The 139,989-nt window shown below is 48.7% G+C and overlaps 5 protein-coding genes across 8 annotated transcripts; 2 read left to right on the top strand and 3 right to left on the bottom strand.

The window, feature by feature from the left end:
• The first annotated feature begins 1,598 nt into the window (after nucleotides 1-1,598).
• On the top strand, nucleotides 1,599-15,165 carry LOC106493028 (ectonucleoside triphosphate diphosphohydrolase 2-like). The gene is made up of 9 exons (XM_013952985.2): nucleotides 1,599-1,806; nucleotides 4,007-4,124; nucleotides 5,925-6,075; nucleotides 6,843-7,002; nucleotides 8,316-8,543; nucleotides 9,894-10,166; nucleotides 11,072-11,167; nucleotides 12,120-12,254; nucleotides 13,341-15,165. Exons 1-9 carry the CDS (start codon nucleotides 1,693-1,695, stop codon nucleotides 13,569-13,571), a joined length of 1,506 nt encoding a protein of 501 aa, XP_013808439.1. The 5' UTR covers nucleotides 1,599-1,692; the 3' UTR covers nucleotides 13,572-15,165.
• A 9,085-nt stretch (nucleotides 15,166-24,250) lies between these two features.
• On the top strand, nucleotides 24,251-26,457 carry TUBB4B (tubulin beta 4B class IVb). Its single transcript, XM_067308955.1, has 4 exons — nucleotides 24,251-24,369; nucleotides 24,457-24,565; nucleotides 24,639-24,749; nucleotides 25,247-26,457. Exons 1-4 carry the CDS (start codon nucleotides 24,313-24,315, stop codon nucleotides 26,305-26,307), a joined length of 1,338 nt encoding a protein of 445 aa, XP_067165056.1. The 5' UTR covers nucleotides 24,251-24,312; the 3' UTR covers nucleotides 26,308-26,457.
• CIMIP2A (ciliary microtubule inner protein 2A) lies at nucleotides 26,436-41,964 on the bottom strand. The gene is made up of 8 exons (XM_067309376.1): nucleotides 41,909-41,964; nucleotides 37,621-37,814; nucleotides 34,885-35,061; nucleotides 34,190-34,566; nucleotides 33,035-33,152; nucleotides 31,791-31,885; nucleotides 29,523-29,640; nucleotides 26,436-26,536 (listed from the first exon to the last, which is right to left on the bottom strand). The coding sequence occupies exons 1-8, from the start codon at nucleotides 41,962-41,964 to the stop codon at nucleotides 26,436-26,438; spliced, it is 1,236 nt and encodes a 411-aa protein (XP_067165477.1).
• A 3,309-nt stretch (nucleotides 41,965-45,273) lies between these two features.
• LOC106493039 (discoidin domain-containing receptor 2-like) lies at nucleotides 45,274-104,907 on the bottom strand. Its single transcript, XM_067309076.1, has 17 exons — nucleotides 104,866-104,907; nucleotides 75,630-75,767; nucleotides 73,376-73,478; nucleotides 70,581-70,809; nucleotides 66,479-66,626; nucleotides 66,164-66,269; nucleotides 63,084-63,270; nucleotides 59,446-59,692; nucleotides 58,108-58,200; nucleotides 57,407-57,564; nucleotides 56,987-57,182; nucleotides 55,519-55,763; nucleotides 52,700-52,821; nucleotides 52,173-52,370; nucleotides 49,021-49,255; nucleotides 47,523-47,672; nucleotides 45,274-46,267 (listed from the first exon to the last, which is right to left on the bottom strand). The coding sequence occupies exons 2-17, from the start codon at nucleotides 75,691-75,693 to the stop codon at nucleotides 46,127-46,129; spliced, it is 2,622 nt and encodes an 873-aa protein (XP_067165177.1). The 5' UTR covers nucleotides 75,694-75,767; nucleotides 104,866-104,907; the 3' UTR covers nucleotides 45,274-46,126.
• A 16,619-nt stretch (nucleotides 104,908-121,526) lies between these two features.
• TOR4A (torsin family 4 member A) lies at nucleotides 121,527-132,946 on the bottom strand. Of its 4 annotated transcripts, none has more exons than XM_067309149.1 (2): nucleotides 132,903-132,946; nucleotides 121,527-124,465 (listed from the first exon to the last, which is right to left on the bottom strand). In XM_067309149.1, the coding sequence occupies exon 2, from the start codon at nucleotides 124,424-124,426 to the stop codon at nucleotides 122,855-122,857; it is 1,572 nt and encodes a 523-aa protein (XP_067165250.1). In that variant the 5' UTR covers nucleotides 124,427-124,465; nucleotides 132,903-132,946; the 3' UTR covers nucleotides 121,527-122,854. The 4 variants fall into 4 exon arrangements, with proteins under 4 accessions (XP_067165250.1, XP_013808452.2, XP_013808453.2 ...); XM_013952998.2 differs by lacking the exon at nucleotides 132,903-132,946 and adding an exon at nucleotides 130,622-130,756; XM_013952999.2 differs by lacking the exon at nucleotides 132,903-132,946 and adding an exon at nucleotides 126,800-126,895.
• Between the last annotated feature and the right edge of the window lie 7,043 nt (nucleotides 132,947-139,989).

The raw sequence follows: 139,989 nt of genomic DNA on the forward strand, positions 1-139,989 counted from the left end.
GACAGTTCTCTAATGAGAGCTAAGCAGGACTGGCCTGACCACAGGAGGATCTGGCAACGTCTTGCTACTGCTGGATTTTCGTAGGTCGATGATATAGCAAGGTGCTGGTATAAACTACCACGACCAGCTCGTGGGCCTGAGCACGCGGCTCAACTACCCCTGGTGCAAGCAGCCATTCTGCAAATCCCATGTGCACGCGCAGCATTTCTTTGAGAGGGGAGGATGCCTGGGGCACCGCTTTTGTTCGCTACGCTGCAGCAAGCTGGACTGCTCTGTGAATCTTTCCCAGGGAGCTACGTGAAAGCGTGCTTGTCCGTCTGGGCAGCTGTGAGAACGGTGAGGAAGGAGGATGGTCAGCACTCAGGCAATTTAATTGGTGTCCTCATTGCAAAGCGGAGCATTAACAGCCCAAATCTAAACAAACCCTAAGCTGCTGCCTTAGCTAGGGCAGGTGTAAACAGCACTGCATGTGCACATGAGCTATGGACCAGCAAAATCTGAACAGGAGTCTGACTGACTGCACTGCAGGAAGATGAAGGCGTCCCTGGCACTTTCCTTAAAAATACTCTAAGACTGAGAGATGCACATCTCTGCACCAAGAATGTGTCATCCTTTTGATTCTGTAGATGGAGGCCTGACTAGTGAAATCCTCTGCTGGCTATGGGGACAAGATGCCACCATCAGGCCTTCCCAACAGACGGTCTAGATAGCAGAAATTAAAATGTTTCTTTACAGGAGTTGCACTTCTATTACTAGACTCAGTCACTGGGAAACAGAGACAGCATGCAACAAATACCTCTCCTTCCTAGCAAATTTTTCTTCAGAAATTCTGGTTTGGGGGACTTTTGCTTTTGGCATGGGAAAGGAGCAAGTGGGTGCCTCTTTTGTAAAGTCTGGGGATTATCCTTCAGAAAGAGATTGACAGAGAAGAGGCATATAGGTACCTAGGCTGATATTGGTCATTCTGCAGCTGAAAACACCTGGGCAACCCCCGCTCTCTTCCAGGAAAAGCCCTGCTTCACTAACAGGACCCCACAGCAAGGACCAAGCCAGCCAAGGTCTCCTGTGTGTGGAAACCCAGAAATGCAGCTCTTTTCCTGTCCCAGTTGCCGCCTGAATTTAAATGAGACGGTAAGAGCAATTGGAAGGAAATCGGCAGAGTGACAACTCTCTCTCCCAGCCCAGAGGAATGTTTGCTTGCAGGGAAGTGCCCCAGGTCCACAATGGAGCTGAGCACGGCCCTCAGATGAAAAGTGAATTCAGCTAAATGAAGTTTTCCACTTCTAATTTTGGAATTCTTCCTAACTCTGCCAAGCTCAGAATACCAAACAGATGAGTTTGTCTGCTTTCTGCTTATTAAACAGATGAGTTAACCCCACATTTCTGTTTACCTCAACCCCATTGCCTGGAGCAGTTTCGAGGATCTACTGATGTCTTTGCAAAACTAGCCCTGGAATGAGCACCAAGCCTCAGTTTTATTTATTGTGTGGACAGCATAAGGGAGAAATGCCTGACACATCACAGCTTGGCCCACGCGCTTTTTCATGGTCGTGTGGCTTGGGGCTGGGTTGGCGCCAGAGCCTGGCCCTGGCCCCGCCTTTCTCCTCCTTTTAAAGACTGTCGGCTGCAGACTTTGCGTTTGCTGCTCCACTGCTTCCTCTCTGACTTTTCAGAAAAGGGAGAAAGTGCTTCATGTCTTGGCGTGAACTCCTGCCCCCCTGGCTGGTGATCGTAGCAGGACTGACGGGCATTGTGCTACTTTGCGTCTCCACCAAAGATGTGCCCACCACCCCTCTCAGGACCAAGGTAAGGTCATCTGTCTCAGGCAGGGTCAACCCCAGCCAACCCTGGCGTCAAGTGGGGCAATAGGCAGAGGGCATTATCCTCGTCTAATAAGGTTTCTTCTTAAGTAGAAGTTGCCTGTTTCCTTGAGCTTATCCCTGGTGCCTGACATTTAAACAAAAAACTGTTGTGCTTTGTTGCTTTTTATGTTCATTGTACTACTGAGTGACTTACTAGCCCAAATCAACCAACCGAGAAGGGGACTAGCACAAGGCTGAGAGGATGGGTTAGTCTCCTTCAAAATGCTGTAGTTTTCCAAACTGAGGACAAACCAGCCCATTCCATTTCAGGTGTCCAGCTGGCCAAGGAAAGCACAGGCTGAATATTGTCCACTGATGAGCAGAGACACTCGCTGCAGGCTGAGTAGAGCAGGTAGCCTGCTTCAGGAACTGCCCCAGAGCAGCAAGGGACCAGTGGTTCAAATGGCCCTGAACTGCTCCTGTCCTTAAAAAAATCTTTTTCGCTTACTCCTTTTCCGTGCCTTCCACTTTTGATTTTTATTGAAGAGCCAACCTGCCCTTCGCAGCAGGTTCAGATCTGCCCAGTGATCCACAGGTTAATCCCTATCTGCTTATGTCTCTTGATGCAAAGCTGCTGAGGTGAGGTCAGTTGTGGGCTGTGGTTTACCTGAAGAGAAGTAGGTTAACCTATGATTTTAGCAATACTCCCCACCCCCCACGCTCCACACAGAAACAGAACTGCATTAAAAAAATCCTTATTGTTCCATGCTCTGCCCACCCAAAATAACATCATGCTCTGTGTCCTTCCCTGATGCTGATTTGTGGCATAAATGTGGTCTTCTCCTTTTTGCTCCCAACAGCAGTCTCTTATTTTGTGAGGGAGAAAAAAATCTGAGTTTGTCTGCCAAGATCATTCATTTCTTCCTCTTCTGCAGCAGCTGACATGTCCCTGCGAGAAATACGAGCTGTCACTTGTGTGGGAGGATGCCAGCAGGCTCAGGCAGGAGCTCCGTCCTCCTTCCGCATTTCTGCTCAGGCTCCAGTCACACCAGCTCCTGGCCTGGGAGCTGGACTGCCTGTCTGGTGAAGCTGAGAGCACTTCCAGAATGGAAGGAGGAAGCCAGTTGCACTTGGAGGCTGCAGCCAGGCTCTCTAGTGCTAAACCCTTCTGACCATGTTAACACCAGCCTCCGAGGATGTTTCTCCTCCACTCAGTCACAGTTACAAATTTTGCTGTGCAAGATACAGCTTAGGCCATGCAGAACCACATACCTCCCAGATCTCCCAAGTTTTCTTTCTCTCTGTGTGGGAGATGTCCCAGTTTGGTGTCACGTAATGGGGGTAGAAAGGGGAAAAGGTTTCCTGAGAGGAGGGTCATTTTGAGAGTGGGGACATTCATAACAGCCACCAAGCTATGCTGCAGGGTACTCTTGCGGCCTCTCATTTCTGAATCCACGCACTGGGCTGCAAAAAGTGAGAAAGTCCTCAGCCTCAGCGCTAAGCACTAGGAAAGGGTCGCTCTCAACAGACAAGCTGTTGAGAAAGCTCATGCTGGCTCTTGCCAGTTTTGCTGAGACATTACCTTGGTCTCTGTTGGACAGCGTATATGCTGGTCGGCCTGAGCACACTGTGGCTCCAACAGGTCTGGCACGCATCAGGGCGAACCTAATCTGTGTCACACCATCTCTGCAGCGGGGCTTCAAACAGACATGCAAGTCTCGAGTTCCTCTGAAGCAAGAGCAAGCCGCAGCCCTCTGCTTTCTCCCCAAATGTCTTGTCTCTTTAGCAAACCAATCCAGCAGCAGCTTGAGTCCCAGAGTTAGCAGAGAGCCTGTATAGTGCTGTCTCACACTTCTTTAGGACCTGTTTCTCCTGCACTTCAGATTGCTCAGCTCTCAGTGCAAACCCTTTGCAGTTTCAGGAACTGCTACAGAGCATGTCCAGCAGCTGCCACTGAAGGGTGGCACTGAAGTGTTTCTCCACTCCTGCTGCTCCTCACATGTATTCAGCAATGCAGATGGTTTACTGCAAATCCACATTATCTTCTGGCTTCAGTTTTTCTTTGAATTTAAAAAGCTAACTCGAATACTGCAGTGTGGGCACATGGGTTACTCAGCGTACTTGTGTAATGCTGAGTAACCCTGCGATAACAAGGAAGTGTGCGTTCAGTGGTGTTTAGCTATAATGCTTTTGGGGTTTTCCAGTATGGCATTATTCTGGATGCTGGCCCATCCCACACCATCCTGTTCATCTATCAGTGGACTGCCAACAAAGCAAACAACACCGGGCTGATCAGGGAATGTAGCTCCTGTACTGTGCAAGGTAAGATGCCCAATTCATGTTTGGGAGGTCTATGGGATTGGCATGGGATGACTGGAAACCAAGAGAATTGCGTATACCCCATCTCTGCAGTTTTGGAGTCCTGTATCATCTAGCTACAGACTGAGATGGTGATGACAGTGAAGTGTAGGCTGCACATTTTCAGCATGGGCCTTCTGAACATGGGTAGCGCTAGCTATATACAGCTGGACGTCAGGGCATTCTGCAGTAGCAGATGAACAGTTTTACTAACCTGCTATGGGCAGGGAAGGACACAGAGGGGATGGGGCTGTGCTGATGTCCATGTAGACCAGTGGCAGAACCGAGGGAGGTGGTGAACAGCAACGGAGACAAGTCTGGCCACAGAGGGGGGACTCCTAGTAACCTTCTCCTCCTCCTGACTGTTATCTGGGCAGTAAGTGTTGTAGCTCCACAACAACAGAGACATGAAGCCTCCAATCCCCTATGTGAGGTTTGGCTTCACAGCTGTGAGTTCAGCTCGACATGCCACAGCTAGTCCCCACAGTACAGTGCCAGGCTGTGGTTTTAGGCATCAGGTTTTAAAGAGTCCTGGGGTCTTCCTCACCGGCTTGAGTCAGTTCAGTCCTGCCAGAGCCAGCTAAACAGGGTTCATGCATTAATGCTTGGGGTTTTTCTTCCCTATCTCACAATCTTGCTTTGATGTTGAAGCATGATTATAGCAAGATGCTGGGAAACCCTGAACTCTCAGTGTCAGTGTGCTGTGGGAGGGCAGCCACACAGCGAGCAGAGAAGAGGGCTTGTGCTCTCGCAGACTGTAAATACCAGCCATATACAGATGATGCAATAACAGTTCCCTGAAACCTTGTATGCATCCTTCAGCTGCTGCCATTTGGTATCTTCACTTGTCATGTTTGAATACTTACTTGAACCTGCAGCAGTGTCATCAGCAGCGACAAGACATCCAGGCAAGTCTCTTTCCCAGATGCAGAAGCAGTCCTCAGTCTGTGTGGCAATGTGGGCCAGCAGAGAACTGTGGTAACTAGAATGAAGCTGGAGGGGAAAGCATGGTCGGGCCTTAGAGAGCAGACAAGGACTTGGGAATGGTGATTCAAATTCCACTTTTGCTACTCTTTGAGTAGCCATAGGCAAGCTGCAGCTCAGCTCTATTCAGGGCCCGGGAGAGCAAGGTGTGTGGTGAGGTAGTCATGCAGCCAGAAAGATGAGTGGGCCAGAGGATGAGGAAGCAAGGCCCTATATGGGTAGTAGTTCAAAAAACACTTAAAATCCCATTGAATCTTGCTGGAAAAATGAGTCAGGGCTTGCACACAGCTCCTCTCCATGCAGCACCAGCTTCCTCCAGAGCAGAGGTGCCCTACTTGCAGGCATGGGGCTCAGAAACCACGTCCGCCAACACATGAGGAAGTGGCTGTAAGAGGCAGCTGACGCACAAGGACACACTGACACAGAGATGAGACTTTTGCTTATCTTTTATGGTGGTGAAAGCCACACTTCCATGGGTTGAGACAGCCTCAGCTGTAAGAGCTGTCACATGCTGATATGTGATCATCTATAGGATATCTTAGCAGCACAGCTAGAGTTCTCTTAGAGTGGGATTTAGGATTTACATATATTTGCTGTTTTGCTCCCAGTGCCGTGTTTTAGCAGAATGGCTACTAGTCCACTGAAATAACTCCTTTGTTCCGCCTGTGACAGGTCCTGTCTTTGCTGTCCTTCAGGGCATGCTTAATCTCTTCGGTAATCACTCTCACCTTTCTCCTGCATCTTCCCATAGGGTATTTCATTCTTTCCCCTGATTCTTAGGTCCTGGAGTCTCCAACTACTCAGATTCTCCTCAGAAAGTAGGGAAGAGTTTGGAGCCATGCTTGCACTGGGCCCAGAGTGAGATCCCGGCAGAGCAGCACAGCCAAACCCCCCTCTACTTGGGAGCAACTGCCAGCATGAGGCAGCTGAAGTGAGTGAATGTTGCAAACCCACACGCAGAGATCAGCACACGTCGTGTGGATCATTCTGTAAATGAATCTCACCCTGTCTGCTCTGCAGTGTGTTTCATCCCCAATCCACTGGTCAGGTAAACCTTTCTCAGCTCCCTGTGCGCTCAAGGGGAGTACAGCACAGCTGTGTGTCCGTACCGTCCCCCCAAACAGCCGCAAGGATGACAGGCTTGCTACTGCTACCAATCTGTGTAAAGTGTCCTTCACAACTAGGGCTTGAAACAACATCTGTCAGTTTGGAAGCTGAAGTGTTTTCAAGTTTATGTGACAACCTGCATGGGTTTGCAGTGGTGGTTCTTGTCAGCAGGCTGGGAGCTGTGGTGGGAAGCTCCACTTTATTGTACATACTTCTTTGGACCCTGTTCTCAGTTACCTCATTACTGGGACCTCTCCATCTCCTATTAGACACTGGGGAAAAATAAGGTCTGGAGGGGCCAGGCAGGGCCCCAGGATCCTGCAGTGGCAGAGGGATCTGAACTTAAGGCTCCCAAATGGCAGCCCAGCTGCTCAATCACCCTTCCATATTTTTGCTGCCCAGGCTGTGCTTGCCCCCAGTGCTGTGTGAGGGGAGGGGGAAGAGGTAGGAGGAGCAGGATTTCCATTGCGTCTCACTGTATTCTTACCCAAAGTGGGGAACATAGCAGAAGTCCTGCTGCTGCACCCACTGCGGGCTACTCCTGGTAGGGCCCTGTAACAACAAATGTGCTTCTTTTCCTTTTCTGTCTAGCCTCACCCATCCCACCCTCTCTGACGCTCTCCTTGCGGCCCTGACTGTAGCCCTGAAGTCATCCCCCTTTGACTTTCAGGGGGCGCAAATCCTGTCCAGCCTGGACGAGGAAGCATTCAATTGGGTTGCTGTTAATTACGTCCTGGAGAACATCATCAAGGTAAGGGGGGATCCCGCCCTGGGGAGTACAGAGCTGAGCTGAGCGACTCCCATTATCGAACAGCAGCAGCAACACGTGCAGGGATTGTTATAGCTCTGCACTTTGAACAATACTTAAGCAGAGCTTCCACTGACTTTCAAAGAAGGCAGGTTATATCAAACACCAGCTGGCTGGTGGACACGAGGCGACATGGTTAAAACCAGGTTGAAGTACCAAACCTCTAATATAGGATGTGCTCATGCTGTTGCTGTAACTGATCTGAGTTTTTCTGGACAACACATCTGGGACATTCAAACACAGATAACCTTACATAGCCTGGACCTGGTGCTTAAAACAAGAACACCATTGCCCCGAGCCCCTTCAGTTCTAGCTCAGAACCGCTGTGAAACAGGCATTGCTGCTGCGTCTGCAGGGATGCCGTGAGATTGTCACCCAAGTCCAGCTGTCCCAGGAGACGTCCTGTGAATGATGGACATGAGTCCTTTGCTGCCAAAGCAAAAGCCCTCAAACGTTCCTCTCATTGAGACAGTAATGAGACAGTGTCCCCAGCAGAGGGGGCCTGGTCTGTATTCAGAAAGAGCTCACTAAAGAAAAAGAATACATTTAATTTTCTTTGCTCCAGCTACAGTTTCTCAAGCCAAAAGGTCTCAGCAAGTCTCAAAGTGCCAGATAAAGGAGGGTTAGACAGCAGCAGCTGAGTTACTCCACAGCAGGGGATTAAAAGGCAGTTTTGATAACAAGCAGCAAGTGTGCATCGGTCAGGCAATTGCTAGCACCACTGGCAACAGCACAGTCCCCCCCAGTCCAGGGGCAGTCTTTACATCTGCAGTCAGATAAACTTTCCTGCCTCTACTGCTAACTTCAGCATTGCCAAAATCAGTTCTGCAAGACTGCGGGAGATGAAACCACAGGATTCTTCTGACAGGAGGATCACTTTGGCATTAAGGCAGCACTTGAAGCCCATATCTACCCACCTGGCAACCTCCCTCCACTCCCCCCATCCTCTCCTCTTTCCCCTGTTCCTACCTGCAGAGACCACTGCCTTGAACAGCCCACTGAGGTGGTGAACTCCGTACTTTGCTCTCACTGGCTGTGGGGAGCTCTCTGCGCAGATGGCAGTGCTTATACAGTGGCTGTCCTCTGCTCCCTCCAAAGCCACCAGTTCAACATCCTTGTGCCCTGGGGGGAAATAAAAGCTGGGCTGTACTGCACTAGAAAGCTGCTCTTTCTCTCTGTGCCATAATGCTTGTATCTGACCACGACTCAGATGTGAAAGTCTTAAGAACTGACCTCTCCATTTCTCTTTGGGTCAGTACAACTGGCGAGGACAGTTGGTCCCCTCCAGGAAGGGGATGGCAGGACTCCTGTCCTTGGGAGGAACCTCAGCACAGCTCACTTCCAAGATGGAAGAAAAGAACCAGGCACCAAAAGGAGGAGTGAGGCTGAAGCTGTACGGGCAAACACACAAGGTGTACACTCACCAGTGCCCCTGCCATGGCACAGACCAGCTCCGCAGCAGGCTGCTCTCCATGCTCATACAAGTGAGTATCTGCTGCTGGCATTTGCAAGTGCCCTGGATATAATGTCTACCCCCTGCACCGAACGACAGTATCATATGGCAAGGGTTGGTGAAGCTGGTAATAGCTGAAACATCAGTGACCATCTTTAGTTGAGGGTGTTTTTATGCATCTAAAAGCCCAGTGCATCAGATGCTCTCCACGCCTGAATTGATGTCCTCTAGGTAGACACAAAGGCACCCATTCCAGTTTCTTCTTTGCAGGCTCTGTTTGGCTCACTGCTTAATGCACATGAGCACTAAATTGCTCTCCAGAGGTGCTAAGACCACCTTCCTAGTGGAGAGAGGCAAACACTTCCCTTGGCTCCTCTGAACTGCTCCTCCATTCTACATGGGGAGCCTAAACAGCGGCACCTGGGAACCAGCTGGGACCTTGTTTGGGGTATTTCTGTCCTTTGCCAACTTTAACTTTGAGACAGTCTTTAAAATAGCAATATTTAATTTTGAAAACATGCAGATGTTTCAATTCTTCCAACCTTTTCTTCTTTCATTTGGGGGGGTAATAGAGGGTTGGCTGGATCTGATGCAAAGTCATGAATCATTTTGGTCCCCACTAAAACTGAATTTTTCAAAGATGAACTCAAATGAATTCACCCCCCACTTTCTTCCCCATAAACCTGCTCCAACCACACCTTTCTCTAGGGAACAGCCCCTTATCTGAGACTCACATGGAGACCCACTTCACAATTCTGTTACAGGGAATCCCTAGGGATGAGAAATGCTAATTCTTGAGGGGTTCCCTCCAACCTGCATGGCTCTGTGGGCAAAGAGCTACTCAGGAAGAGGGGATTAAGAAGCTGTGTGCCACCTGGGTCACCATAGCTACCAGGGAGCATGAGGGCTGAAGCATCATAAAACACTGAATTCCCCAGAAATTCAGTGACCAGACTTGTGAATATAGACAAAACAAGAATTGAATGTCTTTCTGGAAGGCAGACCAGAACAGCCTCTACATGGAGATTGTATTTCTGGCCTGACAGGGATCAGACAGGGCCAGGACTCCCACAGGCTGCAACTCCTCAGCCTCTGACAGCAGGCCCAGTCCTTGCAGCCTATCCAGAACTCAGTGGGAGCTGGGACCATGCTGCCCCAGAGGTCTAGGCCTTGCAGTTGAATAGTTTAGGTAAGGTTTTTGCAAACCTTTTACAACCTGCCTGCTCAATTATGACATTGTCATGTCAGGAGAAAAAGCAAAAAAATAAACAAAACCTCTGTTTTTCATTGTGTTATATTTCATTTTCCTTTATAAAGCCTTGGGCAGATCTCTTGCGTCTCCTCTTTTGCTACCTGTCTCCATTTTATTCTGTCCCTCTAGGATCAGAGAAATGTGAAAACTATATCTAACCCCTGCTGGCCCCTCACCTACTTCCAGGAAGTGCAATGGCATTCGGTGCATGCTGGGCCCTGTGCTGTCAGCGATGACACATTGGGCATTCCCAGCCCTGAAGACATGTTCAATGTCACCGGCTCCAGCAATTCTACTGCCTGCAGGAGACTTGTGCAAAGTCTGCTCAACTCTTCTTCTTCCTGCAGCTTCTTCAAGCAGTCTCTCAGCAGTGTTTTCAAGCCCCCCTGGACCAGGTTTCTGGTGGGTTCTCATTTACACTGGGGTAAGCAATTGGCATGAAGAGCCCATGAAATTGGACCAATTTGGTCATTCATAAATGTAGTGGGACCAGCCAAGCTGTACCTTGTGCTAGCCAGGAGTGCCAGTGCTCTGGCTAGTGTTGAATACACAGTGCTAATGCTGTAGACATGCAATCCTGCCCTCTCCCCCTCCTCAGCACACAACTGTTCAAATGGGCACCCCAGGCTTCCCACCAATAACTGTGGTAGGGCACTCTGATCCCATGTATCAGCCATATCTGTTGTGAGATAAGGTTTGGGGAGCTCCATTATGGCTCTATGGCACATGTGAGCCAGCAGGGTCAGAGCAAGCAGGAGTCCTGCACTGAGCATCTCTTCCCATGCCAAGTCTGTGGTGAAGCTAAAGACCTTCTGCCCCTTTCTGAGCAAACATCTGTGGATGCTCTACCACAAGTGTCCTTGTATATGAAATGCTGGATCTAGTGTTCAAAGTCATTGGGATGTTAAGTCAGGACCAGCTCAAGATCCTAGGGCACACTGAGTGCATTTCAGAGAAAGGATGAGGAGGAAGGAATTACAGAAATCACCACAATTTCCTGTTGCCAAAAGCGTCCCATGGATATAGTGCCAAGGAGCATAAGGACTAGCCTACTTAACATTCAGACAGGGCCAGGAAGGCTGCTGTATTCAAGCTAGAAACAATCCGGTCTCCATCTTCAGACAGTAACTGATCCTGCTTGTTTTCCCAGTGCCTATCAGAGGCACTGTAACCACCAAACACAGACAGGTAGAAAGGACATTCTGGAAACATGCCCCATGGCTATTGCCACTTACATTTCTTTACACACTGTATGGAAGCATGCCAAGTGCAGTCCAACCTGATGATTATTTCTGCTGCTGTTATAGGTGATTTCTGAGGCCCTGGACTTCCTGAGAGAGACTGTATCCTCTCCTGACTTGAGTCAGGCAGTCGACAAGCTTTGTGGGATGTCTGTCAAAGAGGTAAATGTGGAATAACTTAGTGTGCAGGGATAGAGCAAAGCAAGAAACAATCTAGTTGTAAAAGCTCATGTGGCTCAGGCTGACAGAGCTGTAAGTTACTGACCCCTTCAGGGAAAAAACTTGGATTTGCCTTTTTTTTTTTTTATACTTCGAGAAAACAGGCTGTACTTATTTCCCTTCCTCTCAAATCCCAGTTGTTGCTAACACCTGTACTCAATTAAATGAAAAGCCACAAGTACTTTTTACTGCATATTAGGGCTAGAGAGGCAGCCTGTCTAGTCTCGCTTATACATCACCTTGTTCTTCCTGTTATCCTTCTCTCTCCTTATGTGCAAGGAGTGCATCTACTCAGAGTCTAGGGATTTTCCCATTTCACCTGGGCCCAGGGAGACTGAACTATGGGGGAAATGGAAGTTCTTTTCCTAACTTGGCAACTTATGAAGTCACCCTCATTTGAGCTTACACTGACTGAGTATCCCTTCCACAGTAACATCCAAATTGGCCATTCCCTACAGGGTTTGATAATGGGGTAGCAAGGCCTAAAGCTTTCTTTTCTGGATAGAAGAGAAAGATCTTAGTGTTCCTGATGAGATAAAGGTTGCAGCATTAGCTCAACCTAATTAGAGAGCAGAGAATCATGCCAAGGAGTTCACCTGCAGGACAACTGTAGGAGAGTGGGTTGTCAGTTCTGCTGCTCTTGCAACTGCCTGAGCTTTTAATGAGATGGGAACAAAGACACTGAGAGGTGACGGGGATTCTCAGACAACAGCCCAGTGGGTGCAGGGAAGCATGGCCTCAGTCTGCACAGGACACACAAACGCTTCTCCTCCAGCCCTGCAGTCAGTCCCAGAGCAGGACATGATGGGTTTTAATCAGGCCTGAAATTCAGCTGCTGATTTTTTATTTTTTTTTTTCTTCTTCCCCCTCCATCTTCTTTTGGAAATGACACCAGCTAGCCAAGGAATCCCAGACAAGCCTGGATACACTTGCTGATTACTGTGCTGTGTCCACCTTCATCTTTCATCTGAGTACAAAGGGATACACGTTTGATTTTCACAGCTCTGCTCGGACTGAGTTCCAGGAGAAGGTCGGTTACCTTCAGTGTGGTACTCCAACTGTGAGGGAGGGTGGTTTGAGTAAAGCCAGGCTGCCCCCACTCCCACAAGCCCTAACCAATTGGGTTTCTCCAGCAAGATATTTTCATAAAATAAATTCACAATTCTAATAATCAAGAAACAAATGTCAAAGAGGATGATTCCACTTGTCGCCACTGAAAAAACAGACAGGTCAAAATCTCATTTGAAAGCAATATCATCTTTAAAAGTCTGTGACCAATAGCAGGGCAAAGAAGATAGCTTAGTTACTACTTAATGCTAAAGACAGAAGGATGATATTATTTCCTGAGCCAGGAGATCCTACCCTATCTCTTTGCAATCAACCTCATTCCAGTGAGAGTTTGTAACTGGTGGAGGCAGCATTAAAATTGCTTCGAGATCTGGAGCCCTTAAGGGAAGGGGGATTTGACGCAGGTCTTCTTAACTCTCTTCCTTCACAAAAAGGAAAGAAAGCCCATTCCCAAACTTCTTCTCAGCTCACTGACAAAGGCACAGTCCCATACTATCTGAAAATGGCCACACTGGTAATAGTGGTTCTATCAACTATCTGAAAAAGGCAAGGTAAGAGTGAGGTCCAGGGTCCACCCAAGCAGTCCAGTCAGGAACAGCCAGAGATAAACTACTTACAACATCAGTCTGAGGTCCATCCAGGCGACAGGGACAGAGGCAAAGCTACCAACAACATATTCAAGAAAAACAGTAAGCTGCGACCCCAGGAGAAAGAACAGGACACAGGAGCATCTACAGCATAGCCCAGAGGAGATCTGAGTGCCCAGGCCTGAGCATAAATGGAGCTCCCTGGCCAAGGGGCAGAGGGTGGAAGGTGCATGGGTGGAAGCCCCAGGTGAAGCTAGTCGGGGCAATTAAGGCCTGTTAGTGCACTCAGGGCCCTGACAGTGGGAGAGCCTGCTCTCTTGAGATTTCAAGCCTAATCCTTGGATCAATCTCAAATAAAGTATGTTAGGCTTTAGGACTGTGCACAGAAACACAGCTGGGGTCCAGACTTAGGCTCCACTGTCTGCTGCTTTTCTGACCTCTCTTCCTTTTTATTTCAATAGATTGGTGACATATCATCTGGCTGGACTCTTGGGTACCTGCTGAATCTGACCAACACCATCCCCCAGGACAACCCAAGCTTCCTCAAGGGGATTGAACCAGGGGTCTGGTCTTTGCTCCTCATCCTCTTTGTTGTGTTGCTCACTGGCTCTTTCATGCGCATTTCGTACCGAGTGATGGTCAGGGAAAACAGCTTCAGTAACAGGAACAGCAGTGTTTTTGATGACAACTGACTGTTATTCCAGGACTGGATGCTCTTGTGAGAGGGCAGTTAACAAGGTACAAATAGAAAACACACAGGTATATCTCAGTGGAAGATGCAAGGGATTTTCCTGCAAGACTCCAGAGCCTCAGTGCCTTATTTCAACCTGCTAGCCCTTGCACTACTGTAAATAGAGACAACAGATCTTGCTCTGTAGAAAGCCTGAGATTCCCAGTGGATGGCAAGCTATATGTTCTCCAAACGATCAGCCTGCACAGATCTTGCTTGGGCTGCAACTAAGATTACTAGCGTTCACACGATGGAACCATACCCTTGAGCAGGCCATAAGCACTACTGTAAAGTTAATATTGAATAATCTTATCCAGTCAAGAGAGGTGGTTTCTGGAAAAGGTGCTCTGTCTGTTCTCTGACTACAAAAGAGAAGATTCCTGCAATGTCTCCAGTAATGAAGATGGAAACAGCCTTAAAATACAATCAGAATATAACAGCTAACTTGCTTCCCTGTTCTAGAGAAAAAAAGCAAATATTTTCTTCCTGCTACTGCTCATCTGTTTTTCCATCTTAGCGACACTATGCATGCCAGCCTCCCTTCCAGGGAATGCTCCTACATTCAAAAGCAAGGGTCCCTGTTTGGTGGTAATGGTACTGCTATCAGCGTTATCAATGTTACAGCAGCATGCAAAGGCCCTGGTGGAGATCAACACCTTCCTGTGGCAGCAGCTCTGAAAGTATTAAGAGAATCTCTGCTCCACAACGGCAGAAAATGTACAGAGCACTGAAGGAGAAGCAAAAGGCACAGATACACAGCTGAGTTCCTGTCTCTCAGCTAGGCCATGGTAACTCAGGATTACACTTGTCAACTTAAATTCTTTCATCGGGGGTTAAATCAACGCATTTTATCTCACATTTGCTAAATCTGGGGGACATGCTTGGCTGAGGTTCACCAGTTCATTCAGTTGCACTAAACTGCCTGTCATGCTGACTGTGGAAGGTGAAGTATTTCATCTCATACTGCCCTTTAGAGAAGAGCAGACCCAAGAACAGAAGGTGAATTTCCCAGTTGTCAGTCCAATGACTTCTGTGTTAGACTGTGACCAAAGTTACCTTATAATCCAATACTCAGGATTCCTCTGGGACTTAGCAGTCATTCTAGCTCCTCTGGTCTGCTCTGCTCATCTAACACATGAGGTGGAGTACAAGTTCTCAGTGTTATTGTGAAGAAAAGGGACAGATTCAGACAAATACTGTTCTTTTACTAAAGCATTTCTCAGATAGTTTCAGTGACTTAAACACATAAGTTCTGTTAAAAGCCGAAGGGATGAGTGCCTCCAACTCATTTCAGACTACTTTAACCATGTTTAATTGCTTATAAATGCAGTGATGTGCCTTGTAGGATCTTTAAAGCTACCATGGTTCCCAAATCCATTCAAATCTGGTTATTAATCCTTTGTGCTCCTAACTCACATACAGGAGCTCCCACTTGTAATATTGGTGGGTGTACTCATAAATTTTCAAGCCAATTAATGAAGATTTGGAACCTGCCATTCAAGTTTGGAGGGGTGTGGAAGGAGATTTAAATAAGCTTCATATTAATTTCTTTGAGTTGCACATTAGATATTTTTAATTATATCATGTTATTAAAGATGTTTTAATAGCCTGTCTGTGTTATTCTTGGTGAGGGATCAAAGCGGGGGTTTTATTGTGAATACAAAGTGTTTCAGTGAGGAGGATGGGGGATGCTGATTTTGCCTCTGTTTACTCAAGAGCTGTTATGCTGTGTACTTTTGGGGTACAGAGTGAGACTCCCTGAAGGCACTCTCTTCCCAGTGGCAGGCAGGCAGCAAATGACTTCAGATAACCTGGCTGTTGGTATCTAGTTAATGAGACATGTCAACATCTTTGATGTGTTCTTTGCTCAAACTGTCTGAAGAAGGCAGGAGGCATTCAGGCAGGCTTGCATAGAAAAAGCCTGAGGTTGTCAGGAAGCCAGTGGTATCCGGGAAATTCCTGAGACTTCATCCCTCCCACATCTGGAAATGCTATCATTAAACAGGGTGCTGGCTCTGGGACTTGTCAGCACACAGGAGACCTGTGGGATTCCACACTGAGAAGGATCCTGCCCGAGAAGGATCTTACCATTGTCAGAAGTGGAAATAAGCCAGTGGAGATGCCAGGAGCACCAGGACTCCAGGTGTTCTGTCTGGCTCAGTCATTGTGTCTCCTTGATTTTGGATACTAGATCCCAGGGTCCAAGAGAAGGGATGTTGAGTGCAGCTTCTCCAAACTTGTTCAGAAGTGCTGAGATTTGCTCAGGTAACAAATGAACAATGGGGCGAGAAGCTCAGCACATGTTCCTGACACTTCACTCTTGCCTCACACAGTGACAGCACACATGGATAGCCATAACTTGCCCCATTAAATCCATGACACTTGACAACCACCATTCCATATCAGGCTGCTGCTCTGAGATGTGAACACAGCTCACATCTGCTTAGTTTAGAGCAGATCCTAAACTCTTGAGCTGAAAGACAGTCTGTTGCTCTTCTTAGCAAAGACACAGTGAGACATTTTGACAGCTAAAATTCCTTTCCCCCAGTGGTCCACTCATCACAGGCAGCAGCTCCTCTCCCTCCTTTCCCATCACTTTTCCAAATACTGCCACTGCTGCTTTCTGCTTCGTCTTCTGCTGCAGGCCTACTGCAGGCGTACAGGTGGTATCAGAAGGGGGTAGGCGTATTTGGTCTCATATAATGGCTGTGCTGCCCATCCCAAGCTGCAGTCCCCCAGGGGCCAGCATTCCCAGGTGGATGGGTCTTGTGCTATTCAGTATAGGGAATGGGTAGCATTGCAGATACACTTAATTCTCTTCCTATCTGACAGAAAAAAAAGCACTTACAGATATACTTGTTAAATGTTGAGCTGGGTTGTGTTCTAAAAGCCTTGAAGTATGTTTTTAGTCATTAAAAAGGTAAAAAAGTAACAAAATGGGGAACCTAGGAGGACACATTCCTTTCTCCCAGCTCTCTACAGAAGCAGCTCCTTCATGTCAGCACTGTACAAGTCTGCAGAACTAATCCCCAGATTACCTGTACAGCAGAAATCTACTTAAAGGAGATTTTTAGATCAGCTCATTTGCTTTGAAACAAAGATGTTTGAAACTCTTTGGTAACAACGCAGTATTTTATTGTGGAAATGATTAATAACGGGATTTTCTAACTGTTCACAAATCTAGTGTTTTTATGCATAGCTCCTTCCCTTCTCACTCTGGGGTAAACTATGAGGAAGATCTTCTAGCAGATAATGTCTGCTCACAGCAGTTCTGTTGCTGTCAGCAAGTATCAGTAAGAAAGAAAGCAAAAGTTTTTGATATAAAAATTGACATCAGAGAGAAGTTTATCTATTCTAGCTCCAGAAACACAATAGGTTAGCTGACCTGCTGCTGTCTAGACTGGCCTCATTTCTTATCAGCATGTTTCTAGGAGTATATTAATGCCTTGTCTTTCTTTCAGGTTATACCATTTCCAAAGTGTCATGGTTCCCAGCCAGTACATCCCATCCAGATTGCACCACCAGGCCATTTTTACAGATTTTGTGCATAATTTTTTGAGTTGTTCTTGGTCTTTGGTTGTGAGTGACCTACTCTTATGGACTCCTATGGGCAGCCAATGAATTTCCACACAAATGGAGAGAAATAATGGTATATTGCCTGCAGTGTAGTTCTGCAGTGCCAAAGCCACCACCACAGGAGCAGAGCTGTTTTTTTCTCCCTGTTCTGAGGCATCAAACTCCCTGGGGTCATAAGAGAGCATCCTAAGCCGTAACCTTCCTCTCAGTACTTGGCTGTAGATGATGTGCTACTTTTGAGATACAGGTATTTCACAGAACACTTACAAATGAATCACTGTACTGGGATTTCGAGCTGGACTCACTCCAAAGCACTGTCACGAACTTCCTAGGTGATCCTGGCAAGTCATGAGAAGGTCAAGGAGAACCGTGTGCCTCAAGAACTTTGCAAAACTTGCCATAATGGGTAAGCTTCAGCTTCTCACTGGTAATGCAATGACTGTGACTTTCTCTCTTCCGGATATTGTCCTGTCTATGAAGACTTCCAGTTCAGTGGTCAAGGGAAGGCCTCTGAAATACAAAGTGAAGAATCAATGTACAGCACCAAGTACTGCAGTACTTGAACTCATTTAAGCTGTTTGGTGCTGTTATTATAAATAATAGTGAAATCACTTGAAACGCACAACCACTGTTGGAGCAAATCCAGCAGGACATGAGAGGAATGCCTTTTAGGATGGCTGGATTTAGAGATCTTTCAGTATATTTTTATTTTGTTCTTATACCATGCCTATGGTCATGTATCTGAATATCTTCCAGAGAAATAGGAAGCCATATGATGTTTATATCCTACCTCGTGGACTATCACTCCTACTTCATGAGCTAATTCAGAACACACAGAAGTAGATGAAAATGCTATCAATAGAATGAACATGACCAAAAACTGGGATCAGTAAAACCCCAATTTTTGCCCCAGCTCTCTCTCTAAAAAGTCTTTTCATAATGCCATCAAATCCAGAAAAATCAGTGTTTTGGTATTTTGCAAGTGTAGCACACCCAATCTTTCCAATGAGCACTAGTACACAGTAGAGACTATGCGGGTTTGACCCGGTTTCCACTATGCCCTTCTACATCAGACATTCAGAGAGAGACTCCTCGCAGTAGAGTACTTTTAGGACCCCTGTTCAAGTCAGATAAACACTGAAAACAAGCTCCTGCTCCCCGGAGCGTGTAATGACAGGGTTTAGTCACAAGAGGGAGGCTCGCTGGACAGCACCTTAGCCTTAGGAAATCACTAATACCATTTTTACCCAACTAGTAGCTGGTCCCACTTGAGATCAAATATATTAGGATGTGGGCTTCTCTTGAAACTTGACAAGGAGACCTACGATGTGGACACAGATGAAAGACACTGCGATATGGAAGTTTTCTAAGTGTGAGATGTGAAAGCAGCTCTTAGCAGTAATTTAAGAAGCACTGGCATTACTGTAAGAACGCTTCTAAGCAGGTAGATGGGCAGCAGCATGTGCACAGGTGGCTTGGAAGAAGGCTCTTCTGGAAACCAGGGGGAGAATAATCCCCAAAAGGAAGAGGACTGCCCTGAGAATGAAGTAGAGGAGGCTCTGAGAAAGACAGAGGAATGATAAAAATCAACTTTTGTGCAAAAAAAAGCTTATTTTTGTTCACAGCAGGGGGTGTCACCATATGTCCACCTCATGACTGAATTAGTCACCACTTCTCTGTGGAAATTGTCTCTGGCGAGTGGCTCTCCTGCATGAATGAAGGTGATGCCTGTAGTGGTTATCTCTGGACAATGTACAGCAGTGAAGCTGTAGAACTGGATGAGGGAATGTTATGGGAAAAGTGTTCAAAGTTCACTGGTTTCAAACATGAAGGAGATATAAATTGAATGATGCCAGTTAATGATGAACCTTCCGTCAAGGAAAAGCTGTTTTAGCATTATATTCTGTTTCACAGTAATCACTGACAATGTTTAAGCCTCTTTTGAGTGCAAGCTTTGAAGTAACAGGCCCACAGCCTCCTTTTGAACTGAGGGGCTCAGTGGAAATCATCAAACCAAATGGTAGGAGCTCTTTTTCCACATAGCTATGGTTAAACCATGGAGGTCATTATTACAGGAGATTGTTTATACCAAAAGCTTACATAGCTGCAAAGGGTGATTAGACAAATTCGTAAGAAAAAAATCCATGAAGGCTATTAAACAGAAGGATACTTGCATGTGGCTGAAGAATTTCCTGAACCACCCACCACATACATGTATGTTTGCCCTGTTCATCTTTGGCATCTGCTACTGGTCATTAGAGACAAGATGCTGGCCCAGACAGTCTTGTGGCATAATCCCATTCGGCTGTTCCTATTCCTTTCACCATGAATCCGACACTTGCACCTCTCACTCACCAGTCTGGGAACAACCCCTCATGTTCAGTAAGTGCTTCCTCAGCAGATCCATGAGAATCAGAATCTCTCGGAAGCAGTGCAGTAATTACTTGAAAACAAATATTGTTTATCCTTAGAAATAACAATCGGAGAGAAAGACTAGAATGACCAAAGGTCTGCACATACCTGTGTCCTACTTCAGTTTTACCATATATCTGGAGCAGTCCCAGCACTGAAAACTCTTCAGCTCTGGAAGCAGGCTTCCACCTGCATTGATTCTGCAATGTCCCTCTGTTGAACTCAGAGCTTCAGATTTTACCTAGATAAATGGAATTTGTTCTGTGATTTCTGCTTGGACTCCTGACAGTCCCAACACCATCCCAACCCCAAATACTAGGCTCAGTTTAAATAAGGACACTATGCCAAAGACACAGACTGCTGTCTTGCTGGTGATATATCAACACAAGAATTAAAGTCATTGTCTGCCTACATGCCAAGGGGAAGGATGATCTCTTTATACCCTATTGCACACAACGGAACAGTGATCCAGTGGAAGGGGAACAAATAATACTCATAAAGTTCAAGAAGGTATCTCCCTGCTGTGCTCAAATTGAGTGTATTCACAGCAAAATCTTTTTTCATCCCCTGCCAAAAGCTGCACAGAAAATTACAATAAAAAGTTAAAAAATAATTTGTAGTTCAAAAAATAGAAATTCAACTTCCAACCTTAGCTCTAACTTCGCTACCGTGACTTCCTCTGAATTATACCTTGGGACTTTGGCCTGGTAATAGCGACTCCTAATGTTTTCTAATATCCCTGTTACAGCCATTAATTCATAAAACAAACTTAAGGATGGAAAATCCAGAAGCAGCTAAATGAATGAGGTGCTGAAGCCTCCTTGCTTGTCACTTACAGCAAGGTTTGAGGAAAGAGCCTCTAAAAAAATCAAATACCAAATAAAACAGATGTCTTCAACAACAGACATAATGTGTGAGACGTTCCTCCCTAGTTTGGGCTAGCTGTTCCCCTCCTTGCTATCCTGTGTTCTTCCCAACTGCCCCCCACTCTCCCGCCCAGGGAATCTGCAGGAACTCCTCTGTGCAGACTGCCCACGAAACCACCACCATTTAGAAATGCACTTAAGCATTTTGTTCCATCAGGGCCAAGAAATTTGAAAATATTTTTTCTCCTAGACTTTGCCCAATTGTCAGTGTTTTGTGCAGATGGTTTGCCTTTGAAGGAATGCTTCATGTGAGATGGGGTTCTGGCAGAAATCCGCCTTGTTACTTGCCAGCTCACCTTCTAGTACACACTAATTAGGTTGCTGGGATGCCACAGCATTAGGAGTCGCAGGGCTAAGATGGTCTGCAGCTCCAGCAGCTTCCCATAGAGACTCCTTGCAGCTTGGCTGTATTCCTCCTCACAGAGAGCTTAGAAATACCGGCGTTTTACTTTAATTTAAAAAATGCAAAAATATTTAAAATAGAATTCTCATTTGCTGTGGATCTGGATGTAGCTAGGGACAGAAGGGATAGCATTAGCAAAAATAAATTTCGGGTGAATATGAAATGTCTCCTAACCCACAGATTCTCCCAGTGAAACCTCTGGAGATTCAATCATAGAAGCTAAATTTCAGCCATCACACAGGGTGTTAACACCTGCTCCACTGCATGTGATATTGCATAGCATTTTGGAGACAGATATCAGAAGTCCTAATTGAGCAGGACATTTCCACTTCTTTTTTGCTGCCACTAGGAACGCTGGGATGGCAACCATTTGTCACTCCGCACATTACAGAACAGCTTCCCAAACATTAAAGGCAGTGAGGGTTGAACCACAAGCACAAGCTGTCAGAGGCACAGGCTACAGAGGCTCATGATTTCTATTAAAGCGAGGAAACAGATCTTTGTCAGTGATGCGCGGTCCTTCCCAGGCTGGAAAAAAACACTGTATCTGCATGAAATACAGCAACACTTGAACGGGCAAATCTCCTACTCATCCTGCAATGGCTCCCCCTGCTCTTTTACAGGGAGTGCCGGCTAGGGCTTCAAGAGCGCAGAAGCTTACTAATGCCGTACTGAGTAGGCTTTTCTGAGAATTTATGCTGAATCTACTTTCCTAGATAGTAGAACATTGCAAGCAGCAAAACACAGGCAAGACTAAACTCCCTCCTATATTCTTAGTCAGAGAGAACATGGTATTCAAGCTTTACGTTACTCTGTTTGAAGATGAAAATACTGTATCACATCCTGGAGGAAAAGCCGTCTTTACTGATTGTTACACACTTGTATGAAATCTTGAGCAAGTCTGGTTCAGATTCACCCCAGCTACCTTTGATACTTGAATAAGACACTGGAGTTTTGGATCTGGTCACCTAACCCACCTTTACAGACACCACAGAGAGAAAGGTGTTGTCAGGGGGCAATTCAGAGCTGGAGTGGGCTGAATCAACGCTTTCCACCAAATCTGGTGTGCATGCAGCCCCGAGTTAGCTATTCAATTCAGTGTTTAAAATTAGGTGGGATAAATCTGGACCCAAACGTCTTTGCATGACTCAGCTCTCTCCGAGTAAATTGCATAAACCTCCTACATTCTGGCTTCTAATGTGGAGGACAAGCAATATGCCAGTGTGTCTTCCTAGGTCCTCAGGGACTGTCTGGGCACCTCTGAGACTGTTAAAGGGCTCTCCCAGGGCCTCTTCAGGCTGCCTGAGACTCCCGGGTTACTCCAGATGCTCTGGGGCTCTTCCTAGTGTCTCTGGGGGCTGTTCAGGTACCTCTGGGGCTCCTCTGGGTCCTGCTGGGCTCTTTCCAACATCCTTGGGAGCTACAATGTTTACATGCTAGAAATAGCAATCACCTACACCCTTGTATTAGGCCAATTACCAAAGGCTGTTCTATCTCCCTCAAAAGTCTTCGTGATGTTATTCTTCCTCTGCTCACCTCCCCAGCTGACCCAGTCACAAAAATGGTTGGGTTGTTATCCAAGCACAGATCATTGTATGTATACAAGTCATAATGTAGCTCCGTCTTGTACAAAAGCCTGAATGCTATAGAGACCCAGCTCAATGCACTCCATGTGAAAAGAATCGAGGTCATCTGCTGCTTTTGCCTCAATCCACTTCCACATCAAGGCACCAGTTTGAGACGAGTCAGGTTTGGAGAACCCAATTAGGAGTCTCTTTCAAGTTGTAGCTACATTATGAAACAATAAGAGATGCTAGGACTTGTAGACCTTGCTGGCATCCTAATGAATATACATAATCATAAAGGCTCTGCTAAAATAACAATCATGGTGCATCCCCTAGAAGCTGTGACCAACAGATGAACTGTCTATGCAAGAACGCGCTAACAAAGTTGGATTGTAGATGAACAGTCCTGCAGAACAAGAGACAGAGAAAAGCTAAGTAAAGGAGACATTTATTCAGCTTGGGATGCTCAACTGCCTAATAACAGGGCTGGAACACAAACATCCAGCTCAGGATGGAGGTGTTGCCTAGTTGCAGCGCTGTTCTGCTCACTCTATAAAAGGCAGACACCACTTGAGTTCTGCATTGGTCTGCATGGTGTTTTGACAACTCATGATATTCATTTGTATGTTAATACCTCGTGTTTACATGAGAAATGTAATAGGACCATGCCTCATAGTTGTCAAGCTTACCTGAGCCCTTGTGACTGAACCATGCCTGCTCTTTAAGAGACAGGACCAGGGCTGGAGCTGCACCCAGAGCTGCTCACCTTGAGGCCCGCGGGGGAACACCACCTCCCAGGAGCACCCTCCCAGCCTCCGACAACTCGCGGGGCAGGACCTTCCTGCACACAAGGGGTGTGGTAAAGCCACCCCCCCCCCCGCCAGCTCCTCCTGAGCCCACGCAGGCTTTTAGCATCCCGAAGCAGAAGGCTAAACATCCCCCTGCGTCTCGCTCTGCCGCAGGCCGTGCCCCGGCCTAACCCCTTCCCGCCCGCCCCTGTGTTGAGCGGCGTTGTCACGGCAACGGCCGCCCAACCCCGCTGCCTCAGGCGGCTGCGCGCCAGAAAGTGCTAGAAAGGCGCCGCAGCCCGCGCCTGCGCAGACGGGCTCCCTGCCCCCACAGCGCCTCTGCAGCGCCTCCGGCCAACGGAGGGCGGGGGAAGGCGGTGGCGGCGGGGACGGGAGAGGGAGGCCCTCCCTGAGAAGCGGAGGCCGGCGCTGGGGCGAGCGGCGGCGGGTGCCCCGAGACCCGCGGGCGGAAACGGCCGGGCAAGGTTTCCCAAGAGACCGCCCCCCCCCCCCGCAGCGGGACGAGCTGCCGCCTACGTAGCGCAAAGTGCGCATACGGCTTCGGGAATCGGCGGCCGGGCGAGCCACCGCCCAGGGCCTGCTGCGGAGTCATTGCGACGGTTACTAGGACACTTTGTTTTCGTCCAATCAAATGATGCTAGCTTATCGCTGAGGCCGACAGCCAATCATGCGCGACATCAATCATTCAATTAAGCCAATCGGGAGTGCGCTAAGCAAGTAGGGGCGGGCATTCATGGAAGCCCGTTGCCTAACAGTAAAATCAACAGGAAAAACGGGAGGAGCAAATAGGAGCCCATAGTTTGAGTGACAGTGCTCTAGCCAATCAGATCTCGCCGCTTTTGGAGCCTCGTTATGAGTAGCCAATAGCTGCTGCCGAAGGCCGCCTGGGCGGGGAAAAGAAGGGTGCGCGCGCATTCCGCTTCTATATAAGGATTGGCGGTTACCTCACGCAGTCAGAGTCAGTTAGGGGAAAGAGCGGTGCTGGCTGAGAGTGCGCTGTGCTGCCGCCATCATGAGGGAGATCGTGCACCTGCAGGCCGGGCAGTGCGGGAACCAGATTGGGGCCAAGGTCCGGGCGACGGGGAGGGGGCGGCGGGCCGTGGGTGGGGGGCGGCGGCCGGGGCCCGGCCGCCCCTGACGCGGTTTTCTCCGGCAGTTCTGGGAGGTGATCAGCGACGAACATGGCATCGACCCCACCGGCACCTACCATGGAGACAGCGACCTGCAGCTTGAGCGCATTAACGTGTACTACAACGAGGCCACAGGTAGGGCCCGGCGCGCCGGCCGCCCCCCGGGCCGCCCCCGGCGCCGCAGTCACGGCTTCTCCCTGTTTTGCAGGTGGCAAATACGTGCCCCGCGCCGTGCTGGTGGACCTGGAGCCCGGCACCATGGACTCCGTGCGCTCCGGGCCCTTCGGCCAGATATTCAGGCCAGACAACTTCGTGTTCGGTGAGTGCGCCGGGAGCGGGGGAGGGACCGCTCGTGTAACCGGCTCGGGGTGCGGTGGGGTGGGCAGGGCAGCGCAGCGACGCTGCACTGCGGGCTTTGCCGCCGCACATGCTCCTAGGGCGAGCGCGGCCCTGGAGGCGGGGGGGAGGGGGGGGTTAATCCTGGCGCTTCTGCGGGCATGAAATACCGGGATCTGCGGATGGTGCATGATGGCAGCTCTTGGGAGAGCAGGTCTGGGAAGGCACAAGGTGTCGTTGCTCTTCCGATTCTCGTCGTCATCTCGGTAATGTCGGGAGAACTCAAATGGCTGCTGTATCCTTGGATAGTAAACGTTTTCTCTGTAGCTTCCAGTCATTTTAGAGGTGCTTGTGTAGCACCATAGCTCTGCGCTTGATGAAATGAAAGCATCGCTGTAGCTTGATGCTCTTATGCTTTGCTTGCAAGCAATAAGCAGGAAGCAGTGACTGTAACTTAATATGAAAATGTCTCTCTTCCAGGTCAGAGCGGAGCAGGAAATAACTGGGCAAAGGGCCACTATACTGAAGGTGCTGAATTAGTTGATTCAGTGCTAGATGTTGTAAGAAAGGAGGCAGAAAGCTGTGATTGTCTCCAGGGCTTTCAGCTTACTCACTCTCTTGGTGGTGGCACTGGCTCTGGCATGGGTACCCTCCTGATCAGCAAAATTCGTGAAGAGTACCCAGACCGAATAATGAATACCTTCAGTGTTGTACCTTCCCCTAAAGTGTCAGATACTGTAGTAGAGCCCTACAATGCAACACTCTCTGTGCACCAACTGGTGGAGAACACAGATGAAACATACTGTATTGATAACGAAGCACTCTATGACATATGCTTCAGAACACTGAAGTTAACTACTCCAACATACGGTGATCTGAACCATTTAGTGTCAGCAACCATGAGCGGTGTTACCACCTGCCTGCGTTTCCCAGGCCAGCTTAATGCTGACTTGCGTAAGCTAGCAGTTAACATGGTTCCCTTTCCCCGTTTGCACTTTTTCATGCCTGGTTTTGCCCCACTCACAAGCCGTGGGAGCCAGCAGTATCGTGCTTTAACTGTACCAGAGCTAACACAGCAGATGTTCGATGCGAAAAATATGATGGCGGCGTGTGACCCACGTCACGGCCGCTATCTCACAGTAGCCGCTGTTTTCAGGGGGCGCATGTCAATGAAAGAGGTTGACGAGCAAATGCTTAACGTTCAAAACAAAAATAGCAGCTATTTTGTTGAATGGATTCCCAATAATGTTAAAACAGCGGTCTGTGACATTCCACCTCGTGGCCTGAAAATGTCTGCCACGTTTATTGGTAACAGTACAGCTATCCAGGAGCTTTTTAAACGCATTTCTGAACAATTTACTGCTATGTTCCGCCGAAAGGCTTTCTTGCATTGGTATACTGGTGAGGGCATGGATGAGATGGAATTCACAGAAGCTGAGAGCAATATGAATGACCTGGTGTCTGAGTATCAGCAGTACCAGGATGCTACAGCTGAGGAAGAGGGGGAGTTTGAAGAAGAGGCAGAGGAAGAGGCAGAATAAAACCTATGCAAATGAACACCTGTAAATTTTGTTTAAAGCTGTATGAACTCTTTCATTCAAAACTTCTCTTGTCTGTGTTGTGTTCCTCTTCCTGTTTCAAAGTCACTTCAAATGCTGTACAGGCATCATTAAAGTTTTTTTCGCAGTGCACAGGCTTGTCTCCTTTTTTCCTTTTGGTAAGCTTTTCGGGTGCTGTTTCCAAAAGTAAGTGCATAGCTGTGTCTGAGGGCTGGAAAACAAAAATACAGGATGGTGAGTGAGCAACAGCCATCTGCCACTGTGCTACTGGCAACCATGTTTTCCTCTCTGCTTCCTAACAGGGTGAACACCTGTTGCTTGTGTCACTGGATAGAGTGGCATTACTGCTTTTTCCTTGTGTTGAGGGAGTTGGAAAAAATACTCTGGTATTATTTTATAATCAAGTGTACTGGCCGATGGAGATACAGTTAACATCAAGGATGGAAGCTGTGAGCTGTAAGTGTCTAAATTTAGGTACCTGCATGGGAGCTCCTATTACGGGTGATGGGTCAGCTCTCCAAACTTAAGTCTGATCTAGAGAGCTGAGCAGCTCTTCAGACCCTAATGGAAGCATAGGCTCAGATGTAGGTGTCTGGAAGCTGCAGCTGTAGCTTACTCCTCCTGTCTGGATTATAAAATGGCGTGGGCCAGTTACTGTTGTGATAGCGTGGATATTTCTGGAAGAAGATAAGCTGGCCTCACCTAGGGCTGATCCTCTGCATCTATTTAGCAGCATAAGCCTAGCAGATAGCTGTGACTTCCCAAATTGGAGCTCTCCATAACGAGCTGTTTTACATCTGCAGCTGAGATCAAAAGTAGTGCTGAAGATCTCCAATTTAAGCAGCCAGAGCATCCCTTGGCAGAGTCATGTTTAAGCCGGTATCTAGACATCTCAAATAATAACATAAATTATTCAAGAGGGAGCAGAGCTTCTCTTTCTGTTTGGTTAGTATGAATACCTGATCCCAAGTTACACTGTTTTGTAGCTTGAAAGTGTTACTAGCAAAACATTTTCTGTGGAAACAGCTAGTGTTCAGTGTTAGCTAGAATGACAAAGGAAAATATTTACTCAGTAATTGAGACAGGATAGAATGGATTGCTTTCCTGCTGAAGAGATACTGTTCAGCGTTCTTAATTGTGATTGATAAGGGGTTAAGTTTTTGTAACTCCTTAAAAAAAAAAGTAGTTTTTCTTTCCAGAGGTACACTGTTTATAATAGTTTAAAAAAAACCTATTGATTTGATGGAAAGTAGGGGCTATGGAAATGACTTTCAAAGAGAAACAGGTAACCAGTTTCAAGGCTACAGAGGAGAATGCTTCTGTAGATTCAAAGATGACAAAAGTTAGATTTTTGAAGCATGATATAACACTTTGTCAAGCGGTGGATTTTTGTCTTAAAGTTGATTTTTGGGTGCCCCCCCCTTTCATTACACAGAAGTTCATGTAACCATTATGGTGTATTTTTGTTTTTCTGTAGCTTGGAACAAGACCCTGCCTTGCTGGTTCCTGAAAGGACAGTGTCAGCCCCCCAAGATCCTTTTCAGCAAAGTTACATGGGTGACTCTTAAGCCCCCAACCCGCATCCTTGCCCCCCACCCAAGGGCCTGCATCCCTGGGAGCACTGCAGTGCACGGAGAACTGCCTGAAGCACTGCAGCTTCTTCCCCCACCTTGTTGTGGGCGTGTGGTGGAGGTGACAAAACTCAGTGTTGACACTGGAGTCCAGTTCACCATGTTTCCACCAGGGCTACAGTAGCCTTTCTCCAAGAGATTTTTTGACTTGCGGGCTACAGCCTTGTACAAGTATAACCCTAACCACACTGCATAATGCAGTGCAGAGAAAAAATGGTGTGGAAGAAGTCAGGATTTTGCCTTGGGAGACCTAGGAGCTACCATAGGAAGGGAAGGAGTAGGCAAGTGTGATGCACTGGGGACAGAGCAACTGCAGCTTCTAGGCCCAGAGTCTCTCCTTCCACAGAAGTAGGAATGTGGTGACAGAGTTCAAAAGGGGTGATTTGGGGGGGATTGTTCCCCCCTCCTTTTTCCTATATACAGTGCGTGATGTTAAATCACGCCATTCCTCCAGGCTGTGTGTATTCATCCCAAAGGGACTGTTAGAGGGGACAAGCGGAAACTGTAGAATTCAGTTCTAGGCACTCTCAAATTCTTTGAAAGGCCTAAAACTAATAGATTGTATTAGCAATGCTTAAGCATTTAGGCCTACCAGAACCTCCTAGCTGAAACTAATTTTTTTTTACACCATCCTTCAAGAACTTACTAGCTATGTATAAACCCTACTGCTTTTTCTGCATAGCCTTTCTTAGATAAGCCTTTCCGGTGCCTTCTGAGAAAAGTTGCTAGAGTCATAATTCACTGCCTCAACATTCTCCACTCAGCTCAAATATAGTTTTGATACCAGCTATAGTCCAACCTGCCATGATACTCATTTCCCCCCTCTTTGCTTTCACTTCTTCCATAATTTATGTTCTCTACCATTTTCTTTGTTTATTGCATCAGGTACAAACTATTAGTTTGGTTTTTATCATCTCCATGCTTTCCTGTCGCTTACACATTACCGAGATGTTGATGCTTTGCGCTGTCAATGATTCCAATATCAATTGCTCATTTGTTGAAATTGCGGTCTAACATCTTAATGCTTTCTCTCAGGTGCATGGGCAGAATTTCCCCTTAACAGTGACCAAACTACTTTATTCAGACCTCTTCTTTTTAGTAAAGCCTATAATGACAATAATTAGACAGTATGGGGTAGCCACCACCTCTCTTGCGCTTTTCTGCTCTCCCAACCTGTTTGCATTACCTACCTTTTGCCTTTTACCACACTTTAAGTGTAAGCTTTTTGGAACAGAAATCACTTTCTTAATGAAGAAGTTGTGATGTGTGGGCTATTACTGAGCACCCTCCACTTTTATGGGGATTTGTGGCTGGAAACTACAGTAACATTCTGCAGAAGTCCAGATTGGCAATAAGGATCATGAGATCTTCTACGGGAAGGCAGGGGATAACACAAGTCCAAGACCTTGGCAAAGAAAGACTGAAAAAAATTTACTTCCCATATGGAACATTTCAGTAGCTGCTCTCTACTATGACACTACTGCTATTAACAATAACAAACAGTACTACTTAATAGTAATTAGTATCAGTGACTTTTGTTTTCTTTCAGCTGGTAAACTTACTTACTTGGTACAAAGCCTGTGTAGAAAGGGATCAGTCCAGCACTGGTGTAAATTCTGCTGTTAGGCCAGTGTGTTTGCGATAGTCTCTTGCCAAACTCACAAACTGGGTTTCTCAGCAAAAACTGGAAGGAAAAAAAAAAAAAAAAAAAAGAAGAGTACCATTCATTTTACAACATATTTTTGTTACACAAGTAATGTGATTTGACTTCATGTGAAAGGAAATATTTAAGCTCATACAAAGCAGTTCTCTTACCAGTCCTGTTCTCCTCTGATTAGCAGCTGGATACATTGCATCTTCCCTTTTTCCACTTAGAGTTTGCTCCTGAGTGGTGGTGGAAGAAAGCCTCTACAGCAGTGGGTTTGATTGATAGCTAATGCTGCACCGGGTGCACAGATCACCTTCCTGCCCTCTAGTTATGCTTCCAGGATCTCTGCAGACTGCCCTGCATTGGTCACATTTGGGCCTTGCGCTCATAAACTTGAGTTACTGTCAGCCGACTGTAGCTGCTGCAGTCGGATATATGCCTTGGCTGCTGTGACTCTGCACATCAGCGTTTTGTTCCGACACCTTCAACTGGTTGTGTTGTTCTGTGAATCCCACTCATGGTGATAAGCCAGTAATTCCCGGGGCAGTAGGAACAGGAAGGCTTAGGGAACGTTAGCTAAAGGGAGACTAAACTGTCTCTCCTGGACCTGCCACCTGACTTCAGAGGTTGAACTGAGATAGATAACAGGATGCCTTGAAGGCTAGTGCAGTTCTGCAGATTGCTGTAGTGGAGAAGCCCTAAAAGCGCCAATAAAGCTTCCCTGACCTCTTTAACACATGCCCTGCTCAGCAGTGAAGGGACAGGGTTCGCAAACCCGAACGAACTGCTGGGTCCATTGAACCATTTTGTGGATGACGATGGCCTGATTACTAGAGCTCCCTCAAAAGCAGCACTGAAGCAAGAAGATTTCGTTATTTTGCCTGAGGTAGATAGCAAGAAATGATCCATGGCACATCCTAGCACATAACCCAGGGCAACACAGATTTAGGGCAGCAGATTAGTGGCTTGAAGTCAGAAGCCATCTTAGAGCTGTTCAGTGAATTTTTAGCGTGTTTATATCCCTCATGCGCTGCAGATAACCGCTACAAGCCTGCGATTCCTGTGATGCAGAGAAACACCACCCACCTCCCTCCCAGGTTCGCTGCACGGCATCACTGGCAGACATCTCGCAGGGATTCAGGACACAGGGGCAGAAAGGATTTGCAAACAGCACGTTGAGTTTTGATAACATCTGGGGTTTGTTCTGTTTGCTTTATTTCAATTTCTTTTAACAGCACAAGGAAAGCATAAGCAAACCAGCAGAGGGGGGGAAAAAAAAAATTCAGCAAAACCATCAGGACGCCACCAGGAAACATCAGCCCTGCTACTGCCTGCTGCTGAGTCATTTACGCCCGGCTGAGTCAAAGGGCTGCCTCTCTCGTGGACTCGCTTCTACAGCAGACCGATTTGCTCTGGGATGAAGGCACCACAGTGAATCCTAGTGACAAGAAGGGGTAGGAAATTTCGTAACCCGCTTTTCATTAGCTGGGTGACTGAGCCGATGAATCCACGCTGGCTCCACACCAGCGACTTCTGTATTGCAGTGATTTCACTCCGCTCCGGCAGCAGGAAGAAACTTGCAGGTTTGAATGCAGTCTAACTCCTGCAGGAGGGATCACTTTTGTTCGTGTAGGAGGACGATACGGCATCGTACGGGGGATCTTACAGGGAGGGGGGGAAATAAGAGTTGTGCTGTAAGGATATTTCTGCACCCTTCCCAAAGAAGGAGAAAGGAGAAGATTATAGATCCTTCCAAAACAGATTATCCTAGTAAAGGAAAAAGCATCACAACCCTCAAAAGGCAGAAATATCCTTCCAAGCAGCCCGGGAAGCCATCCATCACTACCATCCAGGTAGGGAAGTGCGTAAGGGGAGTGCAAATAGATGGATCCTGCGTTTCTGCACCCTGAGCAACATTTTTAACTGCAACCCATGAACCTACCCTCAATAAATTTGCTTAATCCTTTTATGAACTCATTTATCCTCCCTTAATGTCCCAAGGAAACAAGTTACAAAATGTAATTGCCTATGATTTTTTTCAACATGTTACTTAATAGGATTTTATTTTACTTGTACTTATAACCCCAGTCCTAATACTACTAGTGTAAGTGAAACCACTTTCAGTGCCGCAAGGGGCTGAAGACCAACATTACATTGTTGAAATGAAGTTTGTGCACATAATCTACCTGATTTCTGTCAAATTCACTCATGGCATCCTTAACACCCTGGATGTAGCCAACGCCAGTAATCCAGGTGTAGCGGGGTATGTATCCAGTGTAACCTTCAGATGAAGAGAAGAGAGAACATTTTCTGCTTAAGAACATACGTATCATATAAAGATCAACTAATTTGTAAGTGGAAGAGGCTGGGATAAATATAAAATCTTGGCAAATTATAGGGAAGAAAACTTTTTTAAACTCTTCCATTTAAATTGTGAAAATCAGGTATTTCACATGTAAGAGCTATTTTGAAACCGTCTTTTTTATGATCCCAAGGAAAACTCTATGGACTGAACTGGTCCGTGGTTGGTCTCCATGTGGTATGGAAAAAACAACACATTTTATTTTCTTATCATGTTTTCTTTAAACCAATAGCTCTGTCAAGTTCTCTCCCAATTTAGTATACATGCAGATGCTAACTATCAAGTGTCCAACCTTTTTTTCGTTTGCCCTTCCCATCCAACAAATTGTCACTAACTATATTGTAGAAACTAGACAAAGTCTATAAAATGGGGGGAAAAAAAAGCAAAAGCAACCCCTAGAATTTCTCACATTGGTGCTTAGTCCTCATCTTTTATATTTTGACTCGAAATCACCGTATTCATTATTGTCAGCTGCACAGTAAGGTAATACCTACAGCTGATGTGGTATCTTTTAGGTGGGAAATTCAGCGAGTTGCCTTTTATAATTTTCCTACATGCAGAGGAACACTCTTCCAGTGCCCATGGCGAAGTTAAAGAGCATAATATGTTGTAAGACAGTTTTATATATTTGCGATAGTGCATCGTAACACCATTTGTTGATCTGATGATTCAGAAAGCTGTCTCGCATTTCTAGGAGAGAAGTAACTCTCTCAGCCGTAGCAGTTACTCATCCAGCTACCGGAGTTAGCGCAGAGCCCATGACCCGCTCTCCCCTCCTGCTTTCCAGAGTGTTTGCTAGCAAGGACTTGCCGTTGTAGGGATGGAAGGAGGATGCGGCTCCCGCGACCCTTCTGCCTGCCCACGGGCACCCGTGTCTCAGCGTGAGACTCACTGGGGCGACAGCATCCCAAAGAAACGCCGTTGCATCCAGAGGAGCCGGGGCATTTTCCATCCCAAAGTGTTCAACGAGCTGGAGCAAATGTCTCTAAGACTCCCCATGGGTGGAGGGGAAGATGACACTATTCCACCTGAGGTGGACTTGTGCTGCACATAACCTCACTCTTTTACCTGAAATGGCTTTCTGTTGGATCGCATTTGGTACATCCAGCCTGGGCAACCAATTGCAGCTCTCTGCATCCACTGGTTCAGCCACCGCTGGCAGAGTTGCACCTTCAATTTTCACAGGCTCAAAATAAAAGCAGAAATATAATAAACACCAGTAAAATCTGCTTCCTCCTTTGACCCCACAACTTAATTCACTGCCAGAACCTACTGATCACAACTGTCATTTCTTTCTAGCTTTACACTAAAAGCCTCAAAGAATGTCTGGTGAAATCAAATTACTGGACGAGATCTGTATAAGCAGAGGCTTTGCAAAATACCCAAGGGACAAGAAGGGGAGCTTTTGGTGCTGAGCTCCTTTGAAAATCCGTTCCACAGGCTATTTCTCAGAGCCAGGAGCAGGAATGAGTGTTCTTGGGATTTATATCCAATCCAGCTTTCGACTCTACATCAAATCTCTAATCTCCGCCTTCAGTGGATTTGCACAGTCCCAGCTGACTGTGCCACAACAAATGATATCTTTGGGTCCAGAAGAAATAAGGGGATCAAACATGTTGTCCCAGTGTCGTATTGGCTGTGCCATGCTACCTGTAGTATTGAGGCTGGTGTTGTTTTACTATGTCAAATCCCCATGCTTGTGTTTCAGGAGGAATAATGAAAAATTATAGAACATTCAGGTGAGTCACGAGAGCAGTTAGGAGACCAGAAACATGTCATGCAACAAAAGACGCCAGGAGCACTCTGTTTTATCAAAGCGAATATTTGTGGGTTGGGCTTTAAGTGCCTACAAAGGAAACACAAGCCTAGTGCAAGAGGGCTGCTCGTTTGAATAGCACAGGATCTAATGACTAGAATTTGAAGCTAAAGCGCAATCAAATGAGAAATGAAGCCTTTTTGGTTAGGAAGCATAATTAATTGTTAGACCAATTTCCTGAGGATACAGCGGATTCATTACTGCTAGAAACGTTAACATGAGTTTGATACGATTCTGCAAGATGCTTTTGACTTTCCTTGCCAGGCCCGTAGGAAATTCCCTCTTCACACCAATACCGAGGAGAGCCGTTCCGTGCCCGTGCACCACATACAGCTTTGCAATACAGCAGAGTACCTGAGCCATCCATCCCTCTGCAACGTGTGCCTTTTCCACCCCAAACCACTCACCCGTTTGATTTCCGGGATGCAGGGAAAGCTCCTCCATCCCTGGCCGCAGGCGCTGTCAGGTTGGCAGGCACCACCTTTTTTTGCCTGTCCACCGGCCACGGTTACGTCTGGTAATCGCCCCTCGTTCTCCTCAGACGCCTTTGGGGTCGCGGCGGGCTGGGGTGAAATCCTCTGCTCGTACTCGTACGCCAGCCTCAGGCCGGGGTGGCTGGGAACACATCCGCTCCGCTCGCACGAAGGTGCGGCGTCACCAGGGCCCACGTGAGTCGGCGCGTGACGCTCCTCCACTGGCCCCTGCCGGGGCGCGGGAGCGCGCGGCTCGAGGGCTGGGTCAGGAAGGCTTGCGCCAGCCGCGGCTTTGGTGGAGGAAAAGTCACCTGCGAGAGAGACGCCGAGTTACAGGGAAGGAGCGGCAGAACGAGGGCGTCCCCGTCGAGGTGGACCTGGGCCCCACCACGCTCCTCCAGGACCGGAGGTGAAGGACGTCCCGTGGTCTGGGCCGCGGGTGCCGTCAGCCCCATCTGATGGACTTGCCTGCACAGAAAAATGGCTTTAAAAGTTCAATCATTTAAAATTTGATCTGGGCCGTGCCTAAACCATAAAATGTTGTCAGCTTCCCCACCCAAACCAGCTAGCAGTGAGGCAGGGAAAAAAAAAAAACACAAATATTTTGGTCCCTTTGGCTGTGTCAGTACCCCCAAACAGCCCCCACGTCAGACGGGGAGTTCTCTCGCTGGCTTTGCTACTGTCAGTCAAGGAAAGGGTCCGCTGACGCTGGCCGGAGGGAAGGAAAAAAAAAAATCCTCCAGCTACTGTGTGCTGCGAACCAGGGGCAGAGCCCTGCGGATTGAGACTCTGCAGGGACGGCCGAGCTTGGCAACTTCTGCTGAATTTTCCCTTAAAAATAGCCTGTGACGTACGTCCCTCGGGCTCCCCGACCCTCTGCAGTCCAAGTGTTTCCTAAACCAATTTCTGTTTTTCCTTGGCGGTTATGAGGAACGATTGATCTTCCCCCCTGTAACAACCTTTTCCTTATTGGAAAATTGTTACCGTGTCAGTCTGGTCTTTTTTAAACAAACCAAATTCCTTCAATTTTTGTTCTTATAGGTCATTTTTTTCAGCCCTCTGATCATTACTGCCTCTCCCTGAACTCCTCTTTTGTTTTATTTATGACTGTGCTACAGTGCAAAACCCCACAGACTAGACACTATCTTCCAGCTAAGACCCTATCTGCAAAAAATCTAGTGGAATAATTACCTATCCCGTCTAAAACAGCATAAAGGTTGCCCCTTTCTGCAAGGGTGTATTAACTCTGATTTGTATTTAAGTCTGGAATCTATTTATAATTGTATTGCCAAATGCTATTCCCAGGTTAGCAATAAATCAAAGAAAAACACTCAATAAAAATGATTTTTCAATCCACTGTGCAAGTTTTAAAATAGTTTCATCTTGCGATTTCTTTAGATTATTACTGAAAACATAGAATCTGCTCTTTCCCTTTTACCCAGCAAGCCAGTTACTCCACCAAAGGAAAAGCGAAGTAGTTGGGTACTTGAGAAATCCAGACTAGCTCTTTATTACCTTATTTTGTTCTCGATTTTTGCAAACTTATCGATTCAGAACAGTTGCTGAATTAAGCACAAAATCAAAAGCCAAGAGAGCATTGTCTATCTGACAGAGGCAAATATGTGCACTCCGATCAATCTCTTCCCAATAACGCGTGTCGATCCGGAGGCTGGTGACTAACGCAGAGGAGCTATTTCTGAATACTCCTACATCTCGCTGTAGAAAACACCGTGTGCAGGAGATGGGGCAGTGCCTCCGAGGAAGCAGGAGCTTCCAGGAGAACCACTAAAGGTTCAGCTCCAACATGCATACGGGGGTATTTTGTTGTTTTAACCTTTTTGTCTCTGTTCGTTATGACCCTATGAGCGAGCGACCATCCGTTCAAGGTAGGGAGGGCATCATCACCTGGTTCCTGGTTCTGGGGAGCCCTTGCTCCCTGGGATAACCCCTCAAAACCAGCATGGGAACCCTTGGAGACCCAGCATAACCGAGGGGGGCCGAGTTTGATATCATCAGTCAAACGAGTTCACTATCACTTCCAGAAAAAAACACATCTGGGATTCAACTGAAAAAAAAACTAGCATCAACAAGGTCTTACAGAAAATAGATCTTGACAAACATTCTTTAGACTCTGAGTTTTCTAAAGGCAAACAGATACGATACACTGCAGTGAGATATTTGACCTTAGTAACATCAAATATTCTCCTTAAAAAAGGAAAGCCACACAATATTAATAAAGTTTACAGTGGAAGAATTAAGGACTGGCTCACTGACAGCTCTAAAGTAATAGCTCTCGATGAAGAGTTTTTAGCAGAATGAAGTGCTTCTTGTGACCGCTTTCTTCAGCATTTTCACCAACAAGAAGTAAACGTGAAATCAAAGCTGCAAACATTCATAGGTGACATAAAGGTCGGCAAATATAAAATAATAATGAAGACAGGATAATGACAGAGAGCAACTAGGTCAACTGGTTAGTTGGGTCCATTCAAACAAGCTACATTTTAATTCAAGGAAATGCAAATTTAGAAGTCCAGGAATAAAGCTAGTAAGCCACACCTGCATAATGGAGGCCTGTATCCTGGAGAACACTGACGAAAAAGTATAGGAAGACCAAAGTTTGCAAGAAGCAGTGTGAATTCCCAGCATGAAGTGGGAAAGCAGCACCTCAATGTGGCCGTCTCCAGGTAACTCAAGACACAGACACCCCCCGGCACATAACCTCTGCCCACTCCCTTGCATGCAGCCAAGGGATGACTTGCTCCCACTAAACAGGTCATCTGTTCAGGAGGGATCAGGCACTTAGCTCAAAGGGGCTGGGACTTGTATGAGGTTACTGCAGATTGCCAGGACTGAGAAGGGCTCGTGTAGGTTCCCTTGATGGGGCAATAAGGAGATCCACGCTAGCAGAACTGGCAGAAGTTGGGAAGAGAAGGGCACGCAAGCCGCCGGCAGAGCTGAAGTAGAAGCAGCAAATTCCCCAATTAAATAAAAGCTGAGAATAAGAGCTCCAAATCTGATGAGCTCTTTACCGGGTGGGCCACCTGAGAAAAATGGAAAGGGGCATGTGAGGGATAGGTGGGAGGGGGCAGAGCCAACCCCACCTAAAGAACAAGAAGACATTTTAGCCTGTGACATACTAAGGCATTAGAGAGGAGAGTGAGTTCATGCTTAAACTTCTCATCAGTGCTGCTACCCAGGTGTCCTTGTTCACATGAGAGCTATGATTGCTCCATGAGAAATACCACACTGCTCCCTGGGAGATCATCCAGGTTGACCGTGGACCTCCCTGCTCCTGAGTAACGTTGTGACTTCGGTTACAGAACCTCCCACTTTGCTGAAGGGATGAAATCCTGCCTTCTGCTCACCTGGATGTGCAGGGATATAATCCGGGACTTCACGCTTTGTCCCACTGAAGTCCTCTATGAACCTCAGCTTGTGCAGTGGTGCCAGCAGGGAGTGAGAGCTCTTCCGAACATTAGGATCTGTCAGCAGCCGAAAAGTGGTTTTGCCAAAAGTTTCTCCAAACTGGAAGCCATACTGAGGGACAAAGCCCTCGTATCTGAGGAGGAAATCAGAAAAGAGCATTCACTTATATGACATTTGAAGATGTCCTTTCCACATACGGAATAATTTGGCTTGGGGCTTTTGCACGTTTGAAAGAACATGTACATGGAGCATATGCAGGTTGGGGAACATGGGTCCTGGGAATGGGATTTGCAGAGTAAGAGGTCTGTGAGCATGAACATGCTTTTGCCAGGGTATTGCTACGCAGGCAGCACACACACAGAACCGGCATGAGCAACGTGGAGATGTACACGGTTATGAATGAACCCGGGCCTGCCTGTGCTCCCGCGTAGCGTGGGTGTGCGTGCATGCACACTTTCACATGGCAGCAAAAACACTGGCTCATGGAGTTAAAGCTGTATGTAGGCACAGTCTTGTGCTTAGGCTCACGTATGAATATGGGACGAGGTCAGTGAACGCATCTGCAGAGGCACATGCATATGGTACGACAGGAAAACTTACAGCAGGAGCACAGCATGAAGCGTTGACTTTGGAGATCCTCAGTTCTAATATTATTTAAACATGCTTCAACTTGAAATTTTGTGATCCCTCTCACAGTTCTAAAATATAGTGAATTACTGGCAATTTCCAGACGTCTCTTGTTCAATATTAAAACTCAGATAATGAAAAAAATGTTTTAACCTCCAAGCAATTCTGTCCCGTATCCTCGTAAGGAAGAGCAGGACAGGGCTTGAGCAGCAAATTCGCGAAAAGCCACGCTGTTGCCCGTAGCCAGGGCAGGTCACCGCATTGTTTGAGGACCTTTGCGCAAGGCATGAAATGACATTTTAGCGCAACCACGTGTAACCACCCCCGTTCTCATCAATATCAAGGCCATGAACGGCTGGCCTGCCTGCCAGCTGGGGAGCCGTGAGATCCTCGCACTGCAAATAAGTGGGATTTGTCCGATTTGGAGGAGAAGGGTCATTTTCCCTGCAAGCCAGATGCATCACATCAACTCCAGCTTTTCCAAAGGTAGGTGTCTAACCAAACCTTGGCATCCAGGTTGCTCTCTAGTCTCTGGAGCGGACAGACCTTGCCAGGAAGGCAACTGCTTTCCTGAGATGCTGATCTTCCCTTTTTCCCTGGCTCACGATAGACCATTTGACTTCCTGACAGTGAACGTTTTGACTTCTCCATAGCTAATGCTGGGGGAGGTAGATTGGGCCTTGGGGATTCGGAAAAGGAGTCTGAGCTCAGGTATGAAACAGAAGCTGTAACTATTCCCAGCATCAAAAGTTTCCTAATGGTGATGTTATTCCACTGCTGAAGGAGAAAGGCAGAACTGCCAATTGCAACACAGAGACAGAAACGCTCAATCAATGATCCTGCTGCGTATTTGGGGAAAAAGTCAGATGATGCATGAGCATCATAAGATGATGAGTAAGTACTTTCCCTGCCAAATGCATTAAACAGCAGCTAGCAAAGGTATGCATTTACAATTGGCAAGTTTCCCCATTTTGTGTGCAGTATCTTTTTATCAAGAGCTGGTGGAGGAGCTCCGCGACTCATTCTCATTGATTTTTCAATAAGTCTTGGAGCATGAGGAAGCTACGCAGGGATGGTAAAGCCAAGCAAGAGCAAATGACATAGCCCAAATAATTACAAGCTTGTCAGAGGGATTCTGATCATGAACAAAATAATGGTAGAGCTGAGAAAGGGTTCACTTTATAAACAATTAAAAGCAGGCTATTCTGAGGAGCTCAGGCGAGTCAGTCTGGGTTTGTGGGGAGTGGATCTGCCCCGTAATTGAATTACAAGTTCTGCTGATGGAAGCAGCAGAGCTTCAGCAACAGACCTGGACTTCTACGTGCTATATGACTTTGTTGCGCACGGTATTTTGATAAAGAAAATAAGAGACCCACCGTTTCTGTAGTTCACGCTAAACCATTTCAGTCATGGACCTCAAAACTCATGTACAAGCAGCAAGCAAATAATATGTTTTCTCAAGGCCGTGCCTGATTTCACTTTTCTGTTACTCAATCCTATCTTTTCAATCACCACTCCCCAGACTGTCACGTAAACCTGCTTGGCCTTCTTAGTCGCCAAGGAAAAGCCCTGGCCCTCTGCCCATCCTTGCCGCAGCTCTGCTGAGCCTCCCCAAGGTGGGGTGAGCAGGATGGCACCCAGCATCCAGGACAGGACCCACTTCATGGATTTACCAGGTCTCCTTATGCTTCGTCCTTCCTACCAGTTGATTTCTCTTCCTAACACTTTTGAGCACTGTGCTGGCATTTTCGAAGACCTGGCCCAACATGCTCGAGCGGTGGGGGCCAATTTTGATTCCTTCGTTGTGTTTGCAGATTTACCGGCAAGGCCCAAGGAGGGTTGTTCACTTGCCCAGGGCAGCGGTGGTGTGCAGCAGTCACTGCACCATGCACAGTAGAGCCAGTTAGCCACTGCCATGGGGTGTGCGGTACATCCCCTCACTCCCTCCGTCTCTCCCTTGACCTGCCAGCCCCGCAGCATGCCGGGTTCAGCACGGGTACAATTTCCCTCTAATTACAGCAACGCCCAGGTCCCACATCTGCTTTGTTGGGGCCTGTTCAGACTCAACCGCCCGAGCCACGCACAACGCAACGCTCTCGCCCATCTACGAGGTCTTCTTCAGGGTTTCGGAGGGGTGCTACAAGCCTATAGGGCAAGACCATGCTGGAACTGAGAAAAGCGGTGGCAGAACTTGGCCTTTTCAGGTCAATGTTCCTCCTCATCCTTTCAGGGGATGGAGCAGCAACCTGAAGAGGAGCAGCCCCCGCTGTTATATTTTGGTAGTAGGGCCTTAACTGTCTGAAGACAAGATTGAGGAAGGGAAGATTTTGAGCCTTTTTGTCTCTAAAAAGGAGATGCACCCCCAGCAGTGGTGCCCGCCGTGTTATTACCCCTCATTTCTGACCTGCTGTCAGCACGGAGCTTTGAACCTAGTAGCGCGCAGTATAAAATCACACCATACAGACAACTGCAGCAACGCAACACCACTTAAAAAGAACAAACAGAGCTTATGTCATTTGTGAAGATATATAGTTCAGTAATGGAAAAATCCTGCCTGTTGTTCAAACTGTAAGGACTGATTTGATCTTTACTTCGCTATAAGAGCATCATTAAAGAAGAAATACTCCACCCATTACTTGTGGTTTCAGCTCCAGCTCCTTCCCCTGCCTGTACCTGTGCTGGGTCTGCGTCCACATGCGACTCGTGTTATTTTTCTCTGTGCCGATTTTCGCTGCCTGTTTTGTTCCCAGCTGCTCCGTACTGCGAGGTCTTTGGGACGTCTTTCAAAATTACCTTAGACTTGAGTAACCCAAGTAATTTTGTGCCATCAGAAACTTTCGTTACCTTGGTGGCCATCCAGCCCTTTCCAGATCATTTACATGGGCGCTGGAGATCGCGTGTCCCAGCACGGATCACCAGGGGACCCCACCGGCAACTTCTCTCCATTTCACCATGAAACCTATCCACTTATTTCTACCTTTTGTTTCTCATCTTTTAACTAATAACTAATTCATAGGGACCTCTTAGCCAAATACAGCATTGCTTTTTTTTTCTTCGTTTGTTTGGGTTTTTTTTCAAAGGCCTTTAGAGGGGCACTTCGCAAAAAGCTTTTGAAAAAAGTCCAGCTGTGTCTTAGCTAGATCACCATTATCCACAAATTCACTAATTTCTTCACAGAACTTGGATAAACCTGGAAGCATGACTGCTCCCTATGAATTTATCAACAGCGTATCATGTTTATGCAAGTATTTATTCAAAGAATATATTCGAACATGCTTGATACAAAGATCATCTAAATGTGGAACCAAAACTCTGAGTAGCAGCACCAGTAACATTTGGCAGCTTGAAACGAAAAATTACGAAAAAGAACAATTTTAAAGCTCCCCTAAGGCGCTATGGTATAGTCTTTAATCGCACCCTATTGTAAGGCAGTAATTTTTTTTCCCCTGGAGCCCTGTCTCCTTCATTGCACTTTTATGTGAAATAGGTAATAGTATCAAAACAAGACAAAAACCCATGAATCATAAATAGCATTTTATCTCAACCAGATCCCTCTGCATTGGGAATGAACACACGCACTGGACGAACTTCAGAGCTTACCCTGGGATATAGTGAGGATCGGGAGGGAAGAGGCTATTTTTCCTCGCGGCTGCCATGGCAATGCGGTGTCTCTTGTGGCCGGGGAAGCTGGAGGAAGGTGGCAGGGCCGGCGCAGTTGCCTGGACAACCTCTGTGATGCCGGGGCCAGCGGTGGCCGCCCTGGGAGACATCCAGCGCCGCGAGCGACAGCCGCACACTCAGGTTTTTCTGGATACGTCTTTTTTCCCCCCGCTTGAAAATCTTGGAGGAGCGGAAAGATTTTATAGCATTTGTCAAAGGCTTCCTGAAGGCTCGTAGCCCTTGGGACAGTGGCGCCAGATGTTCCCCATGAGCAGCCACGCCACACGTATGCTCATATCCACCTCGCTGACGAACCAGCCCTGCTGCATGTGCAGAAGCAACTGGTGCAGCCCACAGGCAGCAAGGCCAGCACCGGCCGGGCGTGTTGGGTTCACGTTCACGCTTTTCCCTTGAGGAAACCCCAAGCCGAGGGTTAGGAGATGCAGCGCTCTGCAGTGGAAGGTGTGTTGACCCTCCTCTCCCGTCTCCTCTGTGCCCGGGCGGCCCAATGCAGACAACCCCCCTTTGATGGCAGGAGGCTACCTGCAGACCTGCCCTCCCCTTCGGCCGTTCACAGCCGCAAGCTGGAGCCACCTTGCTTCAAACAGGATAAAGGCTGCTCCTGCTCTGAACATCGTGCAGTCAAGGTGCCTTGCGCACTCTGGGTTTCAGTCCCCTCCGGCCGAAGGCAGCCCAGGACGCAGGTCTCCTGCCTCCTGAACAAGCGCTGCGGTCGGCACGTTCTCGCACAAGCACCACGCGTGTTGCGCCAGCACCGTTTCTGCTGACTGCGATGCCAGCAGTGAACCAGGCCTCTGCAAGCACCGGAGGTGCAGGACACTGCAAACTCCCTGAATGGCCTCAGATAACCTGGGCCACGTGGCCAGCAGGATTAGGCCACTGGGCTGGCAGGACCATTTTAAGGCTTCAGAGACACCCATCAGAGAGCAGAGGTTATTTAGGGATTCTTCTCATTTATTTAGGTGCCTACACTCTGCCTGCATTGTATTGGAGGAGACAAAATGCTGTCTTGACTCTTGCTCTTGGTGCCTAAACTCTGAGAAATCTGGGGTTTCTGACCTTAAAAATATCCGAGCTCTGATTTGTGGCAGACCTCTAACCAGCAACCCCAGGTCTGCAGTCGGGATGGGGGCCGTGAAGGGCATGACAGCTCTGGGTGTGCACAGTGAGAGACCAAGAGGCAATGGGGCACAAGCTGCAACTGGAGAAAGACCCAATGAACATAAAATTCTTCCCCAAAAGAGTGGTGAAAGCCCTGGACAGGGACAAGAGAGGTAGCAGTATCCCCATCCTTGAGGATCTTCAAAACCCAGCTGGACAAGGCCCGAAGCAACCTGATGCAGCTTTCAAGTTAGCTCTGCTTTTAGCAGACAATTGGATTAGAGACCTCCAGAGGTCCCCCCAACCTCAATCTTCCTGGGAGTTTAATATGAACAAGAAAAAGATTGCTTACTGAAATGCAGCACCATATTTCAAGTGAGGTCTCACAGCACCTGAACAACGACTGCAGGCTGTTCCAGGCCCCCGTCAGCCCTCCTCAGCTCGGGAGGGTGGCCCAGGCCCATCTTCCCACTTTTTTCAGAAACTCCCTTCAAGTTTGCTCCTTTAAGCAGCCAATGGCTGCTCCTGCAAACTTGGAGGTTACAGATTTACCAAAGAGCTACTGAACAGTCAGTCCAAAATACATGTACTCACTGCAGACACCTAGGTAAAAAAAAAAAAAAGGTAGAAATTCACTTTTGTTAAGGTTATCATTAGGATTTATTGATAAGAGAAACTTTGTATGTCAACATTTCAATGGAGGAACAGCATGTCCTGACAACACAAGTACAAAGCCCAACCAGGTGAAGGTACAGCACGCGGGTATCTCTGAACTCAGAGGTACAGGAGATCACTCACATGGCTGCGTATTACTCAGGTACCTTTTATGAGACATGATGGAAAGGTTCCAGAAATAAAACCAACGTGTAGTTAGCCAGTCACCAGCGCGTCACGTCACATATGCAGCCACAGGTTGCAGCAGAAACCACTGCTGGCTTCAACTCCTCTCACTTAACCTCAGATGTTACAGCCCACATCTGCTACAGCGAGTCACCCGGGGCCCCTTCAAGTCACAGGAGAAAAATACCTACTTTCAGAGTGAGATTCACCTGACATGGTGTAGCCCTCCCATGGGGATGAGATGACTTGTACTCTCTGACTCTTTATCAAGTAAAGGGAGCTCAGAAGACCAGCTCGGATGGCGACACCTTCGTGCAGTTAGATGAATCTCACACCGGATCTCGAACGCGACAATCTGGATACAGTCATATGCGAGTGAGCTGCAACTGGGCAACTTCATTACAGAATTTGTTCTGCCCGGACAGCAGAAATGGACATAACACACACAATCCTGGCGCCTGCCAATTCAGAAACAGTTTTTTTCTTTGAATGTAACAGTCATAATTATCTTATTATAACCGTTTCAACGTTCCTTCTCTCGGCAGCGTCCCCGTACAGAGCTCTTAGCTCAGACAACCATTCACACTATGCCTGTGACTAAGATAAAAATTATCTTTACAAGCTTTATCCAATATATACACTACACTGAATGCTGTTTAAAAAGCCAAGTGCTGAACTTTCATCTTCTCCCAGCTTATGAAATATTTGGTTTGGTCCTGAAGTATCTTGTTATACAATTAGGGACGGTATAGCAGAGTATTCCCCAGGCACCTGACAAATCCACAATGGATTTATTGTAGGAACTAGCTGAATTCTCTAACTCGCGCCAAATGGGTTTCAGAGCCCTGTAAAACCTCTGCAGAATGAGTCGTTTGTGACATAACTGAAATGAAAAAACAATCCCAATTCAATGAATAAATTGTCTCGTTTGAGCAGGAAGCATCTGAAATAACATGCAAACCCACCCTGGTCAGAACCAAGAGGCTACGTCAGTCCCACCTCCTGATGCCAGATTTGATCACGGCCATAGAGGAGCCTGGGCCGAGCGCATCTGCCTGGCTGCTCGAGCTCAACCTGCCCCCGAGAGTCCTGCAGACCTGAAGGGGAACCACCGACGCCAGGAGTGTGTGCGCACGCGCGCATGTGTGTGTACACGCTCGTGGGCTGGGGGGGCAACACATACCCTGTTCCTTTTCCTCTCCCACGAGCTATGGCAAGGGACGTAGCCGGTTCTGCGCTCAGCCATTCGGTTTCACCAAAGGCAAGTCCCTCTGCACGTGTAACAGCACTGACTTAGAGGTCTCATATTAATGGGTACTTATACAGGATTAATTGCACATCAGTCCATTGTGGCTACAAGTTCATTAGGCTAATAAATCTACATAGTGACAGTAGTACAGTATCAGCTACTTTTCAATACAAACTCCCTACCCTAGTCTTTATTTGTAGGTCAAAAGAAGATCTACTGTAGTGACCTTCCGGCGACCTTCAACATTCATTTTTTTTTCCTTTTTTTTAGAAAAAAATCCAGTGTGGGGAAAATGCACATATATAACCAAAGCAGTGCTTAACAACCACAGGAAAAAAGAACATGATCTTGGACTCTATCTGCATCCTCCGTAGACCCTTGTAAAACTACTTCCAAAGGGTTGCTAAATCCAGCTCCATCAGTTCTCAAGTCTGTTAAACCATTTCCTAGTTCTAGTCATTTCTAGTTTCTCACTATACCTATTGTCTGTAGCAAGAGCAAACTGAAACACTTGCTAATGTGCACAAGACTTCCATTTGATTTAATGGAATAGTTCTAGAAGACTGCTTCTACAAATGTTTTCTTGAATCCTAACTCCCAAACCAACCGGTAGCTTTCTATTCCATTCAGGAGAGAGCTCCAAGTCCCTCGCAAAGTTTTACTCATTCGTTTTGCCCAAAGGTGTATGGGCATCTAATAAAATCCCTCTCACAGTATTCCCAGGAAATGATTCAGAAGAGGAGATGATTTTTCAACCAAATGAGATCCTCTGGTCCTGTGTGTCAGACCATGGCCAATAGAATGAGCAGCTGCCATGGACGTCTCAACTTAAATAGATTACAGTCAAGGGAGGAGAGCAAGGTGGCCTGACCATCTTCCCGTGAGGTACAGGCAAAGAGAGATACCAAAGTCACTCAGTTCTCCACAGTTTGTCTCCTTTTCTTGAGTCAAATATTTGATTCCATCTGTTCTAGCAGGAAGTGGTGAATCATGTCAAAAGTGGGACGATCTTTAATATCCCTGCTCCAACATTTCAGCATCAGGTCAAACACAGGGTTAGGACACAGAGGAGTCTGGGAGAGATAGATCTGGAAGAAAAATACAACTCTTTCAGTGATTTTGTTAAAAGAACTGAACCTTTACTCAATTAAAACCAAAGGATAGTTTCATTTTAGGTTTTACAAGACACACATCAGTCATGCAATGTTCAAAACCCATTAAGCATGAATCTGGAAGTGAAGTCTGGATGAAACTTTGACATCTCTCAAATGGCACAGCAGATACTTTGCCAACGTGTTCGATGACAGAGCTGGTCATAAAACAGTCCTTTGTCCCATAAGAAACAAACATTTTAGAGAATTTTTCTTCCGAGTGACAGCAACACACAAACCAAAACCAAATTTACCACAATAAAATCCAAATACTTTCACTCACCGTAGACAACCCATGAGGCTTTCTAAGCATCGTGATAGCTTGTTAGCAGAGACAGAAAAAAAACCTTTTAGAGCTTATCTAAGGCACAGGTTGGCAAAAATAGTTTTTTTTTATTTTTCTCTCAATACACTCATCTTTTAGCTTCTTCACTAAATCATTCGTATCTGGGAGATAGTGAATAAAACCTTCCTTTATTTTATTTCCTTTAATTTGTTTGTTGCTAAAAGTGAGTTTTGGAAGATCGACAAATAACAGGCACTCCACTTTTTTGGGTAGAGTGATCCTCAGTACCAAGGTGCTGGTCTGTGTGTGATCTAGCACCATCACTGATATCAAAGATCCTCACTGATTCAAGGGAATGAAGGTAGCAGTAGTAGACTGCACAGTCGTGCCCGGGAATTAGAAAGAGAGGATAGGTAATGACACAGAAAAGCCCCTCAGCAGCTAGAGATAGTCAGAGGCATCTTGGCATGTGTGGAGATCGTAGAGGGAATATCCAGCTCATAGGCACTAACAGTTCCTCCTTTCCCAACTCATTAAGCGCTTCCTCATTTTTCAGAGGAAATGCTAACAGGAGAGATCTGACAAGGGAAAGGAGCAAAAGGATTGTATAGGAGAGCCCAGGGAAGCTAAGGAGAACACTGCATCAAAGGCAGCTTGAAATGGAAGTAGCTTACAATAAGGAAGAAGCACTGGACAGGGCCAAGAGGTTCTTCCAGTGGGACTCCAAGAGAGGAAAGCCAGTGCAGTGAGCCTGGATGAAGGATGGGAGAGTTGGGACACACTTGAAAAGGTGAGGAATAGAAGCAGGGACCTCTGCAGAGGATGTCAGGCCACCAGGAAAGCCCTTGGGAGATCCACTCAGATGCAATGGGGGCAAGCGAAGAAGTCATATTTGCATTCTCTTACCTGCCTGCCCTGGCTCCGGAAGAACTCGCCTGTGTTCTCAATGACCTGCTCATCTGAGAGGAGGCTGTAAGGTTGCTCCTTACACAGTATGAACATCTCCCAGAGGGTGACCCCAAATGCCCAGACATCACTGGCTGTGGTGAACTTGCCCTGTGAACAGAAACCATGTTGTAAGTCTGCTTTGCTCACAGTACACACTTGGGAAAGCCATTTCCATCTAAGCTCTCAGCAGCCAAACCCAAGGACACAGCATTTGTACCTGGGAAAAGGCTCTCCATAGAGACAGCAGAGCAAGGTGACCTGCTCTCAGCAATGCCCAGAGGGATCCAGACAGCTCTAAGAAGGTACAACTTTCACCAGGGCAGAGCCCTTGAAACAGGGAGCAAGTCTCAGGGAAAAGCCAGAGGCTACTGTGCCTCTTCAGGGGAAAAAGTATGTATTTGTTTGCAGCAGTAGCAGGACAACGTGGACTAGGGTGGGGAAGGGGATAGCTGCAGCCTACCTTCCCCTGCAACACAGCAGGGCAGCACGGAGAAGGTTTTGAACATGAAGCCAAATGCTAGGGGTGAAAGCAGACTCTAGATTGTATGTCTTAGAGGAGGAAGGGCAAAAATTGGGGTCTCTGCACATGAAAAGGTTGGTGACAGTCTGCTCACTGCCTTAGCAAAAATATGCCCAGACCTGCTGTGTTTGCAGCAATGTGTTTCCAGAGAAATAACGGGAAGCTAAGGATTAGTCACAAAACAGCAGACAAAATAATCAGGGGGCCGGAGGGCCTGTTTGGTCAGAAAACACCCAAAACCCAGACTGCTCAGGCTTATCTGGCAACCCTAGTAGTCTGCAAATATTTGGAAGATGTTAACACAAGGAAGATGGAAGTGATTTATAGTTTAGATGAAGCTGTAACCAGGACAGTGGGGTGAATTCAGAAAAGCTTAGGCAATATATCAGCCTTTATAATGATGTGTAATTACAATTTTGCTATGTACTTGTAAAAAAAATATAGGTAGATGATCACACTGATTAGTTTGAAAAGCAACTATCAAGCTGAATATTAAGGAACTGCCTTTGGACTGAATTTGTTCTGCTGTTAAACCATCTCCTAAGGGGAGACAGTAGGACCCTTAAACATGAAATAAAATCCCAACCTCAAAACCAGACTTGGCACTAGAAACTCATCATGTTTTATCCCTGCCCTTCTAAGCTTCACAGCTGGGAAACAGGCACAGAAAGGCAGCTTGTTTACATTCTAGCAGGAATCATGTATGCCAGGAACAGAACAGAAATTAGGCTGTGGATGGTCTGTGCTGCATTGTATTTGCAAGGGCACCCTCCTTCTCCGGGAGATGTGATACGCCTGGCACAAGGACATCTCACCAGGGGTCATCGACACCATATGTTGGGATGCTGTAAGGGCTGGTACACAGATATGTTACTCATTCAGGGGCACAGTGAAAACCAGCAAAGCGGGCAGAGAATTGTTTTGTACAGTCCTTACCAGAAGGATGCTTTCCCAGGCCATCCAACGTATCGGCAGTACAGCTCTCCCCTGGATGCGGTAGTAATCCCCACTGTAAAGGTTCCTGCTCATGCCAAAGTCTGCAATCTTGATGGTGTAGTTGTTCCCCACCAGGCAGTTGCGAGTGGCCAGATCTCTGTGCACAAAATTCAGAGATGCTAAATACTTCATTCCCGAGGCAATCTGGGTGGCCATGTACAGCAGGTTAGAGTAGCTGCATTAAAACAAAAACAAAAACCAAACAGAAAGGAAATTAGTAGAGGTGTTACTTGCATTCAACTCTTCTTTGACATTACCCACTGCTGAGGCCTTGCATTTGATGGACCACAGGGACACAGTGTTATCCTGTCACTTAGTTTCACTGTTAAGGCAAAAAACTAAGTTGCCCGGTTGCAGGGCATTAAAAGCCCGATCTGTCAGGCTAGGCCAAGTCCCTGAGCTGACCAAGCAAGGACAGACAGATGTCCCTGAAAGAGGTTTGATAATTCATAAGCAATAATTCATTGGTTCCACATACAAGGAGCAGCTATGCAAGGAGTTTATGCATCATAGCACCAACTTTTCAGAGAGCCAGGAAAAATTAAATTCTACAGTCTCATGATCATGAGATCAGAATCTCATGTCTTAGAAATTACTTAATTCAGTATTTCACAAACACTGTAATTGTAAATATCACTAAGTATGCCACATAACATTAAAGCAAGCTTACCTTTCTTGTTTTATATGTTTAGTACTACTAAGTATTTAAACAAATGTATTCTCCATCTATTATAACTTTATTTGTAATTCCTTTTATTAGAAAAAGGAAGGTAATATTAATAAAGCTGCATGATACACTGGCTGAACCATCTGACCATCTGACTTTCAGGATTCTTCACATGCCGCTTTTTTGTGATGCTCTGCTCATTTTGCACACTCGAACACTTCACGTAAACATTTATCACAAGAAATCTAATATGAATAAACTGTTCACAGTTCATAATTCTCTGATAAAGCTCAGTGAGGGAGGCCTTACTCTCTTCCTCTTTGTGTTTCGGTGGCAATGAAAAAAAGCAATGCATATCATGTTACCTAAATTATATCTAATTATCTAATGACAATATATCTAATCTTTCTATTCTGAACTACAGTTAAGCTATTGCTGCAGCGATTCAGAGGCAGTGCCTCTTCCCCGACAGCGCACCATCAGGAAGGCCCAGGTACCGCTGCCCTCCCAGCTTTGGAGCATGGTGAAACCACAACCCAGCCAGGCGACACTCGGCCAGGCCCACAGTCAGCTGAATGTTGCTCCTGATCTGGGCAGACCTGTCGTCTCCTCCAGAGAAGCAACTTTGCCACCTGCTTGTGCTTTGTTAACCTGGTCATCAGCTTTCTGCATGGGACCGGGCAAAGCCTCCAGGATCTACCTTCTACCATGCTCCTGCTCAGCTGCAGCTGTCTCCCTGCTTGGGGTTGGCACAGGCTACTCGAGCAGCCCCATCATTCCATCTGCATCCTTGCAAGGTCCTGTCAGCAACTACCTTTTGGCTCCCTGCCCTTCTGCTCAGCAAGATCTGCAGTGCCTGATGGCTGCTGCCCTGCATAAAGAAGGGCAGGTCAGGCGATACTTCTCAGCAGACCATCCACTTGTCTTCATGATTTGCTAGATAGCCATAGAGACAGTAAGAGATGCACTTCAAACACCTAAGAACCATAAGGGCTTAAGAAACACGGTGACCAGCCCTCTCCTTCAGACAGGTCATACATTTGGTGCATGAAGTAGTAGGCTTCAGTGATAGATGAGACGCTGGGACTTTGCCATGTGAATTACATACCCACAGGAGCTAGTAGAGACAAGCTGCAATTTTTGGCTGGGGGATTCATTTCACTTTCAATAAACACCTCCTATACAGACAAACATCTGAGCTAGTGATACAAGATTTCTTTAATATGAAACTATATTTAGTTGAAAGATGGGATAAAAGGAAACACTAAAGGATGGGGTGAAGGATCAGACAGAGACAGGAAAACCAGAGGTTGGACCAAAGGGAAACAGAGACTGAAAAAGAAGAACGTGAGCGACAGTGCTAAAATCATATGACAAGTCAGGAGCAGAACGAAGAAGAACTGATAGTTCAAGGCTTTGACCAGGTAAATGCCCTAAGCCTAAAGGTGAAAGTTGTTGTGGATGTGTGGAAGGGACAAGAGACTGGAGAGAGCAGGAACAGGTTTCTACACAGATGTAAATCCTCTCCCATCCCATAGTTCCCAGTATATCATGACTCGCAGGACGCCAGAGTAACATTCCCCGACAAGGCTGCTGCCCACTGCCAGCTACCAGCAGAAAAAACAACGTTCTCTAGACATGGTAAGATATAGCCGTCTCCTGTCCAGTCCATCAACAGAACTTGTTCTGCCCTGCTGCTTAACCATAAATAAATCTTTAAAATTTGTCGGGGTACATGCCTAGGGCTAAGCAATGCAGCAAATTCTCAGAGCAGGTCTCTTTACTGAGCAGAATAAATGTCTTCATCCTACACAAAATGCTCCTTTAGAAGGAAAGGACTTTCTGCAACAGTGGAGATGGTTTTAAGCTAGATTTAATCTTTCTGCACAAGAGAGATTAGTGCCAGTGCTGACAGAAAACTGTTTTCTTTGCCAGAGAAGCGTTCTCCTTCAGCTGGCTGATGAAATCTTTCCTTAGCAAGGTTCTACACTCAACTCTCCTCCCCTCCTCCCCCTCTATTTTCTCTCTCTCTTTTTTTTTTTTAATTAAAAAGAACACCTGGAACCAAAGAAACACTTTAAAAGCCTAGGAGAAATACTTGACTGTCACCCCAACACAACTAGTTTGCCATATTAATCAAATATTTGATGCTAGCTGGCTAATGTAAAGAGATGGTTAAGTCGGTAACAAAACAGCTAAGGTGCTCACCGTGACCAGAACAACCCACAATCAGGGATGCTTCACAGGAACACGGACCTCTGGAAGCCTTTAAAACAATCTCCCACTCAAACTGGGACTGTTGCCCACAATATATGCTGTAGTGATGGCCAGGCTGGGAGAAGGTGACTCCCTGGAAGGCACAGCAGATGAAGCTGTGGTAGCTCGGTATTCCTGATTAGTCCTAAACATGGGCTGCTCTTCTTACCTGACACAGGGAATGTTGTTTGAAACAGCAAATTTACTGTAAATCTCCCTCTGCGACAGGAACTGATTGAGGTCTCCGTTTTCCATGTACTCTGTTATCATGCACAGCGGGTCATCACGCACACACACGCCCAGGAGTCGGATGATATTTGGGTTCTTCAGCCGCGACATGATCTTGATCTCCTTCAGGAAATCATTTCTTATAAAATAGAAAACACAGGTTTGAATCCTAGGCTATTCCTTTGTCTAAGGAAAACAGAAGCAGCATGTAAGGAAGCTAGAAATCCCCGATCAGAGACAGTAACCCATCTGTGCAACCTAAGTTTGAAAGATGGTTCTGTGCTTGTGGGCAATATCCACCCTTTTCCAGCAAAGGGGACAAAGGCAGCATTTCACGAATAGATGTTATGTCTATTCCTATTCTCAACTCCCTGCTTACAGAAGTCACTGAGGTTAATCTGTGTTAAACTGTTGCGTGGAAAATGTTGGCCTTCGTTCTCAGATGGCTGCTACTGTGGATGCGCTTACCTGGCTGTTTTGTTGACATCTGATCTTAGCATTTTCACTGCTACTAGAACTGGTTGGCGGGTGAATTCTGTGGAAGAGACTCCCAGGAATTCCAGCAGGCCATCAGCTTCACATAGGTGCACCTGCAGGGCAGAAAGCAGTGGCAACTATGAAAGCACACATCAGGAGAAAACCAGAGGAAAACGATGCCACATTGAGCCATGTTTGGTCACAGTTGGCACAATGACTCTGAATGAATGACCTAACGAAGGTAATTCTTTATTGTGATGGCAAACAGCCCATAGGATGGCCCTAGATCCTAGAAAAAAAGAACATGCTAACACTACATAGTCCATGATGTAGGAAAGGACACAGACTGCACCCTGATGGGTCCCTAACACACTGAATTTACTGCATGCACGCAGATTGCTGGTACAGTACACGACTGGGGGTCCGACTTGCTGAACAAGCACTGAACATGTTCAGGAAGGCCACTATGCCTGAAGTTTTCTGTTTTACTCTATATGTGCAGACAAACAGCACGGCTGCAGCAGGTTTGGCATGTACAGCACGCCAGACCAGCCATACGTGTACAGTGAGCATGCCCCCAAGTTGTCAGATGTCTGCAGTCTGGCTTGAGTCACCGCTCCGACTTAACTGAGGAGTGTCCGGAAATCACAGGCAAAACTCCAAAGTCCTCAAACTCCAAACAGGAGAAATGCTTGTGACATGAACACCTCAACTGAGAATGTATTCAAAGGAGTTCTCCAAGGAGAGCACAGAATCCCAAGTTTCTTAAAATAAATAAATGAATTAAGACTTGAAATTACTGCTAAGGTTTTATTAAAAAAAAAGAAAGAAAAAAAGGAGAAAAAAGCTTTTCTCAAGAAAAACGCATATTCAAGAGGAGAACAAGACAAGAGATACTGGAATACGGAAAAGTAGACAGACCTGAGCATGTGGGATAGGAAAAGGGAATGAAGGAGGGGAGCAGACTGGATGTGTCAGTCCCAGGAAGACGTGCAGCAGGAGAACATAATGGGAGCTTAATGAATTTTATATGAAGCAACAATCAAGAGCGTATGTGACAAGCATGGCGAGGAGAAAGAGGAGACAGTATACAAAATGGGACAAAGCCGCAGAACAAACAAAAGTATGAAGAGGCTGCTGCAGTTATATGAAGAATGAAATCTGCTGCGGTGAAAGTACGGTCAGGAGACTTGTTCTTCTGTCATTCACAAAATCCAGCAAAATCCAGCAGAGACAGGCTGTACGAACTTGGAAGAGGAAACAGAGCCATGGCATTAGGGGCACAAAGTGTAAATGGAAGTAGTGTGTCATTGAGTCCAGGAAGTGGGTGGTTAGGAGCAGAAAAGACTCACTTGAAAGCGAAGGGAGCTCTGAGTGGAGAGGTGAGGAGAGTATGAATGAGCCATGTTGCTAGAAGCAAGACTGCATGCCAAGCCACATCGGTGGAGCAGAGCATTTGATGACGACACAGTCTGGTAAAGACTACAAAGGCGAGAAGGAGAAGGCAGCAGGCAATGTGGTACATGTGCAAAGATGAAAGAGCTTGCGATGCGAGGAAAGGAACAGGCTATGAATCAAACTCCAAGGAAAATGGGGATAGAGAGCCTGGCCACTGCTGTTTGACAACACAAAGGGGGAGGAGGAGGAACTCTTGACAGTTATTATAAGGAAAGGAATGAGTGGGAAGGGAAAACCAGAAGCAAAACAATGAAAAAACCCAAACTGTTTTACTTTTGGAGTGCAATCCAGGATGGGGGCAGGATCCAGGCCGCAGCAGAAGGGGCTGCACTGACAGCCAGGGGTGATGGTAAAGGATGTCACCAGCTTTTTAATACTCTGAGACCCCCAAAAAGAAATGAGGGGGGAAGGAGGGGATAGTGTGAGGTCAGTAGGGAGGAACACAAAGATGGGCACACCATGGGGAAGAATGAGGGAGCAGTAAAGGGCTGGTGTTTTGCCAAAAAATGACAGAAAGGTAGAATTTAAGTCTGGGAGCGAGCCAAAGCTGGGGAGGGCAGAGACACAGATACTGGAAGAGCGGGAGCAAGCGAGAGGAAGATCTGGCTCAGTAGGGAACTAGGGATAGCGCAGTAGTACGGTAGGGAGAGAAGAAAAGGACAAACGAAACATCCTCAGCTCAAGAGGAGTTCAGGGAGTAAAATCAGAGCTCAGCAGATGACCAAGCTGTACATACTATGCTGCCTGAGGCTTCTGACACAACCCGGGGATTGAGCAAGCAGCTATGCCAAGAAAACATGCAAGGGCACAACAACGCTTGGGAAATGTCTGTCTTGGCCTGGGCCCCCATGCAGAGCCCAGTCAGACCCTCCACCTCTTAATGTGCAACCTATTTTTAGAGCTGGCTGAATCTGCCTTGGCCAGAGTCACTACCAGAGCTTTCAAACTCACATGCCTAAAGGTAGGTATCTGAATGTGAGAGCCACCAGATGTCCAAGACTTCCATTGAAGAGCATGGAACAGTCTGAATTCACAACCCAGGACCTTTCTGTAGGGTCATAAATAGGGATACAGAGAGCAAACAGCTAACAAAATTCACAAATCTCTCGTCTGTTGGAAAAGACTTTTCCGTGGCACCAAGCAGCAAGCTCATGGGTGCAGAATGGGTCTCTCCGAAGCCTAATCTTAAAGGACATTGGCTTTCCCCAAATGCAAAGGCAAGTATTAAAATACTGACATGTAGGTCCCTCAGCCCCCAAGTGTGAAGCAGCACCTGACAGGCAGCTCAGAAGATTGGCTGTGCCAGGTATCTCCTTTTTACTGGAGAGAGGTGTGGAAAAGAATGGCTGTACCTCTCCAAACTGCCCTTCTCCCAGCTTCTCCTTGAGTCGTAGCTGCTGCCGTGGGAATTCACCTACTGAGATGTCCTTCTTGGTGAGTGAGTCCACAGTGAGGGCTGGCACCGCATACATGTTGTTGCCTGTCACACCTTGCAGGTGGACAATATCTGTTTCAGCATAGTGAGGAACGTTGTTCTGGAAGCCTTGGTGAGGAGTGGACTTGGTCAGATCAGGCTCAGCATAGTCCCCACTGCACACTGAGGGGAAACCAGAGACAGCCGGAGTTGAATGCTCTCGCTTCCTCAAAACCAGTATGGCCTGGCTTCCGCTCTTCTTGATCCTGCAACCGTCTGGGAATCTCAGCCTAGCTGCACATCTGTTACCTTGTAGCAGCAGCACTGGACATCTAGATGAGGACCATGCTTTGTTTTAACTGAGGCTTAAACCTGAACAAGCCACACACCTGCAGACCCCATGTTAACCAGCTGCCTGCTCTACCTAGTTAACATGAGCTAGGACTCTTGCCCAGACACAGAGGCCTAAGTTGAAAGTGATTTCCTGTTTCTGATTCACCCTAAATATGAGCTGTCCCTCTTACTTAAGGCAGGGAATGTTGTTTGAAATGGCAAGTTTGCTGTAGATCTCCCTCTGCAACAAGAGCTGACTGAAGTCTCCATTTTCTGTGTACTCTGTTATCATTTCACCCTACCTCTTACAGCTTACTCACATAAATACTAAGGAATAACTCTTTATAATTAATTCCCTGCATGGTCAGTATTTAACTCCATATATGGTCAGTACTACACAGAACATTCATTTTGTTTTAAACTTGCCTGACTGGATCCAAACCAACTTCCCTGCATAGAATAACTTAGCAACCCATCTGTGCTTGAGGAACGTGGTACTGCCCTTCCATTCACTAATCCAGCAGTGCCATTACTGAGTACAAAAGCCTGTCAGATGCATACAGAAGGGAACACTTCCAAAAGCTTCCCAGGGGTCTGGGAGCCAGTGCACCACGGACAATTCTCTGCCAACTTTGCCTCTGCTTCTTCTGAGGGAATTTCAAAGAGCCCTTCCTGCCAGAAAGGTGCTAAAGGCCTTCCTCTCCTCCAGGACTGTCCAGACTGGCTCACGGAGTGCTGCAGGCAGCAACATCACTGCCAAGGGGCTGATGAGACGAACAACTTGCTGCTGTGATTGCTAAAAGCAGCTGCTAAAAGATGACCTGACTAACACCAACACAGTCTTCAAAGAGAACAATAAAAGGCTGTGTATGGAGACTGATACACCATCTGCCAAAGCTACGTGCTAAAAAATGTCAGGGCTCCAGAATATTTGTCTCAGGTCCATGAGTTAGTGTTGTGTAGTAGTGAGAGAAGATTACTCAGACAGGGGGGGTAAAAAAGGCACATTTTAAAAGCTGATGAAGATAATAGAAAGAATAAGGGCAATTTCTGAAGACTGATGATTTTATTACCTGAATCCTCTGCACTTTGTGAGAGCTCTGGAAGCTTGTGGAGCAGTGTAGCTGGCTGGTGATATTCCAAGTCCAGTGGGAAAGCACGTTCATACGTGGGATTTGACTGGTGGATCTGGGTCTGGTTGTTGGCAATGGTGTAGCTGTAGAAGGAGAGACGAACTGTGGCATCCTCCTCCAGGATTCGACGCGGGGCCTTGGGAAAAGAGCAAAAACTGCTGAGCTCATGCTAGGTTGAGTGATGTGTCAGCTGCAACCATTTCCAGTAACATCTTGGGTAGGGCCTGCATCCTCCCCTGCCCTAGAAACAGTGTTTTAGCTACTAGACAGAACAGGTGAAGCCCTGTGCTTTCCACATAATTCAGAGCTCATTAGGGTTAATACTTAATACTGAACTGCCAAACAGCCCCATTGCATTACCTTTTCCAACCTTTTTTGAACATACTGCTTCCAAAGAATAATGATTATAATCATCAGGAGCAGAAGAATAATAGCCACAAGGCAGCCCACAAGGATGGAGGTATTAGAGTCATCTGCTTTCTCTCCTATCCAGGTGCTGGTTACAGAAGATGTGGTTTCTGCAATCAAAGGAATTAAGAAGAATCTGGAGTCAAAGCACAAGTTGTTTTATCCACTGGCCAACTCCCATAAAACCATGTTCCTTTCTACAGTCTGGTACAGAAAAGATCTTAGGCAGCTTCCTGAGTATTAGCATTAGTTGTGTTCACACTTTGCTTTAATCAGAAATTCTAATTTTGGAGGTTCAGAGCTAAGAACTGTGCAGAGGACTTCTGCAACTAAACACCATTCTTAGCATTGGAAAAGATCCCTTGGCTGGATTTGTGTTAAAGCAGACAACACCCCCAAGCAGAAAGTTTTCAGAGTTTCAGTGGCTGCACATATGCATTCAGCCCACTTGCTCTGAGGCAGCCTAGACCAGTTGAGGGAGGAAGAAACAGCTGAGGCTCACAGGACTAAAATGGAGCCCTGCGTACAAGGGCGATAACCAGACCATACCCAGATCTCCAGAAAGACAGGGACAGACCATATTAACTAGGGTGTTAAGGTGAAATCACCTGACACTCAAGCCCTTGGCACAGCTAAGTGACAGAAATCCTTACCCCAGGTCCCCTCGGTGACGTTGTATTCTGCTTCCAGGAGTTCCGTTGTGGTTGGGGCTACTGTCACCAAAATGGGATTTACACTCTCCATGTCTGTGGCAGGGAAGGGAAAGCGTCAGCTCAACAGTCTCTGCTCCTGTTTCGCCAGTGGTCAGTGCAATCCCAGCCAAGCCCCCGGGCCTCCCAGCTGGAGCTGGGCTGAGACCCACGTAGCAGATCACAAAGTGTGAGCGCACTTATCTGCTCAGCCAGCACTTCCCAGAGCTCCTGCATGGAGAAGCGGAGGCTCCACAGCCTCTCAGTCGAGTGCCCTGTACTTCCCAACCACAGCAAGGCGTACTGCATACAGGACTCTTCCCAGAGCTCAGCCAGACATAAGAGGAACCAGGCCAGGAGCTTTGCTTCATGTTTGGCATGATCATGAGAACGGTCATCCCAGGCCAGACCAACAGCCTGCCAACAGCGACCAACAGTCACACGTCTGACAGGGAGGGTAGCCAGGAGGGGCTGCTACCAACAAGACAGAAACAAGCTGCAAACTCCAGCACTGTCCTCTCATTATAGCTGTTTAGGGATAGTTCCCACTTCTCCTGAGTGGGAAGCTATACCCAGATCATTGCATTTTGCTCTCAGCGATAGTTGTTTTCTCCAAGACTCTAAGCCTTCCAGAGTCTTCCCAAGCATCTAACAGCACTGACTTCCACCTTATAGCTAGGACTCAAGAGAGGAGAGGGGAGGACAAAAAAAAAAAAAGTCCTGCCTCTTGCTTTTTAATAAACTTGCAATCTGCTTGCTTTATAGTTATCTATAGATGTAATTTAATTATTCATAAAAAAACAAGATGTAAAAGTCAACTTGATAAGCAGCAAGCAACTGTCTCAAAAAAGAAATGCCTTATAATCCCATTTCTGGTTCCCCTGGTCCTGCTACTGCACACCTGCATCAGTCTCAGCTTGAAAGTCCTCCCTGCACATTTGCCCTTTCTGCTTCTGCCTTGCCCTTCCAACCCTGACCAGCCTCACGCCCACACTCTTCCTCACACAACTCAGCCTGCCCTTTGCTCCCACTGATGGGCTACACCATCCCCTTAAGCCATGCCCTGGCTCTGCGCCCCAGGCTGCCTCCCCCACCCCTGCACTGTCCCACAGCCTCCCAGCTATCCCGCATTTCCCTATTACACTCCTACCCCATGCAGCGCACTCAGTACTACCTCTTACTCCCCTTCAGGTAGCCCCAGGCTGCCCTGCACTGTTGTTAACCTCACACAACTGGCACCTCTACACCATCACTTCTGCCCTCCATGCTCCCCTAGATCTTCTGAGCTGGAGGAACACTCACCGGACTGGAAGGAAATCTCGCTCATCATCATCCAGGAGTCAGCGAAGTAGAAGCGGCAAAGTATGGCTTTACCCACGCGCTGATTGAGGGGGACAGTCACAAACCTCGCACTGGGGTTTTTGTCATCTAAGACAGTTGCCACTCCAACAGGTTCGGACTCCCAGTCTGCAATCAGGCGTGGTTTGAACAGACATTCCACCTTCTGGAAGATCTTCACTCCCTTGGAAAACATGTTGTTACAATGCACCTAGCAAGAAGAAACAGCCCAGACGGGAAGATACACTGAAACCAAAAATCAAGGCTTGGTGATTTTCTGTTCATGCAGCTCTTCTATTTCTAACAGCTGTCTGTACAAATACTCTTAAATCAACATGGGTGACTTATTCTAGGACAGCCCCATCCACCCTTAAGTCTGCAGTAGGAATGTCTGAGCAAAAAGTGATTCTGAAACAGCTGTTAACTTTACACACAAAAACTAAATTAATGGTCAAGTCTTGGCAAGGTCTCCAAGAGACCCCAAAAAAATGCAACAGCAACAAAAAAACAGCCCCAAACCCCCAAACATACCACCCTGTATTAATCTAAAGCCTCACAGAGCGATTCTCCTTGAACATATATCCTAAGAGGGGAAATATCTGGGCTCTACAGCCTCTTTTACAAAGCCCACGGCATCTGCAATGTAAGCTATTTTCTTCAAAAAATTACCAAGCAGTATGTGCAAGCCAGAGAAGCTATTCCACTGATACATACCACTAGTTCTGCTGTGGCTGCCCCCTCCCGCCCCCCGAAAACAACCAACGATTGATGTTTTCTTTACACCATCATGTAAGCCTGCACCCATCAGCCTCTCCTGGTGGCTCAGTACATCATCAGGGTGTCCCTGCTGCAACGGCACCACCGGCTTAGCTAATGATGCTGGAATTTAAGCCATCATCGCTACGCCGCCAAGCTAACATCTCACTAACACAGAGGCTTCCTCACGTATCTCCAAGTTATGGCTCCACGCCGTCTGCTTTCAGACTAAGCAGTTTGCAGGCTGCTTCCAGGCTGACTTCACACCTCTGTATTTGGGAGGTTTGTTTTACCCTCCCAAGAGCTGGTAGCAACTTTCCCCTTCCTGCTCTTGGGCTGTGCCCAAGCCAAGAGGCTCTGGCATAAGTGACAGAGGCAGGGGACCAACGGCTCCTCTGTCACCCCGGGTTGCAGCACCGTGGGCCCATCAACACCAACACACAGCACCCTACCAGCAAATGGGGGCTTCACAAAGAGATGAGGCTCGTAAGGATCCCTTATGCTATTACCCTGGCTCTCTTACTTTAATGCAAATGTTGTCCTTGGGTTTGGGTGTGGGTTTTTTTTTTTTCATGACAGTTTCGATTCTGCCATGAAATACTGAAGATCTGGACCACAGCACCAGTGCCAGGAACTATAAGAGGAATAAGGTGGCCCTCAGAGTCCAGAGTGGTCGTCCCAGCCTGCCCCTCCATTTTCACAGCCACGGTGGTCTGACCCTCCCTCAAGGCTCCAGGAATTATTTCCTAATCATTGCGCAGCATTAACAACTGCAACAACAACAGTTTCCGTGCTAAGTGCGGCTTTGAATCTTAATTGCTTCGCCTCCGTGACGTCTCGCAGTGAATAGGAGTGAAGCGGTAATGAGGACGGGAGGCCTGATGAGCAGGAAAAAGACAAAAAGAGGGTATTTGAGTATAATCGGGAACAGATGAAGCCTAGGCAACATTATTCAATAAGGAGGTATAGTCATCCGTAACAAGGCAGGAAAGCCTGACGCCTGCAATACAGCTTGTGCCAGCTTGGGACAGAAGTTGGATATGTTCACATCTTGGAGTGAAACAGGAATACTTTCTATTCCAACTATTATGAGTGTGGTGTTAAGCACTGCCTACTAAAGTCCAACTCTATAATATGCAAGCCTAAGTAATTTGCAATGTAGTTGCAAAATTTGATAACATTTATTTTTAACGTTCCCTTGTATATTGGGGAAGTTCAAAGGACTGGAATAAAGCTAATAGGTACTAACATTAAGATATGTATCGTGAAGTAAGTGATTACTGGCTAGCTAACTTATACAAAATAAATGCAAAGGTGAAATAGCATACACTGAATTAAAAATTAAGGCTAATTTATGCTAATCAAAGCAGCCTTATCATGAAATACTAAACAAAGTTGTTATTTCTACGAGCTTATGTATTTGGTTGATCAGGAAGGCTGCATTTACATGACAAATCTTTATACGGCATTTGATTTATTCTCATTATAACATGCGACTCCAACTAACAGAATATGAACTCAAGAATTATATAATTTGATTTAAACTTTGCAATCTTAAAAATTAAGGCATCATTCTTCAGTAATTTTTTTTTTCCCCTTGCAGGAACATGCTCCCAGTCCAAGGCTATTCACTATCTTTTTCAGTGATCCGAAGAGACAGTAAAATCACTAGCAATAAGATTTAAAAAAAATAAAAAAAAAATGAAGCAACAACAAACAGAAATGGCAGTTTCTCAATTAAACTGAACTGCGCAGTGAGCTGGGTCCTCTGACTGACTCATTTCAAGGTAATGAATTCAGCAACAAAATGTAAATCAGGCTTTCTGGATTGGACTTCTATCCTGGAAACCAATACTTTTGGATAAGATTTTGGTATCATGCTAAAAGTCAGGTGAACATTGGTTCCCTATCCTTTGGCAAAAAAAAAAGTGATCACAGGATTCATAAATGAAGCATAAACAAAAGCAGAAAATTGGTATCATTCTTCTATGCAGTCTGATGGAAAGCCTGCATCCAATTCCACCCTCTACACCTCCAAAAGAGTACTGGCAAGCAAAAAAAGGATTGGAAGAGAACAGCACAAGTAATCCTGGCTCTCACAGTGAAGGAATTGAGAAGCTCAGCCAACTTAGTTTACTGAAGCAAAGATTAAGAAAGTGATTTAATCATAGACTAGAAACAGGAAAATTTCAGAGAAGGCAGGACTCGGATTTTTTGCCAGGGAAAGCAGGCGAAGAGCCAATAGTTGCTAGCTAAAAATAGACAAAATAAAACCAGGGTAAGTAACCACCAAAACAATTTACTTAAGGATGTGGTGGGTTCTCCTTCATTTGAAATCTTTACAAGAAAAGCCACTGATCCTTTTAAAAAGATTCTGCTGTTTACTACAGACTCTAAAAGTTTTGTTCATCCCTTTCCTGCATGATTAAGTAATTTCCCACAGCACAAGCATAGATTTAGGCATCCAGAGAAGTTTTTGGTCAAAAAATGGAAGCACAATCACATTTTGTTGCCTCAAGGGTCAGGCAAGGCCTGTAGACAGTAAGTAGCCTACATCCTAAATCCATCTTCATTGTCAACGGAGGCTGCCCAAACACCGCCGCAGGCATCTGCTTAGTCATTTAAGCTAAACGGTGAAAGGAAAGCATCCGAGCTCCAGAAAGGCAAGCGCTTCCCTGCTGCAGCTTTCTGCATGGGTAAACCTGCGATATTTCCTGCTCAAATCCTGCCTCTGGTGCTAAGTGCCTCACATGCTCATGCTTTGGGGAGGGAGCCCAGAGGGGCAATTTGGAAGCACCCAGACCCAAAGCCCACTCCAGGCAGCAGGAGAGGGAGGACGTGGATACCTTCATGGAGGTGAAGTTCCTCGGTCGGTCAAACTGAAACTCCATTTCAACAGCGCCCGTGCTGAAGCTCTCATTTTTCCAGCCAACATAGTCATAGCCTGGCCACACACGGTACTGGTGGCTCTGCGTGAAGTCATCCAGTCCCAGCACACCGTCCGTCAGCTGGCCCAGGCCTCCATACAAGTGCCTAGCAAGAAAGATCTGACAGTTATACAGAACAGCAGCCAGGACAAAACTCAAGCTCCTTGACCCACAGGAGTGTGAAAGCACTTAAGTCTTTCAACTGGGACCAGGAAAACATTAGTTTAATTATTCTTAACCCATTCTGGACAAGAACTCATTCCCTGTTATCGTACAACATCACCTTTATTTTATTCAGGCTGAACTGTGAAAACCTTTCCCTGCTTTGCAAAAGGCAGAAGTTTTTGCATTGATGGGACACACTGACAGCAAAATCTAGCAATAAGTAGAGTCTCTTGAGAATGAAAGTGAAGGCTCTAGAGAAGACACTTAAAGCTCTCTGTTAGGAGAACCTGAAGTGAAACATTTGACTGTGGAGCTGCATGGGAGGAACACTGCTCTGTCCTACCGTGGAAGAACAAGAGGGAGAAAGTTTTGCAGGCAGGCACTGAAAAGTGTGGAAAAGAGGCAGTGAGAGGCCACAGTCAGCTAGTCCAGCGACTCACAAGCAGACAGAGCCAATTCTATCTGGGATTGTTTCTGACACCGCTTCTCACGCAAGAGGAGAGTGTTACTGGCACTATTCGCAAGGCTGAGCAGATTCTTCTCCCAGGACTCTGCCCGGCTCCACTTCGTATCTGAGAGTGCAGAGCCCATCGGGACAGTGCTGGAAGACTGTACGGAGTAGGAGAGGCTAAACATGGTACATTCCTGACTCAACTGCCTTTTGGCAGTGCTCCCTGGCATATTCTGCCCCTTGTCCTATGGCAGGGAGAGTGCTAACAGCTCAGCAGTATCAATGCCCGAGTTCACTTCCTGGACCCGTTTCATTTAATTAGGCAGTCTTTGTAACCAAGGCTGGATTGCTGGTACGCGCGCTGAAGGTCCCCAAGTCTATTCCAAGTAAGCCCTCCTATAATTGGAATTTGCACTAGTCTGCCTGTCTTGTGAACTCTAAACAGGATTCACAGCTGGAAAATGCAGACTCCTGCCTCCAGGCCAGTCAGGCACTTAACCTACAGTTTAATTAGTTTGGAAGACTCCTTGCTCAGCATGTTGGGTTTTGCGTCTGCATCTAGAGCTCCCTGGCACTCTCCAGCAAAGCCTGCTTCCTAAGTTAGGGCTCGACAGCTAAGCGCAACACTTACATCCTTCTGCACATGTGACTTTTTATAAGACACACTCTAAAACATAGGTTGTGATTCAAAGGAAATTTTGATCTCACAACACAGACCTTGGATTTCTAAATATCTGCTTTTTAAAATATTTTCTGCAAGTGAAAAAGACCTCTGAGTGAAACTCATTATTCAAAGGCCAGGTTTCCACGTTCAATCTTTAATATGTCAATACAGCTTGAAAGCATCAGATGTCACCCTAACCAAGACCTAATTACCTCGTATCTTGCAACACCCCTCAAGTATGAAGAATGTATTCCCCTCCTCCCCTCCCATGTTTTTGACTCCAGCATAGTAGGACAGAAGTAACTTTAAAAAAAATCACCTCTAAGCATGAAGAATTTTAGGCATCAGCAAAAATTTTCAGGAAGTTAATAACAACTGAAATGGGAGTGTACAATAGAAGCACCTTAGCTCAATGCATGCCACCAAGTCACTTATCAGTCACCTTTCTGCACAAGCAGGGATCTGCTGCCTCAAGAGGAGGCCCATGCCTAAGTTTGCCCAACATTTCAAGCCATTTAAATGTATTCAAATCTGTATTTACAGCAAAGAAAAGTTGTCATGCTAAATCTCTGAAAGTTCAGCCAGTTATTTAATGTTTCAGATTCAGATTCTTAATGAACTCTGTCTTCTAAGGGAGTCACTATAAGATAAACCACAGACCTCAAAATGTCAACAAATGTCCTAATTTACCTCAGTGATTTGACATATTAGCATGCCTTGTAATGAGCTGTAAAATCCAATGATTCTGGGCTTTTTGACTCCAAACTGGAAAAGCACCATACCCAAGAAATCTTTACAGTGAGAAATCAGCCACCTTCCTCTGATACCACATTGGCAGTGGTGCCTCTGCTGACTTGTAGCTTCTCACAGGGACTGATGCAGTTTTCCAAATTGTTTCAAGTCCTTCAGGGCTTTGTTTTCAAAAAGAGTATCTCACATCTGTCCAGAAGCTCACAGGTATCAAGTGCAGGCCTAGAGTTCAGGTGTTGCGTACTTTCTCGGATGCCCAATTTACCCTGGAGACCTCCTGCAACAGTTTAAGATGCAGTCTGCTGGAGAATGCATTTCAAATAACAAACTCCAGAAGCAAAGGCAACGAAGAGGGGAAGGACCTTCAGCTGGTCCAAGGACACTGGGATTGTGCAAGTAAAAGGTCCAGCCAGCTCTCCCACTCCGATCTTGGGCAACAAAAGAGTAGCAGCACCTTATGATCTGCAGTATCAACAACAGCTTAAGGCTATACCTGATCAGCAGTGAAACCAGTGCAATGAATATGGTCACAGTAGAGACCAAGAACGATGAGGGCTTTAAGGCAACCAAACAATATCAGAACTGTCTCATCACACCATGTACAGATGGGAAGCCACGAACAAAGACAGCACTTGGCTGTATAATGACAGATCCTTCTCTTTGAAGGGAAGCGCCAAAGACTTCCAATAACAGACAAATAATTTGCTTCCTGGTCACCTTCACCAGCTAGGATGGAATGAATCACGAGCTTGTGCCCTCCTTCAAAATAGCAACTGACAACATGTTAACGGGTCTGGAACAACCAAGCCACTCAAATATTAAATGCTTTGGAGAACTAGGAGGCTAGCTTGGAGCAAGGGAGGTCTCACCAAGGAAGTGTTTAGGATGCAGGATACTAATGACAGGATAAGTAAGAAAGAAGAAATAATTTGCACAGTGACAGAGAGAGAACAGGACAACTTCTCCCACCTGCGCTCATGGTAGCCATCATAGGTCGAGTCATTCAGATAAACGATGGGGAAGCCAGGAGCCGCTATTGTCCCTCCTTCAGGGATGCTATAGGATGCCAAACCATCTAAAAAAAGAAGGCCATAAACCTCAGAAACACAGCAGCAGCAGCCTTCTACCATCTCTGCCCACATAATTCTGTTATTTATGATGTGGACCACCAGAAGCAGTTCCGTGGGCCTGGAAATCTCTCTCATGTGTGAGGATGCTGAGGAGTCCCAGTCAGTGCTGTGTAAAGGCTACTTTTCAGTTACAGGCATGAAAATCACTACTTACCATACCAGATGCAGCCATAGAGCTCCACCCTCATACAGACGGTCATTGGCAACTCTGTCACAGGAATCACCCGGATAAAACGGGCAATGATGGGAGGCCGAAGATCTTTCAAGACCACGTCATAAGTATCAATGTTGCCTTGGATCACCTGGAAAAGAGAGGTCCTTACCAGTAACTTCCTGGTGTGCAGTTCATATGTACAGGAGTATACTTGCACCCCATCATTTGAGACTGAGGAGTTTCCCCAGGCAGTATCTGCAGAGGGTTTGCTGCTGCTGCTGCTGCTCCCCTCCTCCTACCCGGTGCACAGCTTAGAAGGTGAAGGGTGCTTGCTGCCATTTCACTTCCTGTCCACTGCAGACCGGTACCAGGAAGGACTTTGAGAGGAGAAAGGCAGGTGGGAGACAAATGTACATGTGGACTATACAGAGAACTTCAGTTACTGGTACGTAACCTCTCTTTCGAGTGAGTCCACATGTACATTCTAACAGCAGGTAACGCTGAGCAATTCCCCTCATCACCAGTTACCTCAGGAGGGTCTTGATGTCCTTTTTCTACGAAATACTGCATGAGCCAACAAAATGTCAGAGTCAGTGCAGCATTTCATGGATGAAGGTCCAAGTAGCTGCCCAGCAGATGTCTTGAACTGAAACACTCAGCATTACCACAACTGCTCCATCCTGGTAAAGCGTAGTCTGATCTGGCAGGGAGTTTCACCCACTCCTCCTCCTCCTCTGTTTGATCACAGTTCTAGGAACAGCCCACTATCTGCTTTGACAGTCACTGTATGGGAACAGCTGAAGCTGTCAATTCCCCAGTGAAGGGCTCAAAAAGCCTAAGAGATTTTTTGAAAGGGTCTGGACCTACGGAGACAAAATAAGAACACTTTTGACATCAAGAGCCTAAACTGTTGGTGTGAGGGCTCCTGTTCAAAGATGCTCTCAGTGGGAAGGATGGATCAGAAGCTGAGACTGCTCAGAAGACCATGTGGATTGGAATTGTTGGCATGCAGGCAATTTAAAAGATGACGGAGGCCAATGAGGGAGCAGAGAAATGGCTTCCTCTTCATGGCAGCAGGAAAGATCTCCAGAGAGTGAGTGCAACTTTTGAGTCACTAGAGAAGTAAAGGATCTTGGGCCTTGTTATACCACAAGAGGAAGCTCCTCAGAACACAGCATCTTTCTCAAGATCAGCTAGGATGGAGAGCCCCAGGAAGGCAGTTGAAATGATGTGAGGGGAGACCACATCTGTTTTATCAAAAGCCACCTGAAAAGCTGCATAGAAAGTCTTCTGAACTCCACCAGGACAGTGTGAAATGCTTTTGTGCACCTGATGGGGGAGACTCTACAAAGCAGCACAGTCTCAGCAGTTTAAAGGATGGTCAGAGAGCAGGCTCGCTTCCTCATCCTCTTCAGCCTCCCAACAGGCTTTTAACTTGCAGCCTCTTAACACCCCTGTTCCTAGGACAAATACTCATGATCTCTTCCAATGAAATATGGACACATAAATGATCCTTGTCTTCAGACACCTGGTAAAAGGAATTAACGCAGTCATCAGATGACCTAAGAGAGCCGTAAGACAGCTAAGCTGGCTCCACATGATCTCACTGATAAGAAACAAGACCCTAGAGAAGCTAACATATGGCAGAATTTCAATTTGACTGCAGGTGGATTTGTTTACTTCCTTAGGAGGGTTGTGTAGAAATTCTGCCATTTTACTGCAGACAGCCTTGAAATACCCCAGGCCTTCATTACAGGAGTTGGACAGATCCTCTGGAGTTGACCATTCCTCAAGGGAATCTCCAAGATAACATCAGTATCTCAAGCCAGAATGGTCCTACAAGGACCAATGTGGACTCACTGCTGGACAGAATAAGAGGAGGAAGCTTTCAACAGCCATTCCCCTCATAAAAAGGTATCTTTACACCAGCTCTATAGTGGAAAAGCCAACATTGATGCCTGTATCAGACAGGCATCATCTGAGAGAAGCAAAGGGAAAATGCACTTGTCACAGCACCTCCACAAGTGGGGGTTGCTGCTGTTGAGCACGTGCAGTTTCTCACAGCCAAAGAAACAAAGCAATGAGCTGTGTGTGGAAAGAACCCCAGACTCCAGCACCAGCAACTGATGGTGCCAATCAACATTCCCAACAGCATCAGGAGAGACCAGGAGGCAACAGTGCTGCACCACACAACATTAGGGCCAGTAGAAAGCACCATCCTGAACTGCTGTCAGAGACAAGGGGACAACAGCTTGACCTTTTGCCTTTACTGAGTACATCAAAGCTAGAGCTGACTTTCCTGGTGTGGTCCTGGGGCACATCCCACATGCCTGATGACCTCACAACCCATTGAGGTCTGAAACTTAGCAGCAAAGCGAAGGGATCTTCTTGGCTGAAGCCATTTGTGTGATCTCCCCAGACATGGGACATGCCAAGATGGGTTCACACTGTCATACTGTGATATCTCAGTGATTGCGGATCTATCAACTGCAGGACTGGAAGAAGTCTTCCTAATGCACAAAAACAACTCTGGATCTTGCACCTACATTTGCACCTCATTCCAAGGCTTGAATGATTTTGTAGGACATTTTACAAGTGATTTGACAGGACAGTAGTGCTTTTGAAATACGGATTCACTAATGGAATATGACCTTTACTGGTGACACATGCTGAGAAAAGTATGCTTTAGGCAAAGTCATTTTTCAGAGGAGCTGAAATGGCAGGAATCACACATTGTATGCTGTGTTCTGAACAAGAAGAACAGGACCATCTTCTCTAAAGATACCAGGAGGTAAAACTTTTTGGTCTCATATGATGGAGAACACATACACACAGTGCCAGAATACATATGTGGACTCACTCATGGAAGACCAGGGGATGGCTCACATTATAACAGACAGCTGAATACATGCTCATTACCTTATTGTAGTCTAAGAAGGAGATCTTGCAAAAATGGAGCCAGCAGACTAATCATAACACTGACATCAACAAACTTCTGTGGGCCTGAGAACACTGCTTTGCACAGGACTGGGACAGTGGAGGAGGGGATTTATCTGCTTGGGGACAGTGTAACCATTCAATTCTGGTGTAACTCTGAAGATGCAGACAGACTTCACCTGGTAAAGTACCAGTGAAGAATAGTTAGCACCATCGAGCTTGAGCTTCCCCTCCCATCCTGCACACACAGTGTTTGCAGGCACACAAAGTTTGAGGGACAGGCAAGATAACTAATGGCCAAGTAACAAATCAAAGGTCTGAGTGAACAAGTCATTCATTAACAAGCTAGAAGTTATTATCTAAACTGTTTCTAGCATTACAGACCCCACTGTGACTTCCGAAGCACCCTCAGTGCTAGAAAACACCACAGTACCAGCTACCCTTCTAATGAGGGCTAGATTCTGGCTTAGGCCTGAGACAGGGGGATCAGCTCATACAAGCTGCAGATGGGAGAAAACACTTTTCCAGGGAGGTTTAAGAAAGGCTTGTGAACACGAGCAGAGTGCAGCTAGTGCAGCACTGCATACTTGAGTCTGGAGGGAGTTGGAAACAACTGCAGTTGAGCAGGGAAGCCTCTGTGGGTGTGCACTCAACATGTTGCCTACCTTCTAAACTCCTCTCTCCTCATGGCTCACCACTATCAGACATCCAGAACCTGGTCCCCTTTCCACGCCCCACCTCTTAAAAAAACCCACACACAGGCATGCCAGATCCCAGACAAAGTAGTTAACAGTCAAAAACAGACACCAGGCATGAAGCTTGCTTTGCAGCTTCCAATTTAGAAGTGAGTCGCAGGCTGGTCGAGAGACATTCACATTGCATTTCAAAACATTTTGACTACGTACAGAAAGGTAGCAAGGAGCCACTATTTTAGGTCAAGGCAATGGCAAGGATTTGGGGAATCAGGTCAAGGGAATAACAGCCCCAGCAAATACAGGACTAAGGCAGAGGATGTTGAACACCTGACACAGAGAGGAATCAGGAGACAGTAAGATGCACTAGGCAGTAGGCAGAGACAAAAGGAGGATGCACCTTCTGCAGTCTAATTCCCTATGATTTTGCTTGGATTCTGCATGCTCCATGGTTCAGCTCCTGCTACACCCACCTTCCTGCCTTGACGATCTTTCCAGGAGACCCAGCGCTCTCCGTTGCGGCTATAGTCAATTCGGTAAGCACGTGCAAATTCTTTGCCTGTGGCACGGGCATGCCGTCCCTGAGTTCCAATTAAGGTGATGAAAAAGAGCTTGTGTAGGTCAATTTGGAGGAACTGCACATCTTCTGGCTGCAACAAGCCAGCCGGGCACCAGGCTCCATCCCCTTCTTCCCTTTGTAACCTGAGGGAAAAACCAAACACATTAAAAAAACCCTTTTTTCTTGAGAATCCAACCTTCTCAGTAACTGAGGGGCCCCTTGAAACTTGGAGAATTGCATAAAAAGAAAGCAAATCAGCAAGTGAGCCCTGGCAGCTGGCTACCAAACACCTCTCCCTTTCTGGGTGATGATCTGTAGACATTTATCCGAGACACCTGTAGCCAGTTTTTGCCCTTTTCAGAGCCACTCTGGATATTTCTCATTAACTACTGTAAGTCATTTCTTTCTCAGAACCAATACTTTAATGCTGACTTGGAAACAACTATATTAGTCAGTAGGAAATTGTGTATTGACTGCTTTTTAGCATGTGGCCTGGAAAGTACATTGTCACTTTACCTAAATCCCCCATACAGTAATGTCTGAACCTCTGCTCAGCCTCCTTCTATAGCTGTTACAAGCACAAAGAGGAGCTATCTCAAAATAGATTTTAGAAAAAAGCTCTGCCCATCTACTAATTATTGTGGGTCATCTCAACACATCTTTCACATTTTCTTCACTGATCCGAGCTGCTTGTGCAAGACACTGCTCAGTGTTTGATGACAATCTCTCTGCTTAAATTTGAGCATTGTAGCACTAGCTGCAAAGATTCAAACTTTTAGCCTTAGAGATTGCATGCCAAGTGATCTAGCAATCAGCAGGTGGAGCCACTGAAGGAAACACTGACTTACCTAGGCATCTCTAGACCCAGCTGTGCAAGCCACAAGCTGGTGAAAGTAGTTTTAAATGTGAAAAATTTATCTGGACATGATAAGTCCATGCGAGCTTTAAAGCAAGAGAGATATCCCAGAAAAGAGCAAGCCCTTCAAATGTCCTTTTCTTTCTGACAGCCCTCCTAGCTCTAATTAGTGGGAATGGCGAGTGCAGCCAAATCTCTTATCAAGGAAGGAAGTACCCAGAAGGAGATGCAGAAGGTCAAGGTACAGGCTAGAAACCGGAGTTTTGTCTCAGCTCAGCCAGTACCCTGCTGTTTCTATAAGACTTTTAGAGTGAAGTGGCAAGTAAAACAAGTTATATAAGACAGATGTGAAGGGCAATCATGAAGTGACAGGGACAAGCAGCATCTGCACAGGAGAGCCATGACCTCTAACAAAATGAAGTCAGCTAGAGGGTGTCCCTTCATGTCTTCCGCCTGTGGACGTTCAGCTGCCCTAGCAGAAAGAGATGATGGTAACAGATGGCAAGTGACGACTGAGATATTTGCAGAATTTGGAATAAGCCATCCCTCAGAGAACAAAATACATCTTCCCGCTTTCAGACCCACAGGTTTGTTCAAACTTTGCCAAAACACATGACATTTAGCATCTTTGCTCTAAAACAGAGTAAGAAAAAAGCAAGCACTAGGAGAATTTCACGATTTTGGACTGCTCAAAGTCTTTGTATAAATATAACCATCATAATTAACCTGCAATGCATATCTAATTTGCATAGACACTGTAGGAATGTTTGATATCACCATTACAAACAACTATAAGGAAACTTACATTGGGAGATACTTTGCAAATCATCAGTCTGCAGCTTTGAAAGAAGTGGAACAACATAAGAATGAAAAGCCAAACTGCTGAAAAAGACTAATATTTCTTGACATTGAAAGAAAATCCTGTAGCTGCTTTTTAACAACTCCTTAACTCTGTATTTTCCAGTTTACAAAATACAGTGTTAGTTTTAAAAAAATTTGATCAGAATAAAAAAAATTGGTGGCATTATTTCCTGTAATGATGCTGTAATGAATACAACAGAAAAGCTGAACTAGGAACATTTATTTCTCCTTGCTTCTAACTAGGGGGAAAGCAAAAATCCATGGCAGGGAAAAGGGAAACACTTTTGTAATCAGTTCCATAAAAAGGCAATGTATCTAACTGATGCAGAACACCGCTGAGACCAGCAGTCAGTGCCATCAGGTCAGGGTGATCACATTCAAAACAGCCAAAGAATTCAGAACTTCTTTGAATTAAAGTGCACACAGCCCATTTCTTCATTATGATGCTGTTGAAAAGTCCACCCGCATAAGTGACTTCTTACAAATCAGAGTTTCAAGTGCTCTAACAATAGTTCCAAAGGCCCTGTCCCTAGCTGACCTGTAAATCACAAACCCATTAGAGATGGTTATAGAGCTACAGAAAGAACAGGGTTGGAAGTGCCTCTGGAGGTCTCTAGTCCAATCTCCTGCTCACAGCAGGGCTAACTTCAAAGCTACGTTGGCTTCCTCAAGGCCTTGTCCAACCACGTCTTGAAAATCTCCAAGGATGGAGAGGTCAGCACCTCTCTGGAAACCTAAAAACTGCACCCCTTCCTTCTCATTGGGAAGGATTTTTTCTTTATATTGAGTCAGAATTTCCCATGTTGCAACTTGTGACCTTGACCATCGCCTTTTGGCCTTTCTCTGTGCATTTATTTAGATCTACTATGGAAGTGGTGAACAAGCTAAGCAAATGGGTTTCTTTGTGAGTGAGGCTAAAGAAGAATTTTTATCTTCAATCATATTAGATAAGTAAAAGAAAAGGATTACAGTTTTGCCAGAGATTAACCTACCGTGCATACTGAGGTCCTGTGGAATCATACCACTGGCTGGAAGCAGTGATATCTTCATCCCGTATCGTTCCTTCATGCATGCCCAAAGGATAACGGCATATGGCTGGAATTGGAAACAAGCAAGTAAAAAAGTCAGTACTCTTTTTTTTTAAATCACCAGACAAGTCTAATTGATAGGCTATGGAATAAACATGGCAATGATAAAATTTAGAGAAAGCAAACAGAAAAGGAGAAAATACTTTATAATTACTACAAACTAGAATTGCAAGTAATGAAATGCATTGACACGGAGAGCTAATATCATTCAACAGAGTCCTGGAAGAGCAAAGACTTTACAGAGAAGCATTTTTAACAACATCAAAAAACATACTAGTGTTACTCTTTACATAGACCTATTCTACAATGAGATATTACTTATCAGTAATGATGTGGTATAAAAGGAAGTACTGCATCAAAGATTTTTTTCTTCTTTTTCTGGAAGAAACAGGATGTTTGACTTGCATTCAGATAAGACCAACTGATACTATGTTCAGCAGCCCAATAATAAGTGAGAAGTTAAAAAGCATCTAATTCCAGATGACCAGATAACTTCAGCTTATGAGAACATCTGTACTATCATGTCACTGCAGGTTACAGCTTATATTTGAGCCTAATCCCCTGATCGCCCACATTGCCCCACACTAGTCTGTTCCCTGCCTCTAGCCTTGAGTGGACCAGGTGGTCCTCTCCAGGCATGAGCAGGGTCTCCAGCTTGGTGCCTCCAGGGAGGAAGGACACAACCGGCTCAAGCCATTAGGCTCTGTAAACTCAATACAGCTACCAAAGGCAGTGCAGACATAGCTTACAAGTATAAATTGGCCAAGAGCTCTTCCTCGCAAGTCATCTTTGAAATACATCCTGGAATATTAGAGATGTTTCAGAAAACTGCAAGTCTTAATGCTGTACTAGAATTCAAAAAAGGCAAGCAAGATATTCATGTCAGGTTGACATCAGCAGCAGACAAAACAAACAAACAAACAGACCTAAATAATGAAAAAATTAAAAGACAAAAGCATAGTCAATGGCAAGTCCCAGAACAAATGAAATATATTTTCCTATGGATGGATTTTTGGTCTTTGTCCTCTGAACTTACAGCAGCCCCAGCCCTTCCCTTAGTCTGAGGTGACACAGGCAAAAGAACACATGCTGTAGTCACTCCAGAGCCGCGGGCACACTGGTTGACACCCCCACTACACACATCCTCACTAACAAACTGCCTGCTGCCATATCAGCAGCTTTGCCTGCCCTTTCCTCAGCAAAGGCACTGCCTTGGGTCTCCTCATTTCTTCATCTTCGAGACTGCTGTCTTTCTACCTAGCTTTGATAAAGTTGTTAACTAGGTTCAGAAGGTGTAAGAAAAGACAGAAGCATGAAATTCACCTTTTTGTTACCACCTTACAGAACAAAGCAAAGGCTGGACAACAAATTGACAAATTTCAACACAAAAATGCCTGTGAACAAAGGTTATTTCAGAAGGATTTTGCTGCGATTATTGTCAGGCACAGTATCAATGAATTAGTGGTGTTCTATATGTTCATAAATAGTCTTGAAAAGGAGATGTATGCTGAGGTGACGAGGTTTGCTGATGATACCAAGTTATTCAGATATAGCAAAAATACAACTGAAAGAAGAAGGATCCCATGATACTGTACTACTTTGCAGTAAAATAACAGCAGACTTCAGTATCGGTAAGGACAAGAACAAAGTAAAGAACAGCCTAAATATACAAATACAGTGAAGACTGAATTAGCTACTTCAGGACAGGAAGGCTACCATGTTGTTACAGTAAACAGGTTATGAAAGCTTGAATTCTGTGTTCAAGTGAGAGGTCAAAAAGCAACTTATTACTATGGAAATGCATACAGAATAAACTAGAAGACACCGTTATACTACTGTCTAAAATCATGGTACACCAGCCTGTCAGATATGGAATATAGCTCTTACTCCTTCCTTCTCACATCAAAAGGTAGAGAATGAAATGCAGATGTTGCACAAGAAAAAATATATCCATGTGCCTGGGCCCTCCTGGGACTGTCCAGAGAGGTGGTCCACAGCAGTCAAGGAAGACTGGCAGTCTCAGCACACAGGAGGGCATTCAGGGACTATGTTAGTGATTACATTTACATGCATATATCATGAGAGGGAAAGAAAGGCCGAGAATGAACATATGAAAGGTGGGAGATTAGAGTCCTCTCCCAGCCTGGCAGCTCCCTACCAGGGTTGATTTCGGTGCCAGATGGCTCAGGCAGTGAGGCCAACAGCAGCATGCAGAGGATCATGGTAGCAATCGGAAGCGCTGTGCAGGGTCAGATGGGTGCGAGTCCTTCACAGGCAGCAGCTGCCATCTACATTTCTGAAAGACAAAGCAAAGGAGAGATGAGCGTCCTCCAAAGACAGGCCTTCTCTATGCTGCAGACTCACTATATTGCCATTGCTTGGTTGTGGGTCAGACCACTTTCCATGCCTTCAAAAGGGTCCTGACCCCAGGTCTGCTCTGATCCTTCTTCTAACTAGCAATTGCTTGACTACCAGTATTGCCTCTAAAGCTATTAACATAATTCAGCTTTTAGGAGCTTGGCTGCCATGAGTACTGTGCACACACTCAACTACTGCTCTTAAACAAGTTCAATGTAAATTAATCTCCCTCCCATTTGATCTCCACTTTCCTTATTATATTAGCAGCTACAGAGGCTACTTCTCCAGTGAACCTGGATGGTCCAACCAGGGAGTGACGTAAGGCTCACACCAGCATCCTAAGAGGGATTTATCTGTCCAAATGCACACCTCTATCTGCACTAGCTGTCTACTCCAGCTAGGCAACTGGGTACTCTGGAAATTCTCATCCAATCTCAAGATAAATGTCTAAAACGGCGTGAAAATAATCTCTCCCTACATGCCCATATCACTGCCAAAAGAGCATGTGCACTCACACATGCAAGTACACTTAATTTCCTGTTTGGAAATGAGGAAAATAGCAAAGGGCTTAAACTCTGGCAATTTCACTGGAAAGCCATGATAACACCTTGAAGAACACAAGGTCATATCAGCAGAGCTATGTGAATTCTGTGTGTCCATATTCACTGCAATGAGCCTAGAGAGGTTCCCACCCTGGAACACCGCTTTATAGAAGGCAGGTTAGAGGATCTGTCTCATATAGAAATGTCAGGAGAAAAGAGAATAGAACAAATCAATAAAAAAAAGTTGCCAGGACCAGAAGGTGTTTGCTCAAGAATCCTCACAGTGGTAGTAAAAAGGCAAACTGCACGTTAGGATTTATTAGCAAAGGAAGAAAGGGAAAAGAGACCATTGCTATGCCAGCACGTAAACGCATATAAGAATCAGAACATCAGATGCCATTAAACTCAGACTCGTAACAAAAGATTGCATTTTTTTCCACACAACATAATTAAGCTGCACAAGTTGCAGCCATAAGTTGCTGTGGATACCAAAATAATTAGATATATTCACAATAGAAAGATACACCAAGGTTCTTAAATCCAAAGATAAAGCCTTTGGCTCAGGAAATTCCCCAGCCACAGATTGCTAGGCGCCCAGAAGCTAAATCATGGTTACAGTCACTGAGGCTTGCCTGTTTTTAATTCTCTTTCCTAAGGATTTGCTACTGGCCATTGTCCCTGCTGGATTCCTTCAGAAAAGATGGCTCTCAGCCTAAAAGACAGTCTAAGGACCTTCTTGGAAAATGAGCCAAATGCGCATGCGGCAGAGGGAGATCAGTGGATGCTGCCCAGTGGTGCTGCACCCAGCAATGCGACAATACAAGCAAATGGAGAAAGACCCTACAACTGCCAGGACCCCTCCTGTTTAAGCTACCTTCTTGGGCTGTACACAAGCACCTTGGCCCAGGCCAGAAGGACACCAATAAAGTTCTGCAATTTTGTTGAATCTCAAGTAGGAAATGCATGAAAGCAAACCGCTGCAGAGAAAAGTCAGCTCAAATCTCAACAGGAGGTTCTGGCAATCAGAAAAGAGGTTTCAACCAAGCACTCTCAAGGTACATGCGCATCCAAAGTCTTATACCCCTCCGAAACAGAGGGGACCCCACAAACTCTGATGCAAACACTGTCCCATGACAGACTGTCCAGCTGGATGCACCTGGAGGAGAGACTTGTCTTTGTGCGGAGGAGGATTTTGTACAGACGCTTCAGTGGCACAGTCTGAAGACAGACCAGGTGGATGTTAGTCTGCTCATATGATTTGGTAGGAGTCCCCAGAGAGGCTTACAGAGCAGGATTTCCAAGAGAGCTGTGGGGAGTCAGGCACAAAAGGAGACTGTCCTCCCACAGGGCCTTAGAAAAGAAAATGTGATGGACATTAAGGTAGCCCTCCCTTCCTGCAGCAGGTAGTGGGAAACACAGCAGATAGCTGCTTGTGTGGTACATGGGGTACCCTGACCATGGCCCAGATACCTCACAAGATCAACTCTGCTATGTGGATGTAGCATAGCCTAGACAAGAAGATCCTTCTTTTGGGCTACGCTGGACCAGCCACTGAACAGAGCTGTAAGTCCTTCCAGATGTCCTGGCAGGAGAACAGCAGCTTGGATAGCTCCCAGGTGACTTAGCTGCTAAAGAGCTGCCAGTTGTACTGAAGCCCTCAGATGGCAGAGGAAGAGCACACAGGTATGCTCCATGCCACATCCACCGCCCTGCACAGAAGGCTCTCCAGAGCCTAGAAACAGAGAGGATCAGGCATCTGTAAGATAGAGGCTAGCTCCCACAAAAATACTCCAGGATTTTCCTCTTAAAGTTGGCCAAGGTTAAGAGAAACAGTAGCCAAAGAGTGCTAAAATGGTTGTCCCATATTGCCAAGATCTGCTAGGTGAGGACCAAGTGCCTCTGTTGAAAGAGGAAATCAGAGCAACCCCAGCACCACTGTAGATGTTCAAATGCCTTGGCTTTGCATTTGATCCAAAAAGCCAATTAACAGGGATCAATGGCAGGGAGGCAGATGCCCAGACAGGGCAGTAAGACTGGCTGTCCACACGGGAGTACAGGGCTCATGGCCCAGCTGGGATGGGCTACTACCATAGCAGACCTTCAGAGTCCTGAATGTAAGGTACCAAGCTGAGTCTTAGCGTAAGGACACCCATTTTGTCTTTTGACACAAGAGCTATTATGCTAAGTTTCTCCTATCCCCTTAAAATGAAGCATGAGCAGGTCACAACAACGGAAGCCAATGTTACAGCAATATAATAAACGTGACGTGCAATACAAACAGCAGCATTATCTCATCTGACCAGGTACAAATCCAAACGCTGTAAATTAAGTGCCTATTTACTTTATGCAAAGATCATGACATGTTCTAAATCATACCCATTGTATTACCAGATATCCAGTCACGTTATCATTTAACTGCCTGAGTACAGCAATCAGAATGTAAAAGATAACAAGAGGGAAGAGGGAACAGCAAGGGGAGCCAAGGTGAGTCAAACAAACGCCCAAGCATCATGTCAGCTCCTGACACTGAGCCAGCACCTAGAGTTGGAGGGGAGCTCTGGGCTGGTGCAGCAAACTGCTGCCTGTGCCTCCCTACCCTGCCGGCAGGGGCCAGCACCCCAGCCATAAACCAGGGGCTTCCCAAGATTCACTGGGCACGTGGAGCTCCGTAGGTCAAGCAGAAATGATGCGGCAGGATGAATGCTCTCTGCATGTGTCTTTCTCCACTAATTACAGAGGGAACCTAAAGGACAGGCTTTGACTAGCCTCACAACTTCTAGATGGCTACAGTTGGGTGAGATGAATCCTCACCTCTGTATGGGGCAGTGAAGAAATACTTCCAACAGATTAGCTCTATGCAAGAACCCCAGCAGCTGGGTTCTGGCTGTGCTGGGTTTGTTCTTCATGGTACACGTGGTCCTGGACCAGCGATGTGTGTTTGGCAGTCCTGGGATAGGTGCTGCGCACAGGGAGCAAATGGTTTCATTTCTGATCTTCTAACACTTTATAGCAGCTGTTCATGCTTTGAGCAAGGACATCAAGAATCAATTTTTCATTCCTGTCTCAATTTAGAAGAATGTACAGCCTCAGCTCCACTCATCAGCCCTTACTACTGGAATTCCTTGTGTGAAGAACTGTTGATGTCGGTTTCTGCTGAGTCTAAACCTCAGCTAGCAGTAAATTTGATTCCCAAACTGCACTTCCAAGTGCTAGAACACACTGGAATATACTACTAAATACAAACCTCTGTACAAATAGCTTGGAAAAGTATCTTCCTAAAGATTTTTTTCTGGGTAGAAGACTCACAGCACTTTTCTTTGTAGTTCTATTTCAGCTGCATTACAGTTCCTTGCTTTGCTTGCATCTTTATTCCCAATCTGCCCACACATACACAGAAAGCACCAGAATTACAGCACAGGCCTGAAATCAGCAAAAACAGGATTAGCAACATTCTCACAGAGGCAAGAAAGTGTTAAACTGTTCTCAGGACTGAATGGATCAAGTTGCTAATTGCTAACAGCTGGCTGCAGGAGAATAAAATCCTGTTACAATCATTGTGAGAGTGGAAAAAAAAAATCTACTTACTGAAAAACTTGCTAAGAAACACAAGAGGACAGTTTTTTCCAATATACCAAGCAGATACCATGCCTAAGAAGCCAGCCCATTTCTCCACAGACAAACAGCTCACCATGAACTAGCCCTGTCCCTAGCATAGCATACAGCCTACAAGCAAAACCGTGCGGCACAGTGGGCACAGGAGGGAGCTATTCTTTAGTGATCTGCATGAAGAAGGTGGGACTTGGAGCTCTTCCAGGTACTGTTCTGCCTCCAGAGATCCATTATGGAGGTCTGGCATGTTTGCAAGCCTCTCTAGGTCCCAACTGAAACAGACATTTATTTTAACTGGTTCCTTTGCAGATCATTACCTCAAAGTGGGATCTTATGGTTTGCTGCAGGAATCCCGTTACAGATGCCCAGCACCCTGCCAAGATACTCTGTGGTCATAATCAACACTGATAGCTATGTGTATAATGCACTCTGTACGTATTACAAGAGGATTTATGTGAAATTAAAGTATCCTCAGAAGAGGTTCTGGAACGGTCAGGAGGACCAGACCGGATGGTATGACTAGCAGTCCTAAAGAAATTCGAGGAGGAAACAGCAGAGCTACTAATTGTGGTAGTATCTGAAGCCTGAAGAAATAGAGGTTGTCAAGTGTGATGTCCATTTTTAAGAAAGGTTCCAGAATGGTGGTGGAACTTTCCTTTTCCTCCTTGTCTCAGATTAATCTGAGATACCTAAAACTCAGTCTTCCTCTGGAGTACACACTTAGCAGTCCATACAGTGCCAATTTTGACAAAACAAAATATGCTGATGAAAACGCTTAGCAGAAAGTATTCTGACCACCTCTTCAAATATGTTTTGCTTAGTTTACAGTTTAAATACTTTTTCTTGCTCCTGGTATCCAGTTTTTTTTTTTAAGAGGACTTAAAGCTCCAGTCATCTTCTCCCTACACATTCATATTTACCATTAACAAAATTCTGCCTTTGCAACACAGTTGACATCATGCTAAGAGAGCACAGGAATAAGAGTCTTAAGAAGAGGCAGTATCTTCTATTTATACCAATTGACAACAGCTGGAAAAAACAGAGCAGCTATCAGAACCACTGGCCTGTGAAGACTGCTGCCCCCTCCCACCAAGATACTTGTATGAAGCACAAGGCTGCAGCAGATGATCTTGGATATACGCACCACCACCAGAGAGTCAGAAAGCGCAAAAACCAGTGGCAGTGTTAGCAATGTGACAGGGGACCTAGGGCAGGAACAGTGACACCAAAGTGATGTCTGAGCAACAACATGGCTGAACAGGTAACAACCAGATTTTAGGAGAAATAAGAGGCAATAACAGGAAAAGTGAGACAGGAAGAGCAAGACCCCAGCATGATCTTTGAGATGGCATTAGGAGACCTGTCACCACAAAAGGACAAGAGAAGAACACATGGGACTAAGAAAGGGACCTCAGCATTCTGGAGTGGCCCATGGGATAGGGATAGAGAGCTGTGCCTGAGGTAGCGACAGAAGAATGGGAACACTGAGCTCCTTGTGTACCTTGTGGGCACCCTCCTGAGATATGGCTGCCATGAGGCTGAGGAGGGTCTGAATCTCATTTTCCATGTTGTAGTCAAACAGCTAATGAGGCTATCATGGAAAGAAGTAGATAACACCTCAATCTTGCTATATTTTAGGAGAAAAACAGTGTTCTAGTTACCCATATGTGACATAACCATTAAAAACTGGCAGAAGGTTCAGGCTGTGAACCCAAGCATGAAAGAGTGCCTTACCTACAGCCTGAAGAGAGGTGCAAGTACTTTGACAAAAGAATCTGAGACCCTCTGAAACCCTCCAGCAGTCTCCTATTGCCTGTTGGCCAGTCCCAAAGGAGTAGAGTGTCCTGGGTTTGAGAAACTGCTTAGAGCACTTTGTTATAAAACAGATTTAAGGATAAATGAACAAATGCAGTTTAAGCCATTGAGATAACTATGCCAAAATTAGGAAGAGTTACAAAGGCAAAGCCACAGATAAGGAAATGCAATTTAATAACAATGAGGTGGTTCTTAGCTATTTCATTGTCTCAGCTAATTCAAGAACTCAGCTACCCTACCCCACCAACCTTATGGCTGGAGTACTCTGTGCTCATCTCAACTGGGGAGCCTGCAAACATGTTCCACAACCCTGGTGAACACACCAGGGAAATCACAATTCTACGCTAGACAAAACATGAGTGCACACCTTCCACCACGAACCCTAGACCAGAAGGGGCAGAAGGAGCCTCACTGCATTCCCAAATGCCCTTCAAAATATAGGCCTCTCAGTGGAGAAATAGCCTCCAGGCTCCAGTCCTCCTGTTTCTTAATGCAGATGACATTGAGAGGGAAGAAGTGGCAAGAGAATGAAAGATGTGCACAAACGAAAAGCTGTTGATTTTCTCTTCTCTTCTTGCCTACATTTTAATGATCCATCTATCTCTGTCCCTTATCAGAGCTTCCTTCTCACTTAGAATGGGCACACGGGAACACGTGGCGCATTCACATTTTTACCATATCCCTTACATTGGCATGTCTCTTCAGCTTTATGGGGGTTTTTTTGAGGAGGTTGTTTGCTTTTTAAACAATATCCTTAAAATACAGCAACTACAAGTAAGCAATATTCCTCTCAAGACCTACAATCTTCCACTCTGAGTCTCACATAGCAACCATATATGACATGTTAACCACACAGATGACAGATGGAGTATTAAGAGCACTCAGTCTAAACCACCTTCCTCCCTCCCCATTCTCAAGGGATTCCACTATAATCTTTTACTTAGCTGTACTCAAACTCATTGAAGTCAAAGTAAGATCAGGTTACCGAGTCAGAAACATTCAGGTTGGAAGAGATCCTCAGGAGATCTAATCCTGCTCAAAGCCGGGTGAGCACTGCTTTTGGAGCAGGCTGCTCAGGGCTTTGTCTATCTGGGTCTTAAAAACCTCCAAAGATGGAGGTTCCACCACCTCTCTGGACAACCTGTTCTACTGCTTGACTGTCCTCATGGGGAAAACTTTTTTTTGCCTTTCACCAAGCCAGAACTTACCCCTATTTCAACTCATGGTCATTGTCTCTCATCCTCTTCCTATGCGCCTCAGTAAAGAGCTTGTTCCTGTCTTCTTGATAACCTCTTCTTATGTAGTAGAATTCTAGTATTAGGTACCCCGAAACCTTCTCTTTTCCAAAATAAGCAGCCCTAGCTCCCTCAGTCTCTCCAGTGAAGCCAACTTTCAGCATTAAATTACTTAATATTTTCTCCCAAATCACCACTAGAGAGACAGAGAATCTGTCCAGACTGCAGGACAGCCCTGGTCTGATTGTGGTACAACTCCCACTGGCTTCCTCATGTGGAAACTAGAGAATAGCAGAGTTTGTCCCAAACTGGAGTCAGAATAGGAATAGAGCATTACGGCAGGTCCCTCTGCTTAGGCACTGTGTGGATCACAACTGTCACCAGTAAGTATTTTTGAGAGGTATCAGGTGGCACTTTGTAATCCATTGAACATAGCATTAATTGGCCAAGGTGGAAACTCAGAGATACAGGCACCTTAGTACGGTGAAAGGGCAAGGACTGGTCATATTAACAGCAAATAAGGACTGCATATCACCAGGAGGGTGTTTCTAAGCCCAGAACCCACCAGCTACCAGTGGTCCCGAGGCACCCAAACAGGGAATTAGGGATATCCTGCCATCTACCCCCTGCCTGAGAGAAGCCAGAGACCAAACCGTTAAGAGCAAAACAGGAGGCAGCTATGGGGCTATAAGATGTCACTGCCCCATCCCGTAGAGGCAGAGATGGCACTGCTCCAACGGGTCCATCCTCCTTCCTGCAGTTCCAGGCGGCACCAGGAAAAGGAAGAGAGAAGAAAGGAGGACAGTGAAGGTGCCCCAGCTCCCCCAGGGACCCAACGTGCTCCCACTGCAGAAGCAGAGCCTCTTCTTCCTCCCAGGAGCAGCAGCGTTTGGTCAGGGTGGAACTTAGTCTGAATCCAGGTACATGATGTCAACCCAGTTCCTTTTGGCAACCAGTGCAGAAATCTCATTAAAAACCACAATCTGAAGACTTTCTGACAAGATCTGCTTTCTGTCAGAACATGGATCACTGAGAGCAGGTTTTTTCTTTAATTCGACAAGGACTTACTAAAATGCACCAGCTCCCCCAGATTCTGCCCTGGACTGATATTAGCCTCAGCTGCCTGTTCCTTACCTGCTTCCACCTTTTTTAAGCATTGCCATAACATTAATGTTTTTCCAAACCTCTGGAACACCTTCAGTCTTCCCAGATTTATTACGCCTCAGTGGCCATGATTCAGAAAGTCGCTTTACCAACTTGTTTTAAACAAACAGGTTCAAATCCTGCTCAAGTTTCAAAGACTTAAAATGTTATCTTGTGTTTAACACCCTCCCTCGTTACCAGTGCAACAGGGCATATTTCAACATCCTTATAAAGGAGAGGACATCATCCCCAGATGGAGGAAACTCCTTACTTCTCAGTATTGCTAATAACAATCAGGTTTTTTTAACCTTTTCTAACAACTTATATAAACACCATTGATGGAATTCATTCTGTTCCACAGGTATCAAAACTTTTCTCAGTCCTGAGTTCTATTTGGTATACTTTTTCAGATATTTTTAGCTTTCCCTATCAACTGCCTACCTTCCAGAATACCTGGTTTATATTAGCAGCTACCTACCTACATCTTTCTTGCAAATTGCTCCTGGTGGATTCTTTTCAAGGGTGAAATACGATTACTGAGACAAACTCTTTCTAAAACCAGAAGTGAAGCAAACAGTTTGTGTAAAGCACTGTGCAATACCCAGCACCAAGCTAAAAATCTTCTGATTTTTTAAAGGGTGGAATCCAAACACCAAAAAGATGGGGTTCAGTGAAAATTAAAACAGAAAAAAACAATTTGGGAACATTTACTAATTCAGCTAGCAACCTAGTCACCACCCAAACACCACAGAAATGCTGATACTACCTAAAGCTATGGGTGCACATTTTATGAATTTTGTAAACTGTCTCTTCACATTCATATACTAAAAATCCAAAGCACCTGTCACTGACATTTGCCTTGTCCTTAGTACTACTGGAGCTGCTGTAATTTTTCACATTTAGAACCACTTTTTGCAAAGCAAGCCATGCCATGCATCTACAAAAAGATACAAAAGTGGAATAAACTTCGCAAATATTAGAAAGAAACAAAAATTACTATTTTTGTAAAAATTACTATTCATATGTGCTGCATTCCACAGATAGATATATTTCCAATACTGAAGCGCAGAAGTGGAAAGTCATTATTAGATTCCCACAGCACACTGGCCTTAATCAGAGAGGAGAACTCAGCGGAAACTGCTAGCTGAAACTACCTGGAGAAGCCAGTTAGGATTTTCAGGCGGATCCAACCATGTTCTGCTAGGTTAACTATTTACTAGTACAAATCTAAAAGATAAAGTTTAACTTCTTACTCAGAGGGATGAAGTTGCAAGCAACCAAGTGTTCCAGCAAGATACTTAGAATAACTAAGATGGTTCAGAAAAGGTCTTTGCTTACCACAACATATTTCAAACAATCAAGCTAAATGTTTTGTTTATAGGCAAAGAAAAGGACAATAACGCTGAAAATGCTCTAATACCACTTCACACCTACGGAAAACCAGAACAGTAGATTCTGACCAAGTTTTCCTCAAGACAGAAACAAAAGTCCACATATAGGTAGTAAGATTTAGGAATTAAACAGAGAAGGCAGGTAGCTGTAAGAAAGAAACTGAAAATCCTGGGATTGTCTGAGGCAAAGAGGAGAGAAATATGAGAGCTCAAGAAAAAAAAAATACATAAAATAATGATGTGTAGACAAAAAAACCCACACTCATTTACCTCTTTTCCTTATTGAAAACAAACTGAAATTAAAAAGCAACAAATTAAAACTGAGTAAATGCAATTCCATAGCATGCCATACCCGTTAAGCCTCCGGGACTTACTCCCACTTTCCTTTGTGGCAGCAATTTAATAAAGTACTGGAAATGGATAGACATAACGCAAACATCTACGATTACATTAACAGAGTAAAATAAAAGGGTACACTGGGTAGAAGTTTTCACCCATCCAGGCGTAAGTAAATCGGTAATTAGCACGACCAGAGAGATATCTCCTATGCGGATAAGTTATTCCACATTTGCCTGCATTCAAGGTCTCGGGCTTTCAGCTGCAACATGCCCAGCAGCCACTGCCTGCGATAAGAGGGGTGGCTGAGTAGGTGGGCTCTGATCTAATCCGGTTTGGCAAGCTTTATGTCTGTGCACAGGGATCGCGTTTCTGTCTCCAGCAGCTTATTGTGCAGCCTCTACAAAAAAAAAAAAAAAAAAAGCACGGCGATAGGGTTGTTTTGCTTTTTTAAATGGAGCTTACCCTCCGTAAGGCGAAAAGGAGAGATGAAATTTCACCCAAGCCTATTGAATAAATACCTCCTGAGCCGAGATGAACCCTGGCACGGTCCAGGGCAAACAGGATTATTTTGAGAAGTTCTGAGCACCTGAAAAGGGAGGTTTACAGGGGAAACAGCCCGAGATTTATCAGGAGGGGTTGCTCCTGGAGAGCCCCACAGTTAACCCTAACGATACGGGTTTCCAGAAGCAGCTTCCTACGTATTTATAACGACTCTGAGACGGCGTTTTACAGCGACACGGAGCGCAGCCGGCACATCCCGGGGGAACAGGGAGGCTGCAGCTCCCTGGGGAAGAGGCGAGCGCGCACGGGCAGCGCTGGGTGCAAAACATGCGGGAGCCGCGCGGGGTCAGGGGAGGGAGGGAGGGAGCGCGCGCAGCCCCGGCTCCCCCTCTGCAGCCTGGTGACTTGTCGCCGGCCTCCGATTTTGTATATCAGACTCTGCCCTAGCCCCAAATTCAGACAAGCACGACCAAAAAGCCGCCGAAAAGCACGTTCGCCGCCGGAGGTACGGCTGCCGAAAACGCCGCCGCGCAGAGAAGCGCACCAGCCAGCTTCGCCTTTCTACTGAATAGGAGATACCGCAAACCCTCAAGGAGCCTGGGCACGCAGCGCCGTATCGGCGAGGAAGACCAGCGTGGGAGGCGAAGGCTTTCCTTCCCAGCGCCGCCACCTCTAAAAACGCTCCGAAAGCAACCACCCCGGGGGCCTTCGCGTTTCACCGGGCGGACGGCACACACGCGCGCGGGCAACAGCAGAGGACCAGCTCAGCAGCGCGTCGAGCGGGAAGGCCCCTACCTGCCGCGCCGGGGGTCTGCCGAGCCCAGGCAGCAACCGAGCTGCGTCTTTCGGCCTCCGCGGACGGAGCGTCGGCCTTCCGCGCAACTTGCCATGGGCACGCACGGGCTGTTCAAACTTGCGCGACTCCTCCCTCCCCGCTGCTCCCCGCGCACCCACGGACAGGCCCCGCGCACGGCCCTGCCTCGAGCAGCGCCGTTCCCATGGCGACTCCTGCCCGAACAGATGGGAACAGAGCCGTTTTCTAGGCAAAAAGAAGCGGCCGTCCTGGATTCCTGTGCTCTTCCCCGCTCCGCCGGCCCCTCCTCGCTCCAGCGCGCTCCCCGGGGGCTGCTCCGCTGGCACGCGGCCCGGGCTTCGCCTGGAGAAAGGCCAAGCTTTGAATTCGTTTAGTCAAACCACAACACAGAGCAGCTCTCTCGCTCAGGAAGCGGGGCCTGTGTAGTCCCGCGGGCAGGCCAGGCCCGGTGCTGCCCAAGGGGCTCGCGCCTCCGCGATCGGCACAGCCGCCGGCACTCTCGGCACAGACATCCCCCCCAACGATCTCCGTGTGCTCGAAACCCCCTTCTCCAGCCTGGGCTGTTCACGGGTAGAGTAAAAAGCAAATACGTAATAAGACTTTTATTAAGACTAGCCCAGAGAATTATTGTGACCAAAGAGGAGAACAGGCAGCTGCTTGTTCACCTGGGCTTCTGCTTCCGAAGTTTTTCCTGAAAGAGGGAGAGCCTAGCCGCGGCACCAGGGCTTGCCACGTGGTGATCACAACAGCTCGTCCCTGCCACTTCTCCTGGCACTGGGATCTCACAGAGGGGAAGGTCCCCGCAGCAGCTGCCAGGCAACTGCGTGACATCACGTTCCATCTCCTTTTCACTTCAAAATACAGAAATAGAGGGGGGGAAATACAGAACGATACCCAAAGGCGCCACTTTGGGGATAACCACCAAGGGTGAGTGTCACCAGGAGGTGAAGCGCTCAGGGCATCGCTGAGGCTCGGCAGTGGGAGGCCAAGAGCAGGGCGGGCAGGACCACAGGAGGCACCATGGCAGCTCCGGTGGCAGGGCAGGCTGCAGGCATCCTGCTGAGAGGGCCGGAGCGCACGGGTGAGGAGGCACCACCACAGGGCAGAGCTGCAGGGCTGCCAGACTGCTCTTGGGCTGAGCAGCCCAGCAAAACACCCTCTGGCTGCAGCTGGGCTCAGCCAAGCGGCACAGTGAAGCTCCTACACTTGAGAGAGTTTAGGGAACCGAGGAGGCATCAAGAGTCTCTCACTCTCTCATCTCCAGGTTCCTGCCTCCTAGCATTGCAGGCAGGAGCCCAAAACCCTGGTGGTGGCTGCACCAGTGATGTGGTATTGCTGAGACCCCTTCTCTCCTTCCCTCCCCACCTCAAGGCCCAGGACCATCTCACCAGCACAACTTGCTCTCCTGGCATTCACAGCTCCCCACCAGCTGGGTCCTTGCTCAAAGGATTCAAGATAACTGATATATTTGGTGCCCTTATAATCTCCATTTGGTACCAGTCTCACGACCGATCCAAACAGCACTGCCATTCCTGCGCTCCGCTGAGAGCCGGAGGAACAGCGGTTTGCAGGAACAGGTCTGCAGGCGCAGCAGGGAGGGCCGGTGCAACGCACCCGCCGACGCCGGGCAGCGCGACGCCAGCAAGCTCGCAGCGACCAGCACAGCTCCAGAGAGGTGCACGCAGAGATGGCAAAGCAGGACCAGGCACAGGGTCACTAATACGATTTCATGTTTTGGAAAACTGAAGCGCCCAGAGCACAGGTCTGACCGCACAGCAGCAGCAACTAGCCCCACGTACCTCTGAAGGCAGGGGGCTGAAGGCAGGAGGGGCAGAGGGGACTGCATTAAAGACAGCTGCGGGTGGAGATGCCAGAGGGGAACCGGCAGTGCGGCAATTTGAAGTTAGGCAACTGCATGAGAAAGCTGAATAGCTGGGGGGGTACGTTGCCACAGCATTCACCTGCAGAAGCCGAGTCCTTTGGGGTGAGGACGGCAAGGCAGCAACCACGCAAGCAAGCAGGAGCGTGGGTTTGATTCTGGAACTGGTACGAGCAATGGGAGGAGCCGGGGCCTTTGCTGGCAGAGGCCGGCCAGCGGGGCCCCACGCAGCCGCGCGAGAGGCCCCACGACGAGGTAGGCAGCCACACGTGCAGCCAGGATCCCACTCCAGCAGCGGCCGACACGGGGGGAGAGCAAGGCAAGGTGGGAAGCTCTGGAGTTACGGCTGCGGAAGGCCGAGCTGCAGCGGACACTGGAGAGCCCTGCAGGCTGCCTGGTACGAGCAGGGCAGGCTGCAGCAGGCTGGGTCCATGCTAACCCTGCTCCTGGGTGACCAAGGCCACTGGGATTTGAGAGGAATGTCACTTGGGGGTCACCGGTGCAACGCTGCAGTTAAGGGACCAGCAGAAGGGAACAGCACAGCAGAGGAGACTGAAGAGCAGACATGCTTTGCTGACTCGTCAGTTGGAAACGCAGCAGCAGGTGCTGGCCTGCCTCCAGCAAGGAGGCCAAACAGCAAGGCGCAGGGCTGCGAGGGCCTGTTTGGACACTCCGGGAGATGGGAAGCATCCTCCTGGAGTCATGCAGGTGAGCAGGGATGGGACATGGATGCTGCTGTTGTACAGCATGAAGCACGTTGGGGGACACCACAGCAAAAAGCTGAGAAGCAGGGACGGCAGCACAGCAACCCATCCCACCCCTCAAATTCCGCTGTGCTACACCAGGCTTCAAGCAGGAATGACAAAAAAGCAAACACAGAAGAACCTCTTATTTGGCATTTAAGAACCACCACCAGACATGAACCACACTGTCCTATCTACTAAGACCAAGTGGGAAAAATACAGCTGTGAGCTGAAATATAGGGTCATATGTGCAGTCAGATGCCACCTTGCTCCTATCTTCTTCCCTGCCTCCTTACCCCACCTCAGCCACACAACCCACCTCTGCACTGACATTCACCAGACAGCAGAAAGCTATTTACTTTTCCCCCCCCTTGGGAAATTTTCCCATGTTTTAGTGTGTTAAATCAGCTCAGAGGGGTTGGATAATCACCAAGGCTCATATATGGCTTGGGACAGAAGTAGACAGCCAGCAGCAAGTTGGAAATGAAAAGGCACGAGACCTCTGCCCACACAGACAGCCGTACCCAAACAGGGTGTTACTGATTCAGATGAAACACTAGGCATTCTCCTGCCAAAATAAGGATGCCTCCCCCATCCACATAACAGCCCACAGGGACCGAGCCAGGATACAGACCCCAGGGTAAGCTGAGCTCAACAGGATTCCCTTTGGATGACATGGGGCAGAAGATACCTCTGGGCACCCAGGAGGAGGGAGTCCTGGAGAGAAGCCAATAAAAGCACCAGTGCAGGTGCCTTTCACCAAGTATCAAGGATCTGGAGAAAGCTCCCCATTCCCTCACTGAGCTGCAAAGAACAAGGGCCCAGCTTGCCCAGTGATCAGAGGAGCTCTGTTCCCTGGGGAAGGACATGCCGTGGGCGCACAAAGCACGGCTAGAAAACTGCAAAACTTGCAGTTAGACTCGCTGTTACCTTCAATACTTAAGCACAGAAACGGGCTCTCTGCTAGATGCCCTGTGAAATGTAACTTGATCCTGGCATAGCTATACATTCTCTAAGCAGTTCTAGCATTAAGCAAAGCAGAAAATAGTCCTTTCCCCCTCCCTTACTGGAACAAGCCCAAATGCACATGATAACAAATCCCACTCAAAGCTATTACAAACTGAAGTACTTCAGTAAGTTTTGCATCTTGCATCTCAGAGGGAGCATAGTTCTGCAATAGCATCATCCTTTCTCAAACTGTGTGTTTGAGAGACTTCCTAATGACCTCATAGCAGCACATGTGACCAGTAAGTCATCTTCTCAAAGGACTAGAAATAACATCAACAGACCCTGTTTTGGTTTTGCACAGAACAGCTTTCTGCAGCATGAGCAGGTTTCCAAACAGCAAGGCAACAGACCCAGCTCAGGCCCCAGCTGGCATTTATAGTTTCTCCAACAGATTGCATTTGGCTTCAGAAAAGATCAAACCAATTAACAGAGGATGGCCCATTAACAAACATCTAAATTCCATATGCAAATTTAGACACAAAAGCCTGTTTATTCTGATATGGGGCAATTTGGCTGTTTTTAGGGAGTCATGTGGTATCCTGCAACCCATGAATATTTCAAAAGCGCTACAGAGGAGATAAAAGGTGGTCACACAAAACAGAAAATAGTGCCTTGAAAGCGCTGTTGCTTATAGCCCTGACATGTTTAAGAGGTTTAAATAGGATTGTTTTCTTTAAAATTCATTTTGTTCTCGGAATTGACTTAATCACTTCTGCTGTGTATTTTAAAAAAACCTTTTTCTTCCCATCCCTATGTTTAAAAATGGCATCTATAGTTGGTCGAGTCCAAGCAGCAAAGCAGAGATTTGAAATTTGTGGGCGAGGAAGTGGTTAGCAGTTCACACGCAGATCAGGAAGCTGCCTTTTGCTGTCCCAGCGCCGCTGTGTGATCTGATGACACCAGGAGAAGTAGATGAATTAACACCGAGGAGCACTTTGATGCTAAGGTGAAGGCATCTAGACAATCCCCCCCGAAGTTAACATTTAGACAAATGGCTGAAAACAAACCGACAATCTTGAACATCTGAGCAGATCCCTCCTCTGTACTGAGCCGCAAAGCTCTTATGGAGGAAAAGCTGCATAATCACACTGCAAAAGCTAAGGCCAATAGAGAGACGCACCAGATCCTAAAGCTTGCGGCCAGAGAGCTCCCCCAGTTAGTTGGGATATAGGAATACACACCCAAGTGAGAAAAGACAAGATTAGAACAGAGCCTAAAAGCTTTTCTGCCAGACATCTCCCCCTGCAGCAGCACAACAGGTCACTTCAGCGCTACCACCAGGCCACCCATCCTGCCCAGGAGCTTTTCACATTGAGCCAATGCAGAAGACTGGTTTTGCATGCTCAAAGTCCGCTAGTACCCTTTTGCAGCAAAGAGAGCAACCTCCAGCCATATACCCAGGGAAGGATGGAGAAAGAGCAAAACTTGGCACTAGGTTGAGGGAAAGTTTGGGAAGCCTGTGTGGCATCCTCTGAAAAAGCCTGCAAATGCAACAAACCACTGTTTTATACAGTGCTGGTTACAACTATATCTACGCAGCGAGCTGCATATGCTGCAGGATTCCTGGACGAGGGCTGAGAGATGACAAGACAGCGAAAGGGGCAATATTTGCAGACACCTGACCTTCCCCAAGCACAGCCTTGTGCGTCCCCAGGCAGTGTAAAAGGAGAAGGGATTTCAGAGTGCAAGGGAAGCGCTCACCCCCCATACCACACCATGCTGCGAAAGCTGTTCCTGCACTGCAGACAGCCTGAGGAGAGTCCATAAGAGGGCAGAGACCACAGCAGTACAGCATCTCCTCTGCGCCCCAGTGATTGCCCCAGAGCTAAATCACTAAAATAAGCACAACCTCTGCTCTGGCCATAGGAAGCATCTCCATGCCCCCAGCTTAGCCAAGCTGCTTTGTTCCTGGGCTCACAGACAGCTGCACAGAGAAATCCCGTTTCCACTGGGATGCGGGAGCAGAAGAGGCCCTCAGCACCACTTCTTCCAATGGCCACCACCATGACCACATCCAGCCAGGATCCAGATGGCTGGGGAGGGGGTGAAGGAGAAATTACTTCTCCCCCAGCCCCCAAAACCTCACTGTGCTCTCACTGGGAGCTCTAATGCTATCACGAAAGATCAAAACAGCAGTGCCCAACAGCCTCCCGCTTACCCTGTGTTTTAAACACAGTTCCCAGCTGCTATGTTTTGGGCTGCCTCAAAGATGTGGATGAAGAGAGAGGGAAGAAAAGTTGTACTTACACCATGAGGTCAATTCAGCTTTAGCTGTTGCAGTGACAAAGCCCCAGTGAACACTTCATCGAGAGAGGGGGAAAGTCTCTGGAGTAGCAGGGAGGCCCAGCAAGGAGATGCTTGTAAACACTTTCCCTGATCATCTTTGCCAATTGAACTGTGAGAAGGGGGGCAGAGAGAAACATCGTGTGCAAACAGTCATCCTTCCCTGTCCCTGGACACTGGGACCAGCACACGCAGGATGACTCCAGCCTCTCTGCCTTGCTATCGACTGCACGCCAAGCCAAGCACCCGCTGGTGTTCTGCAACAGCGAGTGCTGCAGATGAAAATCACTGCTACTCCAGGGAAGGGCTTAACTCACCTTCAGGAGCAAATAAGCCTCTGCCCAGGGCTTAAATGGCTGAAGACAGCTTTTGACACCTAAACCCTGGAAGCAGTTGATACATGTTCAGCAGGCATCTGGCCTCTTTCAAAGTTGACCCTCTTTCTTTAAGCAAGGGATTATCCACTGTCCTGAGCAACTACCCTCTGCACTTTCTTTCCCCGTTCCAGCAGGCCAGCTCTTTCTGCCCTCCGCCTCTGGAGTGAGTTCAGACAAGGAAGAAGGCATAAGAGCAGCTACCACTGATAAGCTGAGTTGTGTGGGTCCCAGGGCCTGCCGGAGAACAAGCCCTGCCTTCACACAAGCAGTGATACTTTCCTATGTCTCTTACTCTCCTAGAAGCTCGCCAAGTAAGTCTGTATTGGGCATGTTTCAGGTCAGAAAATTATAGGTTGTGGCGACCTGAGACGACCAGCACTTGAGCAGTTATTCCAAAACCAGCTCCTAGAAAAGCTAATCAACTTCCTTCATTGTAGACTATTACAGAGACACGGAGAAGTCAAACAGAAAGCCAAAGCAAACCATGAGAACCAGCTATAAGCTTCAACAGGGAGGAGCAACACATGGAAGAGACTCAGCACAAACCATTCACTTTCCCCTGCGCCACAGACACCAAAACCAACAGAGCAACTGAACGGGCAGAGCATAGCTTGTGGCAGAGACAGTTACAGCTCCTTAGTCTGAGGCATAAGGTTATACTGCTGCAAAAGCAAGTGGTGTACCAAAGAACTGGCCAGAAAACAAGCTCTCAAGATCAGCCTCTAGTCAAGGTCCCTGAAGTCTTGTATAGCTGTTGCTCCAGGACCCTGTGGCCACACAACCCAAAACCTGACCTCTGCACTTTAGGCCCAAGCTAGTACACAAGGAGCAGCTGACAACAGCAATCACCACATTTCTGTGATTCCTCAGCAAGGACCATCATCTTCAAATAACCCAAAGATAACAGAAGCCAACGCTCACAGCTCCCTTCCCTGGCTCTAGTATGGGGGGAGGGAGGGAGGCACAAGGGGCTCCTGGGTAGGGAGTGCAGCTTGGCAGAACACCAACAGGCCTCTCTGCTCGGAGACAGCAAGAACTTTTAACGCACCCAAAGACAGAGTTCCTCACTCCACAGCACCAGACTCATCTGAGACAGTTTGATTTACACTGAAACAGGACCACAACCCAAGTCTCCAGCCAAATACAGAACACAGGACAGCGTGATGACTACAGCTGGCAACATCATGATTAACTCATAGGACCTCTCAAGTTTAATGTCAGTGAAGGTGGTACACAATTTCAGGATCTCCCCCCGCTACATGAGGCAACAGCAGTGTCTAGGGATGCAGCCAAATTTGAGTCTAGCAGCAAAGAGGCTTTGGCCAGTGGAGCTTTTACCTCCTCAGCAGCTCCTTGGATTTCAACCATTTCCCTTTCAAGCAAGGCCTCGTGGCCTAAGTAAGTATAGGGATGTTGCAATCTCCAGTTTTGTCTGAAGAAATCCAGCCCAGCCCAGATGGAACAGTAGGCCTGGTCTGGCCTGACTACATGCCATTCATTGACATCAACTGCATCCAGAAGCTTGTGGCATTCCTGGAGGCAAGTTTACTTCTCAGACAGAGAACCATTCTGCTCCCACTAACACTCAGGAGCATGATGGGCAACTTAGATGTGCACTCCAGCAGGCACGCTGATCTCATGACCTGGTATTTTTCTGAAATAAATACAACAGTCTCTTGGGAAAACCCTCTCCTCCCATTACAAGGGACTGAGGAGGGTAGATAAAAGGCAACCACATGCCTTCTGTATGTGTGGCCTCAGCCTGGTCTCAACAGCTGGCCTGCACCCAATCCCACACTAAGCTTCAGGGTAAGGGATGCTGTCAGCGCTCATCCTGTGCTTTCTGACAAGAGCAGCTCATATCTGGGCAAACAATACAGCTAAAACTGACGGGAAAACATCCATGATTTTATTTACACAATAAGACACAGGCTGTACAAGTGCTGCTTCACCTGTAATATCTCATGCAAACATGAGAAAACCACCTAACACAAAATGCTTGCCTTTTATCTGCAGAAACAGAGCTAGGATCTGGTCATAACCCCCCTACTGACATGGAAGACAGTATTCAGATATATTATGCAGTACACCATTTGTCCTATTGAGGTATTTCCTAACAGTTCATTTAAATGTTTTTAAACCTGCAGGATGAGGTCATTCAAACCCAAATGGATAACCCACACTGGTGGTTCACTGGTACAACTCAAGCAAAAGCAACTAAAAGCCAATGTGACATGGTATACTGCTCCATCCCTCGACATTTTCAAGATTTGGCCAGACAAAGCCATGGCTGAATTGATCACGTGCTGGAGACAGTCCCACTTCAAGCAGGAGGTCAGACCTCCACATGTCCTTTCCAACCAGTATTTCCATGATTCTGTGGTAGAGAATGAGAAGAGGTGGAATAATTACTGCCAACAGTTATGAAAGACTTGGATCAAGCTTCTGTGAAGAGACCTTTCTAGAGTATACTAAAAGCTTGGTTAACAAAGATATCCTCACTGACACAATTGGGGCTAATTTTGTACTGACGGAGACATTGGAATACTAGTATTTGTGCCCTGATATATCACATAGGTCTCAAACAGGATCAATACACCGAGTCAGACTGTCCCAGCCAATAGCTCTCAAAAAGTTCATAGCAGCTAGAAAAGACATTCCCTAGCGTAAGACTTTACTCGAGGGAGGTCTTAGAAATGTCCTTCCAGTATTGGGATGAGGCCACAGAAGTGCCATACCAGAGACTGAACCACTCCTAAGCACTTGCAGGCTCAGTCCTCAGGAAGAAGGCAGCACATCTGTACAAGGAGCTGTGCAGAAGGCAATCGGGAAGCAGCCACAGGCATTGTGGCTAGAGAGGGCAGCTGGCCAGGGAAGCATGCAGAATAAACTGCTGTTAGTGCCGCTCCTCCCGCCTGTCTACCTGTGGTGCTACCAGGATTGTCCCAGAACATCTGCACATGACACTGGCCAAAAGTCATTTGCTCAGAATGGAGCCCTACCAGGTTGTCTCAAAACATGAAAGAAAGTACAAGATTGTTGCTAGCTAAGGATGTAGATAGATGGTGTCAAACTAATGTAAAAGAGGACACCTTGGAAAGTAAAGTTATTCGAATAATATCCATCACAATCCAGGCAAATGCAAAACACGTGCACTTAAACCAAAGTCCATGGGATGAATTTACAACATTAGGACCTACGTCCAGGGAAACAGCGAGGGAGCTCACTGCATGGCTTGCTCTGCTAGTCAGCTGATTTGTTCTCTCCAGCAGCTGAATCACATCGCGCATGGCCAACTTCTCATCCCAAACAATAACATGGCGTTGGAAGCTCACGCTGCACATGTTCGCACAAGCACCCACTGCTCAGCCCCACTATAAATGCAGAAATGAAAGATAAACATTCCTGGAAGATCACATCACCCAGCATGAAGATGTGACAGCTTGTCAGGGACAGTGGAAACAGCCCTGAGCTTAGTGAAAAGCACTTATTATAGACTGACATTTTCATATTAGAGAATACTAGTACTCCAGCAATTTCTGCTGCAGCTTTCTTTTTTTTTATACTCTTTGACAGGCAGAAATAAAGGAGGACAAGCGAAATAACACAGCGGTAATACAGATGGACAACAAATCTTGAATCCTGGCTAGTTCTGCTCTCAATAAAGAGGCCACACAAATGACCAAGACCACTTCCAAATGACACATTCAACAAAAATATGCCCAGATTCTTATCCTTCAAGGAAAAAGAAAAGCTGCAAACAGTGTGCTCTACAGGTTCTACGTCACTATTTGCTCACTCTTCAGCAGATCTCTGTTACTGAGGGGTGGGACACTGTTACACCTTAAATGCTATTCCCAGAGAAACTGAACTAACTTCTCATTTTCACTGCATAAATTCATCTGGTTGGAAGAAAATACCCCACCCTAGTCTTCTGGCTTCCAAATTGCAGCTGGCAGACTTGAGATGCTCAACAATCCTTGGGAAGAAACACAACTGTTTACTTTGTCCCTCCCTCCTCTTGTCCTCTTGCCCTCTCCTCCATCTCCCATGGCACATACAAACCAATCATCTACGACCGCTTGACTGGAGCTGCCCTGCAGCGCTTGCTTCAGGTTCATCAGACATTCGGAGCTGTGCACTGCAGAGCCCCACAGACAGATCTGGGCACAGTACTTGAACATCACGAAAGGAGAGTCAAACCAGGTCAGGAGAGCATCATCCACCCCGGGAACCCTTCCAAGCAAACACCCAGAGAGCTGCTGCACTAGGAGCGGACAGGCCCACACTTCCAAATTTTGGAACAACTCCACCCAGCTTAATCTCTTGCTTACGCATTCTGCGAGCATTAGTTCTGAGCGGGCTGGCATTTTAAAAGCTCCATACCTGAAGCTTCACAGACAAAATAAGGTTTAGGCAGCACTCTTCAGGCTACAGATCCCCACCTCCCATGCGTATGCAATGCTCTTCCCGGCCAGCGGCCGTAGGCGATCATCCGCTGGCCTCCAGGTGGATAGCCTGTGAGCAGGCCCAAACGGGATCCCATCCAAGAGCAGCAAGCAGCTTGAAGAATGAAATGGTTGAGCTGCTAAGAAAAATACACAACCTCACTGAAATCAGTCAGAGCAACAAGTGTTTTACCAGTCTTTTTCATTAAAAAAGGGATCCTGGGATTACTAACCACCAAGTAAGGAAATGGAACTGAAGCAACTTACATTCACAACTATTTTATCTAGGGAATAAAACAATACAAAGACATAGAAATAGGAGATATTCAGTAGATATTGACTTCTATTATACTACACACTCACAAGGACTCTAAACTAGAAACTGGGAACAAGCAGCTCCCTATTTCCCTTTACCAACATTAGTGAAACTCTATTGTTTTTTTTTCCACAAAATTATTTTTGCCTAACTACTACTTCCTTGATTTGGAGGATGAAATCATTCTAGGCACGAAGAAGCCCTGGGATCAGAAAGGTACCATTCCTTTTTAAAGCAAAACCCATTCTCGTGGGCAAAGTTACCAGCAAGAAAGCTTTTTAGCTTGTTCTTTTATGCTGAGAGCACCTATCATCATCTTAGAGTCCTGCTTAATTCTCAACATTCTTAAATGACAGCTGTGATTATTTTGGAAGAAGAGGCCTATTAGGGACACCTTAAACCCAGCTGCTATTGAGAAAAAGGGAAAACAGGGACCCTTTCAAAAGGGAGCAGGGGTTTGTGCGATTCTCTGCAGCAGAACATGAATATTCAGTCTCTAACGCTAAGTAAGTTCTCATGCATTAACAGCAAAAATATCATCCCGTTTTACACAAATTCCTTTGCTGAAGCCAACAGAAAAATGTGGAATTGAAGCAGATGAGAGTCTTCTCTAACTTGGGCTCATCCCAGCACCACACATGCTAGAGAGAGAAACAGAGCTAAGGAAAGATGAAACACTTCCTTGCTATCTTCTGTTGCTGTCCAAGCAACAGGGCCTAGCACTTAAGAGCATTCCTTGGTACCTCTGCATTCCTAAAGCTCCTTCTGGAGCACAAAGCTGCCCCAAAGACAGATGCTTTTGCAGTCTCTAGTGTTTTGTATGTGCCATGAGGACACTGGACATGTGCCTAACCAATCTGATAGCCTTCTATGATGGAATGACTGGCTGGGTAGATGAGGGGAGAGCAGTGGATGTTGTCTACCTAGACTTCAGCAAGGCTTTTGACACTGTCTCCCATAGCATCCTCATAGACAAGCTCAGGAAGTGTGGGTTAGATGAATGGACAGTGAGGTGGATTGAGAACTGGCTGAATGGCAGAGCTCAGAGAGTTGTGATCAGTGGCGCAGAGTCTAGTTGGAGGCCTGTAGCTAGCGGTGTCCCCCAGGGGTCAGTACTGGGTCCAGTCTTGTTCAACTTCTTCATCAGTGACCTGGATGAAGGGACAGAGTGCACCCTCAGCAAGTTTGCTGAGGATACAAAACTGGGAGGAGTGGCCGATACGCCAGAGGGCTGTGCTGCCATTCAAAGAGACTTGGACAGGCTGGAGAGGTGGGCAGAGAGGAACCTCATGAAATTCAACAAAGGGAAGTGCAGGGTCCTGCACCTGGGGAGGAATAACCCCATGCAGCAGTACAGGTTGGGGGCTGACCTGCTGGAAAGCAGCTCTGCTGAGAAGGACCTGGGAGTGCTGGTGGACACCAAGTTAAGTATGAGGCAGCAATGTGCCCTTGTGGCCAAGAAGGCCAATGGTATCCTGGGCTGCATCAGAAAGAGTGTTGCCAGCAGGTCGAGGGAAGTGATTCTCCCCCTCTACTCAGCCCTGGTGAGGCCCCATCTGGAGTACTGCGTCCAGTTCTGGGCTCCCCAGTATAAGAGGGATGTGGCACTACTGGAGCAAGTCCAGCGAAGGGCCACAAAGATGATTAGGGGACTGGAGCATCTCTCTTATGAGGAAAGGCTGAGAGAGCTTGGCCTGTTTAGCTTGGAGAAGAGAAGGCTGAGAGGAGATCTTATCAATGTGTACAAGTATCTGAAGGGAGGGTGTCGAGAGGATGGGGCCAGACTCTTTTCAGTGGTGACGAGCGACAGGACGCGAGGCAATGGGCACAAACTGAAACACAGACACTTCCATCTTAACATGAGGAAAAACTTTTTCACTGTGAGGGTGACAGAGCACTGGAACAGGCTGCCCCGAGAGGTGGTGGAGTCTCCTTCTCTGGAGATATTCAAAATGCGCCTGGATGCAATCCTGTGCAATGTGCTCTAGGTGACCCTGCTTGAGCAGGGGGGTTGGACTAGATGATCTCCAGAGGTCCCTTCCAACCTCAGTGATTCTGTGATTCTGTGATTCTGTGACTCGTGTGTTAAATCTTTCTGGCTCACCAGTCTGAGTTCAGATTCCTTCCCTGCAAAACACACTGCATGATCTCATCTGCAAGCAATCAGCCTGAGAAATCAGCTTGTTAAAGGAAGCTTCTAGGAAAGCAGAGATGTCTCTGGAGACTTTGGGGGCCTATACAATTTTAACCAGTTTGTTAAACCCCAGCTGCTCTTCTCCCCAAAGGGGTCACACAACCAAGAAACCATTTCTCCTCCCACACAATTCCAGACAGCAGGACAGTTTGCCAACACCTAACTGGAGCATCACATTTTGATTCTCCACAGTCTGAAAGCGCTCACACTTCTATGCAAACTCTTTCATTTTAAGAAGCCACTAGAAGAGTGTAAGAACAAACTCAGGGCTCCAAGTTAACTATCATCTGGAAAAGGAATCTGTTGAACAGGGAACAGTGGCAAACTGAACATGTAAGACAGTATTTCCTTCATTTCTGGATTCTTGACATATATATCAGCATTTCCCCACAATTACCTCCTGGACCCTAGACACACTCCCAAAGAGAGGAATCGTCAGCACAGCAGGAGCTATGAAGAGGAGCGAGGGAACAACAGGGACCCTGTTGTTCCATCTTTACCCTGAGATTGTTTAAAATGATGTCAAGGAATTTCATCTAGTTTCTGGTGAAGCTCCAGGAATATCCAGAAGTCCTATGCTCTTCCCTGTGCTAAATTCACACTAGTCACCAGGCTTTGCTTCCTGGTGACAGCCTTGGGGAAACAGGAGCAGACCAAAGAGTGTAGGAAAAGAAACACAGTGACCGATTCCCAGATTACACTATCCGTTCCTCATTGCAGGGATGGCTGCACCTTGTTCTTCTTAGAAGCAGCATTGTGGTGGGTAGAACAAGCAGCATTGCTCTTGCACCTGCAAACTCAGACTTGCATCTCCCGAGCTTTCAGGAGAACAAGGACAGCCACTCTTACACCACAAAGGGAAGCAGGACCTTGATCCTGGCTTTTCTTCACTTTCTTCAATGAAAGCCTGCGTAGCTGCCCTCAACAGCATCAACTGGGCAGCCCTTTCCCAGACGCTGTTGGTCATTTAAGCACTTCAAAAGATCTTCCTTAAAATTCTTGCATACAAATGACCGTTCAGTGTTCAACACAGCATATGGAGGAGGAGGGGGAACAACCAAACCAAACAAAAACCCCACCAGCCTGTCTCTAACAAAAGAGATTAGGAGAACTGAATCCCTGCCTCTTTCCAGCCACTGATTATTTCATGTGAAATCATTATTCATGGCTTCCAGCACCTATTTTCAGTTCAACTTGCAAAAGTAACTGTTATGAAACAAGCAGAAGGAAGCGAATCAGAGTAGAAAGGCAACACACATTTATTACCACGAGGACAGAGGATCAGTTTAGCTGCACTGGGTTCTCCCCCAATTTGTCTCTTCACTGGAGCTACTTATTACTTCTTAAAAAGATAACCCACACCTTAACCACTAGCTCCTGGAATCACTACGAGAATCACTAGGAGGAACTTTACCCTGTACTGTGCTGGACAACAGAGTCACAGTACAACTATTTTGGTCAACACTGGCACCTTCTAGCTCCAAAATGCTACACTGAACTTCACATAAGCTTGAAAGAAAGACCGAGAAATATTGCCTTGAAGAAGCTTTTAGCTCCCTACGCCATTAAAAAATACCGTAGCTCTGTTTGACTACAAACATTCAGGCTAAACAAAATGTTACAAGGGGAAAAAAAAGTCTCTTCCAAACTCTTTACTCCTTAGCCAAATTCCTAATTTTACAAGATTAAGAGCAGAAACTCCCCCACACATATGTTAGCTACTAAAAGCAAAGTATAGTGCCCAGGTACAGGACAACTGCCCCTGAAAGCCTGGGAAAACACATCTCAGTAAATTCAAAGCAGGAAAGGGGGGGCGGGCACAATATTGAAGGGCTCAGCTGCTACCTCCTACAGTGCAGTTTCTCAACCAAATCGTGAAAGGGAAGAAGAAAAAGGAGATTTTCCGGCTCAAGTTCCAACTCCTTTTTTAAAAAAATCAGTTTATAACCACTTAAAATAAACACAGTAAGAACAACTGTGCAGTAACTGGGAACCTGCAAAAACAGCTGCAGCTAAAAAGCAGTTCAGGCAATGTTTGGCAAACAGGAGCTGATACAAATGGCCCGAGGGGATGGCAGACATTTAGGGATTATGGGAATGAGACGACAGATTTCACCCAAGAGCTCCAATAGGGAATCTGCCTGGAGTTGATTCAGCCAAGGTGTGTCGGATGGAAGCAGCCATCCCACCCATGCTGTTTGCCACAGAGGTGGGTGTTTGCTCTGAGTTACATCAGCCTCCTGCCCGGGTGCCTCCTTCTCCCTGGATGCCCAGGCCTTCCTCATGCCCCACATGGTCTCGGAGCAGCCCAGAGCATCCAACTGGGCCTGCCCTGTCGCGGGGAGCGTTTTGGAGCAACGCCGTGGTCAGCCACGCTGTTCCCTGCGCCGGGCCCCCAGAGATCCCCCCACAGGCAAACTCCCTGAGAAGGGCAGGGGACAAGGAACAAGCCAACTACTCTGACACAATGATTTGTGGACATTTCAACCAACGTGAAGCTACTCTAGAAAAGCTTCAGCAGAACAGTGACCGCAACAGCTACAGTACAAAGGAGCTCTTCTAGAGCAAAACCATCCAGTCCTCTTTCCACTTCACTTTGGACTCCAGCTGAAATGAATCCACAATATTCAGAGTCTCAGGCAATTTTTTGCCACTCTCTCCTCAGTGACTGTTCAGGACTGGAGGATCCAGATCTCCATTCAGCATCATCCAAGGAAGTCTCTTAAGCCTCAGTAGAGAGCCACCTACTTTGAACTTCCTCCTTTGCTGCAAAGTTGACGGTTTTCAATTACACATGGTTCTAGTTGTTCTTGGCTCTCCTTCCCTCACCACAGACCTGTGCTCACAGCTTCTGGATGACCAGGGCTGTGCTGTATACAAAAGCCAAATTCAGGAGAGATGCAACAAAACATCAATTGCCTTCCTTACAAAAATAGTCTTCCAGGACAGGGAATTGAATGAGAAAGATGAGAGCTGCTGAGAAATGCAAGGGGTCAAAAGGCAGGTCACCTGGGCAATTCTTGCAGAGGACAAAAAGGGAATAAAGCCTACAGGTTTCACGTGGAAGGCTCCTGGAAGTTTCTCAAGATAAGCTGATTTACAAACTGCAGTCTAGGATCACCAGAAGGCCACAGATCACTTGCTAGCAGCAAAATAATAAAAAAAAAATCTCATATACCCCAACATCTTTCCCAGGGGACAAACACACACCTAGGTAGCAGATTCAGATCTTCCAGAAATAGAATTGCTTCCCTCAGTTATGTTTTATGCACTGCAACAGCCAGAACCCGCAAGCTGAGCAACGAGCTCCGAGAGGCATTGCGGCGAATGCGCAAAGAGCGTCTCTTCATCTTGACAGCCCAGGTTGTCCAGACAAGCAGGCTGAACAGACATAAGAGCCTTTCTAATTTTACTGTCCGCAGAGAGAAGGCAGGAATGTCCGATGGAAGAGCAGAAAGGCCTCTCTGCCCACACACTCCAGCAGTCCTGGCTCCGCCGCTGGAGAACTGCTCCTACTTTTTTTTTTAATCGCTTTTTTTTTTCCAATAGAGTTGAAGAGAAAAAGAACAGCTTAGCATTTCAAACAGAAGCGCTTCAAAAATGTTGATTTACCGCACTTTTTTTATTCTTTCGAGTTTGAAGCATTGAAACAAGAGCCTCAGTGGTGCCCCTTCACAACGTTTCTCCCTTTCTGCCCCCAACGACAGGGCAAAATACCCAGAGTTCCACTTAATCACTTTTTCCTTTCTTTCCCTTTTTCCTTTGGCTTAAAAAAAAAAAAAAAAGCCCGCTTGAAAAGTTAACGTGAACGAGTTGCAGATTCTCCTGTTTGATCTTTTCCCACTACCCCACCCCCAAATGGGCGCTCACGAGCCAGACCAGCAGAAGTCAGCCAGAGGACTCGCTGGCACCCGCGCTATCAGCGGCGAAAGGAAGAAAGGGGGGAAAAAACACCCGTGAAACAAACCGAGGCACCGAGCTCTAACCGCACAAGAAGCCGAAGGACGAGGCCGAGCGGGAGCCCTTCCCCTGGGGGCAGCCCGAGGGAGAGCGGCGGAAAGTTTCCCCTCGCAAAGGAAGCGGCAAACGAAGCCGCCCGCCAGCGCCGGTGCCGGAGGCGGGGGCGCCCCGAGCCGGGCCCCGGCCCCCCCCCCAGGCAGGTGCCGCCCCGCCGCGCCGCGCCCGGGAAGGGGAACAACGCTGCCCTCGGGCTCGTGGCGCTTAACCAGCGACGGAGAGAGCGGCGCGAAACCGCCTCGAAGCGCTCCTCCCGCGGCGCGCCGCCCCCGCCAGGCCGCGGCCCCGCCGGCGCCGCCCCGCCGGCGCCCCCCGAGAGCCCCGCGGAGCCCCCGGCGCCCTCCGGCCCGGCGGCGGGCGGGGGTGGGGCGGCGGCGCTTACCTGGGAGCGGGAGCCCGAGCGGCGGCGGGGCGCGGGCGGGCGCGCTGCATCACGCCCCCCTTCCGGCCGCCGGGCGGGCGAGGGCGGGGGCGGCCGCGGCCTCGCCGCTCTTAAAGCGACAGCTCGCCGCGGCCGCCCCGGGGCTCGCCGGGCCGCGGGGCGGGGCGGCGTCGCCACGGCAACGCTGCCCGCCGCCGCCGCCGCCGCCGCCGCCGCCGCCGCGGCGCGCAGGGCGGGAGCGGAGCCCGCCCGGCCCGGGGGCCCCGCGCTCCTGCGGGCGGCGGCGGCGGCGGGGGGAGCGGCGCTGGCGGGGCCTGGCTGCCCGGGCGGCCTCCGCGGTGCTCCGTGTGCCTCGGGGCCCGGCGTTTTGCCTCGGGGCCCAGCCGTGTTCCCGGGTCCTGACATGTTCCTCAGGGCCCTGCCGCGTTCCTGTGTCACCTGGGTGCCTCAGGGCCCTGCCATGTTTCCGTGTCATGACGTGCTCCTCAGGGCCCTTCTGTGTTCCTGGGTCACCTCGTGTGCCTTGCGGCCCGGCCGTTTTCCTGGGTCGTGACGTGTTCCTCTGTCAGCCCGTGTGCCTCAGGGCCCTGCTGTGTCTCTGGGTCACCCTACGTGCCTTGGGGCCTTGCCATGTCCCCAGGTCACCCTGGGTATCTCAGAGCCTTGCCCTCTTCCTGGATCATCCCACGTATCTCAGGGCCCAGCCTTGTTCCCAGGTCATGACGTGTTCCTCAGGGGCTTGCCCTGTTCCTGGGTCATCCCATGTACCTCAGGGCCTGGCCGTGTCCCTGGGTCGCCCTGTGTAGCTCAGGGCCCTGCCATGTTCCTGTGTCACCCTGATGTACCTCAGGGCCCCAGTGTTTTCCTGTGTCACCACATGTGCCTCATGGCCCAGCCATGTTCCTGGGTCACCCCATGTACCTCAGGACCCTGCCATGTTCCTGGGTCACCCCGTGTACCTCATGGCCCAGCCATGTTCCTGGGTCACCCCGTGTACCTCATGGCCCAGCCATGTTCCTAGGTCATGCCATGTACCTCAGGACCCTGCCATGTTCCTGGGTCACCCCGTGTACCTCATGGCCCTGCTATGTTCGCATGCCATCACTGTGTACCCCATGATCCCAGATCACTGCCCAGGTTGCCACCACGTCCCCCAGAGCTCCCCAGGTAACCGCTGTGTCCCCAACACATCCTCGGTCACCGCCAGGGCTCTCCTCTCCGCAGAGCTCCCAGCTCCTGCCAACATCCCTGTTTCCCGGCTGGGCCAAGGCCAGCGTGGTCTGTGGCTGGTCTGGCACTTGGCGTCCGTTGGGCCACCACCAAAATGTTCTGGTGGTTAAAGGCTTCCTGCTGGCTCTGCAGATGGAGAAGAGGCTTTGTTGCAATGGTATTTCCCCCACGTGTCTGTTTTTAGCAAACTTGCTATCATTTCGGCTAGCTTTTGTGAAGATGTCAATGAAGACTGGCATTTCCCTGGGGTTGTCCAGACACGTAGCTAAGAAAAAGGAGAAAGCAAGGCAAGCAGAAAAATTCTCCTGAGCAGAGCACGGGAGAAAGTTTCATAATTTATTGTGGTACACAAAGAAAGGAAAGCACTGGTTACCAAGGAAAGAGTGTTCTCAAAAGAGATTTTCATTATATCAGGTGAAAATATAGCTAAAACGTTAGAGTAGTGACTAGCCAGACTGAGCTACATAGTCTTGTGATTTAAAGTATTGACCCACTTTTTGAAGATTCTGTTTAAGAGCAAAACCATGGTGAACTGAAGAACATTCCCTTGCTTCAGGAAGCAGAAGCGCTGGAAGTGCTGGGGTATTTTATAAGGATCCTGTGGTCCTTATAATCAAATATTCTGTCTTCAGTAAAGAATTTTCCCTCATTATTTGTTGTGTGAATAAACGCCTCCTTTAATCAGTTTTGAATTTCACAGCTTTTAGTTAGTTTTGTTCAATGGCCTTTTGCTCTAATGCTGTGAGGCGAGGAGAGGTACGGATCCTGATAAATGTTCACTAGATTATTCATAGTTTTATAGATTTCTTATTACTTCCCTTCTTTTTTGTCTTCTGTCTAAAGTCTTACCTACAGTATTCTTTTCAGGCTTCCCTTTATTAGGCATCCAATTGAGCTCATCCTACCTATAGCCCTCTGTTGTTCTACAATGTCCTTTTCGAAGAAATGAAGTTGTACAGCTCATAATATCTAAGCGAGGCAGTGTAACTGAACTGTGAAAAAGCATTTTAATATTTTCTGCACTATCTCCCATTCCTTCCATTGCACTCCTGAGACATCATCAATCCGACAGAAGGGATTAGACTGAGCCAGAGGGTGAATAATGTGTCTAATGAAAGCAGCTGTGTTTATAATTCCCCTGGCATGCCTCCGCATGGAACAACCTCAGTGCCCTCGGATCCCAGTGAAAAGAAGCGGTGCAGACTATACATTGAGCGGAGAGTCAAAAAGCTGCCACAGAGCTCTCTGGTACAGTGACAGAGACCGGATCTGTGCTAGTGCAGTTATAACAGATCTCCCCTTGAAAAAATACTGAGCAGCTCTGTGTCCAAACAGCAAGTGGCATGGGGACCTGGGATCAAAAGGATGTTGATATTACAGCATCAGGTAAATATGGCAAAAGAGGTACCCTTTTAGCAGCATCTTTAGAGTACTGCAGCTCATATACCTTGGGAGAGGCAGAGAAACTTGAGTGTGCCTGGTCCCTTAGGATAAATCTATACTACTAAATGAAGCAGCTCCTGGGAACACTGCTGGATACAAGAATGGGATCATCTGTAATGATAAACTGCAGAATGGTCCCTGGCGCATGTTTATTGTAGCACAATCATCACTCTCCGCAGCCGTTCCTCAGCAAGACTCGGGAGAGGGAATGTTTGCAGGGACTGCTCCCATTATGCATCCAGGCACAGTTTGCTTTGGAGGTGAAGCAATTTTGCCAGCAGAGACTTGTGCTGGAGCAAAGGACCCTGTTCCCAGCAGCAGGAAGGGGGAGCTGAGAACAGTGCAAAGAGACTTGGATAAGGAAAGGGGTTGGAGGAAGCGGAGACAGGGGTAGTACGAAGGGGTTGGGGCTGTAGTGTGGATTGGGAAGGTGCAAGGGGCTCCCCTCACCTGCAGAAAAGGCAGTTACTACCAGGAGCCACAACCCCTGCTTGGGGCTGGGCATGCAAGTACAGGACTGGGCCCTGACTTGTCCCAGCTACAGAGCCTGCCTGGATATGTCACTCTGCAGACTGCAGCATAGCGCAGACATGTTACCCCTCCAGGGCACCGCAGAGCTCCTGAAGCTGCCCTCATAGGTTGCCTCATCCCCAGCCCCCTGGCTGGAGCTACCTACTTCTGAACTGCCCTAGTGATGCACAGGCTTCGGAATAGCTATGAGAGGGCTGGGTGAAGGATGGCTGCACAGCAGGACATGCACCACCATGCCAGGGATGTGTGCTCCTAGCAGTCTCCTTCACTTCTGCTATTGGTCTGAGCTGGTTCTGTCCATGTTGCATCAAGCCAAAAGAAAGTGTTGCAGCAAACGGGAATGCAAGAGATAAGAGCAGGGGCTGACCATGACGTGAAATGCTGGACTCTATGCAGTAGACTGAGTGTAACGTTCCTTTTTGTATTTAGCTCATTCAAGTCATCAGGTCTGAAATGGATTTTCAGCAATTACATTGGCTTAGGCTGTAGATGTCTGGTTTGGAAGTTTGTTGAAGGTAGTCTCTGTTACATCTGCATCACCACATACCTCAGCTCACCATCCTGCGCCACATGGAACAACAAAATGTCCCACTCGTGAGACTCAGTAATGGGTTGGTTACATTTAAGGGGGTCTCCATATCCTTTTGCTGTGTTATGCCCTGACACGCAGGTTTATTTTTACAGGCTCTGTTTTCCCACCACATCAGCCTTCTGCAAGGTACTGGCAGCATCTTCAGGATTTCTTGTTTATGCACCATTGCGGTTTAATATTTGGGTATCTGAAATGTTGCAGGTCACTGCTTTTGTGTGTCCTGCTCAAATTCTGTCTCTGCTGCCCTCTTGTGATGCCTTTCGGACATGCCAGGCTTCGGGAAAGTCCTTCCTCACCAAGTTTACCATCAGCTCTGAAAGATTTCAAATTCTCCCCCAGAATCGTTGAGAGACCATTTTATTTTCAACAGTCTTAACACTTCCATAGTTTTGCGAACTCCACATTCAGTAATTTCCTATGAACACATGTCTTCCCCTGCACGTCTTAAGGAATATAGAGCCCCTCTGAAGGACTGGTCCTGGATCACCACTCACAGAAATGATGTCCCAGCTGCTACTTACTCTGTTCCACATTAAAAATAAACTCTTTTCCCCTGAAAGTTGCCTGTCTGTACAGGGACGGATTGCTCACTTATCCAGTTGAAATTAAGTAGCCAAATTTTGTTTGTGATTCAGCTTTTTCAGCTACATTTATTTCAAGATAAAAAAGGCAATTTGTAATTGCCACGCTGCAGCACCCTGCTCTTCTCCGTTTTGGCCTGCAGTGCTGTGCTTGATTTTTCCATAGCTCTTCTGAAATCACTGAGTGTGCGATCTGGCTTCCTTTCTATTCCTAGGTCACGTGTTCTGGGTCATTGCAAAACATTTGAGTTCTGCTCTTAGGAGGGGCTGAGGAACTAAATATCACCTCATTGCTCTTGCCATGAAAAAAAATGTGCTTTTTGAGACAAGTTGCTTGGTGAACAGCTGAGTAACACCAGCTGTCTGTGATGACATGGTGTGTAAAAGACTTGAATTAAGACCTGGGCAACTGGAACAGGTTGCCCACGGAGGTGGTAGAGTCTCCATCCTTGGACATTTTAGAAGTTCATCTTGACAAGACCCTGAGCAACCCGATAAAGCTTTGAAGTTGTTCTGCAGAGTGGGAGGTTGGACTAGTGACCAGAGGGGCACAGCTGGGCACTGCAAAGGTGTAGCATGGCCTTTTGGGTCTGATCTTCATCAGGGGAACCCTGATACCTGAGCACAGAGCATGGGCCATGGCTTGGAAAAGGGTTTCTGGGTGGCATTTCCCCAAGCCTGGGCTTCCCCGCAGGCTCTGCCCAGGGCACTGGAATGGGGGAAATCCTAAGGCAGACAGTACAGACTTCCTCAGGATACCTAAATTAGGGTAGCTGAATCCTAGCCTGAGGGACTGGGTGATAAAGCAGCCTGGGAAACTCAGTGTCAATAAACTCAGAATAGCACCCACTGAAAATCCTGGACTGTGCGTTTCCAGCAAGGGGCTTTGAGTGGTTCTTAGGCAATAGACCCCATAGCTGGACAAGGAGTGGAGGCAGGTCCTGAGCCAGATTACTTTATGTCTGACTCACTAAGCGTGCTCTTGTCTGGGAGGCAACAGCCCAGCTCTGCACACTGCTGTGTAGACCTCAGGCACCATCACATTTGCTCTGCTCAAAAAAACTGTTGACATGCTTCCCTGGACCAGTGGCAAATCCCACATCTCACACAGAGAACCCCAGGGCGCTGCTAAATTCCCAACAACCCCCTGAGAAACATAGAAATCCTAGAAGTGTTGGTTAGAAGGGACCTCTGAAGATCTCTAGTTCAACCTCCCCCTTGACCAGCCCTCTTTTTCCAGCAAGTCTTAAGCTTTCCTTTAGGAACCTCCCAACTTTTTCCCAGGAGGACATCTTACTCCAGTGCTGTGGTTCATGTTGCACCCCGTATCCCTGATCAGAGCTGTTGTGCCTGACCCGGATCTGTGAACCCTGTCCTGGTGCTGGGCTCCAGCATGTCGGTGTCCGAGTCCTGCTGTGGCTCTGACCCCACTGTTCTTGCTTGTTGGACAGTTTTATTTCCCCAAGTTGGTCAGCAGTATTCAGGGTGCAGTACAGTGGCGAACCTTAATTTTAAAATCTCAGTTAAAACGCACTGTGAAAGTTTGATCTTAGCAGTTTTATTCCTACAGTGTTACAGAGGGAGAACAGCATGCAGGATTTCTGAGCTCCCATTGCTTTGAGAGCTGAGCTACTGTCTTCTACTTTGTGAGAACTGACACTAAATTACAACATGCAAATGGAGGCACTAAAAGAAGTTATACAACAATGACAGGAAGGTAAACACAGTACAAACCCAACACACACGTGTAAATCTAATTCCTGCAGCCCTTTGTTACAGTCCTCTTGAAAACCTGATCTCAAATTGCAGTCTCAAAATGAATCAGCATTTAAAACTGCACAGCTCTTGCTGCAGCCCTGGGTTTTCTTGGATGCCTCTTCTGGCCACCACTGACCTCATGTCACCATCTGGAGTCCTCTTGTCCCCACTGAGGGGTGCAGGAGTTCACAGTCTGCCTCTGTGGCTGACGGTGCTCCAGCAGTTGATGTCCAAGAGCAGGACAGCTTTCCACCCACAGTTTAGTGCTCTGCATGGGAGAAACTGGTCAAGCAATGCCTGCAGAAGGCGTGCAGTTGTCTCCTTGCTTGTTGTGGCACATCTACTATGGTTTGCATGAGAGGCTGGTACCTGTAAGCTGATGAGAAAATAATTACTGGGACCTCTGAAACAGCGCCGTCTCTTCTGGAGCTGTTCGCTGCAGCCCTGAGCTGTGCAGCCGTCAGTGATGCTGGCACACAGCATGGATGGTGTCTAAGGCCCTTCTCCCCAGCCAATCTCTCTTGCTCAAGATCCTCAGTTAAGACTTGCATGAGAATAATGCCAGCAAAGAAGAGCAGCCACCGCTTGACTAAGTCTTTCTCCTGGCGTGGCAAATATTTTCTCACCTGGGCTGGGTACAGCACCCTCCTGGCTTTCCTGCTCCGCTTTGTTGGAAGGCCGGGAGGTTTTCCAGTAGTTCTGACAGCAAACATCGGTCTGGACAGACTTTCTGAATTGTTTTTCAGCAGATCTGTGCTGGAGAAAATATGTTCTCCCGTGTAAGACAGCATATCCTTAGCAGCCTGCAGGAATAGCTCTGAAAGCTGGGAGAATTCTATGGCAATGTCTCTTTGCTCAAAGATGATTTTAATTCAAAAAGCAGACTGATGAAATAATATTAAGAAATATTGCTAATAACAACTGCACTTTTATTCTTTCTTGTTCAAGCAAATAATGCAGAACCCCAGAGCTGAACTCCTGGAGTGATTTATATGTCTTTTGGAAAGCTCTTCTTTGATTTCTCTCCCTACTCCTACCTGCGCTATAAATACTTACTTTGACGAGTGAAGTTGTCATGGGAGGAGCTCGTCTGACTCACAAACCGCTCTGGAATGTCTCTACCCCCAGCACTAGTGTATCTGCCCACGGGCACTCGCTGCTAACTGTTCCAAATTTTCTCCTTCCCAGTTCTGCTCCCCTTTGTCACAAGACTTAGCTTCCAGACATTTCAGTGCTTTTGCCAGTGCATCCTTCATTAAAGTTCATGTATCTGCTCTAGAGAACAGAAGCTGAGTCTGAGGACAGGCACACTCTCACCTTCCTCCCATGCCTTCCCAACCCCTCTGCCAGTATCTCTTGCCTTGGATTTGGGATACTCCCCCCATTTCTGTTATGACCCTGTGCAATCTCAGCACTATGCCTCAGCAAACAGCCTCCTCAGCACTTGCTCTGGCAAGCTCAATCTCAGATATGCCCAGAAAAGGAAAAAACAACGCTTGTGTTCAAACTCTTCGTGTTTTATAATGACTAAACAGAGCCTGAAAGGGCAGAGTGCCCAAGAACCTGCTGGAGAATTCTCCAGCTCTTCCTGGGATCTTTATCATGAAGTTAGAAAATTTAGCCGTTCCATCCTGTTTGTAAGTGTGGGGTACCTCACGCACTCACACCTGCGCCAAGCAGGTGGGAATGAAACATGGACTCCTGCAAAATATCTTTGACAGTCAATCAGGTCTGGATCTCTAATGAAAACCCAAAAATACCTTAGCTCCAGAGGGCCAGAGGACAGAAACTGCTGCTTCCAAAATCACCTGACCATTATCTCAGCAAAGTCAAATCATGACAAGGCAACTCCTAAAATGTAAGTAAGTGATTCAGGCAGTCTCTTTAGCCACCATCTCTTGTGGAAGCCGATCAGAGTGGAGTGAGGTGACACGTCCCTTAACTCCAACAGCTAAAGCTGTGTTCAGTGGCAGCATCCTAACTGCACTCCCTGCCAGACCTCTGCCTCCCTCGACCAGTGCAAAATCCTTGCAAAATCATCACACAGTGCCTAAACCATGCAAGTGGTTTAAAAGAAACACGCAATATGAAAATAATCTGTGAGGAGTGCTGCTGCTTTGCCCTGTGGTGTCTGTCCTTGGAACCACTCTGGTCCCAACATGTGAATGAGTCAGGTCAAGGATTAGTAATGAATCCTCCCACTCCCAGGCTATGGGTTGCAGGCTGGCTTGGCTCAGGCCAGAGGGGAAAGTCTCATAGGCAGCTGCCCAAACGAGGTGCCAGGTGCACCTGGATGTTGAAGGAATGTTGGATGTTAGAGGAAGGCCAAAATCAAATAGTCAGTATTACTGTTCAACCATGCTCTATATTTTAACCAGGCTCATATCCAAGGAGAGAGACAGATCAATCAAGTTTCTTGCAGGTCTGTCCCATCATATAAGCTGTTTCTGTCTCAGTGCAGATAACGGGCAGCTCCCAATGGACAGGAGTACATCTAGGCAGCTGGACACCAGCAGAAGTTGGCTCCAGCTCTGGCACCAATGGCATCACCTTGTGTTAACTATCCAAAGATATCTCAGTGAAGTTTCACATCTTGTGTATCTAATGCATCTAATCCATCTCACCAGCACTATCCAGCATCTGGCTCTAGGGCATGAATAACAACCCAGCCTCAAAATGAGCCCCAGGAATGGGGGTCTTTACTTGTAGGGACAAATCCTTTTCTTATTGACAATCATCATTATCCATCAACTTATTATGACTACACAGGGATGTACTTGTAAGTCCCAGGTGAGCTTGTCAAAGCAGGTCACTGGATTCGCCTCAAATAAGAGCAATGAATCAGCACTGCAAGAAGCAGATCTTCCTGCCCACCAGGTGCAAGGAGAGAAAAAACATTTTGTTGAACTGGACCCAAAGAATTGAATTTCATCAACCCACTCTAATCCTTCATTGTATTTCACAGGGCCCGATGGATCCTCAAAGCCAAAAAATAATCCCTGAATGCATCAGGACACTCTGTTCTCCTAGTGAGCTGCATTCAGAGATGGAGGCGCTGGACCTTTGGCATGAATGTGCAGTCTGAAGGGCCTCAGCATGCATCATGTGAGTAACAGAATCGGTGCAGAGAGGTTTTTGCAGCTGAAGATGGCAGAGCCCCAGCACTGATGAAGCTGAGGACACTGGGTCTTCTCATTCCAAAGTGCTCTACCAGGGTCTGACCTTGAGAGATCCAAGAATTGTAATGCTGTTTATGCTAAACAAGTTTACAGGGAGAGGTAGAAACTCTCATTACATCATCTGAAATAGTTGGAAAAACCCCAAGGTCTGAGGCACACAAGCTTTTTTTTGTTGGAGAGATAAGCAACAACCTTGAAGCTAAGTACCAGCTTTTGCTCAAAGCAAAAGCTCAAAACTGATGTGTTAAGGCCCTAGCAGCAGCCAGTTCCCAGAGAGGGACCATAGGTAGGACAGGACCATGGTCCCATTTGCACCGGGCAGAACCTCGGTGGTACCCGCCCACAGCACGGGGCTCATCAGGAAGCCAGGCTCACACCTGAGATGCTGCAAACACTGGTCATGGAGAATCCGTGGCACCAGACTGGCTCAGCATCAGCTCTGAGGACCTCCCTGCCACCAGGTGAGCAGAAACAGTCCCAGTCCCATCTATCAGTCTGAAGAGAGCCGGTCACCAAATCATTGGCAAGTGCTTCTCTGTAGCTGAGGTGCAACCATTTCTTAGCAGCTTGGCTAAGAACTCGTGGGAGTGAGAGGGGACCCCTTTGAGGGTGGCAACCACAAATGGTCCACGACCCAGAAACCTTGACCCTACAGGGGAGAATATATGAAATCAGCTCAGGAAGAGCTAGGTGGTTTCCTGTGATACATCAGAAACAGTATGCGATGGTAATGCCAGCTAGTGCTGGTTAACAGGGGTACATACCTGCCAGACCATGCTCCTTTGGCTACAGCCTCCAAAAATTTACCAGGAAACTGAGGACCATGTTGAGAAAATCTGGAAGCCAGGGAGGGCTATGTGGGAACGCGGTGCCAGCGTTTCCTGATTTCGGAAAGCTGCATCTTCAGCTCCTTTCATATCCACACACAGCTCTTGTTGTCAATTTGCTCAGGGAGTTTAAGGGGAAAATCATGCATTGCAGGAGTATCTTTCTCCAGGATTTTGAAATTTTTTTCCTTGTAAGAACAGGCAGGACACCACATGTGTCTGATTTGAGTGAAGGTGGATAACACAGCGCATTATAGGAGCAGGAGAGGGGAAAATGTAGAGGTGTAAACAGAGGTTTCAGTTGCAGTTAATGCTTTACCTTTTCTTTCATATATCACTTGTTGGCCACACAAATACCCATTTTGCACACATCTCACTGAAGTAAAAATGATCAAGACCTGACCCAAAGAAAGAGCTGTGCTGTGCAGGGGTCCAGTAAAGGAGGGGCTCTCCGCAGACTGAGTCCTTTATGCCACTTTGGGGAAGCTGGGGGGTAGCTGGTGCTGACACCAAAAGCTAAAGGAGCCAAAAACCATGCAGAGCTGGTGAGACATCCCAGGCTGGAGCAGTGAGGCTGGGAGCCAGGGGTGGGAAGAGCATGACGGCAGTGTGTAACACAAGCAAAATCATCCCTGTTTTCCAGCATGAATGCTGAGAAGGGCAACAAAACTACCCTGGCTGGGATCGGTCCCTCCAGGCATATCCCTGGCGTAAAGCTCCAGCAGGGAGCATCATCTGGATGGACCCAGGTCTCCAGCTTCCCCAGTCCTGAGCTGCACCTAGGAAGATGCTATAAAAGCATGACAACCTCGTGGCACTCCTCAGATGCTGGGTCCTCTCTCAGCAGCTCCAATGAAGGCTGCTGGGTGAAGACAGCCATAAGGTTTCAGAGCAGGGTGCTTGGGGGTGGGATGTAGTGGTGGTGGCTTCCTTAGAAATGCCATCAGCAGCATGCTGACAGCTGAAGCTGTTGCACTGAGGAGTACAGAGAGCTGCAGTGGGCTGGAATAACCTGGGGTCCTGCAGAATCACAGAATCGCAGAAGGTTTGAAGTTGGAAGCCAGCTCAGATTTACTGGTGAGGAAGAGCTGTAGGTGTATCCTTGCCTCTGCTTGCCTCTTTCTTCAGAGTAGGAGGTTTCAAAGACCCTGCTGCAGTGGAAGTTTGGAGAATTTCAAGGTCCAAGAGATCCAAGGTTGGCCAAGTGTCTCCACTGCCACGGAGTGCTTTTCGCAGGTCACTGAGCAAGAAAGAGGGAGGAAGAGGTGGGAAAAGGGGACACCCCTGGGCAGTCCAGCCACACACTACCAAGGTTTCACAGCTGCTTCCAGGCATATCAGAGAGGATGACACTGGGCTGTGCAGAGAGTCAAACCTGTCCCAGGGAGCTGCACAGGCTTCGCGTGGCTCTGGGGACTGCAAGGCACCAATCCTCCTGCGGGAGCCAGAGCATAGGCCAAGGCATGGAGAAGGGTTTCCAGGTGGTGTTTCCCCATGCCTGGCTCCCTGGCAGGCTCTGCCCAGGGCACTGGGCTGGGGGAATCCCAGGCAGACTTAGTCAGACTTCCTCAGGATGTCTAAATTAGCATAGCTGAATCCCAGCCTGAGGGACTGGGTGATAAAACAGCCTGGGAAACTCAATAAACTCAAAATAGCATCCACTGAAAAATCTGGATGGCGCCTGAGTGCATCTCTGCAATAAGCCCCATGTCAGATAAGGAGCAGAAGCAGATCCTGAGTCCCACGCTGCAGAGCTCTGTCTGGGCACGGCAACCTGAAGGCCTCTGCAGCCCCATAGCTGTAGCAAGAAAGTATCAAGCCAAGGTGTGGGAAACCTGCCCCTTCCACAAGTGTTTCCTGGAGATAGCCACAAATCCTTTGATGTAGCTCTAGGTGTAGACTCCAATATCATATCTAATAACTAGTAAAAAACAGAATTGATAAGAGAAAAATGTCAAGGGGAAGTGAACAGGGTTCTGGATTAGAGTATGCCAAAGGGTTAATCATATGGCTAGTTTTAATGCTGACTGATTCCCTTTCCTTCTAGTTCATCCCACTTTGGAAATCAACCTGTTCTGCGAATTACTTGCTGAGTAATTACAACTGCACTCACCCAGGCACACAATTTACAGATGCAGGAGCTTGAAACCTTGCACCTAAATCCAGGCATTTTAATAACAGAGACAAAATCCATGACGCAGCCCAGCTCCCATAGTCCTGGGAAGCTGCATCTCAGCACTTTGCTAAGTGGGACTATGCAGATGCCTAATATTAGGTAATAGAATTAGATAAATTTTACTCAATCTTGACCCAGCACAGAGATCCTGAGGCAGAATTAGATCAGGGGAGGGGTCTGGGGCATGTCCTTGCCTGGTAAGTGTTTGAAAGGGAACTGGCTGACAAAGATAATTGCAGAGGGGCAGCAAAACATCTGGCAAATCGCTTCATTTGAGGTGTTTCCAAACCAGACTCATGCTCTACAGCTGTGCTGATGCCCGCCAGGGAGAGAGGTTATGTCGTGAGACATTTGACTAACTTTTCTTACAGAAGGGTAATGTTAAATTGGCGTGATCTCAGTACGTAGATTAAGCACTGCAAAGAAGACCAGTTGTGTGCTGGGCAGGAGAAAATTACAGCTGAGCTGTTGACAGGCACCAAGGGGTCACAGAAAACGGGCAGGAGGGCAGCTTGGCAGGCCACCGAGGCCAAGCCCATGGCTCTGGCTAGACCACTCTCCTGTGTCCCTAGGTTCAGCAGGGCAATTCTGCAGCCGCTCTACTCAGTCTGGTCTAGTGCTTCACTGCTACACCTACAACGGTTTCCTAAAGTTTAACCTAAATCTCACTTGCTGGAATCGACTCCGTGCCCTGCCCAGCAAACTGAGCACCGCTTTCTCCCTCCTACCAGTCTTTTCCATATTTGAAATCTCTTATCATGTTTCACCTGAAACTTTTCCCCAGGCTGCACAAACCCACCTTCTTCCTCTGCTCGGAGCTCTCTTCTCGCAGGCAGGATGGCTCCCGCAGCTCGGCACCGAGGGCTCCCTCCCCAGCAGAGTGCCCAAATATGGCCACAGCGCTCCAGCGAGGCACTGCTCGCGCATTACTTCATTCTTTGTATATGCAACACACCTATTTATACATTTTAATGGCACGTTTGCCTTTCTCTCAGTCCCGTGATATTATTCCTCGTGTGGCGCGGGAGATCTGCCATCTCCCCAGGCCTGTTCTCCTTCCAGCCCTTTGCTCCCCGTCCTGGAATGTGCATTTGCTCACTCCAGCCTGAGCACTGCACTTTGCACTTGCACCCTCCTCAGCAGCACCTTCTTTCAGACCTTTTCTCTAATTTTTACAGAGCACTTTAAACTCTAAGCCTGTCTTCTGAGACACTTGCAAGCCCCCCAGCTTGCCATCACCTCCCAATTCAATAGGTAGGTCAGCTGCCAGCTCCATCCTCCCCATCATTCACGAAAACATTGAATAGTATCTCTCCAGGGTCAGACCCCTGTAAAAGTCCTCCCAGTTCATCCCTACAGACTGATCACCAACAGTTAAGAGCCATTCTTTGAAGAACTTGTTATCCTGGCAAAGGAGGAAATTAGACTCTATGGACACAACTAAACTTCGAAAATGATGCTGGATGTTATTTCTCCCTTCTCTTCTACATGCCCACAGGTGACATATTTGCTCCTGTATTTCCCCAGGAATGTAAGGCCTGTATTTCCCTGTGCCCACCTCCCCTTTCCGAGGAGAGGTGCTGTTTGTCTTCCCTCAGCTTTTCAGAGTCTTGCCCCATCTCTGTGCAGGCTCAAAGGCTGTTGCCAGCTGTGAGCCGGATGCAGACCATTTCTGCTGCACTCTCAGATGAATTTCGTCATTCACCAGCTATTGGAAAAGCTCTGACTCACCTGAGCTGTCCTTGATTTGGTCTCCCCTGTTGCAACCCATGTTCTTCCCCTGCTGTCACTGGTGTTAAAATTGCTAATCTGTTTAGTGAAGACTAAAGGGAAAAAAGCAATGAAGCACTTCTTAACATTCTAGGGGTCACCGTTAGCTTTCCCTTCTCTGATGAAGAATCAGCTTCTTGCTAATAGTGTGTGTAGAGACTGTGCCCCAGGGACATGTGGACAGCAGTAGGAGCAGCCAGGCAGCATGCAGGAGCTCTCGGAGACCAGCACCCAGCAAAGCCTGCATGATATTGCAGTGCGTAATGGAGAGCAGCCCTGGTCTGGTGCCTTGTGCCACCACCAGAGCTTCCATCTTCCCATGAAAGAAAGCAAGCCCAGGCAGGACTTTTGGCCGTATGGCCAGGCTTGCCCAAGTCAGCCAGCACCCACCTCTGGAAACTGTTTTAGACAGGTTTGCTTGGATTAATGGAGCCAGCTCAGCTTGGCTCCTTTTCAGGAGCATTTAACTACAAACTTTTTCTCCTGGAGCTAGCTGAAATTAGCCAGAGCCCAGTCAGAAGGCGTGCGTGTGCAGGCTAGGACCTGAGCAACGTTCACGGAGAAACACAGGAAAACGAAGCCCAGGCTGTGCTCCCACGGGCCCCCGCCCTGGGCGAAGGAGGCAGCCGTGTCCCTGGTGCACAGGGGTGTCCTGGGACCCGTGGCCAGGTGTGCGCCCAGCCCACCCCAGCGGCTCCTAGCCCACGAGCTTGGTGGAGAGCTCGGCAAGCAGCTGCCGGGGTAGGGCCTTGCCGCGCAGCTCGTGGGCTGGGCTCCTCTGCGCCATGGGCACGGGATGCCGGAGCGGCCCCGGCGGTCCCTCCATGGTGGGCTCCGCAGCTGTGTCGCAGAGCTCAGGGCAGCCAAGGTCTCACGGCTCAGCCAGAGAAACCTGCTGGCCTCCAGCCTTGACGCGAGGAGCAGCTTTGCCTCACTCCTTATCCAGGCGTTGGGGATCCATGTTTGGCCTCGGGGCCGAGCGCCCCCCCTGTTGCCCCCCTCAGCATGGTCTCTTGATGTGGGTGAGACGAGCATGGGGCCCAGCCCCACAGCCCCGGGGGGGAGCAGGATGGGAGCGGTTTCACCCAGCGTGTGGGCGCGAGGTGCAGCGATGGCTTAGCTGTGGGGCAGAGCTCGTGACTCAAAGACCTGAGGGGCCATTGCCGGCACCGGGAGGAGCAAGGATCACAGCCCGATGAAGGAGGGATGGGAAGCAGAGCAGCCGGGGGTGGGTCCGTGGCAGGGCTAGCACCACGCCGGCTGCATGCCCACCCCGGGGCATGTCATGGGCAAAACCACCCCAGCCAGCTTGCTCACACGCGCGCGGCCCCAGGCTGCTGCCCCTCCTGCCTCCGCGGGGCCTCGCTCTGCCCTCGCACCAGCTCCGTGGCTCACGCCGCCTGCCAGGGCGGCTCACGCCACCCGGCCGGGAGTCACCAGGGCTGCCAGCAGCTCTAGACATTGCCCCAGTGTCCCAACACAGCATCCTGCTGGCCACCTCCTGCTCCTGCTGCTGGGTCCCCCCAGCGCAGCGTTTGCATGCTCTGCGAGATAGACACAGTTATTTCATATTTATTTTTATCCTCTTCCATCATTTTCATTCTCTCGCCATCATTAGCAGAGTAGCTGTTACCTCATCCTCACTATACACGTATTTGGAATCACTCCGTGTTTCCCCTAACGTAACTGCAAAAAATCATTTGGCTGAAGTACCATGCTGCATTCGGGATCCACATTACCCCAGTACGGAGTTACTCCTGGCAACCTCGCAAGCCTCAGGCAGCCAAGATCCCCGCAGACCCATGGTTGCTTGCCAAACCCTGAAATGCCCTTTCTGCATCTGTAGCACTGCTGTCAGCGTCACTGCCTGTCCTGACACCTGTGACCAAAAGCCATCTGCAGCCCAGCATGCCTGCTTCGGCGGGACCCCGAGGGCCCCTGTGTTATAGACACGCGCTGAGCTTGTGTAACGCCTCTGACAGCATTTTCAGTCCCAGACACAGGCAGCGTGGGCAGCTGGCTTTCAGCAGTGCCACACTGCACATTTTTTTGGATCTGGCCCTCCTCTCCCGTGCCTCTGCTTGCCATCGTCATACCCCGATGAGCTACCAATGAGCTCTTCAACATGCCCCATTCCCAGACAGGGATCCGACTGGCTAAGGGATCGCTTTGCCTTTCCGATGGGATCTTTGAAAATGCTGTAGTGCTCTCACTGATAGGGAACACACTCAGGACCTCTGGCCTCCTCAGCAAATACAGATTTCACTTAGGCAAGCTTGTATTATAGTGCGATTTCTTAGCAAGCTTATCTCCAGAAAATGGGGCTTAGGGAAAAATAAGGATAATTCCCTTCCTGACATTCCCTCAGCGAGTTCACAGGGAGGTGTTTAAGGTGGGGGAGTATGAAGTGTCTGAACGGGCAAAGGGCTCTGCTCTCCATGCTGTGCCCACACTACATTGATGTGGTCTGAAAGAAACACGCAGCAAAGCTCTAGCCCTTGCTCCCACCCCAAGATGCACAGCTGCATCAGTCTGGAAGAGAAATTTGGGAGGAAAACCACATTTCAGTCAAATGGAAGAAATGTACTTTGAAAGATTTAATTTGTGGATTTATTCCTCACAATAGCTCTGGAAGCAGAATTTTGTGATGGAAGTCTTTGGAGACTCATTATTAGAAAGAGGCAAATCAAACAACCAGTGCAAACATCCACAGGATTCATGTATATGGTAGTTCACAGCAAATTGTAGAAGGGGATCTAGGCACAAAAACAAAACCTGAAAAAGCAATGTCATAAATAACTGCTCAGTTTGCCTGCTCAAAACAAGGGCACGTGCTTTTTCAAAGGTGCTTCCAGGCAACATGCTCTCCCCTGGGTCTTGATGGTAAAGAACCTTTTTCGGCCTTGCAGGACTGGGAATAAGCCCAGGATTCGTGCTGTACTTGGCACAGACAGCCCAAATTGTCTTTTCCAGTGTGTATTGCTTGTTATCTGTCAGTTGCTATTTTGGGCTTTCTAGGTAATGAATGTGGTGAAGTGTACCCAGAAGCAAAAAGCAGAAGAGCTCTTAGGACAAGTTGCCACCACCAGACCCTAAACAATCCGGCAGTTATTTGTACACTAGCTGGCACACCTGAGCAGTTGTCAAGGCAAGCCCAAACAAACTTGCACAGTAGGGATCTCGCTGGAGGTGCCAAAGGTGAGCTAAGATATGAGCTCAGAAGAACTACAATTTAGGAATTAATCCAAGGACACAAAAGAGTTTCACAACAATGCGGTCACATAGGAACTGGAGAATGCAGAGCACTGACTGCCAGGGCATTTGGGTGACAAAAGAGCCACAGATTCTTCCAGATCTCCCAGATGTCCCCTTGGCTGTCAGCATTGCCTCTGCTCTGCAGAACCACCCACCTTGCACAAGACCAGCCAGGACCAACAAAAGTAAAAGGGTGAAGATGGTGAGGCCACAGAAGGAAGGATACAAGGCTCTGTGTACTGCTGAGACACTAAACCCAAATGCGTTACTATTTCCTCCTTCTGTTTATATTATCCCACAGCATCTGCTCTCATCTCACAAATCCTTCATGGCAAATATCCCAAACAAGCATGTGAGGAACAGACAAAGCACCCCCAAATTAATGGGAGGTTGCTTGGGCTTCATTGACCATGCCTCATTCACAGACCATTAGGAATGAGTGATGCATCTGGAGGAGAACAGAGCTCACACAGTAGAGGAGTCTGGGATGACTCATCACCTCGAATGCTCTTACAGTGTGTCCACTGGGACGGAATCAGAGCTGGCCTGAGAAAGGACACCACGACCATAGTCTGCTATAATGTACTCCTCTCTAAGACCAGAATTCTGCTAATCCTGAGAGCAGGATTTGGTCTCTGCAGTAAACCACTACAGTAAATTGACTTTGGCCACAACCTGCTTGCAGCCCGTTCTGGAGTACTGCTTGTCCCCCGTAGTGTAGTAACTGAGCTGACTGGCTAAATTTTCAATATGGTTCTGGTCAGGGTACAGCCCTTCCCTCCTCATCTCCTCTAGGAAGCAGTTTATGACGTGACTCTTCTCCAGAAGAACAAATGGGACGATGGCCGCAGATCTCCAGAGAGGGTGCACATGGATCAGTAAAGGCTGGATGATGTTCAGCAATTCTTCAATTCCCCTTTGCTGACGCAGAAGCTCAGTGGATGCATTCTGGATAACAAACTTTGTTATTTCATTACCTCCTATGTTGCTTATTAAAATGTAGATGGCATTGAGGAACTCATTGGTTTGATTGGGTTCGAAGAATCGGCTGAGAGTATCCAGCAGGACTGGAGACATGAGTTCAACCTCATCCAGAATAAACAATGGTATCTTCTCTTCTATTTCAGCTCTTGCAACCATGTCAGAAATCTTCTTAGACAAATCTATTTGGCAAGTAAAATCATTTACCCCATTTGGACAGTGATGCATCACAAAGTACTGAAGCACAAAGTCATTGTCCATAACAGAACGAAAATGTTTGGCCAACAGCCAGCCAACGTGGCTCTTCCCGACTCCTACTGGACCATTTAAAGAGATTACCAGAGGCTTGTTGTGTATGTGAGTAGCCAGATAGTCTTTCAGCAATTCCATAATACTTTCTACAGCAATGTTCTGTCCAAATACTTCCCGGTGCATCGTTTTCTCCAAACCATCTAGGTCATATTTTTGGAGGTTATCATCCAGGTTCTCAATAGCATTTAGAATCTGGAAGAAGATAATGACAATCAGCAAGAGAAGGCAGCGTTTTGCATTGCTCTTCTCCTCTGTTGGAAGATATTTTTTTGTTTTATCTGGATACAGGACTATCCTAGACTTCCTACGTTTCTTCTTCCGCCTGCATTTACTCATAGCATAATGGTCCACAGATGTGTCAAAGGTGAAGTATTGCGAATTTTCAAAGCTGCTCTGATTAAAGAAGGACATAGAAGAGCCATACAGGCTAGTTCGGTTCAGGGAAATCTGCCTTTGAAGCAGCTTCGTTTGGACCAGCTCTGAAGATTTTTCTCTAGGGAGCTCTAAACGCAGACGACTTTTCTTTTGCATCCGGAATCGTCGTCGAAGGCGGATGATCGCCCGCAAGGGAGAAGAAATAGAAGAGATTTTCTTTGGAACATCAGAGATCTCAGCACAAGGTGCCTCTTCTTTTGCATCGCTCTCAGCACTGGGTGTCTCTCCTTCAGTATCGCTCTCAGTACTGGGTGTCTCTTCTTCCCCGTCACTCTCAGCACAAGGGACCTTTCCTTTTGCGTCACTCTCAGCACCGGGCACCTCTCCTTTCCCACAGCTCTCAGCACCGGGCACCTCCCCTTTTGCCTTGCTCTCAGCACTGGGCACCTCTCCTCCTGCATCGCTCTTGGCACAGGCCACCTCTCCTCCCGCATCCTCTATGGCAGAGGGCAGTTCTCCATCCACCTCAGCACAGGGCAGCTCTCCATCCATCTCGTTTGGTTCTTATAGCCCATTCACATTGTCTTCTCTCTGAAAACAAACAAAAAAGGATAATGTGAAATAAATCCTTGTAAGATCAGGAAGTAACTGATCACAGGGTATAAGGACCAGGCTACTTAACCTTTAGCAAAGAAAGGCTGAAACAAATCATGGTTGGAAACTGCAGCCAAATTAGAAAGATATGCCACCTTTCTAATAGACAGAAGGATTATCTGTAGTGATCATCCAAGGCAGAGACCTTCAGATCAAAGCTAACTTTTTAGAAGATATTTTAAGCACGCAAAAGTTCCTGGGACTGGCATGGGGTAAATGGGTGAAATTGAAATGCTAGCTCCCGTCACAGGTGCTGCATGTTTCAAACCCTGGACTTGGCTGACTTGCTCAAAAAACACCAGGAGAACTGTGATGGGGCCCTCAAGGCTTATCAGCCCCCTGGTGCCCTGGCATCCACCCCAAAACTACCCAGTGACACCAAAACCAGTCAACATATTCAGCAAGAACCTGGGAAAGGGCTGAACAGTGGCATGAGACAAATTTGTTGTCGATATGAAGCTATTCAGGCCAGGAAGAGCAAGGGCAGACTGCGAACAAATGCAGGAGGGGGCATATGAATATCAGGGACTGGGAATGCGATGACAGATGAAATTCAGTGTAAATAAATGAAGTGATGCATATGAGAAAAGACAACCCTGGTTCCACATGCAGAAGGAAGGCTCAAAGCTGGCTCTCCCCCAGAGCAAGAGCCAGGGGATATGGTATATACTGCCATGAACATACCAGCTCAGCCCTCAGCAGCAATCAAAAAAGCAAAACCTATGTTAGGAGAGATTAGGAACAGAATAGAAAATGAAGTGGAAAACACTATTATGCCACTACATAAACCCCTGGTTTGCCCAAATACTGACTTGCGTGTGCAGTTTTCAGTCCTCATATGAGTAAGGTGAAAGCAGAACTAGAAAAGGTGCTGAGAACGGCGTTGGAGGACAAACGCTAGGGACCGGCCTCCAGGCAAAGAACGACTGAGCAACCAAGAGCCTTCAGCAGGGAAGAGGTGGCAGAAGAAGATACAACAAATCTACAAAATTATAAGTGGTGAGCAGGGATTGAGCGTTTTTCCTTTTCTAATACAAGAGCCAGACCATCAAGTGAAGCAAGGCACAAACCAAAAATAAGGCTTTTTATTTTTTTTTAACAGGACGGTAGATAATCTGCAGACCTGCCTGCCTGGGGCTGCCGTGAATTCAAAGAGTCTGCACTGATTCAAGGGGAGACTGGGCGAGCATTTGGGGAGGGAAGTATTGGAGGTTACCAAACAGACAAATCACGTCAGGCTCCTGCCATCTCTAGGCAACTTGGGGAAGTATCCTACACACTTGTCCTCTGCTTGCTCTCTAGGCAACCAAGCCCAGTCCTGCAAGAGGCAGGACACCAGGTAGATGGGCCCTCGGTCTGAACCAGAACTGCCATTCTTACTTCCTCATGTCTGCTAAATATAAGCAACACACAAAACCACACCTGTGCACCAGCATCCGCACGCGTGCATGTACATGCACACCCATAAGGAAACAGTCACTCCTATACCCATAAAGAGAGACCTTCCGGGGTGGGGATGTGTGCACGGGAGTAAGTTGCTGCGGAAAAACTCATTCCTTCAAGAATATGGCCAGTAGAGAATACACGTATGGATTATCATGGCATGGTATGTCCTTGGGGGCAATTTTTCCTGGGCTGGGCAAGTAGCCCGGCTGTGCAGACGGGTATGCCAGGCAGCCCCAGCCCGTGCCAGTCGCTGCCGGAGGGGAGGTGAAGGCAGCGGCTAGGCAGCAAGGACTCAGCAGTAAGAGCGACCACTCAGCCCTGCCTTGGCCCAGAGCTCCCCACATCTCACTACCAGGGCTGGAGCTCCTGTCACCACCAGCCGGAGCAGCAGGCTGGCTGGGGAGGGCAGCGCTTCCAGGATGAGGCAGGAGTTGGACCAGTTGTGGAGAACAGATGGGTTGTGCCCAAACCTGCCAGGCAGCGCATCCCTCTGGGTCAAGGAGCCCCACGGCAGCACTGGCTCCCCTGGCCAGGGCCCCGACCCCTGCGGTCCTTCCCTGTCCCTCGTGCCTACATGCCTGCTCGAGCCCCCTGACCACCCGGCCACACAAGATGCCCTGGCACATGCAGCAGCAAAGGTCTTCCTGACTCTGTCTGCTTCCCGCATTGCTGGAGCAAGGCCACGGAGGAAAGTGTGGGGACACGAGCATCCCAGGTAAGAGCCAGCTGTGGGGGGAAAGGCATGGACAAACCTCGGTCTGTGAACAAGGAGGAAGAGGAGAGGACAGACTCCAGCGGCAGGACGTGATGACAGGAGGAACAAACCTGGCAGGGAAGCCCCACAGGAGACAGCGCGTCTCCAGGCCAGGACAAGCCCCAGTGGGTCCCAGCCGAGCAGCGCAGAACCCCACACGCAGCCGTTTCCACATGCCAAAACGCTGCTGCTGACAGCTCTGTCCCCTGCCTGGCACGGAGACTGTGACAGCAGAGCTGTGTCACGGTGGGAGGGCATTTCCCCGCCACCTCCGGCCGCGACAAGTGCTGACGCAAGGGGACGGTTAATTGCGGTGACATTGCCAAGCCCAAGAGCAGGAACCGGGCAGCAGGGCAGGCAGTGCAATGAAAGCCGCTTTCATCAACCACCCGGGAAAGCGACCCCAGGTTTTGCCGAAAGCCCTGAGTCTCCGGGGAGGAGGAGGAGGAGGTCCCGGAAGGGTTTTTATTAACTCGTTTTGGCACAGCAGGAAGTGGCTAACCTGCCCGGCACTAGATTTCTTGCTCAGGCGAGGATTTTACTTCCCCCACCGGGGGCCTGACTCACGAGTCTGCCCGTCAACACAAGGCACCGAGAGGGCGCCTGGTGGAAAGGCACGTAGAGTCCCCGGCGCTGGGAGAAGCTCCCAGCCGCCGCCTCGCTCCGTCTTGGCTCTTTTCCAGAGCCTCCAAGCTGCAAAACGTTCAGGCGCACTGAGCCGCGGCGTGAAATCCTTCAGCTCCCGTTTGCCCGCGCGGAAACCTGGCCGAGGCGAATGACTCCCCGAGCGCTAATTGCCGTGTGAGCAATGCCAAGGACCGCGGCGCAGGATTCAGCCTTGCCCGGAGCAGAACCAGCCGGACGGGATTCCTTCAAGCAGCTCTGGAGAGGGCGTGGGGCAGGCGGGATGGAGGCCACCGCCACCAGGGAGGCCGGCGTGGGACCCCCCGGCTCCCCCCCGACAGTGTGGGGTTTCACACTTGCCTCTTCCCCAGCTCACAAGTTTCGCCTTGTTCATGCTCCGCAGATACGTGAAGGCAACCAACTGGAGGTCTTTCCCGAAAGCTCGGGCCGGACTATCCGGATGACCTCATTGCTACCTGCGGGGCTCTCGGGGAGCAGCCCCTGGGGCCGTGGGCATGCGAGCCGTGGGCTGGGGTGGGCTGTCGTCCCCGGGCAGTGGGATCGCTGGGTTTTGCCTGGGGACCGGCTCGACATCTGGAGCATAACACGCAGCTTCTGTCGAAACACATGGTTAACCTTTTCCAGGCCAAAAACAACACAGGTTCAGACAGGCCTGAGGAAACGTTAAGGGGAAGTGATGGAATTTTATGGGACGGGGTTGTTGCTGGCAGGAAAAAATGAGTGAGCGCAAATACTTCCCTGCGGATGCCGTTGTGCAACTTAATGCACTGCCCAGCTGCTGCTCTCTGGCCTGGAGGATGCAGGAAGCAGTCTAATACCGTCTGTGGTCCCCGAGCCCCCTTTCCCACCACCATCAGTGTCCGTGTGAGGAGCCCGGGCTCCGTGCAAGGGAAAACGGAGCGGACCGAGCTCTCATTAGCTAGGAGGTGCCCCGGGCCCAGGCTCCCAGAGCAGGATGCCGATCCCTCCGAGCCAAAGAGAAGGGAAGCTGAGGGGAGGGATCTAATCCTGTCTCCAACAACAGGTAAATAAATATGTCCAGTCATGCATGTAATAATCCTATTAATGCCGTGAGTCAGTTCCTAAAGCCCGGCGGTATTTACTCAGGACCTGAATTATTTTGTAAGAGCAGCCTTTACTTGCACGATGCCTGAAGAGGGACGAAGATGGTGGCGGCCGCTGAGTGAAGCGGAGCGGGTGGCCCGAGAGGCAACGCCAGCCCCGGGAAGCTGCAGTTTCAGCACCGCTATGGATGTCTGGGGAACGCAGCGAGGAAAAGCAGTAGAAATTCGGTCCTCAGCTTCACAAGTGCTCTTGTAAACATCATTAGTCACTTCTCTAGGACTAGTTTAAACATACTGCAGGAAAACTTGCACTTAGCTCTTGAAAATGGCCCTGAGAGAGCATTCAGATTTCCTCCTTTAAGTTTTCTCTTAGCATTTGTATTTATGTGTCACCCTACTCCTGCCAAAACAAAGTTTCCACAACAAATGGTCCTGTGTAGGCAGACGGAGACACACGCATCTGCCCGGGGCGGGAGCTGGGACGCGGGTCCCATGTCCCCCTGCTCCGCTGGCCGGGTGATGGGGCGGACTGAGGCCACCAACCCCGGAGCAGCACAGCGCGGGCGGCCGAGAAAGAGCCTGCAGGCAGATGCTGCGCGCGGCATGGCTTTACCCGCTTCCGACCTCCAAAAACTGCCTTCCAGCAGGCTGCATTCACAGGTAGAAGTATCCCGCTTATGTGACATGGGTCCAACACGTGAGCACTCATCCACTCGAAGCAGGTCCTGTCCCAAGACCAAGCCCCACCACGCCACATGGACCACAACTGCCCCGCTGAGGCACCATCTGCTTTTAAGGGCAACCCTGCATTGAGCTTACATATAGCTGAGCTCCTTTCCAAGCTGCCTTTCCTGCGGGGTGCAAGGGAAGGGGTTGCTCAGCTCAAGCACTGCCTGCGTCGCTCAGGCCTGATGGGAGGGAAGACGGAAAGTTTGGCCGCAGACCCGTGGTTCGGGGTTGCATGCCAGCACGGAGGCAAGCTCAGAGCCGGGAGGCATGTGTGCTGGCTGCGGCACGCCTCTCCCTTCGTTACCATCACGTTAATTAAGCTTACAGACACCGAAACAATGCGTTTTCTGAGGATGGCATCAGAAAGGAGGGAATTGCATCCAAAACTGCAATTTTTAGAGCCCCTCAAGGGGGAAAAAGGCGATTAGTAAAGCTACTGGGAAAGGAGATGCTTGAAAAATCCAAGGGCTGACAGCCGAAGCCCTCTGTCTAAAACTGAACATTTCTAGGGGGAAAAGCTAAGCAAAACCGTTCTTGCAGCTGGGGGAAGCAGATCCAAAATGCTGCAGCTGAAGCAAGTGGAAACACCGGATCTCAGGACAGCCCGATATCGTCCCAAGTGCCGGCGAAGCGGCAGGCGCCCGCTGCCACTGCGCAACCTCCCGTAACACCCGCTAGCCGCGGGGCCGGGCCGCCCGGGGCGAGCAAGCACGCAGCTCCCGGACCGACCCACGCCGGGAAACCTCCGAATTACAGATCCGCGGGGGCTCTCCAGCTGGCAAACAAGCACATCTTCTCCAAAACACCTGGAGGTTTTGCGGTGTTTGCCCCGGGGGAAGTTTGGGGTGCGCAGGTGTTTCCGTTCACTGAAAGCACGGCGCGAGGGGGGGGAGCACAGGTGACACCAAAACCCACAAGCGACCGACCGCGAAAGCCTGCTTTCCGTCCAAACGCCCACCAGACCCGCTTTTGGCACAAATTCCGCGCTGGGCCTCGGGACCCGTAGCAAGTGGGGGGAAGCAAAGGGAGAGAGCGGTGGGAACAGAGACCACCGCGGGTGGGAGAGGGCCACCGGGGCCTCGCTGTGGGACGGCAGCCGCGTGGCAGGGACGAGATGGCTGTGGAAAGCGGCAGAGGCGAGGGATGAGCAAGGCGGGACGGCAGTGGGGCCCTCACGCGACTCGGAGGTCGGCGATTTTGGGGAAGCGCTAGCAAGTGGGGGAAGAGCCGGCAGCATCCTGAAGGCTGGCAGTGCCGGGCCCCCGCAGGGCCTTCCCCGGAGCGACCCCCGCGGGCGCCTTCGCGGCGGCGAGGAAGCGGCTCCAGAAGGGCCCGGCCGGGGCCCACAGCGGGCACGAGGCCGAGCCGCGTTTCGGCAGAAGCAAAGCTCCGTGGTTTGGGGCGGGGGGCAGCCGGCGAGAGGCAGGCGACCGAGCGGAGCCCGAGCGCAGTTACCGGGAGCGTCCTCCTCGTCCTCCTCGTCCTCCGGGCCGGGCTGGGCCGTGGGCACCTTCTCCTCGCGCCGAGCGGAGCCGAGCGGAGCCTCCGCCGGGGACCGGCCGGCTGTCCCGCTACCACGCTCGCGCTCGTGTAAACCCCGGCGCCGAGAGGAAATGGCAAGGAGGAGTGGCCCGTGGCGGCACTTCCTTCTCCCCGGCGGCGGTGGCGGCCTCCCGGCGGGGCCTGGCTCCAGCCCGCCCGGCGCTCCCGCCCCGCGCGCCGGCCCGGACGCAAGCCAGCTTCATCCGTGCTGCCGCGGCCGGCCGGGAGAACCGCGCGATGGTGGCTGGGCCCCGAGGTCGCTCAGGACGGGCGGACGGCTCCCGTCGGCCTTAAAGCCCCCCGAGCGCGCGGACAAACATCCCCAGCCTGCGGCGCGTAAGCGGCCCCGGAGCCTGTCACGGCCGCAGGCTGGTAAAGGTCGAGGCGGCGACGCCGCGCAAAGCCGTTATCGGCGCTGAAGCGGCCCCGAAACACGGGGAGCGGCGGCACGCGCCGAGACACCCCCCCCGCAAAACTGCTTCTCCTACGAAATACGTTAAGGGAGAGGAAAAGGGAGACGCAGGGTTTTACACACCCAGCAGCGTTTGAATATTCCCGCAGCGGGAGCCGTGCGAAGGCCCACGCCGGCAGCCCCGCGGCCGCGGGCGGCTTTATTTGCATTTAGCCTTGTGCGTCCTCCCTGACGTCCCCTCCACGCTCTTCACCCGAGGTTGGCCAGGCCACGCTGCGGCCCAGCTGAGCTAGACTTCAAGGGCGTTTGGTGAAGGCTGGCCAGCCCCAAAGCCATCTCCTGTGACCCTCTCCTCTTCTAGGGCTCTCCGATTTCCGCATAAGCCGCAGGTGGAAACCCGCAGGCAGGGAGCTGGGACGCATCCCTGTGATGCCTCGGGGAGAGCTGAAGCCTCAGAGCAAAGCATGGGGAAAAAAATCCTATTATCTGGGAAGTTTTGGGGTGGCACAGCCCGTGCGTGACCCCAATCTGGAGCCGCGTGCAGGCGGGAGGGCGATGAGACCCTGAGGTCTCTCCCTGTCCCCAGCAACCCCAAAGGTGGGAGAAGCTTCAGCAGAGGCATCTGCATCATGGATGTTCAAAGTCTCTCGCGCTCCCATCCCCAGTAATCGTTCCCATAACCAAAATGCCCGGCAGGAAACCCATCCGGAGCTCGTGGGTGAGCAGGGGCAGAGGCCAGGGCCGCCTTGGGCCATGTCCGGGCTCCCTCGGACACCTGCCCGGTGCGGCTGCCCCTGAAGGATGGCTGCTGCAGGCAGGGGGGGGGATTTGCCTAGCAAATTCTTGCAGGTGCAGGAATTTCTGTGCGTCGCGAGGGGAAAGGAGCTCGGCCGGCAGATCGCCACCAGCACGGTTGGGCTCCGAACTTCAGAGTAGCTGAAGGCAACCAGAAAGTTGGGCAGTAACGAGCCGGTGGACACCGTAGCGGGAGAGGGCAGGCCGCGGTGCACGGATGCTCAGCATCGAGAAAGACACCGCGTAAAAAACGAAGCGCAACGGGCCTCCCCCGAAGAGCAAGTTCAAGGAGCAAGAAGGTGCCAGGCGCCGCCTGAAGGCTCTTAGCAAACGCGGTGTCAGATAAAACGCGAGCCGCGATTCCAAAAGAAAACGAAGGCGTCCAAAATACCCTGTGCATGACTCAGTGGGGAAGCTAAGGAGCGAGGCCTGATCGTGGCCTCACCACCGACCGGCCTCCAAAATCCCCACCTCAGCGGGCAGCAACCACCAAAAAAAAGGCCACTGCAGTGTCGAGCGTTATCAGGAAGGGAGGGAGGACAAGACACCGGGGAGCAGCAGGCGCTACCTGAAGCAGAGACGAAGAGGACGCTGAACGGTGACCGTGAAGCAGGGCTGGACGGTGGGGAGAAGACCGCAGAAGGCAGCCCCGCTCGTGTTCCTGGCCGAAATAAAGCCTTCTCCTCCCATTCCTAGCGGGAATAACGCCTCGTTCTGCTACTCCCACCACTGCGGCCGCCAGGGCCAGGCTGCGCCAGCATGGGGGCTGCGACCCCCCCCCCAGCGGGACTCTGTGTGTGCACTGGGGCAGTGCGACGGGGGGGGGTGCATGGGGGCAGTGCAATGAGGGGGTGCATGGGGGCAGTGTGACGGGGGGGGCATTTCTGTGCATCGGGGCAGTGCAGTTGGGGGGGGGGGGCTGTGCCTGCCGGGCAGGGCTCAGCGCAGCGGTCGGGGTCCCTTCCCCACCGCCCCCTCCCCACTCACCTCGGGGCGTCCGTCGGGGCTGCCCGCCCTGCCTCTCACCTCCGGCCGCCCCCGGGCCGTGGCCCCCCCGGCCGCCCCTGCGCGCCTCCTCTCCGGGCCTGGCGGTGCCAGCCGGGGCCTGCGCGCCCGGAGCTGCGATAACGGGGCTGCCGTGGGGCCGCGGCTCTTCCTGCAGCGCTGCGCCGCCCGGCCATGCAAATCCTGCGCAAACAGGGACGTGGCGCCGGGCCAGGCCTCCACCCGGCCTCCACGCCGCCCCCCCGCAACCGGCCTCGCGCTCCGCTTTTGGGGGGCCCCCGGCCGCTGCTTTTCCCACTGCTCCAGGCTTGGCCCCGCGAGGGCAAACGCAGGGAAGGGGGGATTGCAAAAACCACGGGAGAAAAAGGGAAATTTGGGGGTGAGGAGGGGGGAGGCACAGCGGGAGAGGGGGACGCTGCCCCCCCCCCCGAGCGGCTTTGGGGAGATTTTGGTACCGACGGGCATCGGGCACCCATCGGTTTTGGTCCCGGCAGCAAGCGGCTCCCAAATTGGGCAGCTGCAGCACCCGGCCGCCGGCTTTTGCACCTTCAGCCAATTCCGGCTTTTCCTCCGCTTTGGGGCACGTCGCCTTTTTGAGTGCGGAGACCCGAGTTTGAGAAGGAGCCGTGGCTGCCGTCCAGCCCGGCTGCTCCCGGGCAGCACCACGGCAGCGCCGGGGGAAAGGGAACTCCGCGGAAAGGGGGAAATCCGTCAAAAGAGAATTACAGAAGGCTGAAGCTTGGAGCCGCTACAGAACCAGTGTAGCCGAGGGCAAAAGAAACCTGCCCCGCGGATGAGAAAGCCCCGGCGGGACCCCGCGCTCACACGCCCGGGAGCAGCCGGCCAAGGACGGGGTTGTCCTAAAAAATAGTTGAGAACGGGAAATACCGCTCAGACGAGGGGAAACGGGAACACGTGAGCAGCTACAGCGGCTCCGACCAAGGAGCCAGCTTGTCCCGAGTCCCGTCTCCCACACTGGCCATAAGGGGAAGAATAAAAAGGGCAGGAATATATGAATACACGGAGAATACAGCCATCAGCTGGGGGACGCCCCAAGCCGGACGTGCCGTTACAGCTGCCCCCTGCTTCCATATGAACTGTTTTACATTTATCTGCACCCCATTTCTTCTGCCACCCCAGTGCCCAGTCTCCCACGTTCACAAGGTCCCTCTGCAGTTCTGACCCGTGTCTTTCCTGCCCTAAACAACTTTGGGCTCTGGCAAAAGACACAAATCCGGGCAAATTTGGTGTAAAACCATAGAGCAGACCAAAAGGATTTGGATTATAGCAGCTCTCTCCGGGCTCACAGAATTGCAGCCCAGCTCTCTGCCCTCGTCCCGCCAGGGCGAGCGGGACGCGGAGGCAAAGCGCAGGGGAAGGAAGCTTTTCCCGCGCTCCCCAGCCCGCTGCGGCCCCCCAGCCCGGCGGCGGGGTTTGCTCTGCCTGGTTTTCGCCGCGGCTCTTCGCGGCCGTTTCCGATCTTTGTAAGCAGTCCTGCTTTAACACACCCTAAATAACCCAAACAGTTTATACGTGGGCAAAGGAACGCCCTTTTTTTCAGGAAAAAACATCCTGTTTGCTTTAGCAGGGACCATCTAAACAGTTTAAAAATAGCCCAAGGTAAATGATGGGAACTGCTCTTCACGAAGAGAAGCGATAGCTCCAGCTTGCCCACGTGAATCAAGGCTCCCGAATGCAAATTCGATTATTTTTTCCCCCTGGCTGCGATATCAAGATCTCAAATAATAAAGAACAATAATAATAATCATTGGTTTTGGCAGCTTCTCCCCCCGCCGTGGGCCATCGCCCACGGCATCGCCGGGGAGAACCAGGTCACCGCCAACATGCAAAAGGCGTTTCAGGGCGGGGGGCTCTGCCTGGCCCTTCGCCTGCAGCGCGGAAAGATGCCCCTTTGCTCCGACGACGCGTCTCTCCATGCCCGAAATGCTCTGGGGGATAAAACTGCGTCTTACACTGGAAAAAAAGTTTTGCGGAACCTGTGACTTCAAACGGGGAAAGCGGCGAGCGTCCTCAGCAATTCCTCCCCTCGCTGGCAAGAACGGTACTTGGGCCACGACGCACCATTGAGGTCCCAGCTGAAGCTTATTTTGCCAGCAGCGGCCGCATAAAAACATTCCTCATGCTTCCATGCGTAAACGAGCATTCACAGAAATAATCTCTGTTGTAGTAACAAGGACGTCTGCGAACGCTGCAGCGAAGCTAAAGCCCTTTCTAAATGCCTGAGGAGCAAAGAGAGGGATTTTATATGCATTTTCCAGCTATACAATTCGTTTTCCTAGAAGGGGAAGCGCGTTGCAAACGTAACGTACCTGCAACTTCTTGCGTGGCTCTAAAACGTAGCTTTTTGCGCCGCGGTTTTGTGCCTGCTCTCGCAGGCAGGCGCTGCGAGGCCTTTTTCCAGCTTTCTCGGTTCTGTTTGAACTGCTTCGTTTCCAGCTTGTTCCAATTAACTTTAAGGCTTTTACATGCCCTAAGAGCTGTAGTACTTATTACATTGCAAGTTTTCCCATCGTAACGCTTTGAAATTACCACACTAAGACACTTCCAGTGGCTCTGACTCAGAGCTCCCCCGAGACCTCCGGCAGGCAGAAGAGCCCTTTCTGGCTGCCTCCGCGGAGGCCGGGGCCACGGCCAGGCCGAAGAAACCCGGCCGAAGCCACGCGAGCCAGGCAGCAGGTTTCTAGATGCTCCTCAGCCTTCGTGGGGAACCATCTACTCCAAGAAGGATGGACCTCCAATGGGACAACAGCGCAAAAGGGAGCCACCACCAAACCCGTATGCCAGCTGCGATTTCCACAGCTGGATCGGCACGAATGCTGTTGCAATCCGCTCCCGGGCAAGCGTAGTTGTGGCCTTCTTCATAGGGCAAAAAAGTCTCATCTTTTTTCCAGCTCATCTAGAGGTTAAGGGACACCACCGACCACCCGTGTGTCCTACTAGACATGCTGGCTCACGGTTCCCCTGTGCAGCACCTGGCCCATCGCTGGCCCAAGGAGCGCCTGGCCTTAGCCCTCTTGCCCAGGCTGCCAAAAGATCACCCCATCCTGCACGTGGACCTTCCCACAAGTGATGCCCAGGCCTCCTGGAAGGAGAACGGCCCCATCCAGGTCGGACACCTCCTGCTGGCACCGTTCCTACTGTTCAGAGCCACACAGAGCATGTAGCGATGGGCTTTCCTGGGACAACCTTGCAACCCATTGCAGCAGCCACCAGCCAGGTTCCCAGCCCCGGCCAGCATAGGGAAAGGCCGGAGATCGCCACGTCCTGCACTCACTCCATGGCATCTGGGTGGACGAGACCCACCGTGCAAAGTCACCTCCGGCTGCTGTGCCCAGACCCCGTGCCCGGCTCACAGCATGAGGACACGCTCACCTCCATCCCATCACCAGCCAGGCTCCACACTGGAGCCAGAGCAGGGCCGTGGTCCAGGATGCAGCCTCTGAGCTTGTCCCCACCCTGCTGGGTGCTCAGCCATGGGGACAACCTGGAGAAGAGAGGGCAAAGCAGCAGGAACATCAAAGACATCGGGGCTGGTCTCCCGGGGAAGGGAAACCTGGCAGGAGGGATGCAAAGAGCCTTCCAATCCATGAACAGGCACCTGTGGGAACAAGTTTTTCATCGTGGGAGCCAGGCTAGAAGAAACCTGCTTAAATTGCAGCAAGTGAGATGTTAGGGAGTCTAGCAAGGCCTGGGAGGGGGCAAAATCTCCAGCTCCGATGGATTTTTAAAGACAGTGAACAGCTGTCGGCACGGGCACAGTTAATCCGTCAAGTCCAGGCAGGCTCCGGGAGAGGACGGCGGCATCCACTCTCGCCACAGGCCTTGGTATCGGGATTGCGGGTGAAGCCCTTCGCTCCTTGCCCGGACAGCTTGGAAGCAAGGCAGAGCCCAGCGGCTGCACCGGGGCTCAGCCGGGCTCGCTCCCTGCTCACGGGCAGGGTGGCCGCCGGGTGCCGAGCAGGAGCCGGGTCTGCGTGCTGAGGTGCCCGCGGCATAAACGCAGCGTCCCGGGAGGAACTGAGTCAGGCCTGGCCGGGGGAGCAGCTCAGGCTGTTGTGGCAACGGAACAAACAAACTCATCACACCCACCGGGCCTCACCCTGAGAGGGAGGCGGAGGAGCGGCCGATAAAGGTCACGAGAGGAAGCAACGCTCGTCCCGTGCTGGCCCAGCGCTGCCGTGGGGGAGATGCCAGCGCCGTGCTGACCTCCGTCCCATGCGACCTCCATCGTGGGGTCCCGGCCAAGGGAGGTGACCGGGGGGCTTGGGGACGCGGGCAGAGCTGCAGGGTGCTCCTGAGCCCTTCCCATCCCCTTGCACCTCTTGCAGGCCCCCGAGGGCAGCCTGTCCCACACGTGTCCCCAGGCTGGGTTCACGCAGCGCGGCGGGAAGCCACACGCTCCCGCAGCGATCAGCGAGTTCCCGGGCATCGGGGCACACGGGTGGCAAACGCACGCGTGCTCCATCCTGCTGCGAAAGGCGTTTTCCAAGCCCGTCTGCAGAATCGGTCACCTCCCATGCCCAAACCTCACTCCCTGCTGCCAGCGGGGACACGGTGGGGTGGCACCATTCGCGTGGGCACGGCCGGCCCGGCGGCTAGCAGCCCGCTGCCTGTCCGGCTCCCCGTGCAAGCAGCTGCTGGTGCTCCGGGCGATGCTCCCCCACGTGCAATGCCTGCGCCAGGGGCTCTGCACCCCCTTCCCTGCGCAACGGGCAGCTCTCGGCTCTCCTGGGACACGTTCGCATGGCAAATCACAGCTGGTGCAGCGTGCAGACCCCAGCCCTTTTCCGTTTGCCCAGCTCAGCAGCCCAGGGATACCCAAATCGCAGGGCAAGTGCACTCTACCAGGTCAGAGCACCAGGACCTGAACTCCTCCTGCCCGGCCCAAATCGCAGCCCTTCCAGCAAGGGAACTCATTTCCTCCATTCCTTTAACTTTCCACATGCATCAAAGCAGCTGAAGTGCCGGAGAGTTTTCTCCTCCCTTCCCGGGTGCTACGAGGAGCCAAGGCTCCCAGTTCTTGCTACGTTGGCGGCGGTGGCCGGGGACAGCCCCCAGCTGCCACCAGCCCTGCCGCAAAGCTGGTGGTTGGTTTGATCTCAGAAGATCCAGAAGATATTTTCCCCTCTCCGTTCCAACTGCAAGGCAGTCAGATGTTAGACCTTTAGGCATCAACCACAGAACGGGACTGTGCTACAGTGCGAGTACCACCATGCCGTGCCCAGGCGGCACTCGTGTCCCCTGGGGCTGGCAGACACCAACCCCACCGCCCCGTGGCTGCTTACGTTTTCAGGTGCTCCCACTTGCTCAAAACATTTCATTTCCTAAAAAAAATTAAAAAGAAGCATGAGGAGCTGCAAGACAGTTCAGAGGTACCTAGGAAATAGGTATCCCTACTGCTGCAGTCCTGGCCAGGCAGCCAGGCATTAGTGGTGGCCATTAAGGCCAAGGACCAGTGTCAGCCCTGCTTCCTCCTCCCTCCTACGTGACCTGATTCGGCTCCTCTTCCTCACCCAGCGAGGCCCTACATGGCCTGTGCACATTTTGCTCCCTCTCCCAAAGTATGCAGGTTTTACATGGATGGCAGGCACTTGTGAGTTGCTTTGATTTATTCAGTAGCTGATGAACATCTAACCAAGAGGATGAGGAGCAGAGCCAGCATTTGAGGGAACACAGAAAAGTCCCCTGTATGCAAAATCGAGGAGGTAAAACCCACAAGGACCAGCTCCAGGAGCACAAAGCAGGAAGCAGAGACACAAGCCTGGGATAAAACCAATTTGTTTTTGCAGATCTCTCTCGTGTCCTGCTCACCTGGGTGCAGCTCCCAAGGCTCCGTGTCCTCGTTCTGGGGCTGGGTCTGGAATCGGGCTCAGGCTGCTGGCGCCAGCTGCTCTCCTCCTGCCTGGGAAAGGTGCAAGCCGCAGAGCAGAGAAACGTGCTCGCTCGCTTGTGTCCCCATCCCTGGAGCAGGACGTGGATGGCTGCGAGGGACAGCAGGTTAAGGCAGACCACATGACGACGGTTGCCTGCTTGAGCGGTCTGGGGCACCCGCAGGTCACCCGGATGGAGAGGCAGGCTCAGTGCTGAGCCATGGCCTCCTCCGGCCTTGGCGGCACCCGGCAGCACTGCATGTACCCCGAGCCCTGCCACATCCACCCCGCAGTCACGCTGGCCTGGGACCCCCTCGTGTCAGCTCTGGGTGCCCTTCCTGTGTCCTCCTGGCGTCCTGCCTGCCCCAGCCCTGCCCACCCCAGGCACCAGCCCTTTTCTCCTCCATGCACCCAGCTCCCCATGCCACCCTAGGCACCCACTGCACCCTGCCAGCCTCCACCACGATCCTGCATCGTGCCAGGTCCCGGACATCACCGCGTCTCATCCTGCACCCTGAATGTCGATACTGCCTTTCGGCACATTGCAACACAGCCTGGTGTGAGCCCACCGCCCCCCCCACCTGCACCCCACCAGCCCCTGGCACCCACCCTCCATGCACACTGCCCATCCCACCTGCAGCGGCACAGGCACACCACCACCGTCACCTCCCAACACCCACGTGCACGCGGGGATGTTGCTGTGTCCCAACAACCGTCCCTACACCACTGTGGGTCACAATTACTGCTGTCCCCAAGCCATGACATGTCACAATCCCTCAAAGTTGCTCTGGGGTGAGGGATTCTCAGGGCTTCTCTATCCTGGGACAACACATCTGAGAGCAAAAGTAAGGTTTATTTACTTTTACATCTTGGAAACAGATGATCAACTCCAGGAATAAGAACAGTCTCAACCATTCCAAGTGTAGCAAGATCAGTTGAGCCAAATTCTGTTCAATTTTCCAATGTACATGAGCATGGTCAGTGGGACAGCAGAGAGCAACCCTGGCACAGCTGTCATCAACCAGGTTAGGCTTCACCCAGAGCAAGAGACCCAGGACACCCTGCTGTCATACTGAGTGGCTGAAGTGTTGGTCCAGGCATAGTCCGAGTCCAAGATGGCAAAGAACATCGTCAGCTGCTGGCTGGGGCACTCGGGTTGAGGGTCACCACGGGAAACT

Source organism: Apteryx mantelli, chromosome 21 (assembly GCF_036417845.1).
Source record: "Apteryx mantelli isolate bAptMan1 chromosome 21, bAptMan1.hap1, whole genome shotgun sequence".
In the NCBI taxonomy this organism is placed as follows: Eukaryota; Metazoa; Chordata; class Aves; order Apterygiformes; family Apterygidae; genus Apteryx; species Apteryx mantelli.

Coding starts and splice junctions, on each gene's coding strand:
- LOC106493028 (XM_013952985.2), top strand. CDS start 1,693: ATGTCTTGGCGTGAACTCCTGCCCCCCTGGCTGGTGATCGTAGCAGGA. Junction 6,076..6,842: donor GCCAGCATGAGGCAGCTGAA/GTGAGTGAATGT, acceptor TTTTCTGTCTAG/CCTCACCCATCCCACCCTCT. Junction 11,168..12,119: donor GTGGGATGTCTGTCAAAGAG/GTAAATGTGGAA, acceptor AAATGACACCAG/CTAGCCAAGGAATCCCAGAC.
- TUBB4B (XM_067308955.1), top strand. CDS start 24,313: ATGAGGGAGATCGTGCACCTGCAGGCCGGGCAGTGCGGGAACCAGATT. Junction 24,370..24,456: donor GGAACCAGATTGGGGCCAAG/GTCCGGGCGACG, acceptor TTTCTCCGGCAG/TTCTGGGAGGTGATCAGCGA. Junction 24,750..25,246: donor GCCAGACAACTTCGTGTTCG/GTGAGTGCGCCG, acceptor TCTCTCTTCCAG/GTCAGAGCGGAGCAGGAAAT.
- CIMIP2A (XM_067309376.1), bottom strand. CDS start 41,964: ATGGCAGCCGCGAGGAAAAATAGCCTCTTCCCTCCCGATCCTCACTAT. Junction 31,886..33,034: donor CCAACAGAAAGCCATTTCAG/GTAAAAGAGTGA, acceptor CTTCATCTGAAG/GTTACACTGGATACATACCC. Junction 29,641..31,790: donor GTGAATTTGACAGAAATCAG/GTAGATTATGTG, acceptor TTTTCCTTCCAG/TTTTTGCTGAGAAACCCAGT.
- LOC106493039 (XM_067309076.1), bottom strand. CDS start 75,693: ATGATCCTCTGCATGCTGCTGTTGGCCTCACTGCCTGAGCCATCTGGC. Junction 70,810..73,375: donor ACAGGACCTCAGTATGCACG/GTAGGTTAATCT, acceptor TTTTTCCCTCAG/GTTACAAAGGGAAGAAGGGG. Junction 66,270..66,478: donor CTATGGCTGCATCTGGTATG/GTAAGTAGTGAT, acceptor TTCTTTTTTTAG/ATGGTTTGGCATCCTATAGC.
- TOR4A (XM_067309149.1), bottom strand. CDS start 124,426: ATGGATGGAGAGCTGCCCTGTGCTGAGGTGGATGGAGAACTGCCCTCT.